General features: G+C 45.6%; 4 protein-coding genes and 1 long non-coding RNA gene across 9 annotated transcripts; 2 read left to right on the top strand and 3 right to left on the bottom strand.

Annotated features, from left to right (window-relative positions):
• The first annotated feature begins 9,672 nt into the window (after positions 1-9,672).
• PDZD11 (PDZ domain containing 11) lies at positions 9,673-29,804 on the top strand. 4 transcript variants are annotated; one of them, XM_069986089.1, is made up of 7 exons: positions 9,673-9,892; positions 11,394-11,491; positions 14,797-14,880; positions 16,954-17,010; positions 21,405-21,503; positions 22,903-22,963; positions 29,571-29,804. In XM_069986089.1, the coding sequence occupies exons 2-7, from the start codon at positions 11,396-11,398 to the stop codon at positions 29,603-29,605; spliced, it is 432 nt and encodes a 143-aa protein (XP_069842190.1). In that variant the 5' UTR covers positions 9,673-9,892; positions 11,394-11,395; the 3' UTR covers positions 29,606-29,804. The 4 variants fall into 4 exon arrangements, with proteins under 4 accessions (XP_069842190.1, XP_069842189.1, XP_069842192.1 ...); XM_069986088.1 differs by having other exon boundaries at positions 9,673-9,922; XM_069986091.1 differs by having other exon boundaries at positions 9,713-9,931.
• Positions 29,805-33,597: 3,793 nt separating this feature from the next.
• LOC138802428 (START domain-containing protein 10-like) lies at positions 33,598-41,726 on the bottom strand. The gene is made up of 6 exons (XM_069985724.1): positions 41,238-41,726; positions 37,023-37,170; positions 36,794-36,897; positions 36,578-36,695; positions 34,506-34,558; positions 33,598-34,074 (listed from the first exon to the last, which is right to left on the bottom strand). The coding sequence occupies exons 1-6, from the start codon at positions 41,397-41,399 to the stop codon at positions 33,865-33,867; spliced, it is 795 nt and encodes a 264-aa protein (XP_069841825.1). The 5' UTR covers positions 41,400-41,726; the 3' UTR covers positions 33,598-33,864.
• A 37,769-nt stretch (positions 41,727-79,495) lies between these two features.
• On the bottom strand, positions 79,496-111,324 carry RAB41 (RAB41, member RAS oncogene family). 2 transcript variants are annotated; one of them, XM_069943504.1, is made up of 8 exons: positions 111,166-111,324; positions 91,960-92,018; positions 91,462-91,515; positions 89,475-89,583; positions 87,764-87,875; positions 84,783-84,876; positions 81,539-81,605; positions 79,496-80,113 (listed from the first exon to the last, which is right to left on the bottom strand). In XM_069943504.1, the coding sequence occupies exons 1-8, from the start codon at positions 111,239-111,241 to the stop codon at positions 80,049-80,051; spliced, it is 636 nt and encodes a 211-aa protein (XP_069799605.1). In that variant the 5' UTR covers positions 111,242-111,324; the 3' UTR covers positions 79,496-80,048. The 2 variants fall into 2 exon arrangements, with proteins under 2 accessions (XP_069799605.1, XP_069799606.1); XM_069943505.1 differs by having other exon boundaries at positions 89,475-89,580.
• Positions 111,325-122,522: 11,198 nt separating this feature from the next.
• On the top strand, positions 122,523-137,313 carry LOC138766142 (uncharacterized). The gene is made up of 3 exons (XR_011358682.1): positions 122,523-122,637; positions 124,001-124,087; positions 137,042-137,313. It is a non-coding gene; the product is annotated as an uncharacterized lncRNA (long non-coding RNA).
• Positions 123,985-140,432, bottom strand: ARR3 (arrestin 3). Its single transcript, XM_069943503.1, has 16 exons — positions 140,416-140,432; positions 138,854-138,884; positions 138,696-138,756; positions 138,566-138,610; positions 137,343-137,539; positions 137,197-137,256; positions 136,817-136,884; positions 136,013-136,148; positions 133,435-133,519; positions 133,074-133,146; positions 130,943-131,080; positions 130,679-130,762; positions 129,806-129,829; positions 129,627-129,679; positions 125,353-125,362; positions 123,985-124,196 (listed from the first exon to the last, which is right to left on the bottom strand). Exons 1-16 carry the CDS (start codon positions 140,430-140,432, stop codon positions 124,103-124,105), a joined length of 1,176 nt encoding a protein of 391 aa, XP_069799604.1. The 3' UTR covers positions 123,985-124,102.
• Between the last annotated feature and the right edge of the window lie 3,747 nt (positions 140,433-144,179).

Raw genomic sequence — 144,179 nt, 5'->3', positions numbered from 1 at the left:
CACAAGTGACCCCATTCTGGAAACTACACCCCTCAAGGAATCTAACAAGGGGTGCAGTGAGCATATGGACCCCACTGGTGACGGGCACAAATGTGGAACAATGTGACGTGAAAGTGAAAAAAATTTTCACTTTAACGGCACAAATGTGCCCGTCATCAAGGGGTCCATATCCTCATTGCACCCCTTGTTAGATTCCTTGAGGGGTGTAGTTTCCAGAATGGGGTCACTTGTGGGGGGTTTCCACTGTCTTGGCAGCACAAGGGCTCTATAAATGCGACATGGCGTTCATCATCCATTCTAGCCAAATCCAACCTCCAAAATCCAAATGGCGCTCCTTCCCTTCGGAGGCTTGCCCTGCACCCACATGGCGCTTTATGTCCACATGTGGGGTATTTACGGACTCGGGGGAAATTGCTCTAAACATTTTGTGTGTTTTTTTCTCTTTTAACCCCTTGTGAAAATGATAAATTCAAGGCTAGACCAACATTGTAGTGTAAAAAATGTAATATTTCATTTTCACGCCACATTGTTCCATATTTGTGCCCATCACCAGTGGGGTCCATATGCTCACTACACCCCTTGTTACATTCCCTGAGGGGTGTAGTTTCCATAATGGGGTCACTTGTGGGGGGTTTCAACTGTCTTGGCAAAACAGGGGCCTTTTAAATGCAACATGGCCCCTCGAAATCCATTCCAGCCAAATCCAACCTCAAAAAACCAAATGGCGCTCCTTCCCTTTGGAGGCTTACCCTGCACCCGCATGGCGCTTTATGTCCACATGTGGGGTATTTCCGTACTCAGGGGAAATTGCTCTACAAACTTTGTTTTTTTTTTATTTTTTAGCCCCTTGTGAAAATGAAAAAATCAAGACAAGATTAATGAGTAAAAATTTAAAACAAATTACACCAAATGTTGGTCTAGCCTTGATTTTTTTCCATTTCCACAAGGGGTTAAAAAAGAAAATAAACGCAAAGCGTGTAGTGTAATTTCCCCTTAGTACGAAAATACCCCACATGTGGACATAATGTGCCATATGGGCACAGGGCAAGCCACCAAAGGGACAGAGCGCCATTTAGAGGCTGGAATGGAGGATGGAGGCCATGTCGCAATTACAAAGCTCCTGTGCTGCCAGGACAGTAGAAACCCCCCACAATTGACCCCATTCTGGAAACTACACCCCATAAGGAATCTAACAAGGGGTGCAGTGAGCATATGGACCCCACTGGTAACAGGCACATATGTAGAACATGTGCCGTGAAAATAAAAAATACAATTTTTTTCATTTTCACGTCCCAAATGTGGCCGTCACCAGGGGGCCATATCCCCGCTGCCCCCCTTGTTAGATTCCTTATGGGGTGTAGTTTCCAGAATGGGGTCACTTGTCGGGGGTTTCTACTGTCCTGGCCGCACAGAGGCTTTGTAATTGCATCATGGCATCCTCTAATGGGAATGGCGGCCATACCTATTTAGCTGGGGAAAAAGGGACAATTCTAATTTATTTGGGGGTATTAGGCCAATTATTAGTTTATAAGGTTGAAAATGACAGGTGTCCATCAAATTCAACCTGTGTTGATCCAGAGGAAGGCAAAAAACCCTCGTAAGGCAGACGACAGTAGCCTAATCACAGGGAAAAAATTCCTTCCTGACTCCATAATGGCGATCAGAATAATCCCTGGATCAACGTGACCCCTGGAATAGGAATAAGGGACAGAATTTAGATAATGTAGAACCCCAATGACATGTGGTGCGCCTTGAAGCGATCCAGTATGCAGAGGCCGGGGTGATCAGGACAGGTGTCACACGGGAAAATGGTGTCCTTCCTGATCCCCCTGTTACGCCACACTCTGCACTTCTTCTGGGGTCTCCTGTTTTCCAGTGTGGGGGACGTCACCTGGAAAATGTTGTCCTGGTGCGATACGGGGTCCCTCATATCCAGAAGCGCTGGGTCCGCTCCATGGCTGCTAAATATTAGGGCTCTATTACTGCTTCTGATATGTTCGGATCGTGCCGCAAGCTACAGGGCAGCGAGGGACCGGAAGAGGGGGTGCTGGTATAAAAGTTATCCCCGTACAGGTGGTGACCTTTATCCAGCAGTGGGAAGATCAGTTCCCGAACGATCTCCCCACTAACTCAGAGGATGGGGGGGGGCATCTGGGGGCTGGATTTGGGTGTCCCTTCATACACTCTAAGTGCACGTGCACACTGCGGAATGGCGAAGGATAACCCTTTGTGCATTCCGCAGATGGCACCCACCGGCAGACTGATGCGGGCGCGCGTCTCCGTCCGTGTCATAGACTCCATTCTATGCACGGGCGGATTCCGCTCTCCGTCAAATGTGTTCATTCTTTGGACGGACGATGGGATCCGCCCTTGCATAGAATGGAGTCTATGACACGGGTGGAGACGCTCGCCTGCATCAGTCCGCCGGCGGGTGCCAGCTGCGGAATGCACAAAGGGTTATCCTTCGCCATTCCGCAGTGTGCACGTACCCTAAATCTGTAAGTGTACCCTGAGGTACTCTCACAGAGTTTGTAGAATTTCACACCATACCGTGATCTCTTATTGGGACGGTACTGGCGGAAAAGACGTGTCTGGGGGGCAGCGTACGCTACGCTACCCCCAGATACGTCATTGGATGATGAGGATGAGGATGAATGGAGGAACAAAGGACCCCCCATTCATCCTCACTGGCTGTTTCGGTGTCGGAGGCAATAATAGCGTATGCGTCCAACACCGAAAACACCCTGGGGGTCATCTTTATATGGGGATTGGTATATGGGGTATGTAGTGGTGTAGTGTAAAACTTTATTCCGTGTAGTGTAATGTAGTGTTTTTTACATGTTTTTTTAACATTAAGTATAAAAAAAAAAAACTACGCCAAGAAAGGAGTTGCTGATAAATGCCGCACTTATGTGCGGCACTTATAAGCAGACCATGGCTGTAGGATATAGGAAAAAAACACTCTACGCCAAAAAGGAGGAGTTGCTGATCAGCGGCGCACTTACGTGCGATGCTGATCAGCACTCAGCGGCGATAGGGTGCGGAAAATAGAAAAAAAAAAAATTGGGAAAAAAAAAAATAAAAAAATCTTTCTTCAACCCTATAGCTACTGATATGTGTATTATATACACTTATCAGCCGCTAGGGGGCAGTACAACGCCAATTCCGGAAAAAGCCGAAGTTTGACGACGCTGGAGCCGATGATTACCGATGGGGACCGCCGGAAAAAGACGAAGACGAAGACGATGACGCGTTCGGAACCCGGAAGTCGCGTTCGGAACCCGGAAGACGCGATCGGGACGCTGGATCCGGTGAGTATGGGTCAATACCTGCTCTGGACACCTCAGCTACCTAGCTGAGGTGTCCACAGCAGGTATTTAACCCTTTCATGGGGTACTTATATCGCCGTGATCGGCCGGCCGCTCCTGGCCGGCCCGTCCCGGCGATCGGGACGTGGCACCGTGGCCACCGTTACTTTTAACAGTAATGGCGGTCGGTGTCGTCCTCGGACAGCACCGACCGCCATTGCTTTCCGGGCCATCAGGGTCACCGGTGACCCGGAAAGCTGCAGATCGCCTCCATATGCTGATCTGAATTGATCAGCCAATAGCGGCGATCGTCAGCACGGGAGGGGTTAATCACCCCCCGTGCCGACAAGCAGGGATGGCCTGCTATACATTATAGCAGGCCACCTTCCCCGATCGCTGCGTGTGTACACGCAGCGATCGGGGAAACCGCGGGCGTAAATGTACGCCCGTTTGCGTTAAGGCACTGGTTTTGGGGGCGTACACTTACGCCCGCGGTCGTTAAGGGGTTAAAGGGTTAATGGGGTTATCCAGCGCTACAAAAACATGGCCACTTTCTTCCAGAGACTACACCACTCTTGTCTCCAGTTTGGTTGCAGGTTTTGTAACTCAGTTGCATTGAAGTGAATGGAGCTGAATTGCAAACCACAATTGATCTGAAGAGTGGTGCTGTTTGAAGAAAGTGGCCATGTTTTTGAAGCGCTGGATAACCCTTTTAACTACTATGTCAAAGCTGCATAATTACATAATAACTCAATTCTACAAGTATTGTAATTCCACACCAAGAAATCGTCCATGAGGACACATAACATGACCAAAGAGGCACATTATGGTGACGTGTCGTCCACTTGGGCTGGGAATGGGCAGAAACAGTACAATTCTTACAATAAAAGCATTGCATTTTATTACTATGCCATTATGTTATGCTGCCATCTAGTGGCCAGTATGGTCCTTGCTCTTGAACGTACACATAAGCAGACTAGCATCCTCTCCAGTGGTACACTGATGAATAGTAGAGTCAGTGTATGAGCACTATAGTGACTACCACTATACTAGTGCACTTATATCAGGGTTGAGTCTAAATCCAAGGGGGCTAAAGGACCTGGTCCCTCTGCTCACTAGAGAATAGCTTACTCTATATGAGAATGCTAAATCCAGGTGGGCTAAAGGACCAGGTCCCTCTACCCACAAGAGGAAAGCTTGGGCTAGGGAATGGTGCTAACATAATGAATAATCTCTACTTACCCTTCTTCCTGCAGCCGCAAAGCCACCACTCATTGTCAGCCTCCAATCTCCAGTTTCTCCTGGCATGACCTGGCAAGAACTCCCCGCTCAGCCAGTCAGTAACTGCAGAGGTGTCCTGCCCCCGTTGCTGATTGGCTAATTGTGAATTTCAGTGACGTGTTGGCAGGGGTCTGTGAGTGGTGACGCTCTCCCTGCAGGTGACAAGACTGGTCATCCCCAGACATTGGAAATTCACAATGCCTCCTTATCTCTTGGAATGATTTCCCTCTATTCAACAGATGGAGGAATGGGTTTCCGTGGACCAGTTATCCAGAAAGAAGTATAATATTATATAGGGCCTTTGGTTATTATTTGTGAACTTGTGGCTTCTAAAACTTGGCTAGCTAGTGCCCCACCCCCATAGTCATTTCTCTTTCCGCCTTTTTTCTCCTCTCTTTGGTGTTTCTGTATTGTACTATTGTTTCTGTGTATGTATTTAAACGTATCTGTATGTCTATAGCAATTTAGAAATGGTTAGAATGGCGGTCTTCTGCCCCACCAATAAGAATGGATGTCCTCTGGCCTCTATCCTCTAGTAGTAAATCAGATAGTACTTGTGATTGCTCTCGAATCTGGGTATATAACAGAGTGTTCCTCAACTGTCTCCATAGACTTGTGGGAAGGAGTAGGGTCTTCTGATCATTTACTTCCTTTCCATTAGACAAAACCAAAGAAAAAGAGAACAAAAAACTGGACAATAATTTTTGGTCAAAAAACAAAACATCTTTTATTCTGTATATCAGGCACAGCACAAACACAACAAGAACTCCTTTCACACATACGGTACTGCAGCAGATTTCACACTGCGATACTGTTTCTTGTCATTTTCTATGGGTTTACATACTGGCAGCAGGTTTTTTTCATTCCGCTGCGAATATGTAAAGCCTCTTCCCACTTAACCCACCACTGCCTGGATAATACATTACCAGGCTGTGCTCCCGCTTGCTTCTCGGGCTCCTCCTCAGCCAATCAGTGCGATACTATACAGAGCAGGATCCTGCTCCCCAATCATGTTGGGCAGTCTCCCCTCCAGATACTGTCTATATGGAATCAATGCTATAGACCCCGGCTGCGGCGCTGCTTCCTGCACAGTAAGTATCTATGAGCGCTCGTAACAAGCGCTCATAGATACTGAGCAGCAGCAGCACTGACAGAGAGGAAGCCATTGGCTCCCTCCCTGTCAGTCACTCTCGTGGCCGCAGCGGTCACAAGAGGCCGCGCTCCCCCTCTGGTGTTGGCGCCCGAGTGACGTTCCTGCGCCGGCGAGGGGAGCGGCCTCTAGTGACGGCTGCAGTGCAGCCACAGGAGGAAGAGAAGAGGACGCACCGCGCTCAGGTGAGTATAAGTGTTTGGTTTTTTTATGCTATATGTGAGGGGGAGAGCACACAGGGGGCTATAAACTGCAGGGGGAGACCGCACAGGGGGGCTATATACTGGGGGATAGTGCATAGGGGGGCTATAGACTACTGGGGGAGAGCACACAGGGGCTATATACTACAGGGGGAGAGCACACAGTGGGGCTATATACTACGGGGGAGAGCACACAGGGGGGCAATATACTACTGGAAGAGAGCACACAGGGGGGGATATATACTACTGGGGGAGCGCACAGAGGGGACTATATACTACTAATGCAGTCACCCCCTGTGTAATTAATTTTAAAAGGCTGGTGAGAGAGAGAAAATGCCAGTTTTCCCTCTAATAAGCATCAATTCTGCATGTAAATAGTTCAACACCCTTTGTGAAAAGTAACAAAACACATTTCCTACTGATGTTCAGCTTGGACCTTCACCTGACAATAGACCCCGGTAAGTGGACCTTCATTAAAAGTGGTTGAGTACCCCTGCTATAGACAGTGTCCATTACTAAACTGGCCTTAAAAGGAGTACTCTCATCTCTCATAAACCAATATAGTTTCACTTGTAGGGCATGATCCGAACCCGAACTTTCGGCATTTGATTAGCGGTGGCTACTGAAGTTGGATAAAGCCCTAAGGCTATGTGGAAATCATGGATATAGTCATTGGCTGTTTCCATGTTTTCCAGACAACCTTAGAGATTTATCCAAGTTCAGCAGCCCCAGCTAATCAAATGCCGAACGTTTGGGTTTGGATCGACTCAAACCCGGTTCGCTTATCTCTATTGACAGCCCATTATTTAGGCTACAGACCACCACTCTGCTTAACAAACAGTGGTTTGGCTGGTGTATATATAGTTATAATGTAGATGTACAGGACTATAGTATATATATATATATATATACTGTATAACATATTATACAGTACTGTTATGTACTACTATTCTGTGGGACTACTGGAGGTAGCCAAGCACTGTACTGTTATATACTAGAAGTCTGTGGCAGTATGTATGCTCAGGCACTTAAAGTGTACCCATAATTTAAAGGACAACTCTGGGCTAGGGTGATTTTTGGCAGAGTGCTGGGAGGGTGAAATTAGTAATATGCTCTCATGTACCCCACTCCAGCAGGGGAGATGGGAGCATGTTATTTCTTTCAGGTGCATAGGGGGGCTATAGACTACTGGGGGAGAGCACACAGGGGCTATATACTACAGGGGGAGAGCACACAGTGGGGCTATATACTACGGGGGAGAGCACACAGGGGGGCAATATACTACTGGAAGAGAGCACACAGGGGGGGGATATATACTACTGGGGGAGCGCACAGAGGGGACTATATACTACTAATGCAGTCACCCCCTGTGTAATTAATTTTAAAAGGCTGGTGAGAGAGAGAAAATGCCAGTTTTCCCTCTAATAAGCATCAATTCTGCATGTAAATAGTTCAACACCCTTTGTGAAAAGTAACAAAACACATTTCCTACTGATGTTCAGCTTGGACCTTCACCTGACAATAGACCCCGGTAAGTGGACCTTCATTAAAAGTGGTTGAGTACCCCTGCTATAGACAGTGTCCATTACTAAACTGGCCTTAAAAGGAGTACTCTCATCTCTCATAAACCAATATAGTTTCACTTGTAGGGCATGATCCGAACCCGAACTTTCGGCATTTGATTAGCGGTGGCTACTGAAGTTGGATAAAGCCCTAAGGCTATGTGGAAATCATGGATATAGTCATTGGCTGTTTCCATGTTTTCCAGACAACCTTAGAGATTTATCCAAGTTCAGCAGCCCCAGCTAATCAAATACCGAACGTTTGGGTTCGGATCGACTCAAACCCGGTTCGCTTATCTCTATTGACAGCCCATTATTTAGGCTACAGACCACCACTCTGCTTAACAAACAGTGGTTTGGCTGGTGTATATATAGTTATAATGTAGATGTACAGGACTATAGTATATATATATATACTGTATAACATATTATACAGTACTGTTATGTACTTCTATTCTGTGGGACTACTGGAGGTAGCCAAGCACTGTACTGTTATATACTAGAAGTCTGTGGCAGTATGTATGCTCAGGCACTTAAAGTGTACCCATAATTTAAAGGACAACTCTGGGCTAGGGTGATTTTTGGCAGAGTGCTGGGAGGGTGAAATTAGTAATATGCTCTCATGTACCCCACTCCAGCAGGGGAGATGGGAGCATGTTATTTCTTTCATCCTCCCCAACACTCTGCCAAAAATCACCCCAGGCCAGAGTCCTCCTTTAAACAAACTTCTGACATGTAATGGTGACATTTCAGAAGTTTGTATTGGTGGGGATCAGGGTGCTGAGACCCCTGACGATCTCTAGGAGGAAGGGGCAGACACTGCCCCTTTATCTCCACTCTCACTGCTAAAGTAGCAGAGGATATAATTATAATGGCAGCCTATAGGACCTCCAGAAGACATGATTGCCCGAAGTTGCATAGACTCCATTATAATGCGCTGCAAAGCGCTATTGCTCCTTCATTCTAGCGATTGTGGGGGTCTCAGCACACAGAGACGTGGGAATGAGCTGGAAGAGGCTGCACTCAGTGCATTCCTGTCTCGGCTCTGTGTTACATGATAAGGTGGCCTCATAATGTAAGTTTTTCACTGACACAGAGCAGGGAGCGGACCATGTGTCAGCGCAGTCTCGACCTCCCCCCCCCCCCCACTTTGAAAGAGGAGCATTTGCCTGTTCTAACAACTGTTGGAGGTCCCAGTGGTTTTACTCCCACTGAGCTTGTAATTATTATCTGAATACCCCTTTAAATTACTCAGCAAGGGAAAAGTTTTTATTTATTGTTGCAAGTACATAGAAAACTATAAAGAAGCTATTCTTACCTCTCCCTGCTTCACCATTGTCTTCCTACCGGTCTCCAGGCCCCCCAATGTCCTCCTACCAGTCTCCAGACCCCTCCGCTGTCCTCCTACCAGTCTCCAGGTCCCCTAATGTCCTCCTACCAGTCTCCAGAACCCTCCGCAGTCCTCCTACCAGTCTTCAGACCCCTCCGCAGTCCTCCTACCAGTCTCCAGATCCCCCCACTGTCCTTCTACCGGTCTCCAGGTCCCCTTATGTCCTCCTACCAGTCTCCAGATCCCCCCACATCCTTCTACCGGTCTCCAGGTCCCCTTATGTCCTCCTACCAGTCTCCAGATCCCCCCACTATCCTTCTACCGGTCTCCAGGTCCCCTTATGTCCTCCTACCAGTCTCCAGACCCCTCCGCTGTCCTCCTATAAGTCTCCAGATCCCCCCACTGTCCTTCTACCGGTCTCCAGGTCCCCCATTATCCTCCTACTGGTCTCCAGGTCCTCTGCTGAAAGATGCCACCTCCACTTGTGAGATGAACTCGTCTTGGCAGTGACAACCCGCTCAGCCAATCACTGGCCTTGGCACTGTGCCGTCTCAGTCAGCGATTGGCTAAGCAAGCTGTAACCATTGAGACAAGTCCGTCTCATAAATGGAGGCAGAATTGTTTAGCGGGAAATGTGGAGGTTGGTAGGAGGACAATAGGGGTATGTGGAGACATAATAGCTTTTTTTATTGTTTTCTATATGTTTGCAACAATATATAACAACTTTTCCTTTGAGGGATAACCCCTTTAATGTATGCTTAGACAAAGAACTATAAATAACAGTACAGCCCTCTGTCCCCGCAGAACATCGCACAACAGCACAGCCCAGGCACAAGCATAATGCAGTAACAGACACCACACACTGAGCGGCTCCTCTGTGCTGATACAGTGCTGGGCTCAGCCCGCACAACGAGCCGGTCACATCCGCCCTGCAGCCGCTCAGTCACGGAGGCGGAACGTTGCACGAGGTGACACCGGAAACCGCACAGATACCGGAGCGCAGAGGGACAGGGATGAGCTGAAGACAACCGGAAGTAGGAAGAGATCCGGGCGTGACACCTGTGCGTGTGTATTTAGTTCCGCCGGTGCGGGTGAGAACCGTAAGTATATGGTACTTAGTACACTGATGGCTGTGAGGAGGTGACTGTGCTGAGTACACCGATGGCTCTGAGGAGGTGACTGTGCTGAGTACACCGATGGCTGTGAGGTGACTGTGCTGAGTACACTGATGGCTCTGAGGAGGTGACTGTGCTGTACTGAGTACACTGATGGCTCTGAGGAGGTGACTGTGCTGTACTGAGTACACTGATGGCTCTGAGGAGGTGACTGTGCTGTACTGAGTACACTGATGGCTGTGAGGAGGTGACTGCTGTACTGAGTACACTAATGGCTGTGAGGAGGTGATGGCACTGTACTGGGTATAATGATGGCTGTGTGGAGGTGACTGTGCTGTACTGGGTATAATGATGGCTCTGAGGAGGTGACTGTGCTGTACTGAGTACACTGATGGCTGTGAGGAGGTGACTGCTGTACTGAGTACACTAATGGCTGTGAGGAGGTGATGGCACTGTACTGGGTATAATGATGGCTGTGTGGAGGTGACTGTGCTGTACTGGGTATAATGATGGCTGTGAGGAGGTGAGTGCTGTACTGATTACACTGATGGCTGTGAGGAGGTGGCAGCACTGTACTGATTACACTGATGGCTGTGAGGAGGTGGCAGCACTGTACTGATTACACTGATGGCTGTGAGGAGGTGGCAGCACTGTACTGATTACACTGATGGCTGTGAGGAGGTGGCAGCACTGTACTGATTACACTGATGGCTGTGAGGAGGTGACTGTGCTGTACTGGGTATAATGATAGCTGTGAGGAGGTGACTGTGCTGTACTGAGTACACTGATGGCTGTGAGGAGGTGAGTGCTGTACTGAGTACACTGATGGCTGTGAGGAGGTGGCAGCACTGTACTGATTACACTGATGGCTGTGAGGAGGTGGCAGCACTGTACTGATTACACTGATGGCTGTGAGGAGGTGGCAGCACTGTACTGATTACACTGATGGCTGTGAGGAGGTGGCAGCACTGTACTGATTACACTGATGGCTGTGAGGAGGTGGCAGCACTGTACTGATTACACTGATGGCTGTGAGGAGGTGGCAGCACTGTACTGATTACACTGATGGCTGTGAGGAGGTGGCAGCACTGTACTGATTACACTGATGGCTGTGAGGAGGTGGCAGCACTGTACTGATTACACTGATGGCTGTGAGGAGGTGGCAGCACTGTACTGATTACACTGATGGCTGTGAGGAGGTGGCAGCACTGTACTGAGTACACTGATGGCTGTGAGGAGGTGGCAGCACTGTACTGATTACACTGATGGCTGTGAGGTGGTGGCAGCACTGTACTGATTACACTGATGGCTGTGAGGAGGTGGCAGCACTGTACTGAGTACACTGATGGCTGTAAGGTGGTGGCACCACTGTACTAAGTACACTAATGGCTGTGGTAATATCACTGTTTGTGTTTCTGCTGTAAGACAATTGTGAGTTCTGTTGCAGGTATGGAGGGGGGCCGTGCCACCTATGAGGATTACCCCTACCCTGTAGTCTTTCTGCCTCCCTATGAGAACCCTCCAGCTTGGATACCCCTACAGGAGGTAATGATCAGCTACTGCCTCTGCCTCGGTTGCCCATAGCTGTATACATTAGTGACTCTGTACCCACAATCTGTCCACCCCAAACCACTTGCACCTTTGGATAGCTTCTTTTGATCCAAGATCTGTCCTGGGATCTGTTCAGCAGGTGATGCAGTTATTGTCCTAAAAAACAACTTTTAAACTTGCAGCCCATGCCAACGGGGGGTGCCCTAGGCTTGCACCACCTCTCCGTCTCTCCTCCCCACCCTCTTCACCAAATTCCTCACCTGAACACTGCACAGGTGTCTTAAAGAAGCAGTTCACTTTTTTTTTTTTTCGCCCCCCCACCCCCCCCGGGTAGTCGCTGTCATGTATACTTACAGAAGATGATCGGTGTCCCGTTCCCGTCGGTCAGTTCCGTCCCGCGGTGCCGTTCACATCGGGCGCGCGCTCACTTCCGCCGGCTGCGAGTCCTCTTCTCTGACCAGTGATTATACTCCGGAAGTCACTCGCTTCCATGCATTCTCTATGGAAGCGCGTGACTTCCGGCGTTCAAATGACAAGGGAGAGAAGAGGAGTCACAGCGCTGGCGGAAGTGAGCGCGCGCCCGATATGAACGGCACTGCGGGACGAAAAAAAAAAAGTGGAACTGCTTCTTTAAAAATCCAACACATGTGCTGTGTTTACACAGTTGATGAATAGGAGAAATTGTTCTAGGGGCATTCCTAATGATGAGGGCAGGGAGGAGGGGCCGTGCAAACCTAATAAATAGGGGCTCTAGGCCACGCCAATTTGACACAGGGCTGCAAGTTTAAAAGTTGTTTTTTAGGACAAAAACTTAATCACCTGCCGAACGGACCCCAGGACAGATCTTAGATTAAAAGCAGCTATCTGACGGTATGAGCGGTTTGCAGGGGTCAGATTATGGGTACAGAGTAGGGATGCACGATGCACCGAAATATCGATACTACTATCGATATTTCGGGCAAAAAAACGATTCGGTACCAGGATTTCCTGGTATCGATACTTTATATTAAGCTGCCTAATAACGCAGCTTAATATAAAGTATAGAGCAGAGAACACGGCCGGCGGCTAGCTAAGCGCCGGCCATGTTCTCTGAGTGCTGCCCCCTGCCCCCTGGTGTCCCCTCCTCCTCCGCCCGCCCCTTCCTCCGCTCACTGCAGTGATAAGTTATAGCCGCACACAGCGATTGCATGTGTCGGCTATGTAACTTGTGCAGATGCCGCTGTCACACTGACAGCGGCATCTGACCCATCCTGAGCCGTTCCAGAAGCAGTGGGGGTCGGCTACTGTGTGTAACAGACCCCCGCTGCTAATCACCCGCAGCCTGTCACACCTCAGTCTCCTGTTCCTCCTGGAATGCAGCAGCCGGTGTGAGGAGCTGCGTCTAGGGCTGAAGACTCTGATGCCCGCTCGCCCTCCGTCCATCCCCGGCGCTGTTCCTATGCATATTCATGTGTGCACACTCTCGGTGGCTGCGCTTCCTGACCGGCCTGAGTGTGCACACATGAATATCTGTTCCACCTTAAATTAGCTCCCTTTACAAATCCCCCTCCCCTCAGCTTTGACAAGCCTCATGCTGAGTGTCCACAGGTACCGCAGTGAGAGCAGGGCATGTGTGCAGACATTGCAAACATCCCTGCCCTCTAGTGTGCCCCCACATCCCTGCCCCCTAATGTGCCCCCTGCATCCCTGCCCTCTGGTGTGCCCCCTGCATCCCTGCCCTCTGGTGTGCCCCCTGCATCCCTGCCCTCTGGTGTGCCCCCTGCATCCCTGCCCTCTGGTGTGCCCCCTGCATCCCTGCCCTCTGGTGTGCCCCCTGCATCCCTGCCCTCTGGTGTGCCCCCTGCATCCCTGCCCTCTGGTGTGCCCCCTGCATCCCTGCCCTCTGGTGTGCCCCCTGCATCCCTGCCCTCTGGTGTGCCCCCTGCATCCCTGCCCTCTGGTGTGCCCCCTGCATCCCTGCCCTCTGGTGTGCCCCCTGCATCCCTGCCCTCTGGTGTGCCCCCTGCATCCCTGCCCTCTGGTGTGCCCCCTGCATCCCTGCCCTCTGGTGTGCCCCCTGCATCCCTGCCCTCTGGTGTGCCCCCTGCATCCCTGCCCTCTGGTGTGCCCCCTGCATCCCTGCCCTCTGGTGTGCCCCCTGCATCCCTGCCCTCTGGTGTGCCCCCTGCATCCCTGCCCTCTGGTGTGCCCCCTGCATCCCTGCCCTCTGGTGTGCCCCCCGCATGCCTGCCCTCTAGTGTGCCCCCCGCATCCCTGCCCTTACACCCCTGCCCCCTGACAGGAACTGACCTGCCAGGCAGAGTAACCCTCTCCTGTCCGTCCAGACCTGGCAGCCTTCACCAGCTCCCTGCACTGTGGGGGTTGTAGTCTGTACCCAGTGGCGGATTAAATGTACCCTGGGCCCCGGGCTGTTCACCCAACCTGCCCCCCCCCCCCCCCGTCAATCCGCCCACATTATAATCCACTACTGCCCCCCCCCCCCCCCATGCTGTCCCCAATAAACATAATGTTTGGTCCCTTGCTGCACAGAGGATGTCAGGAGAGGAGGGGGCTGATCTTATAGGGGAGGTCACAGGGTCACAGCAGCACAGAGGATGTCAGGAGAAGAGGGGGCTGATCTTATAGGGAAGGACACAGGGTCACAGCAGCACAGAGGATGTCAGGAGAGGAGGGGGCTGATCTTATAGGGGAGGTCACAGGGTCACAGCAGCACAGAGGATGTCAAGAGAGGAGGGGGCTGATCTTATAGGGGAGGTCACAGGGTCACAGCAGCACAGAGGATGTCAGGAGAGGAGGGTGCTGATCTTATAGGGGAGGTCACAGCAGCACAGAGGATGTCAGGAGAGGAGGGTGCTGATCTTATAAGGGGGAGGGGTGTTGTATTTTTTTTCGAGGTATCGAACTGGTATTGAGTATCGAACTAAAAAATCGAGTATTGGTATTGAACTCAAAATTCTGGTATCGTGACATCACTAGTACAGAGTCACTTAAAAGATGTTTTCTGACATAAAAAATTACAAAATAAGAATGAGTCTGGAGAAGGGCACAGTTGGTGCTTCACTCCATGGCTGCAGTCTGCGTCCACTCTCAGTAGACAGGCTCCATTATGAGTCTGTGGAGTCTTGTCTAGTGCAACAGGACATCTGTGGAGCGCACGCTTCACCTGGCTCATTCTTATAACTTGGGGGGTTTAATGTTGTCTCTGCGACAAGTTGAACATTTCATTCAATGATACAGGGTACATTTAAAATTTTTAAATCACTTCAAAAAAGTGTTGTTGACTTGTGTTACTGTTACAGCGCATCTACAACTCCGATTACAACAATGAGCTGACACGTTTCCTCCCTCGCTCCATCCTCCTGAAGAAGCCGCCAGGAGCACAGGTTTGTTAAGAATCTGAGTACAAGGGATAAAACACCCCAAGTTTATGTGTGTATGGTCACTTGCTAAACACAATGGGGGGGGATTTATTCAAGGGTGTAAAATTTTGACTGGTGCAAACTGCCCCCAGCAACCAATCACAGCTCAGCTTTCAGCTCTGGTAACATGTTACAGGAGCTGTGATCGGTTGCTGTGGCCAGTTTGCACCAGTCTAAATTTTACACCCTTTGATAAATCTCCCCAAATGTGTGACTATGAAGGTGTAAACCTTTAAAATGTCTGCAATGAAAAGCTGATGTGGTACAAATCCCTATGGGCAGGGGCAAAGCGAGGGGGGAGCATGGGGGGGGGGCAGCTACCCCAGGTGCAAGGCTAAGGTGGGCGCTAGCCTCCCTGCACACACTACACACACCAGCCCTCTCTGCTATCCCTGTTCTTAATCAGGCAGTGTTGGTGTTACAGAGGCAAGGCAGGAGCAGGGCCTGGCACTTGGGGGAGGAGGTGGGGTGGGGGGGTTTGATATGGAGTTATGGCCCCTGACACACTGAACAGACAAGCTGGCAGGACACTGTACGGTGCAGACAAGAAGCGCCCCACCTCTGAGCATCCTCACACAGCCTCCTGCACTGTATAGTGCAGCTCTGTGTTGGAACACAGGAGGAGGGGAGACTGTCTGCAGCAGGGAGCAGGTCCTGGAGCAGAAGACTTTTGTTTTCATTCTGTGGACCCCCCCTGCAGTAAGCGTAAGTGTATATGTGTGTACACAAAGTATGTGTGTGTCAGTATGTATTGTCTATGTGTGTGTACTGTATGTATATATGTATGTGCTCTGTGTATTGTCCATGTGTGTGTGTGTGCGTTTATATCAGTGTATATACAGCATGGAAATATACAGGACTACATCTCCCAGCTTGGTGAGTGGTAATATACACACTTGCAGCAGCTTTTTCATTCCGCTTCGGGTGTGTAAAGCCCTTCCCATTTAACTAATATGTTACCTGCTCGCGCTTCTGCTTGCTTCTCAGGCGGGAGCCTGAGAAGCAAGCCCGAATGAGAATGTAGAGGAGCTGCAGCAGCTGTGACAGTGATTATTATCTGGCTGCTGAATGCTGAACTTTATAATGTAGAGGGTGGACTGTGTGAGGGGAAGTACAGAGACAAATTCTTCCCCCTAAACATACAGAAAATGTTTCTCACTTGTGCCCCACATTTCCAGTGTGTCCATCCTCCTCCTCTGCCCTTCTCACATAGTCTTCACTTATTCCCCCCTAAACTACTACACCCAGTGGTTATGTTAGGGGATGTGGGACTATAAATTGTTGTGTCGCTATGCAGGGGATCATGCTGTGTTAGGTTAAATGGGCACTGTCACAACAACAAAAAACTAAAGGGGGGGGGGGGGGGCGCAAAACTGAATGTTTGCCCCGGATGCATGAAAGGCTAGCTACGCCTCTGCCTATGGGTGCGTTCACACTACACTTGTGCTACCTATGCATGAATATATTGGAACCCTGTCAGATCGGGTGACATCATATCTGTGCAAGGTTCTTGTACACTTCAGATATCGACTATGTTCAGATCGCTTCCTGCACATATACAAGTTTTTAAAACACAGTCTAAAATATCCACACTTAGGGTCCTATTACACAGAGCAATTTTTAATGATTAACGACTAACGATAAACAATCGCAAACGAGATTGTTTATCGTTAACTTGAAATTGTTTGCCATATTACACAGAATGATGGTCGTTAGTTACGATCGTTATTGCAATTGTTACTATGATCGTTTACTCCTTCTGATCCCAGCAAAACAATGAACAATATGGAATTACAGCGAATAATTAACAATAATTTTAGGTTCAGATCTAAATCAATGACATAATAACAATTTTTCGATTGTTGGCTGCAATAACACGGAACGATTATCGTCTAAATTCGAATGATATAACAATATTTTGCACGATAATTGTCCCTTGTAATAGGACCCTTAGTCTGTTTCTTTAACTTTCTGTGTCCCCCACTAGAGCGCAAAGACTGATTTATGCTGATTCTCTTATCTCCATTGTCTCTACAGCTTGGATTTAACATCAGAGGTGGAAAAGCATCCCAGCTTGGCATCTTTATCTCAAAGGTATGGCAGTGGGGTAGCATAGGAAATCCTGCACTTTGCTTAGAAATGAATAGATCTAGGAAATGAAAGAGTTGGGATCTCTGTGCATGAGTACTGGCAGATATACAGTATATGCAGATGCTTACCCAGACAAGGATTAGGCTCACCATGACACATGGGTTCAATATTCCAAATAGAAAAAGCATATGCACAAAAAGGTAGCATATCAAAACAATTCTTTATTAAGTAGCAAATAACACACGCAAAAAAAAATATATTAAAAGTACAGGAGCAACAAAACTAGGGAGACAAGCATTAGATACCACTCTACATTAAAAACACTAAAATGTCAGTCATAGTCCTGCTGGCGTCCCAGTCAGGACTCATCAGACAACCTGACCCAGGCAATAGCACATAATCCAAATGAACAATTAAAGGGGTACTCCAGCGTGGGGGTTATTTTTAGATATGGCAGGGGAGGAGGTGGCTGAAAAAGACTTCTTTTTTTTTTCCAGCCACATCTAAAAGTAGCCCCCACGCTGGAGTACCCCTTTAAGTCCCATAACCCATCTAAAAAAATTAGTAATGCAGGAAGAGGGTAAATTAAAAAAAATAATAAGCTGGGTACGGCGGAACGTGTGGGGTGCTCTCTGCTCCCTGTTCAATAATTTGTATTGAAATTTTTTTAAGTAATATAAAGATATTACAAACTTAGGTGGTAAAATATTCACGTTCTGAGATATAGCAAGTATTCCTGAGATTATTTGAGGTATAATATATTGAATTATTGAGCACTGTCCTCTCTGCTCCCACCTGACCTTTTCCATATTCTGGATAGCACATGGTTAATTTTTTCTGATTTGTTTGTATTATTTTATTTATTTATTTATTTTTTTTAATTCTCAATTTTATTCATTTTCTTATTTTTATAAAACAAACAGACGAGGGCTACAACACAGCCTCCACAGGGAAGCGTAGGCCCAATAACCAAACATGAAGGTACAAAGGAACCAATGAAACCAGTGAACAGACATGTGACAACAAAACCCAGAGCGTCCGCCGCTCCCAGTTGGGCGGTGGTGTCGGCAGCTACTAAAGGTTAGGGAGTGAGCTAACGCTCGATCAAAGTGAATCCTAAGGAAAGAAGCGGGGGGAAGAGAGGGCAAAAGGAAAGAGAAAAGGGAGGGAAGGAAAAAGGAAAGGAGAGCAGGTCCCCGAATTAGAGGGGGGTATGGGGGGGGGGGTGATGGAGGAGAGAAGGGGGAGGAGAAGGCAGTTCCTCACTGCGCCATGAGAGTCCGGAATTCGGCCGATTCAGTGAATTGGTCCCAGTAAAACCAGGTCTTGTAGAAATGAGAGTCGCGGCCATACAACTGTGCCGTGAGGTCCTCCATACGTTTGATCTCCTCCACTTTACGTATCCACATGGAAGTGGTGGGGGGGTCCGCTTGGCGCCAGAGAGTCGGAATGCAGGCCCGGGCAGCATTGATCAGGTGTCGGAGTACTGAGCGGCGGTAGATCTTAAGGGAGATCTCCGACAGGTGCAGGAGAAAAAGCGATGGAGAAAAGGGGAGCTGACGGTCGGTGAAGGTGGAGGAAATGCGCCACACTTCCTTCCAAAAAGGCACCACTTTAGGACAGCTCCAGAAAATATGTAAAAGGGAGCCCTCTCCACCGCAGTTTCTCCAACAAAGGGGAGATACGTCCGGAAAGATCCTATGCAGCCGGGTGGGGACCCGATACCATCTAGAGAGAAGCTTGTAACCTGCCTTTTGAAGACTAGAGGAGATGGATGACGAGTGCGTACAAGTGAGAACCCGCTCAACCTGCGCTGCTGTAAGAGTGGTGTTGAGGTCCTCTTCCCATGCGGTGAGGTATGGGGGTGGCGGTTGTTCTGGTGGGGAGCCCAACATGGGGTATACGAGAGAGAGGGTGTGGCGTAGAGGGTCGGAACCCAAGCAGAGAGACTCGAACTGAGTAAGTGACCGCGTGAAACATGAAGGGTTAGGGAGAGAACGGAGGAAGTGGTGAAGCTGCAGCGACCTCCAGAACCCTAGGGGTAAAGGATCAGCCAGGCCATGGAGCGCGGAGATGGATAGCCAAGTCTGACCCGCAAGGAAGAGGGATGCGCGGAAGTTGCCCGCTCGGAGCCAAGTACGGAAAACCGGGTCCTCGACGCTAGTCGGGAAAGAGGGGTTACCCAAGACGGGGAACAATGGGGAGGGATGTGGGGCCAAGAAGCCCGAGGAAAGGTGTTTCTGGCAAACTTTCAGGGTAGGGGCAATAGTGGGATGTGAGCCTACTAGACGGGAGGCGCCAGGCAACCACGGGGCTGCCAACAGAGAAAGAGGAGACAACGCCATTTTTAGGCTTACCCATGCTTTCGTGGGTGCATGGCGGTGCTTATTTTATTTATTTACCCTCTTACTGAATTACTCATTTTTGGATGGGCTATGGGACTTAATTGTTAATTTGAATAATGTGCTATTGCTTGGGTCAGGTTGTCTGATAAGTCCTGACTGGGAGGCCAGCAGAACTATGATTGACATTTTAGTGTTTTTAATGTAGAGTGGTATCTAGGGCTTGTCTCTCTAGTGTTTTTATTTTTTTTGCTCCTGTACTTTTAATATTATTTTTTGCATGTGTTATTCGCTACATAATAAAGAATTGTTTTATGTGCTACCTTTTTGTGCATGTGCTTTTTCTATTTGGAATAATGTGTCTTTTTTATATGCATTGGTTTAGCACTCAGATTTATGTAGTGGTGCCCGCTATTCTCTTGGTTTCTAACATTATGGGTTCAGGCACAACAACCGCAGCAGGTATATCAATATGCAGATGCCAGGTCACAGCCACCAGTCCTTCCTGAAGAGCGAAAATCTCCTTGGAATATGTTGGCAGAATAGGACTGCCGCTGCGTTATCAGAAGAAGAATGGATTCAATACCTGATGGTGGTAATCTAGGATAGTCCCAATCACTATTGCCCCTGTGGTTATCGGGTTACATGGAAAGGTCAGCGCCTCTTATTCTGCGTATAATGTGTGTAACTCCCTGGCTTATTGCTGGTTAATATAAAGCTGGGGTCACCTCTTGTGTTTCTACTGACACATTAATTGGTTAATTTGCGCAATCACTTTTATAAATTCTATTCTATTTCACAAGACTAAAGGCAAAGGAAGGAAATAGGATTCCTCAAAATAAATCGTTCGTGTTGCTGATCCGTTTATTTATGTGTGGGGGGAAGATATTAAGTGTGCTCAGGAGCTGACCCTCTCCATATGCTGTGGTTGTCACCTGTTATCCTAATTACGCTTAAATCAGTTCGGGCAGGGGGTTAGTATATTTATTATTTCACGGGCAGCGCTATGTCCAGCTCCTGGGCCCCTATCCCCATGTGTTTTTCTAAGTCTGACTAACCCCTTTAAATGTTTCTGTCGAAACAGCGTGGCCACAGTTTATTGGCGGTATAGGGTTTGAATTGGCTCTCCACAAGATTGTGGAGAGCTGGTCACAGCAGACCAATTAATTTTGAAGGTCTATGTGACTGCTGGGACTGATCTGGTTAAAGATCTGCATGTAGATCTGCAGCACACTCTGCAGGGTGATTGACAGGAAAAGAGGCTTCTAACTGGCCTCTCTTCCTGCCACTCATCCTACAGAGCGCGCTGACAGGCAGAGAACCATGACTAGTTACGACCCAGATGACTGGTTCCTGACTGCATGTCTCGCACGCCAAAAAAAAGACTTCGTTTGAGCAGCTAAAGCTTCTACAGAACACACAGGGCACATGGTAAGGAAGCGTTTTAGCAGATCTTCTGGGCGCTGCCAGTTGTGTTTCCTAGAAAATCTGGGTGATTGGTTCTCTTTAAAGTGTCCCTGTCTAAACCAAAAATAGATGTGATATGAAGCAAGTTTGCAACTTACATTCGTTTTATTTCTTTTTTTAGTTATCATGGAGCACTTCTTGTTTTCTGACTTTTTTTTTTTTCTCAAAGAGTCAGAAAACAGGAAGTCCTGTGTATCCCAGGCCATCTCAGCGCTCACAGAGAGAAGGCAGTCATGTGACTAACGGACACATTGAGCTGTGACTGTAGTGCCTGGGATTCCTGTGTTTTTAGTCTTTTTTTTTTTTTCCCACCAGCACAACTCAGAAAATCTGCCTTCAGGAGACTGGACCTGGATTTCTGATAAGTTCAGCTTTGTTTTACAGCATGATAACAACAACAAAAAAATTATGAATGTAAATTGTAAACTTGCTTTATTTCACATCTACTGTTTTAGATTTTGAAATTTATAACGACAGGTTCACTTTAAGGTTTATTCTGAATTTAGGTAGCTGCTGCAAGGTGTCTTATGTGTGGCACTAGAAACATTATACAATTATCGGAAATGGCTTTAAACCTTGTTTGTGTAGGTCATCCCAGACTCTGATGCTCATCGTGCGGGGCTCCAGGAGGGAGATCAGGTGCTTACTGTCAACAATGTGGACTTCCAGGATATTGAACACAGCAAGGTACTAAGAATTGAATGGTCACTGTTAGCATTCGATTCACCAATATAAAACCCTGATTCCAAAATAGTTGGGATGCTTTGTAAAATGGAAATAAATGGAAGTAAAAATACAATGCAATGGTTTGCAAATCACATAGACTCATATTGTCTTCACTATAAAACACGAATCAGATATTAAAAGTAAGACATTTTACTATATCATTAATAAAATTAACTCGAGCAACTCATCTAAAAAAGACCACATTTCCTCTTATTTTAAAGAGGACCTGCCACTACAGTATTTGCTGGAAACCCTGGAACCAGTCATCTGGGCCGTAACTAGTCACGGTTCTCTGTCTGGCAGGGCAGATTCAGTAAGTGTTGTCTATGAGCTATGCTCTTCCAGCAGTTTTGTATTCAGATTGAATACTTTTCTAACTTTTTGTTGCCTCTTCAAAAAAATTTTTTAAAAAGTTGTGAGGTAATCTTTTTTATGACAATGTAAAATATCTTATTTTTAACATCTGATATGTGTTCTATGTCCCATTGTAAATAAAATAGGGGTCTATGAGGTTTGCTAATCATTGCATTGAGTTTTTACTTACACTTTACAGTTTTCACACTTTTTTGGGATTGTACAACATGGGGGGGTGGTTGTTTGGAAACAATAATTAGCTAGTCATTAAGATAGTCATCACTAGTGTAGGTAGTTGTGCAGAAGGAAAGTGCTGTTTTTCCCATTGAAGAAATAGGGTGTTGCCTGCTACAATGCAATAGTATTTTTAGATCACTTTAAACAAACAATGGCTTGGAAAGGTGCATTGCAGGATTCATTGCTTTGCCTGTCATTTTATTAAGAGATCAATACCATAGGGTGGCCGTGTGTTTGGTCTATAGGTCGATAAATGAAAAGGTATTGAATCAGACGCAGTGCAAAAGTGTCCTTTGTATTGTCTGCTGATCTCGGACTATAATACTTGCTGTATATTCCAGTAACCCTTCATCTTTGAACTTTATTGTACAATATGCACTACTCTGCCTTTTAAGTATCAGATAATACTGGTTAAGTGCAGGAAAATGGTAATTATAATGGAGGTGAAGATAAGTACTTCATATACTATATATAGCATGGCTGCATTGAGAAATAAGCCAGCTGACAGGCAGAACGCCCCAGCACCTAACTGGCTGGCTGAGATCCTGTAAGACAGAGCACCTTTTCAGCCTGGATAGGCTAAATCTTTGGAGGCATCATTTATAATTATACCCTTTATTGTTCTCATCACTAATACTATGTTACCAATAAAATGCAAGTTGTAAATTGAACATTCTAATAAAGTTCACAAATGTCTATGACCTGCTTACAGAAGCCTATGATATAAACATATGTATTGTTATTTTTATTTTTTTCATTTCACCTTTAGGCAGTGGAGATTTTAAAAACTGCCAGGGAAATCTATATGCAAGTCCGTTACTTCCCATACAGTGAGTATTGAACAGATGTAAAGGGTTGTTTTTTACATCCATGTATCTATACAAGAAACGTGTCCTTGCTCTTTTAATGGGGAACTTCGGCATCTGGAAAGTTTTAATATAGCGCTGCAGGTATATAGAAAATAAAGATGTTATGCTTACCTCTGCACGTTCCTCTGGTGTCATCCCACTTTGTCTCTGAGGCCCCCGCTGACTGCAGTGACCACACTTGCGCAGTCGAACTCATCTTCTAAATGACAGCCCATTTGGTTGGGACACGCTGTTCAGTGATTGGCTGAGCAGGCTGTCACTGCAGACACTGGTTTGTTTGCAGAAGTGGTGGCAACTTTGGTCAGTGGGGCCCAGAGACATGGCAGGATGACACTGGGAAAGCATGGAGACACAAGCATAACATCTTTGTTACTATCTATATACCTACTGCACTATATCTAAACTTGCCCAGCGCTGGAGTACCTCTGTGAAAGGTTAGTTCTATTGCATACATTAGTAGCATATTGCTAGCGTATGCCTTCACTTAATGAGCATTGCATCTCTGAAATCCTACCAAAAATGATGGTGCCACAATGGTTTTTCAGAACCATGGCCCTGTGACTTTTACTTTACTCCTAGCCATCTGTGAACTATAGCCAGCCGTTTACTGGAATGAAGCTGTGAGTCACAACTAGTGCAGAAAATATTTCTAACAATGGATTTGTGTAGCTAATGTATAACAATAAATTATATTTAAATGGTCAATGTTATTGCAAATGATTTCCCCCAATTTGATTTACATAATGTGATTTACAGAATATTTATAATTTCACTTAATTTAGAAAAATTAAAGGACAAGTGCCATGAAAAACTTTTTCCCAGTAATTGAAGCACATTACAAAGTTATATAACTCTGTAATATGCTTCAATCACCTATCTGCCTCCCTTCCCTGCCTTTTCCCTCCTCCACCCCCCACCAGGAAGTGTAAGAAACTCACACAGACCTGATTACTGTCGTCACCGTCACCAGGCAGCTCCTTCTTGTGAGGATGAGTCATCAGCAGGAGGGCTGCTCTAGGTCCTGTTACACCAGCCTCCCCCTCCTTGTCAGGTGACTCTGCTTGCTCAGCTTATCGTCTCTAGTGACATGACTCCTTCAATCACTGAGTCCACGGCAGCAGGAGAGAGGGTATGAGGTGGGGGAGAGCTGCCTATGTGCCGGAGTCAGTCGGAGGGAAGATAAGCAAGAGACATGTGACAAGTGATGGCTTGCAGTTGTTCAGCCAATGGGAGCTGAGCAAGCTGAGTCACCTGACAAGGCAGGGGAGGGGGGAGGCTGGTGTAACAGAAGGAGCTGAGAGAAGAGCTTGGTAACGGTGACGACAGTAATCAGGTCTGTGTGAGCTAGGACACTTCCTGGTGAGGGGGGGGTGGAGGGGGTAAAAGACAGGGAAGGGAGGCAGATAGGTGATTGAAGCACATTACAGAGTTATATAACTTTGTAATGTGCTTCAATTACTGGGAAAAAGTTTTTCATGGCGCTTGTCCTTTAACTCCTAACCTTGGGGGAGAAAAAAACCATAAAGTTTTGGCCACTAGGTGTCTCACATGCCTGCAGACTGCTGTCCACTGCCTGTTATTCGGAAAATTCCATCACTAGCAGCAAACAGAACAACATGAAACTCTAAAAGTGGGCACAGAGCTTAGATACTGCAAAGGAGAAAACCTGAAAGGAGTGCATGCAACCTCAGCCTATCTGCCTTCTTCAAAGGGTCTATACCAGTGATGGCTAACCTAGACACTCCAGCTGTTGCTGAACAACCAAAGATATGGCTGCCAAGGCATGATGGGAGTTGTAGTTTTGCAACAGCTGGAGTGTCAAGGCCTGACTGATAATCAAAGCTTTCCTCATATCTCTTAACACCCATGAAGTCCTGGACAGCCGTCCTTGTAGAAACACAAGTATTTACACATTCAACACACAGTGCTGCCTCCTGAATGTAATCCCCCTCCCTTTAGTCATTGTCAGTGGGTTACTGCTAGGACCAGAGCTCATTTTGTGATGTATCCCCGTCCTTGTGATCCTCGATGCTGCAACTGTTTAGGCCCTTAGAGACTACTAACATGACTTTTTATAGCCGCTCTAGGTAAATGTCTGCTTTTATATGTGGGCCTTATATGTTGGCTTTTTATGGTGGTCTAGCATATGCTTCACACAGATGTCCTGTGCCTGGTGGAGAAGGCAATTGGCCTAGAGAAGCCTCTGCCCATATAACCCTTCTAGATGCTGTGGTAAACGCCGACCTCTGGATCTAGATGGTTTTAGGGGGATGATCTTCTTCTATAAGCCCATAGGCACCTTTGCAATGCAGTTGTGGGGTTCCATAGCAGCCAGGGGTCCAATGAAGATCCTAAAGTCTGCTCTCTGTACTTCTAAGGTCCGGCCTGTCATTTGTATACTAGAAGAAACAATGCACTACAATAGAGAAGTAGTGCTGTATAATATGTAACGATCATGGGGGAGATTTATCAAACATGGTGTAAAGTGCTATATAGATATACATATAGGGTTTTCTCCCTGCCTGCTCCCTTATATATCTTTATTAAATTTTTTATTTTTTTTTGTGTCCCTATTTGTTGCTCTCTCTCTGGGTGGGTGGTGTGCGTGCGGGGGGAATGCGTAGAGGGCGGTAATTGAGGGTTAGGATTGTTGTGAAATATTGGATTATGTGTTGGTACAGCTGGAACTAACTTATTTCTACATTGTATGTACTTATGAACGTTGGTTATCCCAATTGCGACTTCCTTTGTTTTTGTAAAGATCATGGAATCTTACTGTTGCTTTTTGTAAAGATGTATGTTAAATATTTGAAAAGAAATAAAGAAGATAAAAAAAAAAAACTTGGTGTAAAGTGAAACTGGCTCAGTTGCCCCTAGCAACCAATCAGATTCTAACTTTCATTTTCCAAAGAGTCTGTGAGGAATAAAAGGTGAAATCTGATTGGTTGCTAGGGGCAACTGAGCCAATTTTGCTTTACACCATGTTTGATAAATCCCCCCCATGTTTTAGCGTCCTTGTGAGACTAACTAACAAAATGCTTTTGGGTCAGTGGTGGGAACTACACATAATTGGTATGAGTGCTGTAATCAGCATCTAATTTGTGAAATAACCATACTACTCATCATGCAAACTGTAAAATAATCTCAGAATTGGCATCACAAAACTCTCATTCAGTTCATTTGACAGACAACTAAAAAAGTTAAAGGTCCTGGAATGAGGTGACACAAGAACAATTGGTTTTATTGTGCAACAGTAGTAAAACGAAGTGGAATAACGTGAAGAATTTCTTTTTTTTTTTTTTACCATATACTCCCTGATTAAGTTATACAATACATTATATTTACCCCAAATAATGGCACTAAGAATACAGCTAATGCTACAAAATCAAAGTTCTTATATGGCTGTGTTGATGGGGGGGAACAAAGGCTAAGAAGAAAGTATCAGGCACTATGATTGCTACTAGATCTTTTAGTCATGGGAAATGCATTTTGACCATGGCAGGGTCACACTCCTTTGTATATGTGTCCAGCATATAGGAGTAGAGAAGGTACCACCTTCTCACTAGAGATGAGCGAATCTTTAGAACTTTTGGTCTGAAAGCAGTTCGCTCTATCGGCATGCCTGTGATCCCAGACGCATAGTTGCAGGATCCCGGGAATATGCGGCCAGGATATTCCAGGGAATCGATCTGGAATATCCTGGCCACATATTTGCGGGATCGCAACTATGCGGTTGGGATCACAGGCATGATAATAGAGCGCAGATGCCGTCGGACCAAAAGTCCAGTGGCCCGCTCATCACTACTTCTCACCTTGGTACTCTTCTATGGGATAGTTGCTGGCCACTTTGGCTTAATAAACAGGTGAGAAGACTGCTGTTGTGATCAGCCTGTGTAATCTGCGATAGAGGGGCCTGTAGTCTGAATCACATGTATAGCATGTAACATGACATAGCATGTATTCAACCCCACCAGTACCGCTCCCTGCTGTGAGCGGTAGTTCTTGTCCTGACATGCAGGAAATGCCTGCTCAGCCAATCAGGGGCTGAGGCAGTTTGGCATTGGGGTCACCGATTGGCTGATCAGGCATTTCCTTTGTGTTAGGACAAAGGAGAGGAAGTGCTGGCAGCAGGTGAGTACAGGCTTTTTATGTTGGACTGGCAACTTGGGCACTTCAACTATAAATTCATCTCTAAGAATTCCCCTTCAACCTCTTCACAACTGTGGGTCATTGATGCCTCAATGCCCAGGTCAAATTATGCACATCAGCTATAGGATCATATTGATCCCACATGCTAAAGCCACAGCCTCTGCCCGTTGTTTTATTGTTTGTTTCAGTCTGACACAGTGCTCCCTGCTGACACCTCTGGCCGAGACAGGAACTGTCCAGAGCAGGTGAAGTTTTCTATGGAGATTCATATAAAACCGAGACAGAGTTCCTGTCTCGACCAGAGATGTCAGCAGAGAGCACTGTGTCAGTAAAAATAAAACATTTCCTACAGGACATGTAGTAGCTTAAAGATATGGGAAGACTTGAGACTTTTTAATAGAAGTAAATTATAAAGCTATATAACTTTCTGATATCAGTTGATTTAAAAGAAAAATATTTTTACTGGACAATCCCTTTAAAAATGCCATCAGCTCAGGGTAGAGATGGAGGCATCAGGCTATGAGGTTATTACAATAAGTCATAACATGTCCTGCAGGACAGGGGTCACTGTTCCTGAAGTGTGCAAGGAGGCACATTTCGGGAACATAGCGGCAGCAACATTAACAGCCTAGCGGTGGGAGAGGGTTAATTCATGGGGAGAAATATTTGATTGATAAATTTTTTATAGTTTAAGTCATGGGATAAGATACAAACATCTCCTACTGCTGTCAGAGGAGGTGAGGTATTTTCCAGGATAAAAGTTCCTGTTTGTTTGGCTTTTACCATTAGCAGAACATTTTCCTTTCTGGTTTAGTTCTGCTATTCAATTTTCATTTTTAGCAGTTATGAGTTTTAAACAGAAAAAAGATTTAGATACGTGGAGTATTTTCAGTAAGATTCATGACGGCACCAGTATAACCAGCCCTGTTATGCTGCGGGATCTACTAAGTACTGAAGGTCGGTGGCGGGGGAGGGAATTTTATCTCTTTCTAGGTGATCAGTCATTCTAAAGTGTGGTACTGTCAACAACCAAGGTCTTGAGTCCCTGCAGCTCCATATGCACTCTGCATACCACCATATTAGACAGTCTTCCACAGGAATAATGTTTGTAGAGAATAACTGTATACAGCGCCTGCTTAGAAGGTTTTTTTGTGTGTGTGTCGGTCCATAGGGAATCACTGTATACCAGTTTGAAACTATAACTATATAGCAGTATATTAAGGTCCCACAGAATACTTGTGAGCACAAGGCCATATTCTCACTTTGTAGACTGGTTGCACATTCTATAAGGCTGAATTTACACCTGTTTGTTTGTGCTATACAAATAAATATTAATATAACAAAAAACGAGTCCAAAAAAAAACCCAGCAGCCAGGTGTTAACTGGGTGTCAATATGGAAATATGAAATGTCAGACCTACACGGCGTGTTTTTGGCACTTTCTTTCACACTGTAATGCTGTTTCAAGGCTCACTGAAAGTTTTTTCAAGATCAGAGCAGGCCCAGAGTATGGTGTAATTTTTTTTTTTTTACCTCCCATAGTAGAGGAAAAAAGTCCAAGTGCATATGTATGTTGATAGTCCCCCCCCCCCCTCTACTACTTCAGTCAAGGAATTGCATTACTTGTAATTAAATAATTTTTTTTTTTTTTTTTTTTTTTTTAAAAAGCATACTAATACATGTTGAATTGAAAAAGCACCAGAAAACAGCAGTAAAAACCTTTGTTGGGCTTTTTTTAAGGCAAAAAAACACAACGTTTGTGTATGACAAAAGCCTAAATTCAGTATATCTGCCATTTATGTATTTGCAGCCCTGGGAGAAGTAGGGGGGGGGGGGAATTTATCAAACATGTTGTAAAGTGAAACTGGCTCAGTTGCCCCTAGCAACCAATCAGATTCCACCTTTCATTTTCCTAAGAGTCTGTGAGGAATGAAAAGTAGGATCTGATTGGTTGCTAGGGGCAACTGAGACAGTTTCACTTTACACCATGTTTGATATAAATCTGCCTAGGAATTTAAAGTAAAAGTGTTATCAGAAAACGACATGTTATTTGAGTTATCATCAGAGGGTGTGGGCTCTGTTGTAAAACCAGAGACTCAAAGATTGCCTATGTAATATAGCATCCATACGAGTCTGGAGACCCAGAGTTATATTATAACAGTGTGCATGGGCTCCTAAAATGTATATCTCTATTGATTGGTTGCGGTCTGAACACTCAGACTGACCAATAACTTTTGTCAGCTATCAAATTTTTTTTTTTCTCTTTTTTGCGACAGTGCCCATTTAAGCCGAATAATATATCAAGGGCCAAGAATAAGCTCTGAGATGCCTATTACTATCACCTAGTGGCTGCAGCATATGTTGGCATTATACACTAAACAGAAATAAATGATCTAATTTTGCTGTGTTTTGTGTTCTAGATTACCAGAGACAAAAAGAAAGAACTGTTCACTAGCATCTTATATTTCTCTACCTCTTGCCTCTACATGACGGCCAATGGTCGCTGAACAAACACGAATCCCCGGACCTGGCTGCTGGAATGATGGGTCTGACACCCCTGGACATGCTTCTGTTACATGTACTAGCTTCTGCTGTTTAGCTTAGTATTTAATAATATACCATATGGCACACTATTAAAATCTTACCTGACACTACTGTTTTCTAATAGCTCACAAATTATTTAGTGAGTAGAGGAGAGACTACCTACTGATTCCTTGTGTCAAAAGCCCAGGGCCATTAATTAGACTTAGGTAACCCCTTCTTTCATCCAGAAACCTTTTTCATGTACTCCTTTTGGGTGTGGGTTTGCAGCTCAGTTCCAATGAAGTGAGTAAAGCTGAATTTTAATAACTGACCTCAGATTGTGTGTGGTATCTCAACCATTCTCCCCACACTATGGAGAAGGGTAAGCCACAGCCTGACTGCAGCTTATCTCCGAGAACAAAGGGGTTGGACAGTGATTTTCCATAACACTCAACCCCTACAATCTTTCTTTGGACTGTGGCCAGAGCTCCACACACCTCATAATGATGGTTGAAGCCCTGGTGGGTACAACTGAAAAAGGTATAAAGTGTATGGGGATCTGTGTCCATGTTTTCAACATAGTCTTAGGGCTTTATCCAACTTCAACAGCCACCGCTAATCAAATGCCGAAAGTTCGGGTTCGGATCGACTCGCGCATGCTCGAGGTTCACTCATGTCTAGTCCTAACCCATGCTGCAGACTCTTCTTAGGTTTCTCCATTTCAGCTTTTACGAGTAGGAGGCAAGGGAGGACACACCTCAGAATATTCTACAGAATCTGAACATACCAGAAATTGACAGTGTAATGCCCCTTTGGAGTCGTTTGGAGGAGCAAACGAGTGCTATTAGCGCTCGTTTGCTCCTCATTCCCCGCTAGCTGCCGCCGCTATTCAACGCGGCGTCAGCGAGCGGGTGAGTGCGGGAGGGGCGGCGGGGAGCTGCTGGGGGGGGCTGCCCGGGGGATCGCTGATCGTCCATGCCGACTGTCCTATTCAACGGAGCGACGGCAGCAGATCGCTGCTATATCAGTCGCTTTTTTTTCAACATGTTGAAAAACAAGCGACTGCAACGATCAGCCGACATGAACGATGTCGGCTAATCGTTGCACTCTATTCCACGGGACGAATATCGTTCGTAGTGGCCGTTATCGGCCGAATACGAACGATATTGCTCCTCTAAACGACCCGTGGAATAGGGCCTTAAGTCAAGGGAGTGTTTTAACTCAATCTAATCTCTGTATGGACTATTTACAGTATCACTGCACTCCTGGTCTCTTAGAGCAGAAATGTAATTCAACAAAAAGTTAGCCAAATTGCAGTATACAATGTACACTCACCGGCCACTTTATTAGGTACACCATGCTAGTAATGGGTTTGACCCCCTTTTGCCTTCAGAACTGCCTCAATTCTTCGTGGCATAGATTCAACAAGGTGCTGGAAGCATTCCTCAGAGATTTTGGTACATATTGACATGATAGCATCACACAGTTGCCACAGATTTGTCAGCTGCACATCCATGATGCAAATCTCCCGTTCCACCACATCCCAAAGATGCTCTATTGGATTGAGATCTGGTGACTGTGGAGGCCATTTGAGTACAGTGAACTCATTGTCATGTTCAAGAAACCAGTCTGAGATGATTCTAGCTTTATGACATGGCGCATTATCCTGCTGAAAGTAGCCATCACATGTTGGGTACATTGTGGTCATAAAGGGATGGACATGGTCAGCAACAATACTCAGGTAGGCTGTGACGTTGCAACGATGCTCAATTGGTACCAAGAGGCCCAAAGAGTGCCAAGAAAATATTCCCCACACCATGACACCACCACCACCAGCCTGAACCGTTGATACAAGGCAGGATGGATCCATGCTTTCATGTTGTTGACGCCAAATTCTGACCCTAACATCCGAATGTCGCAGCAGAAATCGAGATTCATCAGACCAGGCAACGTTTTTCCAATCTTCTACTATCCAATTTCGATGAGCTTGTGCAAATTGTAGCCTCAGTTTCCTGTTCTTAGCTGAGCGGAGTGGCACCCGGTGTGATCTTCTGCTGCTGTAGCCCATCTGCCTGAAAGTTCGACGTACTGTGCGTTCAGAGATGCTCTTCTGCCTACCTTGGTTGTAACGGTTGGCTATTTGATTCACTTTTGCCTTTCTATCAGCTCGAACCAGTCTGCCCATTCTCCTCTGACCTCTGGCATCAACAGGGCATTTCCGCCCACTGGATGTTTTTTCTTTTTCGGACCATTCTCTGTAAACTCTAGAGATGGTTGTGCGGGAAAATCCCAGTAGATCAGCAGTTTCTGAAACACTCAGACCAGCCCTTTTGGCACCAACAACCATGCCACGTTCAAAGGCACTCAAATCACCTTTCTTCCCCATACTGATGCTCGGTTTGAACTGCAGGAGATTGTCTTGACCATGTCTACATGCCTAAATGCACTTAGTTGCCGCCATGTGATTGGCTGATTAGAAATTAAGTGGTAACGTGCAGTTGGACAGGTGTACCTAATAAAGTGGCCGGTGAGTGTATAAACTCAACTGACCTGGGGTTATATGTAAAACGAAAAAAAGTTACCTGTGTGCTTTTTTTAAATGAATTTTCTGACCAAAATAGACTGAGCCACAAGTTACTGATAGACAAGTGGGGACATTTAGGCCCCACCCCAAACTACCTTGCTGGATTCACTCAGAGCTGCACGCCTCTCAGTGAAACCAGCCTGACCTGCCGTATGGTGGGTGCAGAAATAGACACCAGTTCCTGAGCAGGTGTAGTTTTCTGCCACGATTTACTCCTGTGAGCTGGTGTAAATCGTGGTAAATCTGGAGCAGGAGGCGGCCTTCTCTCAGGCATACGCCAGAAGCGCAGTGTTTGTAAATGTCCCCTAAAGGTGTTTCTATTCAGCGACCACTTAAGACAGTAATGTTTGTCTCTGTTTACTATAACGATTGTTCAAGTGAACAAGAGCTGAGGTTTAGTTACAAGTTGCAGACAAACTCTGCTGTGTAGTGCCTGTGCCGATTAGTCTATTTCGCCTGGAAAACCCCTTTAAGGGTACAAACACACACCATATTGCAGCGTATTTTCTGCTGTGGTACGCAGCAGATAAGATCTAAATAACTAAACACAGCATCAAATCTGCTGCGTATACGGTGTGTGTGTTTGTACCCTTATGTACTTTTATAACTGCTGCATTAGGTAGTAAGTAGATTTTACTACATTTTAATGTCTTCTTGCAATCTCTTGTCTCAGATGTAATTATTCCAATAAAGCATTTTACTACCGTTCACATGAACATATGACAACTTAATACATTAAGCAATGAACACTTTCATACAGTAAGCAGAAAGGACACTTTATGGCAACTGTCAATTATAACAATTTCATTTAAGAAAGAACAGCTTTGCTTAAAAAAAATGTAAAAGAGGCTTTTTTGGCTAATAGCCCTAAATCCCAAGATTAGATTTTGGCTAAAAACTGGTAAAATTAAAATATGAACTCATAAAGGAAAACCAGAGTGGTAGTTCAGTACAAGTTCTGCTTTAAACAGATACAAAGATGTGTAAGATGTTGGTCATTCAGATAGACTCTCACCCTTCTCGGAGGAGATCTTCTGCCAGGTTCATAGGTAGCAGAGAAATGCACCACAATAAACCTGCTTCATTGACTTCATTAATGATTAATCTGCTGCCAAAGAAAACTCGTTGTGAACGGTTATATTTAGTTTTAAGGTGATCAGGAATATGATGCAAGGCACAGGGCTGGTGACAAGTGAACACAATTCACAATCATTCTGAGCTTTTTGGAAGACTTGGTGACCAGTCTTGTAGTAAAAGTTTTCCGTTTGGTTTCACCAGTTTGTCCAGATCCTTAGGGTCACATTTTGATTCTTCACACGTCTTTAGTGAAGGAGAAAAACAAAACAGCAGACATATCTTAGTGTGAATGGATAACAATAATCAACCCAGATGTTTACAATTCTTTGATGAGCAGCTTTACTGGTAGGTCTGGATTGGATGTAAGGCCTTTCTTTCGGGTAATAAAGCAATGTTGGATGCCACATATGAGCTCCATGTGAACAATAGAAAGATGTGTAAACAGTTCATTATTCTGTCTGCAGCATCTTGGAGAAATCAGCATTTTGCAGCACTGACCCCAGTCCCTCTTTGTTCTTCATCCCCTCCTACTAATCACTCTCTCCTCGGTCATCTTTATCCTCACACACCTGACTTTCGTCCACATGTTCTAAGGAGTCGGCTCTTTGCAGGGACAGCTCATTAAGGGATATTCGAGGTAATGTGTTCTGTTCTGGGTTTAGCCATGGCTTATACTCAGGATTGTTCTTATGCTTCCAGGCTGGATACTGTAAGCACGCCTTGTGCAGTTTCCTCAGAACCTGGATTAACAGGGGTCAAGAAGAAGGTACATTAGCATTGAGGATTAGTGACAGTGTAGTGTATAGAACAGTACATGTGAACTAAAGTGAAAATAATCATTCACGTGTGGAGTCAACAGTGTTGCAGAGGGACACACCATTACTGCACAGCAAATGGTACATGTGATCTAAGCATGAGCGGTGGCTTAAAATGGTTTATGCATATGTTTCTAAGGCTGCAATTCCAGCAAATACACCTTTGCCTCCAATGTATCCAATGGCATGTCCCACAGCTGTAATAAAGGACTGTGTTGTAATCCAAGCCTGGATCATTAAAACAGATGGGGGATCTGTTGTTGCAACTATGATATGGATGCAAAATGTGCCAATATTACAGCCGCCTGAAAGAATTACAGACAGCATATGTCCTGTCACCATGCACAAGTACTCACCTTTGGTGCCAAGTACTGGGAGGATTTATTTACAACCCACTTTGGTAAGGAACCTACAAAGAGACGGAAACAAGTTTTAATTATCTACATAGGAAATGGTTATTCTGTTAAACTACCAACATTATACAGTACAACAATACAGTAATACCTCTGTTCTCGGACACAATTTGTTCTGGAAGGCTGTTCCAGAACAGAGCTGTGTTTTCCCATAGGGAACAATGTAAATGTGTCTAATTGGTTTATACACTGCATGGGTCAGGTGCAGAGCACCCTACCCACATAGTGTAAAGAGTTAAGCGGTGATGCAGACACACCGCCCACCTCTGGGGCTGCTCTTCTCCTCCATGCAAATTAATGGATGTATGAATGACTGGTGGGTGTATTGGGGGTGACCGGAAGCTCCTGCACAGTGACGTCCCAGGCAGCTGGTGTATCTCCTATGCAGCTGAGGGAGGACATCGCTGTGCAGGAGTTTCGGGTCACCCCATCACCTTTACCAGGAATTATGATGGCAATCCCCGCTCCTGAAAGCCTTTGTGTCCCAACACCTTCAATAACTGTCGGCTGAACAATAGTTTAGCCTAAAGTTATCTACCCTGATTGTGTTTGGATAACTAGTAATGTTAGAATACCAAACAAAACTTAAGGGGGGAATGTGGTGCGAACACTAAGGTATTCGGAATCCAAGCTATTACTTTACAACATAAAGAAATTATTCACTGCACAGGCTTAGTAATTTGTCAGATGCATATGGAAGTTTAGTTGTACACAGTTGTTTTAATACATATAAAGGTGTCAAGGACTGTTCATAGCAAAGGGAAAAAACTTTCTACTGGAGACAAGGTCATATAAATCAGGCCTTGGTCAAGAACGCAGACATTTTTCCTCCTGTCTATACGCAAAACCTATTGTTTAACCTATTTCTTTTTTCCAGTACAAAGCTCAATGCAAATAGGTCCAAGTAAAAATAAATTTATGCTACTAAGTCCTGTAACATTAGCATATAGCATCAGCCGGATAGCCAACGATAATGAATATGGCCAATTCCAGCATGCTACGGTATACATTGGCAGACAGTTCTTTACAGGATGCTGACGGATATCAATTGTAATAGTTCTAATGGTATTAACTAGATCCTGTGCACTGAATGCAATAAGTATTATGTTGGTTGTAATAGCCGAAAGCTCAAAGAGAGAATTAATAAACATCTCTGACATAGGTCATCCGGGTAGTCGCAATCTATCTGGAGCGTCAAGACACTTTGTAGAAGCGCATGCAGGAAATACTAGTTTGTTTCTCACTTGGGCCATTGAGAGGGTATTAAGACCTTGTAGAGGAGGCGATATGCAAAAACGCTTACAGGATCATTGGATGTTTAGGTTTAATTCATGCTCTCCAAATGGTCTTAACCTTTGTAAACTCTTCCTAAATTATTAGCTTTATCGATTATTTCCCTTTAATGACGAGTTGAAAATATGATGGGCATATTGCACTTGTATGGTTTTGTGTGAAGTTTTCTTTGTTTTTAATTATTAGGTTGTGCCCCTGGGATAGTAACGCAAAGGGTTAATTCCTTCCAAAACAGATAGAAGTTGACAGCTTGCTAATGATATAAGATGGGTAACTTCCCAGAATACCCAAGGGGGGGGGGAAGGGGGGTTGAGTTGTATTTAAACTTCATTAACACTGCACCTAGGGGTGGAGTGATGCATGTACACTGCTGGGTGATGTATCAATAAAATTTAAGGATTTTACTGCAGAACAGATACCTCTGCTATAACAGTGTGAGACAAAATCGATGGGAGATCCCACCACCAATGTACAACAGGTTTTTGGATGTGTTGTTTTCGCATGTATTCATACACGGCTCTTCCAGTCACTGTATGATTTTTGTTACTTTATGGCCTTTAATCATTAGGTCGTTTTCCCAGACATTTCTTTATTGTCGCTTGATTATAACTTTCTTGTGGCGACAGTGTCTGAAAACTGAAATAAATGCTGTTGTATCTGATGTTCTTGGTAAACCTGGCTATGACTGCTCAACCTAATTACTGGTTGGCACTGACTCTTACCGCGGGGATCCACCTGTGCCAGATAGGTCAGTGTACAGCTGGTAGGGCCATTTATTTTAACAAGGTATCCTGCAAGGAAGGACACTGCTCGGATCAAGTCTCGTCGGGGTGGATACATCTGTAAAACAGGACAGACATACTGAACACTGCAATCTCAAAAATAAAAAATATCAAAAGAACAATCTAGCTAATATGAGTTCAGGCTGTCAGACTTACACTATGCTTGACAGAGAAATTGATGATCATATAGGAGTCTGGCAGTACAAGCCATGAGCGCAGCGTAACCACATCACGATTCTTCACAGGTTTAGGACACTTCCCTAAAGAGAAAATAAGTTGGTTGTCAAAATAAGAGATGATCAGAATAGGGGGATAGTGAGGGACTTGGACCATCATCATGATAATCTATGGTCTAGTAAGGCATTTATTATGGCTTTGAACTCACAGGAGTAATACCCTACATCTGCGTTCACAGAGAGCCGAGCGATGTCCCGTGTTTCTATCATGTTTGGGTCCCACTTTTTGCGGTAGTCTGTGTCATGTAAAACATCATATACTGTTTCGGCTGGGACATCTGGGAACGTCATGCATCCCTGATGGGGAAAAAAAAGATAAATACTTGAATATAGACAAAAAATACATTACAGTCTTATCTGAGCAAGCTGCAGGCATGTACAAAACAGACCAAACACATGCAAGTGCCCCCCCTCCCCCAAATTTAAAGGGGTTAAAAAGGTATTTTAAGAAAAGTTAACTTTCCCCCTATCCACAGCATAGGGGAAAAGTAGAAGATCGCAGAGTCTGACCTCTGTACCCCCCTGATGATCTCTGTTATCAGGCCCTAGCTTCTGTATTATGAATACAGCGCAAGTACGTCACCCTATATAGAAATGAATAGAGCCGCCGCGGGTCATGTGCCGTACCCGCGCTCTATTCATAATACAGAAGCTAGAGCCCAATAGGGAGATCAGAGGGAAGTACAGAGGTCAGACCCCCCCCCCTCCCCATCTCCTCCTATTTCCCTATCCTGTTGATAACGGAAAATTATTATTTTTCCTGGAATACGCCCTTAAAAAACACTGACTTTCTGTATAAAGCGGCACCGCACCTGTTTTAGGTGATGTGTGGTAACGCAGTTTAGCTCTATTCACTTGAACAAAACTGTGCAATACCACACACAAACTAAGGGCAAGAGTGGCACTGTTTCATGAATGAAAGCAGTTGCCTTGGCAACCCAAATGCATCTCTCCGCACAGAACAGGAAGAAGAGGATACAGTTTGATGGTCCATTCACACAGACAGGATCTGCAGCTTCAAATCTGTTACATCAAATCTGCTGTAGATCCTGTACATGTGAATGGATCCTGAATGTGAATTTTGGAGTCTAGATATAAAAGCTAAGCTTGGTTATTTTTATAGAGGGAGGTTAATAAATTGCTGCCAGTAACTACTTATCTGGGAGAAACAAGGGTTACATAGGTTGAAAACATCTATTTTTATCCATTTATTTCCCTGAAGACAATTGCTGAACACAAACACTAGATTGTTGTCTGAATGTCTAATACCGATGCCAGTATATGACAATGTTCAGATTATGTAGATGTCTGTGGAAACAAAATGAAGCCAGACTCTGGGGGTGACATCTATAAAACAGCCAATATCCATGACAGCTATGTTATGGATCTGATCTGGCTATCCTGTTCATATGCATTGCAGAATAAACCCCCAAAACAAGACTACATCTCCAGTTATCATGAGACATCAGCTGTTTTAAAACAGACTGTTTAGAAGGGATCCCTGTGTTATGGTCCGTTTACACGAAGCGATAATTAGCCCAATCGATCAATTTTGAAGCAACAATTTGGTTTTAATAACGATCACCGTTTAGACAAATCGTTAGAAAATTTGTTAGAAAAATCATTATTGCGATAGTTTTTAAGATTGCTTAATCCTATCTCACACATAGCGTTAATCTTTGAAAGACTGTTTACACAAAGCGATCTGCGAATATTTAGCAAACGACCAACGATGACTGGAGAACATGTTGAAAGATCACAATGACCGATTTTTTGCTCGTTGCTTGATCGTCCGCTGTGTTTACACAAGCTGATTATCACTCAAATGCGTTCGATAATCGTTCTGTGTTAACGCACCATTAGACCCCCGCTGAGCCACCAGTGATCAGCTGTAACCTGTAAGGAAACCTGGCATGTTCTTTGCAGCACCACCACAGGGGAAACATAAGGCTTGACCCTCGGCTGCAAGCAAGCTCCAACCTGCTAGATCGGCGCTCGCTTACTAAGCCTATTTTACGGCTCGATAATCAGCTGTCGGCCACGCATCTCCTACGATATGACGGCTGATGATTTATTCACATGTTAAAAGACTGCAATCAGCTGACTGCAAACACACTGAAAAACACAGTAGAAAAAACCTCCTGTGTGTACTACATTTCATTTTTCCCCATTGACTCTTAGCTTTTAGAAATAACTAGTATAATAGGTGCGGGTTAAGCAGGCGCCTCAACTACTGTTGACTTTCAGCGGCTGGAGTAGTTGGATGCCGCCCTAGGGAGTCCTCTTTATGAAGAGATGTGCAGTATATGCCATCGTATACAATGCCCTATATGTATAGAGTTTTACACTTAATGGGGGAAGCTGGAGTCTCACTTTCTATAGGTACAGAACAGGCCCCTCTCTCCAGTTCTTGTTTCACGTGCGCTCACTTATTATAACTTCCTTAATCTTTGTGCCATTTCCTGTTTAAAACATGTAAAGTCAGATATATCTGCTTTACCAAAGATCACCAGCTTCCTGTGATAAGTAAAAAGAAGTTTACAGTAAGGCCAGGGCTATACGGCTACATTGGCTGCTTATGTCGCTGACAGAGACTGCAGCGTCATGTGCCTACACTGCAAATAATGAACATGAACGTGGTTGCATTTTGGACTACAAGTTCCCACCACTAGAAATCTATTCCAGATCCATTCCTGGTGATTGTTGGGTTGTGTCTGCGGCAAACTGTGGGTCATAACACAAGCCCATTCACTTTCAGTAGCTGCAATTCAGAACATGGTGACCCGAGTCGTGGCACAAGTTGTGGTGTAGTTCTAACCTGAGTGTACGGACAAGCACATAGGGCTAAATTGGGCAAACTGCATCTATTCAGATAATATAGCAGGGGAAATGGTCATCACGGGCAAAATCCTGACATTACGTATTTGTTCTGCAAGCACCATATTGTATATACCGTACTGTATCCTGAGGAACAACCATATATATATATATATCTTGTGGATATTCTATACAGGTCTTATGTAGGAACGCCTCTTTAGGTTCCATAAAACCGTAAAACTAGTAATAACTAATAGAAAAGAGAACATGGTAAGTAAATGGGCACTGTCACTTAAAAAAAAACTTTTACATGTCCTACAAGTGTTTCTCAATTGCAGTCCTCAAGTACCCCCAACAGGTCATGACCTCAGGATATCCCATAGAGAACACCACCTCATCCACTGAATTACAAAGTAGATCCTCAGAACATGACTTGTCCTAGAGACCTATCAAAAATTTTGATTTATCAGGGTCTGGGTGCTCCACTGATCCTTAAGTGTTAAAGAGAGTCGGGGAAAGCATAATGGATCTCTGAATACGGAAAGATCCAAACAATTCATGTCTCAAGTCATTTCTCTATATTGAAATTAAGATAATACATTGACGCCGGCCGTAAACCTGACAGCCCCTAATAAAGTCGGTAGGGACTATCATGGGACTGGTTGACTCCATTTGCTGCTGAATCTGTGACAAAGGACGTGTACTCAGCCTTAGGCTTCATTCAGATCATGGCTGACCACACTCTGCTGACACGCACATGCAGCGTATACATTTGGCCATTGTAGTCACAATTACACAATGTTTGGCCTATTCGGGTCTATGTACTGGTTGGTGCCATGCTGCACATGGTGATCCCTTTTCCATTGGATGTAGACGTCTAGCCCGAGGGCACAAAGTGTGGTTCTTAAAGTGACTGTCCCACCAGGCCCAGGCTGAAGCACTGGAGGCGGGCCGACCCACCGTTAGTGGGATGAAACCCTAGAACCTCTATGAAAGGGTTCCATTGATTCTAATGGAGTCACGTCATAGAGGGGCTAGGGTTTCTTCCCTCTAAGGGTGGGTCGGCCCGCCTCCAGTGCTTCAGCCTGGGCCTGGTGGGACAGTCACTTTAATGCCTGTCCTGAGGATAGGCCGTCAGTATCCGATTAGTTGGGGTTCGCACACCAGCACCCGGCTCTGACATACACAAACAGCTGGAAGCAGACAGCTCTGTAGACTATCCCTTGAAGTGAATGGTAGCTAGGCTACAGTACCCAAACAGGGCTCTGTATGATGTGCTGACTGCTCCCTGTGCTGTGTGGGTGAATGGCTGGGCTGAGGGGATAACTGCAGGGGGGCCCGTATGGACCCCACTACTCCTTAGGGTGGGACAATGCATACCTCCGAGACCACCCTAATCTCCATAGCCAGCAGGGGGCACACTCTTCAGTGTGATCTGTAGATTCGGTGACAGGTCGCCCCTGTACACGTCCCCAGTGTTATCAATGAGGAAGTCAGAGACACAATGGCCGTCCAGAGGCCTCTCCTCCTCCGCCGCCGCCGCTCACCTTCACCGTGTGCACCAGGCCGCCCTTCCCGCTGGGGGGCTTCATCCACACCCCGATCCCCGGCTTCTTGTAGTAACACGTCCAGCCCTCACTCGACTCGCACTGCGCCTGGAAAGACTGGAACGTGGAGTCATCGGGAATATCGGGCACCTTCCCGGCCATGGTGCTGCTGGCTGCGGCTCCCGGGACCAGTTCAGTGCTCAGCGGCAGGCGCAAGTTCGTCCTAGGGGAAAAGCGCCGCTACCTGCCGTATAGGAGAGGACCGGAGGAATGTTCACATGAAGCGGCTTAGTAAGAAGCCTCCGCTGCCCTAACCTCGCTATACGCCGAGACACCGAGCTCCGTGCACCGGCTCCAGGAACACAGGTAACAGGTGTCAGGCTCCCGAGCGTCACAGCCCCAGCAGCTGTTGACCACGCCCACCCGCGCGAACTGCGTCCTGATTGGCCGCATACATTGCCGGCTTCCCGCCCCTTCTCTGTGAAGTACAGCGCCCTGAGAGAAGTTGCTCTGTGTGTGATGACAATGGGCCGTGCGTGAGGGTGTGCTCCCCCATTGTTATAATGTCAGTGTGAGTGTGTGCTCCCCCATTGTTATAAAGTCAGTGTGTGAGGGTGTGCTCCCCAGTGGCGGATTAAATGTACCCTGGGCCCCGGGCTGTCAACCCAACCTGCCCCCCCCCTTTAATCTGCCCTAATTATAATCTGCTACTGACGCCCCCCCCTCCCCCCACGCTGTCCCCAATAAACACTGCCTGCCTCCCCTCCCTGCTGGCCTCAATAAACATAATGTTTGGTCCCTTGCTGCTACCCCCAGTAAGCATTGTCCACCCCACCTCCACTGCCCCCAATAAACATATTGCCACCTGGTTTCCTGCTGTTGCCCCCCCCTCCCCCCCCCAGATCCCCCAGATCACAGCAGCACAGAGGTTGTCAGGAGAGGAGAGGGCTGATCTTATAGGGGAGGTCACAGGGTCACAGCAGCACAAAGGATGTCAGGAGAGGAGGGTGCTAATCTTATAGGAGAGGTCCCAGCAGCACAGAGGATGTCAGGAGAGGAGGGTGCTAATCCTATAGGAGAGGTCCCAGCAGCACAGAGGATGTCAGGAGAGGAGGGTGCTGATCTATAGGGGAGGTCACAGCAGCACAGAGGATGTCAGGAGAGGGGAGTGCTAATCTATAGGAGAGGTCGCAGCGTCCCAGCAGCACAGAGCATGTCAGGAGAGGAGGGTGCTGATCTATAGGAGAGGTCCGAGCAGCACAGAGGATGTCAGGAGAGGAGGGGGCTGATCTATAGGAGAGGTCCGAGCAGCACAGAGGATGTCAGGAGAGGAGGGGGCTGATCTTATAGGGGAGGTCACAGGGTCACAGCAGCACAGAGGATGTCAGGAGAGGAGGGTGCTGATCTATAGGGGAGGTTACAGAAGCACAGAAGATGTCAGATGGCCCCCTCTTCCCTCTCCCCCCTTATAGATGGTCCCCCTCTTCCCTCTCCCCCCCCCTTATAGATGGTCCCCCTCTTCCCCCCCTTATAGATGGTCCCCCTCTTCCCTCTCCCCCCCTTATAGATGGTCCTCCTCATTGCTGGCCCCCTCTTCCCTTCCCCCCCTTAAAGATGGTCCCCCTCATTGCTGCCCCCCCCCTTATAGATGGTCCCCCTCATTGCTGCCCCCCCTATAGATGGTCCCCCTCATTGCTGCCCCCCCTTATAGATGGTCCCCCTCATTGCTGCCCCCCCCTTATAGATGGTCCCCCTCATTGCTGCCCCCCCCCCCCGCAGATAACACTCAACAAAAAAACAACAACACAACAGTACTCACCTGCCATCCGTTCCCCCGTCGAGCCTCTCGGTCTGTCCCCGTCTGATGCGCGGCTGCCGGGGGTGTCCCGTCCTATCCCCAGCAGCGCGCGCATCAGAGAGCTCCCCGTGTGCAGGAAGTCACAGCCACAGGCGCACGGGGAGCTCAGTGATGCGCGCACTGCCGGGGATAGGACGGGACACCCCCGGCAGCCGCGCATAAGCCGGGGACAGATGGACTCTTGTGACCGCAAGCAAAATAATGCTTGCGGTCACAAGAGAGTCACCCGCAGTAGCGGATTATAATGTGGGCGGCATGGCATGGGCCCCGGGCGGCCGCCCAAACCGCCTATATTATAATCCGCCACTGGTGCTCCCCCATTGTTATAATGTCAGTGTGTGAGGGTGTGCTCCCCCATTGTTATAATGTCAGTGTGAGTGTGTGCTCCCCCATTGTTATAATGTGAGGGTGTGCTCCCCCATTGTTATAATGTCAGTGTGTGAGGGTGTGCTCCCCCATTGTTATGTCAGTGTGTGAGGGTGTGCTCCCCCATTGTTATAATGTCAGTGTGTGTGTGTTTGTGTGCTCCCCCATTGTTATAATGTCAGTGTGTGAGGGTGTGCCCCCCCTATTGTTATAATGTCAGTGTGTGATAGCCCTATTTCATGGAACGATTATTGTTCATAGACTCGCTCCAACGACCGCTCGTTAACGAGCACTTAACGATTTTTTTAAGAGAATGATAACACATAATACGTGTGAAAACGTGAACGATATCTGTAGTGTAACGATTTTTTTGCGGTCATTACATCGTTACATGGTCGTTTAAAACGTGGGGAAATGTAGGTAGACATTTCAAGAACGACTGAAAGATTTTTTTATTCAACGAAATGATTAGCAAATTATTGTTGAAACACCAACGATTTTTTTTCAACATGTTGAAAAAAAATAGTGAACGACTCAGCGACTATTTCGCTGTTGTCGTTTGCTCGTTTACAGCTATTCAACAGAACGAATATTGTTAACGAGCGGTCGTTTGAACGATTTTATGAACGATAATCGTTCGAAAAAGTTCAGTGGAATAGGGCCTTGAGTGTGTGCTCCCCCATTGTTATAATGTCAGTGTGTGAGGGTGTGCTCCCCCATTGTTATAATGTCAGTGTGTGAGTGTGTGCTCCCCCATTGTTATAATGTCAGTGTGTGAGGGTGTGCTCCCCATTGTTATAATGTCAGTGTGTGTCCTCCCCCATTGTTATAATCAGGGCCGTATTTACCACTAGGCACCCGTGGTCCGGTGCCTAGGGCAGCACCTTGCAGGGGGGCACGTAACAACTTTTTTTTATTTTTATTTTTTTATGGTGCGTTCACACCTACAGGATCTGCAGCTGATTTTCTGCAGCAGATTTCAGTTAAATAACTGAACACAGCATCAGATTTGATGCTGTGTTCAGTTATTTAACTGAAATCCGCTGCAGAAAATCAGCTGCAGATCCTGTAGGTGTGAACGCACCCTTAGTCTCCCACTTGCCAGTAAATCTGGTGTCTTGTTGAGAGGGGAGAGTGAGGGGGGCACTATTACCTACCAATCTAGACAATATGCAGACGGCTCTAATCATTCATTCAATGTGGAAATTTTTAAGCAGTTAAAAACCATAAAAACTGGGATTTAGACAATGCTTCTACATGTAGAGAAATTAATGTGGCCGAAACCACGTTCCTCCATGTTTCTCAAGATGGGGCATCTTAAGGCACAGTGCCTAGGGCAGCAGCAGCTGTTAAGCCCTGGTTATATTGTGTGAGTGTGCCCCCCCCAATTGTTATAATGTGTGTGTGTGAGTTTGTCCTCCCCCATTGTTGAAATGTGTGTTTGTGTCCCTCCCCCATTGTAATAATGTAAGTAAGTGTGTCCTCCCTCATAGTTATGTGTGTGTGTGTGTGTGTGTGTGTGAGTGTGTCCTGTCCCATTGTTATAGTATGTGTGTGTCATCCCCATTATTATACTGTCACATACTACTAGTATACAACAGTATAGTGCTTGGCTACTTCCAGTATTCTTACAGAATACAGGAGAAGACGTGTGCTGCTCTGGCATGGGCTGTAGGAGATGGCAGAGGACCCGGCCAGCGCTGGAGCGAGGAAAGGTGGGTGGAATGTTTATTGTTTTTTTTGGCATTTAATACCAGGGCATCACATGAGGGGGTAACTACAGCTATCAGGACATCACAGGAGGGGGTTAAAGTGACTGTACCACCAGGCCCAGGCTGAAGCACTGGAGGTGGGCCGACCCACCCCCAAGTAGGAAGAAACCCCAGCCCCTCCATGACGTGACTCCATTAGAATCAATGCAACCCTATCATAGAGGTTCTAGGGTTTCCTCCCACTAAGGGTTGGTCGGCCCGCCTCCAGTGCTTCAGCTTGGGCCTGGTGGTACAGTCACTTTAACTACAGCTATCAGGACATCACAAGAGGGGGTTAACTACAGGTATCAGGGCATCACAGGAGGGGTTACTACAGCTATCAGGGCATCACAGGAGGGGTTACTACAGCTATCAGGGCATCACAGGAGGGGTTACTACAGCTATCAGGGCATCACAGGAGGGGGTTAACTAGAGATATCAGGGCACCACTTGGGAAGGGGGGTTAACTACAGCCATCAGGGCACCACTTTGGGGGAGAGGGGTTGGGGGAGTCACTACAGCTACCAAAGGCACTATGGGGGTTAACTACAACTACCAGGGGCATCACTGGGGAGTTAACTACAGCTAACCGGCCACCACTTTGCCTTGTCCCGGGGGGCTGCCAACCCACACTACGCCTAGTATAATAAGTGCGACGGCCATGTAGTGTATGGCCCTCAAATGATTTATAAATGCTCAAATGGCCCTCAAGCAGGAAAAGGTTCCCCACCCCTGGACTGGTAGTATATAAGGGTATGTGCACATTATGGAATCCCGACAGAACACCCGCCGCACATTCTGCAGCTGGCACCTGCTCTCGGATGCTGGCATCTCCGCTCATTCTTTGGGTAAATGGCGGAATCTGGCAAACCATCGAATGAAGCCTATGGCAGCTGCGGAGACGTGCGTGGCCGCCAGCAGGTTCGAGCTGCGGAATCTGCAGCAGTTGTTCCGTCGGGATTCCGTAGTGTGCACATACCCTTTGTGAGAAGGTACAAGGGGTCATAGTAGATGACCGATACGTGTCACCGAGGTGCCTGGCCTCTGTGAAGTGAGCTGGTAGCTTTTGTCAGTAACCCTAGGTTACTGACACTTTTTGTTGAATAGTATGGCTGTTTGCACAGCTGATCCGGGCCGGCCTTTCACTGGAGCAGTCTTAGAGCTGGGTGGGATGATTGCTCCCACGTATTCCAGGCCGGGTTTTCTGTGGCTGGATAGAATCCAAGTAGCTCAGCAGAGCTGAGGGTGTGGTCCCAACTCTGGAGTTTGTGGGACTTGCAGTGCTGGAGTGTGTCAGCTGGGAAGCTGGTGGGTGTCTGGAAGCTGTGCCATCCCACCTTTCCACATCCTAGCGGGTGAACCCGCAACTGAAAAGGACTTGTGAGTTTGTGACGTCCACTTGGACTTTATATTCTGTTTTGCTGAAGTCAAGCCATTAGTGTTTTAGTTTGCTGTCCCTTCTATGCTGAAAATAAAAGGACTGCTGTTTGGCTAAACTGCATATTGAGAAAGACTTTTTATATTGCCATTTGAACTCATCCCCACACCTTACAGTACAGTGTTTGGCTACCTGCAGTATTCCTACAGACTAGTAGTATAGAACAGTACAGTGTTTGGGTACCTGCAGTATTCCTACAGACTAGTAGTATAGAACAGTGCTTGGCTACCTCCAGTATTTCTATAGACTAGTAGTATATAACAGTACAGCACTTGGCTACCTCCAGTATTCCTACAGACTAAGGCTGGGTTCACACTATGTATATTTGAGGCTGTATTTGGTCCTCATGTCAGGTCCTCATAGCAACCAAAACCAGAAGTGGATTAAAAACACAGAAAGGATCTGTTCACATAATGTTGTAATTGAGTGGATGGCCGCCATATAACGGTAAATAACTTCCATTATTTCAATATAACAGCCGTTGTTTTAAAATAACAGCACATATTTGCCATTAAATGACGGCCATCCACTCAATTACAACATTATGTGAACAGATCCTTTCTGTGTTTTCAATCCACTCCTTGTTTTGGTTGCTATACAGCCTCAAACATACAGCCTCAAATATACGTAGTGTGAACATAGCCTAAAAGTATATAATAGTACAGCACTTGGCTACCTCCAGTATTCCTACAGACTAGAAGTATATAACAGTACAGCACTTGGCTAACTCCAGTATTCCTACAGACTACAGTAGTAGTATATAACAGTACAGTGCTTGACTGCTTCCAGTATTAGTACAGACTAGTAGTATATACCAGTACAGTGCTTGGCTGCCTTCAGCATTGCTCCAAACTAGTAGTATATACCAGTACAGTGCTTGGCTGCCTTCAGTATTCCTACAGACTAGTAGTATAAAACAGTACAGCACTTGGCTACCTCCAGTATTCCTACAGACTAGTAGTATATAACAGTACAGTGCTTGGCTATCTTCACTCTTCCTACAGACTAGTAGTATATAACAGTACAGTGCTTGACTGCTTCCGGTATTCCTACAGACTAGTAGTATATAACAGTACAGTGCTTGGCTATCTTCACTCTTCCTACAGACTAGTAGTATATAACAGTACAGTGCTTGACTGCTTCCGGTATTCCTACAGACTAGTAGTCTATAACAGTACAGTGCTTGGCTACCTCCACTCTTCCTACAGACTAGTAGTATATAACAGTACAGTGCTTGACTGCTTCCAGTATTACTACAGACTAGTAGTATATACCAGTACAGTGCTTGGCTGCCTTCAGTATTCCTACAGACTATTAGTATATAACAGTACAGTGCTTGCCTATCTTCAGCAACTCAAAAGAGAATGAATATAGCAGCAGTGGGCATGCTCCTCTAATCACTCCATTTAGCTTGGAGAATCAGGTCCCCAATTCAAGAGCTTGCAGGGAGTCCCAGCAGTCAGGCCCCACATGATCGGACATTTAAAGTTTTGGGGGGCTGGAATACCACAGGACTGGCCATCATTTTCTGTGTAGTGGCCTGAGCTGCGCGTTTGCTGAAAAGCACCCTGCTGATTGGTGAATGGCCAGAAGCCTCTTCAGGGGAGTCAGACTCACAGCCTTTCCGCTGCTGCAAAACTACAATTCTCCTCATTAGCTTTAGCTGTCCAGGCATGATGGGAATTGTAGTTTTGCTGGAGAGCCGCAGTTTGATGCGCCTGCTGTGCGCTGTTCACTGTGTAGTGAAGGCATCGGGTTAACCGTTTACATCAGCTGCATTAACCCGATGCCGCCACTACACAATGAGCAGCTCAGAGGTGGCTGACTTTTATGGGGTTTCCTAGCAGAAGCAGAAAGGCCAGACAATTGTGTTTTTATTTATTTTAATTGTAGTGAAAGCAGTCTGATGGCGTCCACTACTAAGATGGCGCTTAGTATGGGACTGGGTGGTAGCTGTCTGGCATTATTAGTCTTTTAAGGGCCAATGTAAATGGCTTTTCTCAACCTGGTATAGGCGGGTTCACACTACGGAATTCTTGCGGAAAATGTCAGCGGAATTCCATCAGCTGTCCGCCCGCACGGGCACGCGCTTTTCCGCTGGCTCCATAGACACCATTCTATGGGCCGGCGTATTCCGCGATCTGCTGAAAGCAGGGGCGTAGCTAGGAGTAATGGGGCCCCATAGCAAAAAACTGCATGGGGCCCCATGAAACCTTGAATGGGGTGGAGTGCAGAGGGAGAGCAGAGGGAGAGCTGGCGTGGGTGCAGAGGGAGAGCTGGCGTGGGTGCAGAGGGAGAGCTGGCGTGGGGGTGGGTGCAGAGGGAGAGCTGGGGGGGGCAGAGGGAGAGCTGGGGGGGCAGAGGGAGAGCTGGGGGAGCAGAGAGAGAGCTGGGTTGGGGGTGGGTGCAGAGGGAGAGGTGGGGGCTGGGGCAGAGGGAGAGCTGGGGTGGGGGCTGGGGCAGAGGGGGTGGGGGGGGGCAGAAGGAGAGCTGGGGTGGGGGTGGGGCAGAGGGAGAGCTGAGGTGGGTGCAGAGGGAGAGCTGGGGTGGGGGTGGGTGCAGAGGGAGGGGTGGGGGCTGGGGCAGAGGGAGAGGTGGGGTGGGGGCTGGGGCAGAGGGAGAGCTGGGGTGGGTGCAGAGGAAGAGGTGGGGGCTGGGGCAGAGGGGGTGGTGGGGGCAGAGGGAGAGCTGGGGTGGGGGCAGAAGGAGAGCTGGGGTGGGGCAGAGGGAGAGGTGGGGTGGGGGCTGGGGCAGAGGGAGAGCTGGGATGTGTGCAGAGGGAGAGCTGGGGTGGGTGCAGAGGGAGAGCTGGGGTGGGGGATGGGGCAGAGGGAGAGCTGGGGTGGGGGCTGGGGCAAAGGGGGTGGTGGGGGCTGGGGCAGAGGGGGTGGTGGGGGCAGAGGGAGAGCTGGGGTGGGGGCAGAAGGAGGGTGGGGGTGGGGCAGAGGGAGAGCTGGGGTGGGGGCTGGGGCAGAGGGAGAGCTGGGGTGGGGGTGGGTGCAGAGGGAGAGGTGGGGGCTGGGGCAGAGGGAGAGCTGGGGTGGGGGTGGGTGCAGAGGGAGAGGTGGGGGCTGGGGCAGAGGGAGAGCTGGGGTGGGGGCTGGGGCAGAGGGAGAGCTGGGGTGGGGGCTGGGGCAGAGGGAGAGATGGGGTGGGGGCTGGGGCAGAGGGAGAGCTGGGATGTGTGCAGAGGGAGAGCTGGGGTGGGGGTGGGTGCAGAGGGAGAGGTGGGGTGGGGGCTGGGGCAGAGGGAGAGCTGGGGTGGGTGCAGAGGGAGAGCTGGGGTGGGGGTGGGTGCAGAGGGAGAGGTGGGGGCTGGGGCAGAGGGAGAGGTGGGGGCTGGGGCAGAGGGAGAGCTGGGGTGGGGGCTGGGGCAGAGGGAGAGCTGGGGTGGGGGCAGAAGGAGAGCTGGGGTGGGGGTGGGGCAGAGGGAGAGCTGGGGTGGGGGCAGAGGGAGAGCTGGGGTGGGGGTGGGGCAGAGGGAGAGCTGGGGTGGGGGCGGGGCAGAGGGAGAGCTGGGGTGGGGGCAGAGGGAGAGCTGGGGTGGGGGCTGGGGCAGAGGGAGAGGTGGGGTGGGGGCTGGGGCAGAGGGAGAGGTGGGGTGGGGGCTGGGGCAGAGGGAGAGCTGGGGTGGGTGCAGAGGGAGAGCTGGGGTGGGGGTGGGTGCAGAGGGAGAGGTGGGGGCTGGGGCAGAGGGAGAGGTGGGGTGGGGGCAGGGGCAGAGGGAGAGGTGGGGTGGGGCAGAGGGAGAGGTGGGGTGGGGCAGAGGGAGAGGTGGGGTGGGGGCAGAGGGAGAGGTGGGGTGGGGGCAGAGGGAGAGGTGGGGTGGGGGCAGAGGGAGAGGTGGGGTGGGGGCAGAGGGAGAGGTGGGGTGGGGGCAGAGGGAGAGGTGGGGGGTGGGGGCAGAGGGAGAGGTGGGGGCTGAGGGAGAGGTGGGGTGGGGGCTGGGGCAGAGGGAGAGGTGGGGTGGGGGCTGGGGCAGAGGGAGAGGTGGGGTGGGGGCTGGGGCAGAGGGAGAGGTGGGGTGGGGGCTGGGGCAGAGGGAGAGCTGGGGTGGGGGCTGGGGCAGAGGGAGAGGTGGGGCAGAGGGAGAGCTGGGGTGGGGGCTGGGGCAGAGGGAGAGGTGGGGGCAGAGGTGGGGTGGGGGCTGGGGCAGAGGGAGAGCTGGGGTGGGTGTAGAGGGAGAGCTGGGGTGGGGGCTGGGGCAGAGGGAGAGTTGGGGTGGGGGTGGGTGCAGAGGGAAAGCTGGGGTGAGGGTGGGTGCAGAGGGACAGGTGGGGGCTGGGGTAGAGGGAGAGCTAGGGTGGGGGTGGGTGCAGAGGGAGAGCTGGGGTGGGGGCTGGGGCAGAGGGAGAGCTGGGGGGGTGCGACTGGGGCAAGGGCTGGGGCAGAGGGAGAGCTGGGGTGGGGGCTGGGGCAGAGGGAGAGCTAGGGGGGGCGACTGGGGCAGAGGGAGAGCTAGGGGGGGCGACTGGGGCAGAGGGAGAGCTAGGGGGGGGGCGACTGGGGCAGAGGGAGAGCTGGGGTGGGGGCTGGGGCAGAGGGAGGGGTGGGGGCTGGGGCAGAGGGAGAGCTAGGGGGGGGCGACTGGGGCAGAGGGAGAGCTGGGAAGGAGACTGGAGCAGGCTGGGCAGAGGGACCGGCCCGGGGACACACCTGGCATCTCCTCCCTGAGAACACAGGCTCCCCTCCTGGTCTCATGCACGTGCACCTGAGGTCCCTGGTGTCCGGAGGCGGCAGCCGCTGAAGGAGCTACGTTCGGTGCTGGAGTTGCAGTTGCTGGAGATGTACAGCGGGATAGAGGGGCGCAGTGCAGACCCCCGATCCCGCTGTACATCTCCATCAACTGCAACTCCAGCACCGAACGTAGCTCCTTCAGCGCCTGACGCCTCCTCCTCCTCCGGACACCTGGGACCTCCGGTACACGAGATCAGGAGGGGAGCCGTTGTACCGGGCTGAAGGCAGACTGTTATGGAGGAAAGCTGCTGGTCGGGTAATGCGCGGGAGGGACGGCTGCCTGTGCGATCGCGATGTCACACTGCAAGCTGTCCCACCTTGGGGGGGGGGGGATACTATTAGCACCCACCATGAAAAATTTACCTTGGGGGCCCGGGCCCCCGGCCGCCCCGGGCCCCATAGCGACGGCGTACATGACACTTCTTTCAGCGTATAGCGGAATACGCCGGCCCATAGAATGGTGTCTATGGGACCGGCGGAAAAGTGCTGTATTTCAGTACTCTCACAGAGCCATTATTAAAAGGAGACCTGGAGCCCCCTGGGGCATGACACACAGCGGATGAAATAGAACGTGTTCATAGTATGTGTTCGTATAAGTGCAAACTTTTATTATGGCTCCACTGGCATCAGTCGGCATTGGATCTGAACATCTCTTTTTCCGTGTGGATGGATGATACAGGTCTCTGACTTCAAAGTGAGTATTAAGAAACAGTTACATTTCCAACCAAAAAGTCAGTAGGTACCTCATAGCAGGACTGAACAGAGGGCATTAAAGTTCCCACTTCATTCATTCCGTTTTTGTGGTTGTAAATGTTTAAAGGGATTGAACACTTTATAGTAAAATTTTTCAGTGTATGCTATAAGTAAGTGTACTTACTGCACTTACTGACAGCAGCTCCCTGCGTACCTCGTGGTCACATGCTCCTCCATGTCGGCCATCTTATGGACAGAATCACCACAGAGCAGGAGGACGCAGTGAGTACAGTTACTAATACTGTACACTGAACAATTTTACTATAAAGTGGAGGGCTCCCGGCTCCCGAGTGTTATAAGGATGGGAATACAGCGATTTTAAACACATTTAGTTTTTTTTTTTTTTTAAAAGGTTTAATTTTTTTAAGTCATCAAATATAAAAGTTATACAAGTTACATATTGTTGTAATTGTACAGACTTGAGAAACATAGATAACATGTCAGTTTTACCATAGGGGGAACAGCGTAAATATGAAACCCCTCGAAATAAAAGGAATTGCACCTTTTTTTCAAATTTCACTGCACATATAATTTTTTTTTTCCAGCATATTTTTTAGAAAAATTAAGGCTGTATTTACAAAGTATAATTGGTGTCGCCAAAAATTAGAGCTCTTGGGTCTGTAGGGGGAAATATGCAAGCGCAGTGGCCTTTTAAACATGAGGAGGAAAAAACTAACCCGCAAAAATGAAAACTGGGTTAAGCAGTCATCCAGCACCAATCAGCTAAATATCCATTATCCTGTAGATAACCTTTTTTTTTTATACTGTTTATTTTTCAGTTTTATATTTTTTACAGTGACAAAAATAACACAAGACAATCCAAGCCTATAAGTAGAGGCGAGTTCGGAAAGAGGGTAATAGGTATGGTCATCTCACTATTGTAGGAGCACCGTGGACTAAATCTCAAGGATCCCAGATCTTCCTGAATTTTTCTATCCTAGAGTCATTAAGGGCAGAGAGGTATTCCATACGACTTATATCCGCTATTTTCCCTATCAGCTGCTCTCGAGAAGGGGGGGGCTGCAGACTTCCAATTAGCCGCTATCAAGCATTTGGCAGCAGTCAGTATGTGTAGTAGTAACTTGGCTGAATGTTTTCTCACAGATTTAGGAGGCAAGTTAAGCAGATAGTGGCTAGCTTCAAGGGGTAAAACTATAGAGAGGGCTGATTGAATAAGATCCTTGACCGTTCTCCAATACCCTTTTAGTTTTGTACAGTCCCAGAATATATGAGTCAAAGTCCCCCGATCTCGAGAGCAGCGCCAACAGAAGTCAGAGACTTGAGGAAATATACGATGTAGCAAGTCAGGCGTGTGGTACCAAAAAAGCAATATTTTGTACTGGTTTTCCTTGTAGGACACGCAAGCTGAGGATTTGGCTGCCTTGGACCATATTATTTGCCAGACCTCCATGGGTAACGATCTGCCCAAGTAAGATTCCCATTTAGACATGTAGCCATGCCTGGCAGTAGGGGAGTCTAAAGGGGAGCCAGAATATCATAGATGTCAGTAATCAAACCTCTGGTGGACATTGCGCATTTACAGAGCCATTCAAAAGATGTGGGTCTGGACACCGGCTCAATGCCATAAAAATATTCCAGCCAGTGAGCCAGTACATCATAATATGACCGGGCTTGAGATGATAAAGAGTACCGTTCCTGCAACTTAGCAAAAGGCAGGAGTTTCCTGTTAAATATATCTACTACGTCCGCCAGATGGAAGATTTTTGCCGCTTGCCAGGGTCTGATCATATGTCCCATCATACTTTCTGGGATGGAGGGATTATAAAGAAGTGGTATCAGCGAGGTGCGAAATGACTGTAGTGGATAGAGTTTAGTGGCTGTTCGCCAGACATCAACAGTAAGTTTCATAGAACCTAGAAGAGCGGGCCAGGTATTTGCATCTGGTGGGGACCATATCAGGACTCCCGGATGAACCGGCGCCATCCACAATTTTTCTATCTCAAACCATCTAGAGAAGGCCTGAAGAGCTGTCCAAGAGGGTACTCTACGGAGATGGACTGCCTGGTATAGGAATAAATCCGGGACCCCCAGCCCTCCCCTAGAGGTTCTGGACACCATGACCGAGGCCGGTATTCTGTGTCTCCCTTTGTTCCAAATGAATCGAAAAAATTCAGATTGCAATTTTTTAAAAGCTAATTTAGGGACAGGCACTGGGAGGGTTTCCAATAGGTATAAAATTTTTGGCAAGATGGACATCTTTAGTGCCGTAATCCGGCCTATAAGGGAGAGGGGTAGCATAGCCCATTTAGAAATCAAGGAAGATAGCTCCTTAAACAGTGGGATAAAGTTATGTTTATAAAGGGTTGTGTATGAGGCAGTAATATTTGTACCCAGATATCTAATGGAGGTAGATCTCCACATGTAAGGGTAAGTGTCTTTGAGCTGTCCTACTACCGACGCTGGGAGGTTAAGTGGGAGGGCTTCAGTTTTTGTCTGGTTAATCCTGTACCCAGAAAGCTGTCCATATTCATCCAACAGTTTATGTAGGTTAGGCAAAGAAGTATGTGGATTCCTTAGAGTCAGCAGTATATCGTCTGCGAATAGAGAAAGTTTAAATTCTCTATCCTGAACCATGATACCCTGAACATCCGGGCAGAGACGGATCCGAGCCGCTAGAGGCTCTATACACAATACAAAAAGTAAAGGTGACAGGGGACACCCCTGCCGAGTCCCATTACGTATCTCCAATCTTGAGGAGACAGCATGTGGGAGACGCACCATCGCCCTCGGGTTGGAATACAGTGCCTGGATAGCGGTCAGAAACGGCCCATGGACACCAAAAGCTTCTAGGGTAGCTTGAAGGAATGGCCAGCCAAGCCTGTCAAAGGCTTTCTCTGCATCCAACCCGAGAAGCAGCCCTGAAGTCTTGGTTCTATTTACAACGTCTATTAGGTCAATGGTGCACCTCGTGTTATCTCCTGCCTGACGCAGTGACACAAACCCTACTTGGTCCTTATGTATGAGACTCGGCAGGAGGGCCCCCAGCCTATTTGCCAACAGCTTGGTGAAGATTTTTAGATCAGCATTTAAGAGCGAGATAGGCCGATAGCTTCCACACTCGGAGGGGTCCTTACCTGGCTTTGGGACAACTGTGATAAATGATTCCAGCATAGTCTGCGGGACAGGAGAACCAGACAGAAAGGAATTGTACAGGGGCAGAAGATGGGGAGAAAGTTCAGGAAGAAAGGATTTATAATAGATATGTAAGCCCATCAGGGCCTGGGGCTTTACAGTTAGGCAACTCCTTTAACACTTCCGACATTTCCTCCATAGAAATAGGGGCATTAAGCCCTTCTCGGTCAGTCTCCGAGAGAGTCGGCAACATACAAGATTGTAAGTGTAGCTGGAGGTGGGAAGATCTGACCCTCGGATCAGAAGACAGTTCCGATGGCAGAGAATATAATTTGGCATAGTAGTCAGCAAACAGAGAGGCTATCCGATCTGGTGCATATTGTAGACCTGTACCTTAGCATCTCGTAATTGGGACACCAGTAAATTGTGGGCCTTATTGGCACGTTCATAGTATTTATGTCTTGTGTACACTAATAATTTGTCTACCTGGAGTACCATAAGGTCCTTCAGTTGTGAACGAACCACTACCAGCTGTTTTAATATAGAAATAGAGGGAGATAGAGCTAGTTTACGTTCGAGAGAACGCATAAGGGTGGTTAGATGTTGCTTCTGAAGACCTGCGTCTTTCTTCAATTTTGAAGATAGGGAGATACAATGTCCTCGGAGGACATTCTTGTGGGGCTCCCAGAGAACGGACAGCGATGAAACACTACCAGCGTTTGAGAAAATAATTGCGAATACACTGTGCCATGGATTCCCTATGCTCCGGGACCTTAAGGAGGAATTCATTCAGTCTCCAATGGCATCTCCTTTGGGGAGTATTTAGTGACTTAAGGTCCAGGAGCACTGTGGAGTGATCTGACCAGGTGATACCAGTAAGTTCCGAGGTGTCTAGTAGCCTCAAACCTACAATGTTACTAAAAAAGTAATCTATGCGTGTGTGTGTGGAATGGGGGTGAGAATAGAAAGAGAAGTCTTTCTCTGTGGGGTGAGAGATCCTCCACAGCTCAAAAAGGTGATACCTGCGAACTAGTTGCCGAAATCTCTGGGAGAGTTGAACAAGGGAGGGTTGTGGGGGCCCCAGTTTCACCGACAATCTATCAGACTGCAAGGAGAAGGGCAAATTGAAATCCCCTCCTATCAGTAGTATTGGCGAGGAGAGGGATTGCTGGGAGTCGGAAAGAAGAGAAAAAAGTCGGGAGAGAAAACGTAATTGCCCCGTATTCGGACAATACAAGTTGCACAGGAGTATAGGCGTGTCTTGAAGGCACCCAGCGAGGATCACGTAGCGACCTCCGGGATCTACCACCGAGTGGGTTACAGTAAGGGGACAGTTCTTTGCAATCAAAATAGCTACGTCACCTCGTTTATTATCTTGGAATGCAGAGTAGGAAGTGGGGAAGTAATGCTTGGCAAAATTGAAGTTACCTGAGCTGTCATAGTGCGTTTCCTGTACGAAGGCTATATCAGCATGAGAAGATTTTAACTCTCTTAATAACAGCCTTCGCTTACGATTGGAGTTTAAGCCTTTAACATTTATCGTCAGGAACCGCACCATGACCCCAGGAAAAAAGCAAAAATACCTTGCAAACCCTCTTCAGAACCCAGTACCTCCAGCGTAGCACCACTCCAGATACCCAGCATATCCAAATCGGCTCCATACATTCTCACCCATAGGAGGTCATGGCTTCTGTTAACATAGCAATATCCACGTGAGGCTAGAAATAAAACAGGACCATTAAAAAGGATAGAGGGGGGGGGGGGAGGTAAAAAGGGAGGGAAGAAGGGACCAGACAGACAAGACAAAGACACAAACACAGCAATGCAACATCATCCAGCTGTATGAGAGATTCCACAACCTTATGATAGTAGACCTCAGACACAGCTCCTGCTAGGGGATAGCGAAAAGCCTACTCAACACCGTAGAGAGAGTATAGATAACGTGTATCCAAACCTCTTCAGGGTCGAAGAGAATTGACCAACCCTAGCAGCTAAAGGGGGGAATAGTACCAATATCAGGGAGAACAGTCAAAATCAGTTAAACAACTCAATGGCGGCGCCGGAGGAACGCCTAACTTTTAGAGGTAAGTAAAAACTAGAAAGATAAATGGGGGGTTATACCGAAACATTAGATTAACAAATATGAGGAGCCTGCGAACATGACTGCACTATATAGAGTCATCTAAATGTGCTATCCAGGGGCCTAAGTTCCCTCAGGGCTACCCAAACAACCGTCCGTCCAAGATCAGGCTCTCCGGTTTCTGGACGATCGCTGACTCTTCTGGGGAGAATCCGCTGGCGGGGTACGCTTTCTTCTGCTGCGCGCCCTTGACCAGACCGGTGGAGGTGGTGGAGGAGGTGGAACCAATTCCAACGGAGACAAAGTAGGTTGAGTCAGGCCTAATTCTTCACAAAAATCCGGGAGATCTCTAGCCGTACGCATGGTCACCGAGCGGCCATTTTTCCTAGCTGTGAGGCTGAAGGGGTAACCCAATCGATACGGGATGTTAGAGTCTCTCAGGAGCTGAAGCAGTGGTCGTAAAAACTGTCTCTTTTGGAGGGTCACCCAGGACAGATCAGGCATCAACTGTATTTGTGCAGCATTGAATTCTATCTGTTTAAGCTCCCTGGCCTTGGACATTATGGTCTCCTTCAACATATAGTCTGTGACACAGCACACTAAATCTCTTGGCTGGGAGGATCTGTCTTTAGGGCGTAGTGTCCTATGGGCTCGGTCCAGTTGAATATCATGGTCAGAGGGTGCAGAAAGAACCATATTGAACAAGGAGTTGAGGGTCATCCTTAAATCCTCCCCTCCCTCCACCTCAGGGAGGCCCCGAATCCATATGTTATGTCGTCTGCCTCGATTATCGAGGTCTTCAAGATGGCGCTGGTAGTCGCAAATCGCCTCATGCTGAGCTTCTACAGTAGATTGGAGGTCAGCAACATATGCTCTAGTAGAATCATGCTCCTCTTCAACATTGTCTACCCTTTGAGCTATATGCTGCAAATCCTGTCTAACTGTTGCAATTTCGGCACGACAGGCTTCACGTACTTCATGTATGAGAGCTTTAAAGTCCTCTTTGGTAGGCATATTCTGGAGGCATTGGCGCCATAGCGGGTCAGTAGGTGGATTAGAGATGACAGGATCGTCTTGATCAGATGCAGAGGACTTATTAGACCACCAGGAATCTGTATGTCTTTCCACTTGTCGCGGTTGTTTAGACATGTGGGGGCCATCTCCAGGGTCATTGAGGAACCAGTGTGGCAACAGGAATAATGGCTTAGCAGGGTGAATAATGGGTGTGCTTTTATAGTTCCTTTGCTGTCTTTGTGGCATTGGGGTACTTTTAGTCCCTGCGGCGGGTCCGGGAGCATGCGGGGGCGAGTCCCTGAGGCCGTGTGAGTCTGTCTGAGGTGTGCCTGGGGCCGCGGTGACCGCCTCACCCGCCATGTTGGAACGGACTGCTGCCGAGTCTGGCACTCTGGGGTCGGTGGAGGCTCAGCCGACGCAGCGACAGTCTGTGTCCCTCTGACCTGTGTAGTGGAGAGCCGCCGCCGGAGTGTGCAGGCGAAGAGGAAGACGAGCCGTCAGACTGAGGGAGCGTGGGCTGCATGGCCGGCGCCATCTTGGATCTTACAGCCGGCCCGTCTCCTTTCAGAAAGGCATCCAGCGGGCCCGAATGTAGCGGCCCCACGGAGCTTGACCGGATCCTGGTCCTCTGGGTACCTTTCCCAGCCATCACTGGGTGAGTTCTGCAGGCTCGACAGCAAGGTATCCCCGGTATTAGGCTGTTCCCCTGACGGAGCTCCTGAGCACACGTCTGCTCACTCTGACATTGGCTCCGCCCCCCAGAGATAACCTTTTTAACATTCGGAAATTTGATCTGAGGCGTCACTTTCCCTTTTCCTCTCCATCCAGTCCAGTCCTCCATGATGATTCCTTCCAGATACGTTTCATCCTTTCAGAACCTGCGAGACAAACAATTTAGGCTCCGCACATTTCTAGCAACTTCCTTTCCTTTCTCCCTCCTGTAGGCTCCCAAAGTAACTTCGCTGTTTGGTGTTATGTCCAGTAAAGCAACTAGGAATGTGGGATGTGCCCTGTATGTAGGATCCCCTGCTGTGCCCCCATATACTAATAATGCCCCCAGAGTTGGCCCCCATGAGCTAATAATGCCCCCTGTATGTAATATCCCCTGCTGTGCCCCCATGAACTAATGATGCCCCCATGGGCTAATAATGCCCCCAGAGGTGCCCCCATGAACTAATAATGCCCCCAGAGGTGCCCCCTATGGGCAAATAATGCCCCCAGAGGTGCCCCCTATGAGCAAATAATGCCCCCAGAGGTGCCCCCATGAGCTAATAATGCCCCCAGAGGTGCCCCCATGAGCTAATAATGCCCCCAAAGGTGTCCCCTATGAACTAATTATGCCCCCAGAGGTGCCCCTAAAAATAAAAAAAAGACATCCTACTCACCTAATCCAAGCTGTGTGGCTGCAGGCAGCAGCTCTCCTCCTCTTCTGGCTGCATCTAACGAGCTGCAGGGACAGGACGTCACATCATCACGCCTGCCGGAGAGGTCACGTCCCGGCGTCCCATAGGCTGCTGGTTTGAAGTGCTGGCAGCCTATGGGAGTGAATGTAGGAGCAGGATGCTGACAGGTCCTGCTCCTGCATTCTGCTCGCTTTAATGTTCCGCCCGCTCACTGTGCAGGCGGAACATCAAGGCGATCTATGCATCCCGAGAAGCTGCGCGGCTGCAGCTTCTCTGGATGCTTAAAGAGACATTTACACATTTCCCACCGGGATCCCACTCCACCCCTGGCAGGTTCTCCCGGCACCCTGTGCCGCGGCACCCCGGTTGGGAAACGCTGATCTAAGGTGACAACCAACCATGAACTTCCTGTTGTCACAGAAACAGCCATGCATGATTATGACAGGTGTTAAGGGAATCTGTCAATCGGTTTCATGCTGACTGAACCTCGGGTACCATCATATGGACAGTTCAGTGGAGTCATAGTTATAGATTTCTCCTTGTCAATTAATGTAAAATTCTCATTTACATCCTGCTGCCCATTTTGGGGCAGCATGAAACTGATGATAGGTTCCCTTTAAAACTGCAGCAATTGACTGTAAGACCACATGCACTTTGCCTATTTATCATGAACCAGTAGAGCTGCATTCACATGTGTCGGGAAGTAGTCCGTGCGCACGTACAATTTTACAGCCCATTGCTTTCTATTGGGCTATTCAGACGTTCCGCGATTTCACAGATCCGTGATCCATTCCGTTTAAGAATAGGACATAATGTCATAACTCAGAACGGATTCCCCAGAGAAATCAATGAGATCCGTGTTTTTCATGGATGTGACATCCGTGTTCATCCGTAAAAACCATGGATGTGATGCAATCAATGTAATTTAAAATGCTTTAAAACAGATCTGGGCAAAAAACGGACTAGGATCCAAACGGACTTGCACGGATTATGGAGGTAGCTAGCAGACCACAATCCCGAACCGTGAAAAACCCTGAACCTGTGAATGCAGTCTTAGTAGTCTTTTTGCTCTTCTGCAAGGTGCTAATTAGAGATGAGCGAACCTCGAGCATGCTCAAATTCATCCGAACCCGAGGTATTTGATTAGCGGTGGCTGCTGAAGTTGGATAAAGCTCTAAGGCTATGTGGAAAACATGGATATAGTCATTGGCTGTATCCATGTTTTCCAGACAACCTTAGAGCTTTATCCAAGTTCAGCAGCCACCGCTAATCAAATGCCGAAAGTTCGGGTTCGGATGAACTCGAGCATGCTCGAGGTTCACTCATCTCTAGTGCTAATGTTTCCCAGCAAAATCCAGATGATCACAATGCTTCAACTGGCTTGTCATCTTCCCATATGGTATCCTGGTGCTAGCTACTCCCCAATTAGCAATACAAACACGCATCGATATACAGTAGTGCCTTGGATTACAGGCATAATTTGTTCTGGAACTGTGCTTGTAATCCAAATCACTCTTAAACCAAAGCAAATTTTCCCAAAAGGAATCACTGAAATGCAGACAAATGGTTACACACCCCAAAAATAATGACTTTTTTTTTTATTCTGAATACCAGGTCAAACAAATGAAACACATTTAGAAAGCTGGCTATGTGATATTATAAGTTACTGTACAGTATGGCAGTCAGCATGTGGTGTGTAATGTATGGTAAGTGCATAAGAATGAAAAAACAGCAGCAGTTTGTAGATATAGGATGGAGCTCCAGATCCCCATAAAGCAGAAGTGTAGTACAATAGGCTAGAATAGAGAAGCAGGGCTGCTGTCAGAGGTCTGTGTGGTCACATGACAGCAATGGGGAAGGGGTGTGTGTTCAGCATGGACCAATCAGGAAATGAGAACTACAGGAGGACAGTGACAGAAACTTTTCTATACAACAGTGTGTATATCTAAGTGTGAGAACAGGAACATTATAGGAGCAGTGTGTATAGCTGAGTGTGGGTACAGGCAAATTATAGCAGCAGTGGATAGCTGAGTGTAAGTGCAGGCACATTATAGCGGCAGTGTGTATAGCTGAGTGTGGGTACAGGCACATTATGGCAGCAGTGTGTATAGCTAAGTAAGTGCAGGCAGATTATAGCAGGAATCGAGAGGTTGGGAAACACAAGGGCTGACAGAAACTGCAGGGAGGAATGAGCAGGGTATATGTGGGCGCAGTATAGCAGCACTCTTTGTCTATGAAGAGATTACCTCCACAGTTCTGTCCCCTAATGCAAGCCCCAGCCCAAGTGGATCTGCTATGATTTGAAAGGTGAGGAAAACTTCCAGGGTCAGAGTAAAGGGCTGTAGACCTCGCCCCTCCCCGACTTTTCCTCTTAACTAGTATAGGGAGCTCTTAAACCAAATATATGCTCTTGAAGTTGACATTTTGAAAAACTGTGAGCTCTTCTTGCAAAACACTCTCAAACCAGTGAAGGATTCTGATTGGTCAGTGGGATATGCATATACAGCTGAGGCTTGCCTACACATACCAGCTCCATTATTAGGCCTTGACTGTCTAAGACTGTGTCACAGATTTACAGGTTGTTCCTTTCTTGAATGTTAGGAGGTATTGCATAGCAAGAACACTTTGTAGACCTTGACAAAGTCATGTGGAAATCACAATCTGGCCCTTGCCCTCAGATCCTTAAAGTGACTGTACCACCAGGCCCAGGCAGAAGCACTGGAGGCGGGCTGACACACCCTTAGTGGGAGGAAACCCTAGCTCCTCTATGATAGGGTTCCATTGATTCTAATGGAGTCACGTCATAGAGGGGCTGGGGTTTCTTCCCACTAAGGGTTGGTTGGCCCGCCTCCAGTGCTTCTGCCTGGGCCTGGTGGTACAGTCACTTTAATTCACCCAAAACATCAACTTCCAGAACTGACTTTACTTGCTGCCTAATATATCCGACCCCCCGACAGAGGCCATTGTCATCTGATGATCACTAGTGGTTTCACATTATGGCTTATTGGTGTATATGATAAATCTGGCTATCCATTTCTAGATAACAACTGTATGTAAAACATGGTGTGAATCTAACTGGCACCTCTAAGCCCATATAATTATATTCTGTTCAGTGTGAAAATATATTTCATGTCTGGGCAAACAGAAAGCCGTAAATAGGTTAATTACAATACCTCTAAAAAACATAGTGGAGCATCTGCCAGAGGTGGGATTTTGAATTTTATCATAAATCAAATTTTAACAGCAATCGTAAAGTATCTGTATAAAGGGGGGAGGGGGGGGGGCTGGGGGCAGTTAGAGTTGGTGTTCTTCTCTCCCCGCAGTGCACTTTCCAGGTCATTCCCCCTGAACCCTCACTTTCATTCCTTTCCTTTGAGGTTTGCACCCTCAAACTTTTTTCCTTACGAGTTGCTGTTATCCATCACCCCCCTGGCCCAGCTAGACAATTCCTCAACCACTTTGCCACCTGGCTCGCTCACTACTTATGCACTGACGTTCCCACACTAATCCTGGGTGATTTCAACATCCCATTGATATCTCAATCTCCTCTCCCGCTTCTCAGCTTTTTCCTTAAAGGGGTAGTGCGGCGCTAAGAAATTATTCACAGAATAACACACATTACAAAGTTATACAACTTTGTAATGTATGTTATGTCTGTGAATCACCCCCTTCACTGTGTCCCCCCACCCCCGCACGTGTACCCGGAAGTGTGGTGCATTATACATACCTGTCACGTGCTGACCCCCATCCCCGATCTTCTGCGCCACGATGTCATCTTCGGCCGGCCGAAGCTCTCCGATCGTCCCGAGTGTCGGCCGCCCTCTGCCGCGTCATCAGATGCTCAGCCGCGATTGGCTGAACACAGTTATGCTCAGCCAATCGCGGCTGAGCATCTGATGACGCGGCAGAAGGCGGCCGGCACTCGGGACGATCGGAGAGCTTCGGCCGGCCGGCCGAAGATGACGTCCTGGCGCAAGATGGTGGACGGGCGCGACACGGATCAGGTAATGTATAATGCACCAACACTTATGGGTACACGTGCAGGGGTGGGGGGACACAGGGAAGGGGGTGATTCACAGACATAACATACATTACAAAGTTGTATAACTTTGTAATGTGTGTTATTCTGTGAATAATTTCTTAGTGCCGCACTACCCCTTTAACCTCCTCTTTCGGCTTTTCACGGCTAACCATCTCTCCCACACACAAGGATGGGAGTTCCTTGGACCTGATCTTCTTCGAACAAAAAACAAAGAAAGGTCTGAGGGTAATGAATCTGCACATCCAAAAATATACAAGAAAAGATTTTATTATACAAAAATTAGAAAAACACACAGAAAAAAAAGGCTGTATACAGCAATAAAACCTAACTCTAAGGGGGGAGAATATAGTGAGTCACCCCACCAACCGGGATCCTCCACATGAATAAATATACCATGCCTGAGAATCTAGCATCCCTCACATATATACTTAAAGTATGGGGTACATCATGCAAAAAATGACAATGAAGCAACACAATACATTAAATAATGTGTACAAATAATCAGATAAATACAATGATGTACAAACCAAGATAAAGAAATGAGAGGAGATGAGTGACCCCGGTGCTGACCCTACCCACGCGTTCCGTCAGCACAATGCTGACTTCATCTGGGGACTGATCTTCTTCGGGCACTGTTCAATTTCTAACATTACAAATGACCCGTCTGAGTTATCAGACCACAATCTTTTCTCTTTATCAGTCACAAACAACCTCTCCCCTTTTGACACTCTGTCCCCTTACATATACTGAAATTTGCGTAGTATCAACACTCATCAACTCAGACTCCCTACAGGTACTCACTGCTCCCAATCTCATGCTTCTGCTGATCCAATATGGCGGCCAAACACTACCATGGCACCCTGAAATCTACCCTAGACACTGTAACTCCCCCTACGCACACCATGCCGCAGATGCCAGCAGCCCTGGCACATGCTGAAAGCTTGCTATCTTCAGCGGTGCTCCGGGACTGCTTAACCTCTGTGGAGGAAATCTAGATCCTTGGCAGATTTCCTACACTATAAATTCAAAAGCTATTACTTTGCCCATCACCTCGCCAAACAAGCCTACTTCACTTCTTTCATCTCTTCAATGTCCAACAACCCAAAACATCTCTTCAATAGCTTTAACTCTCTTCTTAAGCCCAAAGTTCAGACCCCCATCACTGAAATTGACACTGTCCACTCTGACATCACCTTCCAGTGCCAACATCCCATAGATCCTATTCCCTCTCCCACTTCCTCATCTTTCATGGCTTTTGACCCAGTGAAAAAGGAAGAAGTCTCCAAGCTCCTCTCCTCTCATTCTGCTGCCTGCCCTAGTGCCCCTATTCCCCCTCTCCTCTGGTATCTTTCCCTCCTCCTTCAAACATTCTATTAAAACATCTCTTGACCCAACCTGTGCATCTGTCGACCTGTCGCTAATCTTCCCTTCATCTCTAACTCCTCTGCATCAAGCTCGATGTCTGGGGGTTATGCTAGACTCTGATCTATCTTTTACTCCCTATATTTAAGCTCTTGCACACTCCTTTCATCTACATCTCAAAAACATCTCCTGAATCCGCCCATTTCTAACTATTGACACAGCTCAGACTCTTACTGTCGCCTCTTTACTACTGTAACTCCCTACTAATCGGTCTTCCTCTCTATAAACTCTCCCCTCTCCAGTCTATCCTGAACGCAGCAGCCAGACTCTTCTTCCTCTTCAGACGTTACACTGACGACTCCCCCCTGTGCCAGTCACTGCACTGGTTGACCATTAAGTCCAAAATTCATTTCAAACTCCTCACCCTCATCCATAAAGCTCTCTAGAATTCTACACCTCCATACATCTCCACCTACCATCCTACATTCTGCTAATTATCTTAAACTAACCTCTTCTATAATCAGAACCTCTCACTCCCACCTTCAAGACTTCTCTCGTGCTGCACCAGTTCTCTAAAACGCATCAGACTCATTCCCAACAATCAGTTTCAAGCATGCCCTAAAGACTCACTTCTTCAGGCATGCTTATAATATTCCCTAAATTTTGTTTTCCCCCTCAACTTCTACTGTATATCTCAGATGGTTCTATGCACTTTTTACCTGGCAGGTGACTGGCTCTCTCCAAACTCACAGGCACTTTGATTGTATGCACAATGGCTGGACCATCTGCAAATAAAGCTCTTACTGCACCTTGTGTCACCCCTAGTCCTCCCAGTCTGTAAACTCTAGCAGGTCCCTCACACTCCTTTTGTATCTTTATTTTAATTATTTAATCCTGTAATGTGAAAATGTAACACTTACAGAATCTGTTGGCGATATACAAATAAATATTATTATTACCTTTTCTCAACATTTTAAAATACCACACATTTCATGCATTTTTTTTGTTAAATTTTGTACGTACATTTTTAAAATGCCATAGAAATGCCTATAGAGTAAAACGTGATTTTCAAGACCATTACTCATGCATGCAGACCCACCCCCCAAAATATACAACAACAAAAAAGTAAGAGCAAAGCACTGTGACCCAGATAAGTCAGAATTGTATCCAACTTGATGCTTTTTAGACACTTTGACACACTTTCCCAGCAGGTTTCGAAAACATGCATCATTGTAGTTACAGCACCAAGACCGAGTATTTTTTGTAATTAATAAAAGGCAGAAAACTGCATGTTAATCCAGCCTTAAAGGGTTTTTCCTAGTGTTAGAAAACTAAAGCTGCGGTTATATAGAAAATAATAAAGAGCCTATGCTTACCTCTCCATGCTCCCCTAGTGTTATCCTATGGTGTCTCTATGTCCCCCACTGCTCACAGCCACTTACAGGATGAGTCCATCTCGGATGTTGTGGTCAGCGGGGTACCCCAAAGAAACTGCAGGAAGACACTAGGGGAGCCTGGAAAGGTAGGCATAGGCTCTTTATTATTTTCTATACAACCACAGGTATAGTTCTTAACACTAGGAAAACCCCTTTAAGGCTGGATTAACATGAAGTTTTCTGCCTTTTCTTAAAATTACTAAAGATAAATAAATAGTCTCAGTCCTGTAACTGTAATGACACATGTTGATACAATGCCAGATAACCTTTTTGACCCTGATAGCAAGGAAAGCCATAGAGTTAAGGCCCTATTACATACATATTTATCTGACAAATTATTGAAGCCAAAGCCAGGAACAGACTATAAATAAAGAACAGGTAATAAACAGGTCATAAAGCCAAAGCTAGGAACACACTTTAAACAAAGAACAGGTCATAAAGCTTTGGCTTCAGTAATCTGTCAGATAAATCAGTGTGTTGGAATAGGGCCCTTAGTGGCAGGCGTAGATTCTATTTCTTCATCCAAGTTATAATCTACAGTTGTGGACTGTCATGTATGTAAACAAATTTATCTCCAGGTCCACGGCTATTGAGGAGTCTAAACACCACGTCACTAGGTTCTATCTGCTCTTGAAGGGTGCAGAGAAAAAGAAAAAAAAGAAGGCGCTGTCATTGTAATTTCCAAGCACCTTTCAGCAGTAAGTAAACTTGTCAGTCCGCTTATAATGACATTATTTCCATCCTCCTCCTAATACTTATATCCTGTGTAGCTTGTGTGAACAACAGAGTATCTGGCTGTTCATGTGGAAAAAAAAAGGGGCAGATGCATCAAGAGCCAGTTTTTTTTTGTGCAGCTTTAATTTTACATTTCCCCCTTTTTGCGCCACTGGATAAAACTTTATAAATCTAGTGTACTGGAGGCTGCTGCCCAGCTGGTGTGCATTTAGTCTCATTTTTTTGCTGTGGCAAAAATGTTAACATATTTGGCAAACAGGAGGACAGGTCCCATCACCCACTCGGCGAATGTCGGATGATGCAGTTATTGCCCTAAAAACAACTTTTAAACATGCAGCCCCGTGCCCAACGGGCGTGGCTTAGAATATCTGTGCCCTAACTTTGCACCACCCCTCCGTCCCTCCTCCCACGTTCCTTATCATTAGGAATTCCACTGGAACATTTTCTCCTGTCAGAACATTGCACAAGTGCCTTAATGATCCAGCCCATGTGTCTGGCTGACACAGGTGGGGAATAGGAGACAATCTGCCTGGAGCATTCCTAATGATGGGGAGGAGGGACAGAGAGGTTGTGACAGCCTAATGCATACACAATCTAAGCCACACCTGTTGGGCACGGGGCTGCAAGTTTAAAAGTTGTTTTTCAGGACAATAAATGCATCACCTGCTGAATGGACCCCAGGACAGATCTTGGATTAAAAGTACCTATCCAAAGGTACAAGCGGTTTGGGGAGGTCAGATTGTGGGTACAGAGTCGCTTTAAATGGTATAATTTTTTGACAGTACAAACCTATTTTAGACTCACATTGCAATTTTGTAATGTTTATCGTATGTTTTCTACTTATAAAAAAATATAAGAGCATATTTTAACAGATCAAGCAAAAGAACCTGCGGCACTCACCGCAATAACTTCACAGGTTTTCTTTTTCTCCTCAATGATGCACAAAAGGAAACAGGTATCAACTGTTTTACATGGAAATCACTCTTTTTCAGAAAAATTTTTTAGGGGGGCTGACATTTTATATTTTGGGTTTTTTAAAAACACCAATTTACACGCTGAGAACATTTTTTTTTCTTCCCTTGGAAGGTGTAGCAGGTACAGTTATGTAAAACGCAACTGATTTGTCATAGTGTACAATTTTGTATCAAATTTTGCAAACCTTAAACCACCAAAAAGGAGGAAAAAAAAAAAAAAAAAGAACCACTGCATCCCTGCAGTGGTTCCACAGCATCGTGGAGCCACAGCATCGTTCTATTCCCGGGCACTGTCCTGGTCTTAAGTACTGGAGGCAGACTCTCCCCTAGTGTGACACGACTCCATTGGAATCAATGGAGCTGTGTCACAGAGGGGAGGGATTTCGTCACACTGGCGGCGGATGGGCCCGTCTCCAGTGCTTCAGGCCAGTGCCCAGGAATAGACCGATGCCGTTCACAATATTAAACACTGGAATGAAGGTTAAACAAGCTTGCCACTTGGCAAATGCAAACAAGCAACAATTAGTAAATCTGGGCCAGTGATTTTTTTAAATTCTTTCCCCCTATAGAAGTCTATGTCTCACAGCACCCTTTACATGTCCACCATTCCTCATCTGTGAGCACACCCTGAGAGTATGTTCACACTGCAGAATACATGCGGAGACTTCAAGCGGATTCTGCCAGACGGCCTCCACTTAAAGTTGGCCAGCGACAAATATAATTGAGTCTATGGGACGACAGAATCTGCTTGAAGTCTCTGCGTGTATTCTGCAGTGTGAACATACCCTCAAAGGGAAAACTGTGTTGCTCACAGCTCACAATCACATTTTTGCATTTTACTACAACTGTTTAAGAAATAAACGGCAAGCTGGTTGGTTCCTGTGAAAAACAAAGTTTTCAGTTTTTATTTATTCCTCCCATTGTCTGAGAGAAATTGTGGGAGCTATTCTTCATTTACTTTGCTAGCTCTACCTACATGAAGCCCTGGCAGAATCCAAACAAATAAGCTTTACAAAGCTGGGCAACATAATGATTACATCTGAGCTATTCTGTGTATTCCTTTTAACCCCTTAAGGACAGAGCCTAAAATGGCCTTAAGGACCGAGGCAAATTTTATGAATATGACCAGTGTCACTTTATTCATTAATAACTTGGGAATGCTTTTACCTATCCAGCTGATTCTGAGATGGTTTTCTCGTGACATACTGTAGTTCACATTTCTGGTAAAATAGAGTCGATACTTATAACGAATCTTTATGAGAAAAAAACAAAATAACGTTAAAAGTTGTGAAAAAATGTATTTTTCCAACTTTGAAACTTTTCTGCTTATACAGAAAATAGTTATGCAACATAAATTATATATTAAATAGCATTAGCAACATGTCTACTTTATGTTGGCAGCATTTATTAAACTATCTTTCATTTTTTTAGACAATAGGAAGCTTAAAACATTAGCAGCAAATTTCCAAATTTTCTGTAAAATTTCAAAATCAGATTTTTTTTAGGGACCTGTTCAGGTTTAAAGTGTATTTGAGATTTAAGAAACTGCACCCCCCAATCTCTGCAAAAGCACATCCAGAAAGTTTTTTTTAACCCTTTAGGGGAGTCACAGAAATAAAAGCTGTGTGTAAGTGTGTAAGAAATTTGAAAATTTATTTTCTGTGCAGAGATTTTATTGTAATCCAATATCTTTCATAATTATAAACCTATTACCAGAGAAATGCACCCCAATATTGATTGCCCCGTTACTGCAGTTTATAGAAATACCCCATATGTGGCCCTATTGCGCTATTTGACACAACCACAAGCCTCAGATATAAAGGAGCGCCTAGTGAATTTCAACACCTCTGTTATAGTTGGTCATTTTTGACTGTACCACTTTAGGTTGGCAGAGGCTCTGGAGTACCAAAAAATAAAAAACACCCCTAAAAGGGACATTATTTAGAAAACTTCCCCTCAAGGAATGTAACGAGGGGTGCGGTGAGCATTTGGGCTCCACAGGTGCCTCACAGATTTTCAGAACAATGTGGCCTACAATTTTTCATTTTCACAAAGGGATAAAAGGAATAAAACCCCCAAAAATGTGTAGCGAAGTTTCTCCGGAGTACAGAAATACCCCACATGTGGACATAAAGTGCCAAGCGGGCGCAGGACGAGCCTCCAAAGGGAAGGAACCCCAATTGGCTTTTGGAAGCTGGATTTCACTGGAATGGATTTCAAGGGCTATGTCACATTTACAATGCCCCCATACAGCCAAAACACTGGAAACCCCCCACAAGTGACCCCATTCTGAAAACTACACTCCTCAAGGAATCTAACAAGGGGTGCAGCGAGCATATGGACCCCACTAGTGATGGGCACAAATGTGGAACAATGTGACGTGAAAGTGAAAAATTTCATTTTTTCACTTTCACGGCACAAATGTGCCCGTATTCAAGGGGTTCATATCCTCACTGCACCCCTTGTTAGATTCCTTGAGGGGTGTAGTTTCCAGAATGTGATCATTTGTGGGGGGGTTCCAGTGTTTTGGCAGCACGAGGGCTCTTTAAATGCAACATGGCGTTCATCATCCAGTCTAGCCAAATCCAGCCTCCAAAATCCAAATGGCGCTCATTCCCTTCAGAGGTTTGTCCTGCACCCACATGGCGCTTTATGTCCACATGAGGGTTATTTCCGTACTCGGGAGAAATTGCTCTACACATATTTTGTGTTTATCTTTTAACCCCTTGTGAAAATGAAAAAAAATCAAGGCTAGACCAACAGTGTAAAAAATGTAATATTTCATTTTCACGCCACATTGTTTCACATTTGTGCTCGTCACCAGTGGGGTCCATATGCTCACTACACCCCTTGTTACATTCCTTGAGGGGTGTAGTTTCCATAATGGGGTCACTTGTGGGGGGTTTCAACTGTTTTGGCAACACACAGGCCTTTTACATGCAACATGGCTCTCGAAATCCATTCCAGCCAAATCCAGCCTCCAAAAGCCAAATGGCACTCCTTCCCTTTGGAGGCTTACCCTGCACCCGCATGGCGCTTTATGTCCACATGTGGGGTATTTTCGAACTTTCGAAATTGCTCTACTCATTGTGTTTTTTTTTTTTTATCTTTTACCCCTTGTTAAAGTGAAAAAAATCAAGACAAGATCAATGATTTAGTGTAAAAATTAAATATTTTTTCCTTAAATGTTGGTCTAGCCTTGATTTTTTCCCATTTCCACAAGTGTTTAAAAAAGAAAATTAGCGCAAAACATGTAGGGTAATTTCCCCTGAATACGAAAATACCCCACATGTGGACATACTGTGGCATATGGGCACAGGACAAGCCACCAAAGGGACAGAGCGCCATTTAGAGGCTGGAATGGAGGGTGGAGGCCATGTCGCAATTACAAAGCTCCTGTGCTGCCAGGATAGTAGAAATCCCTGACAATTGACCCCATTCTGGAAACTACACCCCTCAAGGAATCTAACAAGGGGTGCGGTGAGCATATGGACCCCACTGGTGACAGGCACATATGAAGAACATGTGGTGTGAAAATAAAAAATACCTTTTTTTTTTTTCATTTTCACGGCACAAAACGTAGCCGTCCCCCAGGGGGCCATATCCCCCCTGCCCCCCTTGTTAGATTCCTTATGGGGTGTAGTTTCCAAAATGGGGTCACTTGTGGGGGGTTTCTACTGTCCTGGCCGCACAGAGGCTTTGTAATTGCATCATGGAAAGTCTCTAATGGGAATAGCGGCCATGCCCATTTCATTGGGGAAAAGGGATAATTTTAATATATTTGGGGGTATTAGGTCAATTATTAGTTTATAAGGTTGAAAATGAAAGGTGTCCATCAAATTCAACCTGTGTTGATCCAGAGGAAGGCAAAAAACCCTCGTGAGGCAGACGACAGTAGCCTCATCACTGGGAAAAAAAAAATCCTTCCCAACTCCAAAATGGCAATCAGAATAATCCCCGGATCAACGTGACCCCTGAAATAGGAATAAAGGGACAGAATTTAGAAAATGTAGAACTCCAATGACGTGTGGTGCGTCTTGAAGCAATCCAGTATGCAGAGGCCGGGGTGATCAGGACAGGTGTCACACTGGAAAATAGTGTCCTTCCTGTTACCCCACACTCTGCACTTCTTCTGGGGTCTCCTGTTTTCCAGTGTGCGGGACGTCACCTAGAAAATGTTGCCCTGGTGCGATACGGGGTCCCTCATATCCAGAAGCGCTGGGTCCGCTCCATGGCTGCTAAATATTAGGGCTCTATTACTGCTTCTGGTATTTTCGGATCGTGCCGCAAGCTACAGTAGCTCAGGCAGCAAGGGAACGGAAGAGGGGGGTGCTGGCATAAAAGTTATCCCCGTACAGGTGGTAACCTTTATCCAGCAGTGGGAAGATCAGTTCCCAAATGATCTTCCCACTAACTCCGAGGATGGGTGAGGGGGGAGGGGGCATCTGGGGGCTGGATTCGGGTGTCCCTTCCTTCATACACTGTAAGGGTGCGTGCACACTGCGGAATGGTGAAGGGTAACCCTTCATGCATTCCTGCAGCTGGCACCCGCCGGCGGACTGATGGAGGTGCGCACGTCTTCGCACATGTCAGACTCCATTCTACGCACGTGCATAACATGGATTCTATGACACGGGCGGAGATGCGCACACCTGCATCAGTCCGACGGCGGGTGCCAGCTGCGGAATGCACAAAGGGTTATCCTTCGCCATTCCGCAGTGTGCACGTACCCTAAATCTGTAAGTGTACTCTCACAGAGTTTGTAGAATTTCACACCATACAGTCATCTCTTATTAGGACGGTACTGGCGTAAAAGACGTGTCTGGGGGGCAGCATATGCTACACTACCCCCAGACACGTCACTGGATGATGAGGATGAGGGTGAATGGAGGAAAAAAGGATCCCCCCCATTCATCCTCACTGGCTGTTTTGGTGTCGGAGGCAATAATAGCGTATGCCTCCGCCGACGAAAACACCCTGGGGGCCAATTTTATACGGGGATTGGTATATGGGGTATGTAAATGTGTAGTGGTGTAGTGTAAAACTTTATTTTGTGTAGTGTAATAGCGTTTTTTTACGTGCTTATTTAACATTAAGTATAAAAAGAAAGAACCAAAAAAGGAGTTGCTGATAAATGCCGCACTTATGTGCGGTACTTATCAGCAGACCGTGGCTGTAGGATATAGAAAAAAAAACACCCTACGCCAAAATGCTGATCAACACTCAGCAGTGGTAGGGTGCGGCCCGGGGGGGGATTTGGGGGGGGGGAATGAGGGAAAAAAAAAAAAATTTCTTCAACCCTATAACTACTGATAAGTGTATTATATACACTTATCAGCCGCTAGGGGGCAGTAGAACGCAAATTCCGAAAAAAGCCGAAGGGAGCCAAAGATTGCGGAAACCAGACCGACGGAAATAGCCGAAGATGCTGACCGAAGAAGAGGACGCGATCGGGACACTGGAGGTGAGAGGTGTCCACAGCAGGTATTTAACCGGCCGATCACGGCAATCGGGACGTGGCACCTTGGCCACCATTACATTTAACGGTAATGACAGTCGGTGCCGTTCTCTGACAGCACCGACCGCCTTTGCTTTCCGGGTCACCGATGACCCGGAAAGCTGCAGATCTCCGCTATTGGCTGATCTGAATTGATCAGCCAATAGTGGCGATCCTCGGCATGGAAGGGGTTAACCACCTCCCGTGCCGACAAGCTATGATGGCCTGCTATACATTATAGCAGGCCATCTTCCCCGATCGGTGTGTGTGTGTACACACAGCGATCGGGGAAACCGCGGGCGTAAATGTACGCCCATTTGCGTTAAGGCACGGGCTTTGGGGGCGTACATTTACGCTCGTGGTCGTTATGGGGTTAATAAGCTTAAAAAATAATTTGTAGGGTTTGCCTGATGAAAGAGATCCTGCAACATGAAAAGCATTCTCTATACTCCCTTCTTGGTGGCTCAATTATGCAGGAAATGCCAGGGTTGGTCAGGTGTTGATTGCCACAAGCTGGTGAAATTATGATCACATGCAGGGGGAGACAAATAACCTGTGTTACCATGCTCACAGGTGATGAGCATAGAAAGTGCTTAGGCTGGGTTCACACTACGTTTTTCCATTGAATTTTATTATTTAAAAAAATAAAATAAAAACGGCACGGGGGTGACAGGTTCCTTTTAAGGGTATCCCATATTATTTGTACTGAGGCAGAACCACGCTTTTGTCCCCAAAACTCTTTGATCTCCATGCCCATCCTACATCTCTATCCACCGTCAACCAATGCGCATTGAGGTAAAAATTATTTCTATTATTCCCGGGACCAACCCTACCACCACAATTTAAAGTCAGTGTCACGGGGGAATGATCTGATAAAGCTCTAGGCTCATATACCATATTCCGGACCCTAGCCAGACCAGGTCTATTTGCCAGAGCCATATCTATCCTAGATGCAGTTGAGTATGAGGTGCTAAATTATGAAAAGCACCGTTTGCTCGGATGGATAGACCTCCACACATCCTCCCACCCAACCTCCTGGGCAAAATTTGCCAGGGAGGAAGGGGAGGAGGAGAGGGAGGCAGCACCCGCACACCTATCTAACTTAGTGTCCATTACAGCATTAAAATCCCCAACTACATAAACCGGTATATCCATTTTATCCTTAATAAATGATAATTTAATCAAGACATCTTGTGAGAACGGAGGGGGAAAGTAGATTGCAGCTATAATTAGTTCCACATCATATAATCTGCCATGTTGAAGTATATATTTCCCCCCATGATCGATCTCCCGCAGACAAGTAAATTTAATATTTTTGTGAATCAACACCGATACCCCAGCTGCGTAATTTGAAAATACAGTATGCGATTCATGCTGTACCCACCGTTTCTTAAACCTGCAGACCAATTCAGCCACCAAGTGCGTCTCAGACAGGCTGACTACTGCTGGGAGATGTCTTTCAATCAAATCAAACATAGCTCTCCTTTTAATTCTATCTGCAGTCCCCCTCACGTTCCAAAACAATACCTTAAGTTAATTCATCAAAACCTAAAAAAAAAAAAAAAAAAAAAGCTCCGCCTCTCCTCCCCCCAAAAAAACTACTCCTTGGCCTATACACATAGTATAGGTCTCTAACTACCACGACCTCCCACTTCCCACCCCCAACCCGCCGGCGTCCATGAACCCAAAAACCAACAAACTTTAATAGACCAATAAAAATCCCCTTTCGTATTTTCTACCCAGCGAAGTGATCACATACTAAACAAATATCACAATATTATGAAAGGCCGTGCTGTTCTAACCACTCATTGATCTCCTGGGCTGACTTAAAAAAGAAGGGTTTATCCTTATACACCACTCGCATCTTAGAGGGGAACAAAAGGGGAAAGGGTATATTTAATGCATGTAATCTCTTTTTAATCTCCTTATATGACTCCCTTTTCTTCTGCGTGGCCCTTGAATAATTGGGGAAGAAAGCTATTCTGGCCCCGTTATACATAATACAGTATCTTCTTTAACTCTAGCTACCCGAAGAATTTTATCTCTATCACTTGACAGCAGAGTTTTAAAGAGTAAGGTCCTAGGTGGAGCCCCTGTATGGGGCAACTTAAATGGTACCCGATGGGCCCTTTCAATTGCAAAGTTAGGAGATAAATTATCTGCTCCGACTATTTGTGCAACCCAGTCTGTACAAAACTGTATAGGATTTTCCCCTCTGTGCCCTCCGCCAGACCCACCACCCTGATATGAGCTCGGCGTGAGCGGTCCTCCAAATCAGTCATTCTATACTCCAGTAACGCATTATTTTTCTTATATGAATCCAGTTCCGATAAAGCTGATTTCATCTGCATTTCCAGCTGTAGGACAGTTTTCTCCATCTCACCCAACCTAGTACGCATCTTATTAATGTCCTCACGGATAAAGGAAACATCCGCAGCAAGGCCTTCCATCTGGGTTTTCACTTCTGATAGGCCTGCGTTGCACTTCTGAACCTCCTGTAGAATTTGACTAAGAGTAAGGCTGAAAGTCTCTTCTCCCTCCTCCTCAGCCCAACCTGCCTGTGTGTCATGCCCAGTCTGTTTTGAGGCTTTTGTGCGCTCCTTGGTTTTACTCTTTTGCGATCTTGGTTTATTAGTTGCCATAGGTGATTTCAAAAATCTCTCTATTTTAGTTACTTGCGAGAGGTCTTGCGCGCTCCCAGACTTCCTTGAACCAGGTTTAGATGGCATTAGTGGAATCCAACAGATTCTTGCTGAACTCCAAAAGCTGCCAATACGGTTGCTGGTTAAATAAGGAGAGAGCACTAAGCAGAATCTGGAATCAAATCAACAAGGGATTTAGCCCCAACTCCCAATACATGAACTTATCAAGCTCTTGCAAAACCCATTTACTACCCGATTAGGGGGTGAGTAGCAAGAACCCTGCAGCTCCGCTTGCTTATTCGGTTAACTGAAGACAGGAGCTGGAACTGATCAATAGTAAAGTGTCATGCTCAGTACGCCCCCATTGAATTAGTTCCCCACAGGCAAGCAGGAATGTGTACTAATGTCCTTCACACAGCACCCCAATAAATATTGCATACAAACTCGTTGTATATTACAGCATATTGGGTGCAGCAACTCCATACAGCCTATAGCTCTATTGTCCACAGCCCGCAGCTCATACATAATGCTGCCTGTGTCTGATTCCTGAGGAGGGGGGGGGCCACTGCTTGGGAGAAGGAGCTTAAAAAGTGTACATAATGTTCCGCAACATAACACAGCATCAAAATCACTGGGTTCCGGGACCGCTTTACAAAAATTTGGGAAGGACCCACGTTCCCACAGTACCTTCAGCCTCTGTATGTGTCCAAGATGTAATTCAGACCACCACTCGCCTCGGCATGTCTCAGCGTGCCTCGCCGCACTCATCCAACACCAGCCGGAGAAGGGTTCATGTGCCGGCGGCGGAGGAATCTGCCAGGGCGCAACACCACCGCTAGACCCGGCCGTCCAGAGCTCTCCAGTGAAATCAAATGAGAGCCCACGTCCACTCTAAAGTTATGGCAGCCTTGAATAGCCCAAGGGATCCTCCAGTTAGAAGGGAAGATGTCCGTCGGACCGCTAGATCCATTCTTGGCCCACATCGTCTCCGTTCTCGGGGATAGCCTGCCGCGTCCACCATCCATGAGCCAGCCAGATCATGTGGGAGCATACCCGGGGAGCAAAGAGGTGAGTCCCTGGACACCATGGAGCCGGGAGCTGCGAGAGCAGCAGCTAGCACACGCTGCTACGTGGCTCCCACACTGGAAAACATCGGTCGCAGGCACATTATTTTCTTTTTCATCCAACCCAGAGTTTCTAAACACAGAATTAAGCCTAAAAAAAAATAAAAAAAATCCTGATGGGTGTGCTCACACGTACAGGATCCGCACCAGATTTGATGCCCTGGATTTGAAACTGCGCCATCAAATCTGCAGATCCTGTATGTGTGAGCGCACCCTAAAGGCCCATTTCACACGAGTGTGCAGCCCATTAACTACGATCAGTGTGCTACAAGCATTGTGAAGCAATGAGTTCCCAAAAAGTCAAAGCAGTACACTTGAATGGACAAAGTAGTGTAGTTTCAGTAGTGTAGTGGTCTGGCCATTTAATCAACTATGATACAGAGTGTGCCGTCCATGATATGTGACCAGCACATGTATACCATGGATGTGTAAATCCAGCCTAAGTGGTAGCATCAACAACATGCAACCACTAATAGGGGAGAATGTATATACAGTATGCTATAAAATCCCCTACTGTTACATTAAAACAATGTAATGTTTCATCTGTGTGCGTCATGGGTGATTCAAAGTTTATACATTGTAAAATTAATCTGCACAAACTTATGGCCCTACAGCATGGTGTACACAGGTGGAACAGGAGTATGAGAATAAAAATTCTGATATATTTCACCTGAACAGAAAAATCTGACATTCTATTATATAACACATAAGTATTGGTATTAAATCTGTATCCAATGTGACTTACGCTTACTGGACAAAGCACAAGGAAAACAAGTTAATAGGTGTAGATTTTATTCAGTGACACAGCTGTGTTCATATAGTAGTTACTCAGTAATAGTCACACCTACTTTTATTACAGCTATGGAGAAGTAATATGGGGCAGATACGCAATAGAAGACATCCAAAGAGTATTCAAGTGGAGAGAACGTTTTCACTATATAATTTATCCATTATTTGTATTTCTTTTTTTAAGCTTTTATTTATTTTGTACAATGCAGATATTTGCAATAACAATACAACTGACAGATCGAAGGCTCTAACCCAGAGGGCTGGGGTAACCCTGTACACAAAAAGAAAAAAAACGCCAAGGCGACCTGACCAGGATGCAGCACAGGCAGGGCACAGGAGGTGAGAAACATATAGAGGAGCTATCAGCACATAGCCTGGGGTGGAGAGATGAGGGGGACACTGCAGAACATAATATACTAGTCAAGGACCAATCAGATCATGTCTTTATCTTGCATGTGCACTGGAAAAATTAAAGTTTAATTTGACTGGTTCCTATGAGCAATGTTAGAAGCTTTTATGGATGAGGGTAATCACTTAAAGACAGGTACCTTTAGGTGCAGCTTCAGGCCTGTTTCCCACAAGTATATTAAGCGATATTTGTGCATCCATATTGTGGCTGCCCAGTGCCGGTTCTGATAATCTGAACCAACTGTCCAGGTCAGGCTTTGAATATGCACTTAAAAAAGGTGTCCATATTACATTTCTGTGAAAGCAGGTTTAACAAGGGGACAGGAACAGACCACTTAGTAGTACTGTAGTACGTACCAATCAGTAATTTATTGTCTGTTGCTAATAAGTAACTAAAAAGAAGAATTGTTTGTAGATTACAGCAGGATCGCCAGATAAGAACCTCAGTCATGATTAAGGCAAAAGGTTTTCAAAGCAAACTGGCTACACATTTATCCAGTCCTTACAGGGTTAATGACCTGTGGGCATTACATGCCTCATTGCAGGAATATCTCTTCAGCTTAATAATGATTGTATATGTAGTGTGTAAGCAACAGATACAAGATAATGTAAAATAGACTGCTGTCACGGTAAGATCACACCAGTCAAAGTGCAAACAAGAGGGGATTTAAAAAACATTAAGAATATACAGCCAAAAGGACCATTTAAAAAAAAAAAAAAAAAAAAAAAGTATATATATATATATATATATATATATATATATATATATATATATATATATAAAATTCTAACATTTGTGAGGAGCATAGGGCACTATAAGAAAGAACAGCAACTGAGTGTGAAATAGGCCATAGTACACTGACAGCCTCCTTTTTATTTAAAGCAACTTCAGTTTTCATTACTGAGTTTATAATTAAATATGTGAACCCTGCTTCTCGCGTATTGTCTGCATCCTGGTTTAGTCACCGCAACAAACAAGAACATGGCAGCACAAAGTTCCATTTAAGTTTATCACATTGATAGAGTTAAGTAGGCACCAAGTGGGTGCCAAAAGTGCAAGAAATAAAAACTATACATACATAAAATTCTCATTCTCCAATCTTACACGACACCATGCAGTTTGAGTGAGATGAGGCGGGCTGTGGCTTTTTTCCCAGGTACCCAACACCCTCCCCTCCCCTTTAAAGATGATGAAAAACACACTGCATCCACACACTGGGAATCTAAGAGATAAATAGACGCTTTGCTTTTTCTTTGAATGCATTTAGACAGCAGCGGACTCTCCGATGCAGACTGTGATATCTCAGGGTTAGCAGGAACAGCCACTCTCAGTCACTGGCTGCTCAGGAGGCTTCTCCAGCTTGATGTCAATCACTGGAGTACACAGGTTAAGGAAACAATATATTGGGAGTGCATATGTATCACCAGTATGTGTGTATGCAATATAGATTACAGATTTTACTGCACTTACTAAAGTATAACCTATTGTGCACTGTAGTTGTAAAATAAAGTCTAATGTCTACAAAAGCCACCAGTATCTAAGTCAATCATTATCATGGTAACACAAGCAGGAGTTTTCCTAGATTACTACTTTTAGGACAGCAACTGGTGCCTGCCCATAGTTGATGCCCTTGCTGGGCCTTCATATGGGATCTCCCAAACAGAGCGGATTGTATACCGTTCCTTTCTTCTTTACATGATGGGCTAGTATTCAGCAGAAAGCAAACATTACTGCATTACTCTTCATAAGGTGGGAATAGTACTCGGACAGACCTAAGGTGCTGACAGTGTGCTTCAGGTGTCCACTAGTGAGCATGGCACCTTTGGCTAATTTGTCCATGGAGGCAATGCTGCACAATATAGTTTCTTCTACTGTAATGAAGTGAAAGAGGAGTTGTGGTGTAGCATTTGTGCCACACCTCAGCACTCCTTTCTTCTCCCTCTTCTCTGTAAATATTCTGTGCTGCCCACCCTCATGTGCTTTCCAGGTCTGTGCATGTGCCGCTGATGTCAACAATGATAGTGAATGCAGAAGGCACATGGCCTCTTGACATCAGTGGGACATGCGCAGACCGGAAAGATGGCAGAGCGTGCGTGAGGCCTGGCAGCACAGAATATTCATAGAGAAAAGAACAAATTAGCAAAATAAGAACATGCTCACTAGGGGACAGACACCTAAAGCACAGTAAGCTTCTTGTAGTACCATGCTAACAATATGTCACATGACCATGGCAACAAGTTGCGAACCACAACAGCAACACAACTACTTGCCACCATGGTTTTAACGTGGAACAGTGACAGATTCTCTGGTGCAAACTCAACATAAAGCCTCTATTACATGGGCAAATGGTGAGGAGCATGCAAGCGTCTACCTGTTCGATCAGTGCTCGTTTGCTCCTTATTCCCTGCTCGCTGCTGGTGCCATTACATGCGTTGACAGTGAGTGGGTAAGTGAATGGGAGGGGCTCCCCAGACGATCTAAAGAGTCCATAGGAGATAGCGGTGGTCTGCTGCTGCTCCTATTACACGGGGCAACTGCCAGCAGACAGTAGTTATTGTTTAAAAATCTTTCAACACATTGAAAGACAAGGATCAGACGACATCAAGCATAATCGTTGACTTTTAAGAAGAGCTATTACACCAAGCGTGACGGCCGTGATGGCAGATAATTGCTTGGTGTAATAGGGCCTTAAGGGTTTTGAAACATTTTTCAGCAGCTGAACAGTCCCTTTAAAAAATTGGAAACTACTGAATAGAAAGCAGTCAGGCTGATATGCCTCAAAATTAACAAAAGGATACTGTCTTCTTTACTTTTCTCTGGTGTGCTGTCCATGCCAGGCAAAGCTGCAGCAACACGACGGAAGAGCTGAAAGCATAGAAACAATGGTGTATGTTAACGTGACAGATGAAACACTATTGCATTTATCATGGTTAGGTTTTTGTTTGAACATATAATGTTAACTTCCTGCAGTGTAATTTGTTTTATCCCATCTCAGCTGCAGTCTAACTGACTTCCTCTGAAATAAAGCATTAGACCACCACCTATGCGATACCCTTAAGGGTGCCTTCACACATATCGGATCAGCAGCGGATTTCACACTGCCTGTTTGCAGCAAAATCCTTTGCGGATACATGTAGTGTGAAGGTCTATGGGTTACACATCAGCAGGGCAATTTTCCTTCCGCTGTGGATATGTAACTCGGCCCCTTTAATCCCAGCAGCCCCGACCCGGAGCATACATCACCTGCGCCAGGCTCCTGCTTGCTTCGGGGCCTCCCAGCATCTCCTGGCAGTGAGCCAATCAGTGCGCTGCCCCGCCGGAGCGCACTGATTGGCTGACTGCAGGGAGATGCCGGGAGGCTCCGAAGCAAGCAAGAGACTGGAGCAGGTGATGTATCCTACAGGGCTGCCCCCGGCTCGGCGCCGCGGCTGTGTGTGTACAGCTCCTGGCTCCCCTCATCAGCCAATCAGTGCGCAGCAGCACTGATTGGCTGATTGAGAGTGAGGGGAGCCAGGAGCTTCACACAGCCGCAGCGCCGAGCAGATAATGTATGCTCCGGGCCGGGGCCGGGTCTTATATCTGCAGCAGAATGAAAATTTAGCTGCAAACCTGCACCGTGAAATCCACTGCGGATCCAATAAGTGTAAAGGCACCCTTATAGACTTTTAGACCAGGAGTACACAAGGGGGGAACGGGTTAACAGGGCCAGATAGGTAATTAACATACACTACACAGTTTTATAACTTTGTAATGTGTGTTAATTAAGGGGAAAAAAATTTAACTCTGCAGTAGTCCTTTAACCCTTAGACGACCCAGGGCGTATAGTTACGCCATGGAAGTCTGTCCCCAGACGACCTAGGGCGTAACTGTACGCCCTGGGTGTTTCTCCCGCTATGAAGCATGCTCCGGAGCGGAGCGCGCTTCATAGCAGGTGGGGGCCGGCTGCAATCGGCAGCCGGGACCTCACCGGTAATGACACGCTCCAGCGATCGTGCTGCCGCGTGTCATTAACTCCTTAAAGTCCCCTGTCACTTACCGATCGGGACCCCCGCAGGCTGACTGCGGGGGTCCCGATCGTTGAAACGGACTGCCGGAGGTCTCTCACCTGCCTCCGTGCGGTCCGATCGGCGATCTGCTACACTGAGCCTGCACAGGCAGGCTCAATGAGCAGATCGCCGATAACACTGATCAATGCTATGCCTATGGCATAGCATTCATCAGTGTAGAAATCAAACTAATGTATGTACGTACAAGTCCCCCAAAGGGACTTCAAATGTGTAAAAAAAAAAAAAGTTAAAAACACTAACACACAACCCCAAAACCCCTCCCCCAATAAAAGTCTAAATCACCCCCCTTTCCCATTATATAAATAAAACATATAAAAATAAATAAACAAATAAACATATAATATACCGTAGCGTGCGTAATTGTCCGATCTATTAAAATATAACAAGCGTCATTGCGAACGGTAAACGGCAAGCACGAAAAGAGGGAAAAAAGTGCGCGGATTACCGATTTTATGTTACATTATATATAAAAAAAAAATAAAAAGTGATCAAAACGTCCGATCTTCACAAATATGGTATTAATAAAAACGAGAGATCATGGCGGAAAAAATGACACCCCATACAGCCCCGTAGGTGAAAAAATAAAACCGCTAGAAGCGTCACAATAGTCCCATTTTATTTATAATTAATTGCCAAAAAAAGGATTTCATTTTAAAAAAATATATAACATTAGAGAATCTGCGTAAACCTGCATATGGTTGTGTTCGGGCTGACCTATAGAATAATAGTATCATGTCGCTGTTACCATATAGTGCATTACGTAGACACAGGAACCCCCCAAACGTTACCATATTGCATTCTTTTTTGCGATTTCACCAATTTATATCTTCATAAATAATATATTTGGAATTCCATCATACATGTTATGGTAAAATGAATGACGCCATTACAAAGTACAACTATTCCTGTAACAAATAAGCCCTTACATGGCTTGTAGATAAAAAACTGAAAGTGCTAGAGCTCTTAGAAGGGGAGGAGGGGAAAACGGAAACACTAAGATCAAAATTTGCGCGGCCCACTGGGTCATTTTGGGCCTGGTCCTCAAAGGGTTAAACACTTTTGCAAATACAGTGGTGCCTTGGATTACGAGCATAATTGGTTCCAGGACGGTGCTTGTAATCCAAATCCACTCAAACCAAAGCAAATTTTCCCATAAGAAATTATAGAAATGCAGACAATTGGTTCCACACCCCAAAATAATGATTTATTATTCTGAACAACATGTATGACAGATGAAACAAACATTCAGAAACAGCAGAATATGTGATATTATAAGTTACTGTACAGTAATGGGGAGGATGGGAAACACAAGGGCTGACAGAGACTGCAGGGAGTATGAAGGAATGAGCAGGGCAGATGCGGGAACAGTATAGCAGCACTGTCTGTCCAGGGAGAGGGGGGTTACATCTATGACGAGATTACCTCCACAGTCCTGTCCCCTGATGTGAGCCCCAGCCTGAAGTGGATCTGCTATGATTTGGAAGGTGAGGGAGACTTCCTGGGTACGAGTACAGTTCTGTAGACCCCGCTATGAAGACCATACCCCTACCCCACTCGCGCTCCCACCCAGGACAGGGAGCTCTTAAACCAAAGCAATGCTCTTAAACCAAGTCACAATTTTGAAAAACTGTGAGCTCTTAAACCAAGTTACTCTTAAACCAAGGTACCACTGTATATCCCTATAGCAAACTTACCTGCTACAAAGCTTTATCCTACTTACAGGTGGCTTTAGTTTAGTGTTTTGAGGAGGGTGGGTTGGAGGGGACAGAGTCCCTTTAAAGACCTCAGATGGATGTGTGAATGTCTGTAATCTGAACAACCAAATCCTAATGGCTACTGAACCAAATATACTGCATCACATGGATATGAACACATTAGCAGATCAAGTTTAGTTCTAGGGGAAAAAAAAAAAAAAAAAAAAAAGGTTCCTAGCCATAATAGCCAGGATGCATAAAGCAGCAGAAACAGCTCTTACCTGCTTCACATTGTATCCAGTCTTGGCACTAGTTTCAATGAACATGACACTGAGCTCCTTGGCTCTTTGTTCTCCCTCTTCAGTAGTGATTTGTCTATTTGCAATGGAGTTTACAAAGATAAAAAAAAATAGCAAAATAAACAGAAAATTCCAACTGAATGTACACATCACTATTAAGACAGTACATAAATTAGTGTATTTGTTAATGTTTGATAACATGCTCACAGCATTGCTCAGAACACGGATGACTGTAGAAGCCCTGGCTGGTTAGATGTATGAGGTTAAGCCTGCACCAAACTGCAGCACCCCTACTACTTCCTCTAAGGCACAAGAGTTGAACCTGCAGCCTTCCATCTGTTGCAAGCTTTGGCTGCCCAGGCATGATGGCATTTATAGTTTTGCTACAGCTGGAGGGATACAAATTTAACACCTGTGCTCTAAGTAATTGCTCCCCTTGACTATGCGTTTTAATGGCAGAGGAGAGAGAGCAATAGGCTACTGGTAGCCTTCAGCAGCAAGGCACGTACCTGTGTGACAAAACATCTTGCTTTAGTACTTGTTTCAATATACAAGACATTCAGTCCCCGAGATGCCTCTCGCCCTCTGAACAGAAGCCTGTCTATAGCAATGGAACAAAACCAGATGAACGGAAATAAAAATCAGAGCAAATCAAAATAAAGTATGGACAAATAAGAACCAATAAAGCAACATATAAACTTAGGGCGCAGTCATGCATTCTGTGAATATGGGCCATACATGGAAGATTCACAAACCTCCCGACATCACTTTTCATTATGATGCCGGGAGTGCTGCAAGTGCTTGAATCTTCACGGTACTGATACAGATATAAACACCTGTGGCGTGGCCTGTATACAGGGAATGTGTGAATGCACCCTAAGAAAGTGAGCAATGAAAATGAAAAGAAAGTGCATGTAGTTCGGTTTACACTGTATTTTTGTGTATACATTTTTTGCCAACTCAATTTTTGTATACAACAATCTGTTTTCTTTATAATGTAAGTCAATGGGAAACATAGTATACAGCACCATGCATTGTTAGCAACACCTTCAATAATATAAAATGTATCTTTTAAATGGACACAGAAGCGCAGTGTGAACCTAGACTACATATGACCACAAGACACTGGTGTCCCTGGTAAAGAAAATATTTATATTTAAAGACTGATGGAAAAAAATAGATGTACAAATTAAATAAAAGTAACATGAAAACCATGAAGTTAAAGCGCGCCTTCAGCTATAAAAAGTATGTCTCCCCCCCAATATCAGTAAGCATAACATTTCCAATATGTCATATGACATTTTTCTTAGTTAGGGTATGTGCATACTGCAGAATTTTTGGACACTTCAAGCAGACTCCGCTGGGCGGCCTCCGCGTAAAGTTCTGCCCGTTCCATAGACTCAATTATATTTGCCGGTATATTCCACCACCCGCCCAAAGAATTGACATGTCAGTTCTTTGGACGGATGGCAGAATCCGATGGCAAATATTATTGAGTCTATTGAATAAGCGGAACTTCAAGTGGAAGTCTACTGGAATCTGCTTGAAGTCTCCACAGAAATTCCGCAGCGTGCACATACCCTAACTGAGCAACAATTTCTTTTCAAAGAGCGCTATTACAAAGCCCAACACTTACATGACCATACTGTTTGGTAGTGTGTGTGGGAGACTGCATACTGCAATAAGGAAGTAGAGGATGGAGTAGGGGGACATGAGGCTGGCTGAGTCCTGTGCACAGCACTATGGGTCACGTGGGCAGCAAGAAAGACCATCAAAATAATAGCAGAACATTGCACCAGGCATATAATAATTTATGTATTTGATGAAGCCATCCAACGGGATGTAGTTCTTGGGTTTAGAATAAAGTAGTAGACATACACCTGTCCCTCTGCTGCTTTCATGCAGAGAAGCCATTAAAAAGGCATAAATAGGTTTGGTGTGCTCTACTTGTCACTGGTTGCATGGAGTGGATGACTTACAGCTTTCAAAACCTCTTGCACAAGATGTTCATAATGGTGTGGCAAAGTCAGAAAAACACAAGTGGTACATCCATCGTTTGAATCTTCAGAATAGTAATTTGTGGCCTAATTTTAGGCCTCGTATGGTTTAGTATTCCAGAACACGGGGAAAGGACAAACAGAACCCAAGTCTGGAAGACAAGTGTAGCCACTTGTATATATATAACAAAAAGTTACCCTTGTGTAAGGGCCGAATCAGGCTCTGTGAAATAGAGACAATAATCATCGCCTGATCGTGTCTTTAGGTCTGACACCAAAATCATCAGCTGTCGACCCGCACGTAGCTCCGTGTAATAGCAATGCGTGGCCAAGGCTAACGACTGAATAAACTGTATACATTACCTGCCTGCGCTTCTGGTCTTCTCCTGCCCTCTGCTTGCTTGCCAGCTCTGCAGCTTCTTGGAGATGACAGGCCACTCAACCAATCACAGGCTGCGGCAGTCCCAGCAGTGATTGAAGCTGCAGCCACTGCACTGGGGAGGACAGGAGAAGACTGGGAGAATGGACAGGTAATGCATTAAGTTTGGGGAAAGGGCTGCACAGACATCACCAATGAGGTCCGTGCAGGCCTTGCTAAACGATCGAGCCGTGTAATAGGCTCAGTAAACAAGCACTGGCACTTGTGTACCTTATTGATTGGGCCACCATTGGCGCGTCTAATAGGACCCTAACAGATCAATGAAACGTTTGGATAACATGATTTACAAACAATTTTTCATGCACTCAAGACTGCTCAGCCTGGAAAGCCTTTTACATCTCAGTATGAAGAAATATTTTAGCTAAAAGCAGATGACAGGAAGTTTGAAAACTGTAAAAAAAAAATAATAAAAACAATGCTACATTTCTGGTCACAAGTATGCAACAAAACAGCAACTTAAACTTCCCCTTTTCCAATAGGCTGGTAGTGAGTAACTGTGCCCTCCTGACCAGCCACAGTGCTGTTACCTCTTATCTGCCAGATCGGTCTTATTCCCCACAAGCATTATTATAACATCGCTTCCTCTCTCTGTTCGGACATCGTCGATCCATTTCGATGTTTGCTGGAAGGAGTTCAAATCTATATGGCAAAAATAATACTGTAGTAACATGTACATCTGACAAATTGGATAGGGTGCACACATATATATCTGTACAGAGCCTACACACTATATGTAATAGTATCATCAATGTCAATCAGCAAAATTCATGGGATTATGAAGTTTCTATTTTGATATTCTACTCTGCCAACAGGAGCTACGCACATCAGGACTGGTCACTCTCGGGATACATGTCTTTTAGCCTTTTTTTATTGGCATGATAATGCTCCGTTAAATGTTCTTATGCCTGTGGTTTATTATACATGGGCATATTAGTGCCACATTGAGTACACAGGCCTACTCATGGCTATTGTGAGCCTTTTGTATATACTCTGCTGCTGCTACAATATGATAGAAAAAGCACCTGCTGTTGTGTATGACAAATTTTTTTTTTACTTGTAGTTATAATATTACATACTGGGGTGGGCAACAGTGGTGGATTAGCTTGAATTCTATTCATGTTGGTTACAGAGATTGTCACCATTCATGTTTGGCTCTATTAAGCATGAAGCTTACAACCTAATGTCTCACATACACACAAGGGCCAGTTTTATAGGAAACCAATAGACCTGCAGCCCCAGAATATTTCTATTGGAGCACAGGAAGAAACCCACACAAATAAGATACATGCAATCTCCATCCTGATGTACAAAACATGACAAGTTTTTTATATTGCATTATGGCGGAGAACACAAAATCGTACATCAGCCACCTTACAGGCAATGTGATCTAGCTCAACAGTGTGCCCCATGCACAATACACCCAGTTGGGTTGCTCATTTAATTTTGCAAATTGTTGGTTCAAAAGCTGGAACACGGCTGCCATAGTGCCCCCTTACTTTTAATCTAATTTTTACAGAACATCTAAAGGGCCTTTTATTGGGCAGGACCATTGCTAGAAGCAGTCCTGCAACCGATCAGCCTGTGTAAAATTGTAAAATGTATTATCGGCCAGATATCTTCCTGTGTAAACAGGGTTATGTGTGGCCGATAAAAATAAAGGGAAACTGACAGCACAGATATGTATATATCCGTGATGTCAGTTTCAAGATCACAAGAAAAGTGTACTTACCATCCAAGCTTCTTGTGATCCAGCATCCTGTTCTCTGGCTCTCCCGTCCTCAGCCGCTGCTGTAGCTTTAGGCTGCTAACTCCTTCAGAATGACTGACAGCCAGAGGAGGCGAGGCCTGAAGATACAGCCAGCACCAGGGGGCTGGAGAGCTGGATGCCAGGTCACAAGCAGCATGGATAGTAAGTATAGACTGCTCGAGATCTGGAAACTGACAGCACAGATAGCTGACAGCCCGATTTCTTGTGCCGTGTAAAACCACTGCAAACTAGCACAGATCTCACTGATCAGCACCCTGTGGACGAGAAATCGTATAATGTAAAAGGACTAAGTGTTTAGTCACTTGGTGCTGATAGTCTTAAAAGCAGAACGGTGTATAAAAGAATGGGTTTAGCACTCAGCTAAGCACTGATACCTATTCATTTTAGTGGTTAGTGGGGATCTCAGCAACCAAAACTTCTGACATCTAATTTGTATGTTCTATGTGTACATTTGTCTTATTGTTACTCACTTGTAATATCATAGACGACAACAGCAATTGTGGAGTCCCGTATATAACTGGGAATCAGACTACGGAAACGTTCCTGTCCGGCGGTGTCCCAGAGTTGCAGCCGCACCTGCTGGTACCAGGCCAATGAAGGCAGGAGGGAAGAACAGAAGGGACAGGTATTGTAAGGAGGGAACATTAGCAAACAATAGAAAAGTGACCTGGAGGAAGGTCTAAGAAAACAGTCATGTACTGGCATTGAAGCAATCCCATGCATTCAAGCTAAAAGGGGTTTTACCATCTCAATATATCACCCATTGTTTAGCACAGAGACATAGGACTGCCCTATAGAGAGAATTCAAGTGAAGCACTGGCAATGCATTAATTCTAGGGACAATTACATCTCCATTCTCAGGATTGGTGGGGGTCTCAGAAGTCAGGACCCCCCCCCCCCCCCCCCACTGATCTGCTTGTACCCTCTAGCATACTCCACTCATGTTGGCCAGTCCAGCGCCTCTCCTTACTTATCCTGATGACAGTTTGAACACTGAAGCCAATCAGCAAGGCTGCGGCGGGTTCAGAATATCATCTGCAGAGCCAGGAGAAAGCATCATCAAGGGAAGTAAAGAGAGGCACAGAGAGAACTGGATCGAGGAGCAGAGTATGCTCTTTTGTTATTTAACAGCCCTAAGAGGGTGTCGTTTCCTTTAAATTTAAATCAGAATACCTCAATATTGCGAATTTAATTTTATATACTTATATACTAATTACAGTAGAAGCTCGGTTTCCGAACACCTTGTTATTCGAACAATTCGGTTTTCGAACTAAATTTTCCCCTGAAGTTTTGCTCGGTATCCGAACATTGCTTGGTATCCGAACAAAACCAGGGGGATAACTGTCAGCTGAACTGATGTTCAGCGGACAGTTAGAAGTGTTCGGGAACACTGAGAGGCAGGAGTGGGCGGCTATTTAAACTTGCCGCCGCGCTCCTGCTCCTCTCAGCTGCGGGGGACACCCTGTAAAGAAGCGGGGATTCCCCTCATTATGATGGGATTCCCCACTTCTTTACAAGGTGTCCCCGGCAGCTGAGAGGAGCAGGAGCGCGGCAAGTTTAAATAGCCGCCCGCTCCTGCCTCTCACTGCGGGGACGCCCTGAAGCCGCACTGCACTGACCTGACACTCCACGTCCCCCCCGCCGACCCGGAGCTCTTCCTGTATGCGTCCCCCCGCAGCCGCACGCATCTGCTGCTCTGCACGCGGCCCCGCTCATCGGCTTCTTAGCCGCTTCCTCCTGCTGCTTCCCGCCGCGTCTGCAGGATGAAGGAGAGTCTGCAGACGCGGCAGGGACCAGCGGGTGGAAGCAGTTAAGGAGCTGATGAGCGGGGCTGCTAGCAGAACAGCAGATGCGTGCGGCTGCGGGGGACGCATACAGGAAGAGCTCCAGGCCAGCGGGGGGGGGGGGGGGGGGGGGGGGGGGGGGGGGGGGTACGTGGAGTGTCAGGTTAGTGCGGCCGGCTTCAGCGCGTCCCCACAGTGAGAGGCAGGAGTGGGCGGCTATTTAAACTTGCTGCCACGCTCCTGCTCCTCTCAGCTGCCGGGGACACCCTGTAAAGAAGTGGGGAATCCCATCATAATGAGGGAAATCCCCGCCTCTTTACAGGGTGTCCCCCACAGCTGAGCAGATATAACAGGTGGCCACTTTGCATGGACAATTGTGCTTTACCTTCCTCTTTATAGATAGCCTAGACATATCCTGCATTTATGGCATACTTTATAAGTGTGCAATAAATTCAGTTTGCAGTACACATTAAAATGTCCAAGTATGTATAATGTAAAGGGAATGCTCCGTGTCAGCATTGCTGGTTTCAGACTAGACCTTCTGCACCTTTCACCAACCTTCTATTTCATCAGTCTGCCTTTATAAGTTATTATCTGTAGCCAAGCAGCACCCACAGTCCCACAACATACAACAATCATACAGAAGTCATACATAAAGGAATTCATCACTCACCGTGCGGTCCTCTAAGTACATAGTCTTGGAAAGAAAGTCTATGCCAATTGTAGCCTGTAAAGCAGCAACAATGCAGCAGTTACAGCAAGGCGGTTCCTAACCATAGTAACAATTATACCGAAATAAAAATCAAAACATGTAAAAGTGCACTGACCTATAGCTGCTAAATGGACTAATTTACTAACAAAAATAGAACAGTGATCACAAGGACCTAGAGTCCTTTAGAGGGACATGAGGTGTGGTTACACAATGCAGCTATAACAACTAAACCTGTGTTTCTAATCAGGATGTGTACATAGGGAGTATGGCCGTAGCTGGCACAGAAACAGTAAAACACTGAGTCAGTGCTTACAGCCGGACGACACAGACATGACAGGTGATTAGAGGCCACCAGGGCTGCCTACTTTACCTAATCCTCCATCTACTCTAATCTCTAAACAATAAAGGAGTATTAACTTTAGTACTTCTCTGTCAAAGATCAGGATCAAAGACATTCACCTGGTACGTGTTGTCAAAGCTGTCATACATGAATCGGGTGATCAGGGAGGTCTTCCCAACTGCAAGAAAAAGTGGAAAAGGTTAGCGGCTTCAAAGATGATTCAGTCTATAGCGCACTATGTAATGGAATGATAATGTTTTTACCAAGATTATACGATCTTAAAGCAGTTGTCTCCTTAAAAAAAAAAAGAAAGAAGAAACGCTGCCCATATGCCTTAAAGATGTGGCTCCCTAAGACCAGAGCTGTGCTTGCACTAGTTGGCCAAAGAGCCACGGGATGGATGTGTGTGTACACTCATTCACTTAGTAAAAGGTGGATGAGGTGTAATGTGAAATACATCCAGGACTTCAATTCCATAGCAGATTGAGAAGTAAAGTGAGGTCTATGGGCAGTACGCGTGACTCTGTATCCTCTTCTCCCCTGTAATCTTTAGGCAGTAAGCTTTGGTGGGCTGTCGCCTCATACACCCTTTGACCTTACAGCTGAAGACAAGACAATAATCGGCTTACCACAAATCTCCGGATTTGACAATAAAAGTGACATTTTTATTAAACAGATTTAGAGAGCTATAGGATGTTGTGTAAACAGTGACCCCATACACAGATTGCACGCACGTATCCATACCATATATACTGTATGCGTACACAACCAGTATCACACCCACCATACACACACTCCTCGCACGTCTCCATACCACATATACTGTATGCTAGGGCTGGGCGATTAATCGAATTAATTCGATTAATTCGCCCAGAATTTGAGAATCCATTTGACTTTTTTGGAAATCATTGGATTTGGGCGCGCGGGCGGGCTGCTCGCATCCTCCAGCTACTGAAACAGCATGAGGAGCGAGAGCGCCCAGCAGCGTCCTATGTCCCCGCCTCTGACCCGCCCCCATAGCCGGACGTGTACGCGCGCTTCCTCCCGGCCGCACATGGAGGTCCCCGGAGGAGGCTGCAGATACTGAAGCATCGGGTGATCGCTGCGGGTGCTGGAGCTGTACAGCAGCGACACTATCACCCGATGCTTCAGTATCTGCAGCCTCCTCCGGGGACCTCCATGTGCGGCCGGGAGGAAGCGCGCGTATATGTCTGGCTATGGGGGCGGGTCCGCTGCGGGGAGTAGTGCGGGCGGGAGGAGAGCGCAAGTGCCGGTGGTGTGCGCCCGCGCAGAGCGGGTACACCAGGTATGTTCCCTCCTGCCCCGGTCTGCTCCATGCCCCTGCCGATCTGCCCTATTCTCCCCCCGATCTGCCCCATGCACCCCCCAGTGTGCCCCATGCCTTTCCCCCCTAGTCTGCCCCTTGCTCCCCCCAGTGTGCCCCATACTTGCCCCCCCCCAGTGTACCCCATGCTCTCCAGCCCAGTGTACCCCATGCCCTTCCCCCCCAGTCTGCCCCATGCTCTCACCTATGTCCCTGACCCTCATCTGTACCTGTACTACTACTACTACACCCCTCATCTTTACCTGTACTACTACTACTACACCCCTCATCTTTACCTGTACTACTACTACACCCCTCATCTTTACCTGCACTACTATTACTACACCCCTCATCTTTACCTGTACTACTACTACACCCGTCATCTGTACCTGTACTACTACTACACCCCTCATCTTTACCTGCACTACTATTACTACACCCCTCATCTTTACCTGTACTACTACTACACCCCTCATCTGTACCTGTACTACTACTACACCCCTCATCTTTACCTGCACTACTACTACTACACTCCTCATCTGTACCTGTACTACTACTACACCCCTCATCTATACCTGTACTACTACTACTACACCAGGCTCATCTATACCTGTACTACTACTACACTCCTCATCTATACCTGTACTACTACTGCACCCCTCATCTATACCTGTACTACTACTACTACACCCCTCATCTGTACCTGTACTACTACTACACCCCTCATCTGTACCTGTACTACTACTGCACCCCTCATCTATACCTGTACTACTACTACACCAGGCTCATCTATACCTGTACTACTACTACACTCCTAATCTGTACTACTACTATTACACCCCTCATCTTTACCTGTACTACTACTACACTCCTCATCTGTACCTGTACTACTACACTCCTCATCTATACCTGTACTACTACTACACCCCTCATCTGTACCTGTACTACTACTACTACTACACTCCTCATCTGTACCTGTACTACTACTGCACCCCTCATCTATACCTGTACTACTACTACACCAGGCTCATCTATACCTGTACTACTACTACACTCCTAATCTGTACTACTACTATTACACCCCTCATCTTTACCTGTACTACTATTACACTCCTCATCTGTACCTGTACTACTACTACACTCATCTGTACCTGTACTACTACTACACTCCTCATCTGTACCTGTACTACTACACTCCTCATCTATACCTGTACTACTACTACACCCCTCATCTGTACCTGTACTACTACTACACCCCTCATCTGTACCTGTAACCCTACTACTACACCCCTCTGCTGTACCTGTACTACTACTACACCCCTCATCTGTACCTGTACTACTACTACACTCCTCATCTATACCTGTACTACTACACTCCTCATCTATACCTGTACTACTACTACACCCCTCATCTATACCTGCACTACTACTACACTCCTCATCTGTACCTGTACTACTACTGCACCCCTCATCTATACCTGTACTACTACTACACCAGGCTCATCTATACCTGTACTACTACTACACTCCTAATCTGTACTACTACTATTACACCCCTCATCTTTACCTGTACTACTATTACACTCCTCATCTGTACCTGTACTACTACACTCCTCATCTATATCTGTACTACTACTACACCCCTCATCTGTACCTGTACTACTACTACTACACCCCTCATCTGTTCCTGTACTACTACTACTACACCCCTCATCCGTACCACTACTACACCCCTCATATTTACCTGTACTACTACTACTACACCCCTCATCTGTTGCTGTACTACTACTACTACACCCCTCATCCGTACCACTACTACACCCCTCATCTTTACCTGTACTGCTAATCCCCTCATCTGTACTACTACTAATACACTAGTATATAGGGCACATATTTGGGAAAACTACTTATATGGGGCACACAATGGGCTTGTCTACTACATAGGGGCACGGGAGGAGCACTGTTACACTGGGAAGCAATATGGTTGTTGTCTCAAACGTCTATAAAATAGTTTCTGATGCTGCAGGGAGAAAAATGTCCTGTTTGTTTAGCAAAAAGAGGAAAAAAAAAATCGAGATTTAAATCGAGAATCGTCCAAAATTTAAAAAAAAAAAAAAAAAAAAAAAAAAAAAACCGAGATTTTATTTTTTGGCCATATCGCCCAGCCCTACTGTATGCTTACACAACCAGTATCACACCCACCATACATACTACGCGCACATATCCATACCATATATACTGTATGTGTACACAACCAGTATCACACCCACCATACACATACTGCTCGCACGTCTCCATACCATGTATACTGTATGCTTACACAACTAATATCACACCCACCATATACACACTGCTCGCACGTCTCCATACCACATATACTGTATGCTCCATGTAAATTCTTTGAGTGGAGGCACGCAAGTCATGGCATAGACAAGCTGAGGCAGATAGGATTTGCTGCAAGCTTGCTCAGTGTGAACTGGCTCTTATTGGGAATATCGGGCCATCTAATAGGGCCCTAACAAGGCTCATTATAAGAGATGTCAAAGTCCTCAAACTGACATGAGGAACAGAAGAAGAATGGCACAATGCTCCAGAATTGTTATTTCATGGGAAACAAGTAAGTGTAAAACAGACAGGAATGGTGACGGTGGCGCATGAGACATCTGACAGGCGGAATTTCAAGTGGCATCTGTGGCGCGGGCTCTGCTTGAGATTCCGACACTTTTGCTCAGTGTGAACGGACTCTTAAGGTAAGTTTCTTACCTTGATACTTTGTGCGCTGTTTCTGTGATATTAGATGTTTAATCCCGACATTAAAGGGGTTATCCATCGCTACAAAAACATGGCCACTTTCTTCCAGAGACAGCACAGCTCTTGTCTCCAGCTTGGGCAGGGTTTTGTTGCTCAGTTCCATTGAAGTAAATGGAGCTTGATTGCAAACCGCACCTGCTCAAACCACAAGAGTCGTGTTGTCTCTGTAAGAAAGTGGCCATGTTTTTGTAGCACTGGATAACCCCTTTAATCAGGTGGCCCTGTCCCCAGTGCACCAATCCACCCCAGGCAGCCCGTCTCTCCAAATGAATTTCAGCAGAGTGAGTCTGGGGGGTTGGATGGTAAGTGTACTTTCCTTCATCCTCAGCGCTATAGGGATCTAGTAATAGTTTCACTTTAAAGCGACTCTGTACCTACAATCTCACCCCCCCCCCCCCCCCCCCAAACCACTTGTACCTTCGGATAGCTGCTTTTAATCCAAGATCTGTCCTGCGGTCTGTTTGGCAGGTGATGCAGTTACTGTGCTAAAAACTTACTTTTAAACTGGCAGCCCCGTGCCCTATGGGAGTGGCCTGAATTGTGTATGCATTAGGCTGCCACAACTTCTCTGTCCCTCCTCCCCACCCTCCTCATCATTAGGAATGCTCCAGGCAGATTGCCTCCTATTCCCCACCTGTTTAGCCCGGCACATGGGCTGGATCGTTAAGGACCTGTGCTATGTTTAGCATGGAAAGAATGTTCCAGTAGCATTCCTAATGATGAAGAGGGTGGGGAGGAAGGATGGAGGGGTCATACAAAGTTAGGGCACAGATACTCCCATAGGGCACCGGGTTGTAAGTTTAAAAGTTGTTTTTTGGACAATAACTATATCACCTGCCAAACAGACCGCAGGACAGATCTTGGATTAGAAGCAGCTATCCGAAGGTACAAGCGGTTTGGGGGGGATCAGATTGTGGGTACAGAGTCACTTTAAATAGTTGTAACATAGGAGTCTATAACAGATGCTACCAAGTGCCATCTGTCATAGCTCTAAATCAGGGAATTACCCTGATGGAAAATGTAGTGAAAAATAGCCTTACCAATGGCTGACTTATTACTAAGGGATTTGAAAGATAAGAAGTCACACAGACACTTTACATTCATCATTGTCAGCTGAAAATACTCTTCGGGCCACCAAACACCAAAACCATTATCATATGTACTTGGCCGATTACAGGCTGTTCCGGCCAATAATCGTTTGGTGTAATAGCTCATGTTAAAGGGGTTGACAACTTTATAGTGCAATTGTTCAGTGCACAGCATTAGTAAGTGTACTCAGGGCAGTTCCCTGTGTACCTCATAGAGCTAATATCACACTCCCCTCCTCCAGGCTGTGCGCCCAGCTCTGTGGTGAGACTGTCCATAAGACTGCCGACAAGGAGGAGCATCTGACCATGCCCTGCCCCCAAGTGTCCACTACCAAACCTGTATATGCCAATAGAGGACAAAAGAGATGGGGAACAGTCACATGCTCCTCCATGTCGGCTATCTTATGGACAGACTAACTACACACCAGGACAGCCCAGCCTGGAGGAGGGGAGTCTGATTTTAGCTCTATGAGGTACACAGGGAGCTGCTGTCAGTAAGTGAGGTGAATACACTTACTTATACTTCACACAAAACAATTTTACTATAAAGTGGCCAACCCCTTTAAAAGACCACGATGCATGATATAGTCTGAATATGATACTTTTATTCAACAAGGTTCCTATGAATGCTCATTTACCTGAAATTTAACCCTTGTAAACGTAGCAACGGTAGAGGGAAAAAAATATTGCTCCCTCCTGAGCTTTTATGAAGCCTGAATGCTTTGAGGCCTAGACTTCAGTATTCTGCAACTTCAGACTTCTAGCTGTCATGGAGTCTATATGCCTTTCCAAAAGAAAAGAGTCAGCTCCCCCTTTGCTCTTTGGTGACATGCATTACTATCCTTTATACTATTAATTGAATTAGAGAAGTGTTCACAGTTTCTATATACATGAACTGCTAGTGAGGACTGTTGCCCCCTCTAGTCCTTTACTTGACACATGCTGCATATTATAAATAAATGCTGTCAGGCGTCATCTTAACATTTCATTGGACTGGTGCAAGGCAAAACTTCCAGCATCATCTCTGGCCAATGCAGATTAAAGGGACTCTTTCACCTCCAACTCAAAACCCTAAACTAAAGTCATCTGTAAGTAGTATAAAGGATGCTGATTCCAAATCTGTAATGTGTAGGTTTCTACTCCTTTGTATATCCCCTCTGTAAGCCTACACACTGGGCATGTGGCTGCATAGAGAGGACAACTTAGCACAAGAATATAATAGAGAGGACTACCTAGACTCCTTTATTTGTGGGCCTATAGCAAAGGAATGCAAGAACATAGAAAGCTAAAAATTGCAGATATAGAATCAGCGTTGTATACTCTACTGATGTATAATCTAATGATAACTTAAAGGGGTTGGCAACTTTATAGCAAAATAGGTAGTGTACATATTAGTAAGTGTAGTCACTGTATATACTGACAGAAGCTCCCATAGAGCTAAAATCAGATTCCCCTCCTCCCAGCTTTAGTGTCCTGCTCTGTGGTGAGTCTTTCCATAAAATGGCTGACATGGAGGACACTGAGCCTGTATATGCCTATAGAGGAAACTGTGGGTGGGGCATGGTCATATGCTCCTCCATGTCAGCCATCTTATGTACAGAATCACCACAGAGCAGGACAGCACAGCCTGGAGGGGGTGGGTGGGTCTGATTTTAGTTCTATGAGGTACACAAGGAGCTGCTGTCAGGGTATATACAGTGAGGAAACTAACTATATTAATACTAAACACTAAACTATTTTACTATAAAGTTGCCAACCCCTTTAAGTTTAGCAGGTGTTTTGGAGGTGACAGAGTCCTTTTACCAATTCATCAACATATATGACCTTCATATGACTACACAAAAGACGTGATCAGCCGACAAACAAGAGATGATCACACAGGGTGATTGTCAGCAGTGAGTGATCCTGCCTGCCGATAATCGACCCATGTAAAGGGTTCACATACTTTACTGCATTTTCTTTCATCAATCAATATGAACTAGAGTATGCACAGGTCAATCGGAAGTGAAAGGGTGACCACTAAACAACACTAAGAGAAGGAAGTTAGTAGGATGCAGAGAGGTTCATACATAATGTAAGAGACGCACGCCACCCACAACATTGCGTAGATAAATATCCTTCCCATCCATCACAACGCAGACTATGAGAAACCCTATAGATATATGAAGCACTGCTCAGGACTGACACACTATGAACACAGATAAGACAGTGATCATTTATTAATTTATACTTTATATTCTGATGAATTTTGGTGCAAACACAAACTCAATTTTTTGCCTCATAACATTAATAACAAATCTAGGCCAGTAAATGTCAGTTCCTTCAAATTCAGGAGATATTTTGGCTTCAGCAAATAAAGGTTATTCTTTGTAGAATTTAAGTTATAGTTATATCACTTTCTAAAAATGTTCCCATCGCAGTTCTCGATATCTTAGAGAAATCTCCATTGTTTACTTGCAGTGGAACAGAATCTGTGGAAACCGATTAGGCTATGAACACATGGCTGCTTGGTTCTGATCCAGATTATATCTGTGTGCATGACAACAACATGGTTACGTTTTTATCCATTAGGAAATACAGCATATAGTTAATTTTTTCTCTTGGTTTTGTTAGTAATGGAATTCTGTAGAGCAGGGGTGCTTCCCATGCCTGGCCTTCCATGGCCCCCCATGCCTGGACACCTAAAGCTTTGGCTGTCCAGACATGATGGGAATTGAAGTTTTGCAACAGCTGGGGGGGCCACAGTTTGACACTCCTGCTGTAGGGGATTTAGTCACGTATGGATGCAGTGTATATTACATATGTAGTATAAGTGACTGAACAAACTGCAGACCCTTCCCATAGAGAGGTCAGCACCATCACCAGGAAAACCATATTCCCATACTGACTGCCTATCCACTGGCTCCTGTGGTAAGGAAAGCAGACCCCAGCCATGGAAGACCAAGTATATGTGAAATACTTAAAGTGGTTCTCCAGGGACAGAAACTTTTTTTTATTTTTTTTTATTTAAGGGAGTGCTAATAAAAAACAACATACCTATTGCTTCCTGGTGACAAGTCATTACACAGGAAATGTACCCCCGGCCACATTAGCTGAGCAGGCATTTTCTGTATGTCAACAAGTCACCAGGAAATAGTGCGTAATAGGATCCAGGCACTGTACTGAGATCCTCACAAATATGGCCCAAATACGGTAGGTTTATGTCTCAAAAGAGACACCCAAAAAGACTGCCACTTTTCACACAAAATTCACTATGAAAACGCCCCTAAGTTCCCATGCAGTTTCAACATGAACCTGAAATGCCAAGGACGACTTTATAACTATGTGGCAAAATACTAGCGTCTTATTAATATATGTTAGTGTCCTATCTACAAATACAGTAAAACCTCGGAAACCTAAAACCTACGAGTAGCTTGGTCTAAGAGCGTTCTTGCAGAATTTCAAGTGCTGACCACGCTCCACTTGCGCATCTGCAGAGGCACACAAGAAATCCCTTTGAAGCAATAGGACAGGCAAAATGACAAGCGGAATCTGCCATGTGGACTCTTAAACTCCGCCTTTTTTACTCAGTGTGCAAGGGCCCTTATGGTGAGTTTACACAGACAGATTTTTGAAGCCAAAGTCAGGAACAGAACATAAACAGGGGACGGGTCATAAAGGAAAGACTGAGATTTCTCCTTTTTTTTAAATTCATTCCTGGTTTTGGCTTCCAAAATCTGTCAGATAAATCTGCCTGTGTAAACACACCATTAGGCTGCGTTCACACTACGTATATTTCAGTCAGTATTGTGGTCCTCATATTGCAACCAAAACCAGGAGTGGATTAAAAACACAGAAAGGATCTGTTCACACAATGTTAAAATTGAGTGGATGGCCGCCATATAACAGTAAATAACGGCCATTATTTCAATACAAAAGCCGTTGTTTTAAAATAACAGCAAATATTTGCCCTGTCCGTGCTGAAGAATGAACATGTTCATTCTTTAGCGCGGACACAGCAGGAACACGCACCTCCCATAGACTCCCATTATGAGCGGGAGGCTAACGGCATTCCGCGGCGGAATTGTCCGCTAGTTTTGCTCAGTGGGAACGGGGCCTAAGGGTGGTATTACACGGAACGATAATCGGCCGAATTGGCCCGATTCGGCCGATTATCGCTCCGTGTAATAAATGCAACGATCAGCCGATGACAACGATCATCGGCTGATCGTTGATATAGGTTAGAACCTATTTTCGTCGGGCGCCGACCACGCACCGCTATTACACGCAGCAGTGCGTGGCCGGCGACTAACGATATACATTACCCATCCACGTTCCAGGGCTGCTCCTGCCGTCCGCTTCTCCCTGCGTCCCGCGCGCGCTCTAGCGTCACAGAGGCCTGTCAGCTGATAGGCCGCTCAGCCAATCACAGGCCGCGGCGGTCCCGGCCTGTGATTGGCTGAGCGGCCTACCAGCTGACAGGCTGCTGTGACGCTAGAGAGCGCGCGGGACCCCCGGGAGAAGCGGACGCAGGAGCAGCCCTGGAACGTGGATGGGTAATGTATGCCAGTTTAGCAAGGGCTGCAAGGACATCGGTAACGATGTCCTTGCAGCTCTTGTCAAACGATTATCGGGCCGTGTAATAGGTCCAGTAAACGAGCAACGATCTAGCAGATCGCTGCTCGTTTACAGGTATTATCGGGCCCTGCTCGGCCCGTGTAATACCACCCTAAGGGTCCATTTACACTGAAAGATTATCTGACAGATAATCTGCCAAAGATTTGAAGCCAAAGCCAGGAATGGATTTGAAAAGGAGAAATCTCATGCTTTTCTTTATGACCTGATCTCTATTTATAGTCTGTTTCTGGCTTTGGCTTCAAATCTGGCAGATAATCTGTCAGATAATGGACCGTAATGCTGCGTTTACACATAACGATTATCGTGCGGATTTGCGCGTTTACGACCGAATTCGAACTATAATCGTACGTGTAAACGCAGCAAACGATCAAACGACGAACGAGCAATCGTTCGTTTTGATCTTTCAACATGTCATCAAATCGTAGTTTGTAAAAAAATTGGCCGATCGTTCCATGTAAACAGTCGTCGCGCGATAGTCTGGCTGCCTGCCGCCCACCCCCCACCCCCGCTCGCAGCCCAGCCCCCCGCGCTGGCTTGATCGCCACCACCGCCGCTCCGATCGGCACCCCTCTTCAGCCAATTAATGCAAGGCAGCACTGATTGGCTCAAGAGGAGCAGTTTGAAATTTCTGGCTGCGAGCGGGCGGCAGGGCTGCAAGCGGGCCGGGCTGCGAACGCAAAACGATTTTTCCGTGCGATATATCGTACCGTATAAACGCTGATCGTTATGAAAACAAATTGTTACTCCGACATCGTTAATCGTACGATCGGGCCAATTATCGTTTTGTGTAAAGACACCTTAACCCCTAAATTAACCTTCACCGATAGCTGCTCCAGATAGCCGCCATTATTACCAGCAGGTTTGCAGCCACCTGGGGCGTTGTGTGTGCAGAGAGCTAACTAATTAACCCCTTCCTTACTGATGCAGTGTTCTTTATTGATACAGAACACCTTACCTTATTTTTAGGTTGTGAAACAAATCATCTGCATTTAAATTATTTCTTACGGGAAAACTTGCTTTGATATATGACTGATGTAGGAAAAAACTAATAAAAAATAGAAAGAAAAAATATCATGTAAACACGAGGCAGAAATGATCTACTCAGCAGCAGTGTAAGGGTACAAACCCACACAGCGTATACACAGCAGATACGCAACAAATACGCAGCAGATTTGTTGGTACAGACTTGATGCTGTGTTCAGTTATTTAGATCTAATCTGCTGCGAGTTTGCTGCATATCGCAGCAGTAAATACGCTGCATATACGGTGTGTGGGTTTATACCCTTAGGGGGATACAGATGAACAGTAAGGGTGGAGCTCAGCTGGGAGTGGTTTAACCTCTTAAGGACATATGACGTACCCGTACGTCATATGTCCTCATTAGCACTTCAAAGCGGGGCCGCGATCTCAGTTACTGATGCCGGCCGGGGACTCATCCAAGATGGCGCAGTCCCCGGCTCGGCACTCGTTTACTTCCGGCTGCAGCAGCCGGAAGTAAACGAGTGCCTATCATTGATCTTTGCTGTATATCTATACAGCAAAGATCTCAATGAGAGATCAAAGTATATTTACTAGAAGTCCCCTAGGGGGGCTTCTAGTATAAGTAAAAAAAAAAAAAAAAAAAAAAAGTGTTGTTTATAGTAAAAAGCCGCCTCCCCTAATAAAAGTCAGAATCACCCCCCTTTTCCCAGGTTTTAAATAAAAGTAAACAAATAAATAAATAAACATGTTTGCTATCGCCGCGTGCGTAATCACCTGAACTATTAATCACATTCCTGATCTCGCACGGTAAACGGCGTCAGCACAAAAAAAATCCCAAAGTGCAAAATTGCACATATTTGGTTGCATCAAATCCAGAAAAGTTGTAATAAAAAGCGATCAAAAAGTCGTATATGCGCAATCAAGGTACCGATAGAAAGAACACATCATGGCGCAAAAAATGACACCTGACACAGCCCCATAGCCCCAAGAATAAAAGCGCTATAAGCCTGGGAATGGAGCGATTTTAAGGAACGTATATTTGTTAACAATGGTTTGAATTTTTTATAGGCCATCAGATACAATGTAAGTTATACATGTTATATATCGTTTTAATCGTAACGACTTGAGGAACATGCATAACAAGTCAGTTTTACCCCAGGGCGAATGGCGTAAAAACACAGTTCCCCCAAATAAAAGAAATGTGTTTTTTTTTTTTCAATTTCACCACACTTTGAATTTTTTTCTGGTTTCGTAGTGTACCAAATGCAAAAATTCAGCCTGTAATTGCAAAGTACAATTAGTGACGCAAAAAATAAGGGCTCATATGGGAGGAAAAAACGAAAACGCAAAAACGAAAATGGGCCCCGTCCTTAAGGGTTTAAACTGCCAGAAGGGCTCTAGAGGGTGTAATCCTTTCATTTATAGGACAGACTGACATCCTGTCTACATATGGTGAGAACATGTGACTTGCTGACTGGGGATCACATGACTCCATGTGTCATGGATGACACTGCAGGAACACAGAGGACATTCGGCATTATATCTTGGGGGAAGGTGCTTCTTTATCATTTGACCCCCTGCATTTCTCATTGTCATTTAGGTTGATGATGCATTTGGCATCACTGAAAGCACACCTATGCAAACATACGCATAAACATAAGAAGGAGTGCTTACAAAGAATGCACATGGATAGACCACTAAGGAAGCTGGGAAATCCCCGGGAAGCTAGCTGGATGTATTGGCTGTTGGATTTTACCTTAAGGGTACAAACACACAGGACGTATACACAGCGAGTTTCTCGATCGCGGTTGGTGGGGGGGGGGGGGTGAAATCAGCTAGCCGTGGGGACGATCGGGGCTGCAGGATGTGTTAAGTAGGCTGCGGGCGGCGGCTGGCTGGAACATATACTTTACCTGGTCCCCGCTCCGGCTTGCTCAAGACACCGGGAACCGCCGGATCAAGTAAAGTATACGCTCCGGCGGCCAGGGGGTTTAAAGGGCGGGCTGCAGACAAACTCGCAGCAGGGATGTTCATCCCTGCTGCGATTTTGTCGCCATTGACTACACAGGGACGGGATACGCAGCGAGTCTCGCTGCGTACACGTCCTGTGTGTTTGTACCCTCAAGGCCACATTCAAACGTGAGTATATTTTCCTGGATGAAAATCTGGACCCTCTAATTTTCATCCGCAATCCACAAAAAAATCATCCGTTTTGCATCCGTATTGTTCCGTTTTTTTAATCCGTTTTTTGTGGATCCGCAAAGGTTAGGGTTAGGGGTGCCGGCATGAGGGACGGATGGAGCGGTTCGACCGGCCTCCCGAAGACGACGTCATTGTCAAAAGATGGCGGACGGGGGTCGACACGAATGCGGTAAGTATAATGCACCAACACTTCCGGGCCTAGCCTGGGTGGGGGGAAACACTGGTAAGGGGGCCATTCACATACATAACACACATTACAAAGTTGTATAACTTTGTAATGTGTGTTATTTTGTAAATAAATGTTTAGCACCGCACTACCCCTTTAAACATTTCCAACACCAGGTTTTTTCTCTCTTCTGTCTCCCAGTCAAAACTACTGCAGGTGCGACTGTGCTTAGTGTGACATTGAAGAGAAACCACCAAGATATCTGTGAATAAGGCAGAAATGAACAGCTGCTTCCCTGTATTCAAGAGAGACAGCCAACAGGGGAGGAGGCATAAAAGGGTACCCCGCTAAAGCCCAATATACAAGAAAGCCATATTATACACAGCAGTACAAGCAGATTGGTAAAGGACCAACCAATGAGACCCTCGCTGAAAATAACTGTCCCTGGAATGGACATTACAGACCACATGAACTTGCGCCAGAATTCTTTTGAATTACAGCAGTAAATCTGGGCCTTTGTACGCAGCTTTCTGCTATGTGTTTAGGTTCGCTTTTACTTGGTGTTCTGACACTACACAATATTTCAGCGCACAGGTGAAGATACAAGTGTTTTCATATTACTCCCATCAAATTTTAAGGCAATAATGTTTCTGTGATAGGAATAATTACAAGTAGTGAAAGGGTCTTAGGGGGACCTTGACCCCTGCCCCTATCTAATGGATTTAAGGTACTGCTCCAGATAAATGATTGTTATGTATGTAAAGGTGGGGGTCAGTACCCCGTACCTAATCCCTTGGTGTGCTCATCAGACATACACATACATCTCTAGGCTGGTTCACACACGGATATTGTCCCTGCTGTCAATTACTAAGTAGCAAAACCGCCACACGTTGTCCTGTCACTTTCAGATGCTTTTCTCTGCTTGCGGATAACGGCATTGTAAGGCTGGGTTCACACTACGTATATTTCAGTCAGTATTGTGGTCCTCATATTGCAACCAAAACCAGGAGTGGATTAAAAACACAGAAAGGATCTGTTCACACAATGATGAAATTGAGTGGATGGCTGCCATTTAAAGGACAACTCCGGCGAAAATTTTTTTTGGCTTATTTAACACACATTACAAAGTTATATAACTTTGTAATGTGGTTAAATACCCGGTCTGGCCCCCTTCCCCCACTTTCCGACCCCCGACCCCCCACCCCGGAAGTTAAAGATTATATACATTACCTATTACGGTCGTCACGGTCCTCTTCTCTGGTGTCGAGTGACGTCAGAGCTGGGGGGCGGTCCGGGTCTTCTTCCTCCTCGGCGTCTTCATTGAGAGTGAATGGGAGAGAAAAGGCTGCTGGTGCACATGCGCACCAGCAGCCTTTTCATTGGCTGGAGCGCATCACATGGCTTCCAGCTTGCTCAGCCCTGATTGGCTGAGCTTGCTGGAAGCCATGTGATGCGCTCCAGCCAATGAAAAGGCTGCCGGTGCGCAAGCGCACCGGCAGCCTTTTCTCTCTCATGGACCCGGAAGCAAGAGACATCGCTGGACGGCGGAGGCAGGTGACGGGGAGGCGGACGGCGGGCGAATGGAGTGGCGATCATCACCGGAGGGATGGTGAGTATGGTGTCTGTGGTTTTTTTTTTGGGGGGGGGGGGTCCCGCCGGAGTTGTCCTTTAATGGCAAATATTTGCTGTTATTTTAAAACAACAGCTGTTATATTGAAATAATGGCAGTTATTTATTGTTATATGGCGGCCATCCACTCAATTACAACATTGTGTGAACAGATCCTTTCTGTGTTTTTAATCCACTCCTGGTTTTGGTTGCAATATGAGGACCACAATACTGACTGAAATATACGTAGTGTGAACCCAGCCTAAAGCTGCATGTGAAGCCAGCGTTATACTTCTGGAAGGAGAAGATTCACAGATGACTCTTAATATGGTGTTACTCCGGCTGAATTACTGCTACTGTCTCTGATGCTGACTCTTCATTACTGTGTGCTGGATAACTTCTATACAAACTTCATTGACATTCATATTTCATTAATCCACAAACAGAACCCCAAGCAGGATGAACCAGAAACGGGCCCATTCCTCTTGGCCAAATAAGTAGGTTAAAGGGCTATTCTCATCTCAGCTAATATAGTTATACAGTATATCAATAAATTTATCTCCTCCTGATAAGCTGTTTTTTTCCTCCTATTCTTGACCGTTGGTTGTCAAGGTTACAGACCACCACTCTGTTCTAAAAGCAGTGGACTAGCTGGTGTGTGTGTGTATATATATATATATATATATATATATATATATATATATATATATATATATATATATATATATATATACACATATATACACACACACACACGGCACGGTGGTACCTTGGGTAACTTGGTTTAAGAGCATTTTGCAAGAATATCTCCCAGTTTTCCAAAATTGTAACTTGGTTTAAGAGCATTGCTTTGATTTAAGAGCTCCCTGTACTGGGTGGGAGGGGGAGCGGCATGGTCTGCATAACAGGGTCTACAGCCCTGTACTTTGACCCAGGAAGACTCCCTCACCTTCCAAATAATAGCAGATCCACTTCAGGCTGGGGCTTGCATGAGGGGACAGGACTGTGGAGGTAATCTCTCCATAGCTGTAACTCCTCTCTCCCCGGACAGAGTGTGCTGCATTTATGTGCCCAAATCTGCCCTGCTCATTCCTTCATGCTCCCTGCAGTCTCTGTCAGCCCTTGTGTTTCCCATCCTCTCCATTCCTGCTATAATGTGCCTGCACTCACACTCAGCTATACACACTGCTGCTATAATGTGCCTGCATACACACTCAGCCATTCAAACGGCTGTATATAAAGTTTGTCAATGTCCTCCTGCAAAGCTCTGTGATTCTCACTTCCTGATTGGTCCATGCTGAGCACACACCCATTCCCCATTGCTGTCATGTGACCACACAGACCTCTGACAGCAGCCTTGCTTCTCTATTCTAGCCTGTTGTACTACACTACTGCATTATGGGGATCTACAGCTCGATCCTGTATCTACAAGCTGTTGCTGTACTTTCAGGTTTATGCACTTAAAGTGTCACTGTCGTGAATTTTTTTTTGCAGAAATCAATAGTCCAGGCGATTTTAAGAAACTTTGTAATTGGGTTTATTATCCGAAAAATGCATTTTTATCATGAAAAAGCAGTTTGAAGCTCTCCCCCCTGTCTTCATTGTTCTCCTATGGAGAGAGCTAAAGAAAAGACCAAAACAGGACAACAAAGAGTTAATCTACAAATCCCTCACGGGATATCTCCTGTGACAGTCACCAGTGACCTGTCTGAGCTCAGATTACAGCTGTCACCCAGCTCCGTGCCTGTAATCCTCTGTTATCTGCTTTCTGCTGCTGGCTAACTCCCTCCTTCCTCCTCCCCCCTCCCCCCTCCCCCCTCCCCTCTCCCCTCTCCCTAGAGCAGACAGGGGACGACTCCTGCAACAAGTCACAATTTTCAGATTTTTCAGAGTGGATGAAAAAGAGGAAGGAGGGGGGGACCTGGGAAAAGGCTTTTTACATGCAGATAATGGCAGATTTGGCTAATAAACCCAATTACAAAGTTTCTTAAAATCGCCTGGACTATTGATTTCTGCAAAAAAAAAAAAAAAAAAAACACGACAGTGACTCTTTAAAGTGACTGTACCACCAGGCCCAGGCAGAAGCACTGGAGGTGGGCCGACCCACCCTTAGTGGGAGGAAACCCTAGCCCTTCTATGATAGGGTTCCATTGATACTAACAGTCACATCATGGAGGGGCTGGGGTTTCTTCCCACTAAGGGGGTGTCGGCCCGCCTCCAGTGCTTCTGCCTGGGCCTGGTGGTACAGTCACTTAAATATACATTATCCTCCACATGCTGATTGCTATACTGTTCGGTAACGTATAATATGACATATTCAGCTGTTTCTCATTGTTTGTTTCATCTTTTCTACATGTTATTCAGAATAAAAATCATTATTTTGGGGGTGTGGAACCAATTGTCTGCATATCAGTGATTTCTTTTGGGAAAATTTGCTTTGGTTTAAGGGGATTGTACCATCAGGCCTGGGCTGAAGCACTGTAGGTGGGCCGACCCATCCCCAGTAAAAGGAAACCCCCGTCCCTCTATGACACTGCTTCATTAGAATCAATGGAGCCATATCATAACGGGGCAGGGGTTTCCTCCTACTGGGAGTGGGTCAGCCTGCCTCCAGTGCTTCAGCCCAGGCCTGATGGTATATTCCCTTTAAGAGTGGATTTGGATTACAAGCACGGCCCGGAACGAATTATGCTCGTAATCCAAGGCCCCACTGTATATGTGATAGATAGATAGAACACACACAATGTTTCTCATACATCCACATTCTAGCTATATATACACCAGCCAGTCAATGGTTTTTAGAGCAGGTTAGTGGTGGTCGGTAACATACACATCCAACTGTCAACAAGGGGAGTAAAAAAGCAGCATATTAGGAGGAGGAGGCACATTTGCAAAGATAGTTAACATGACGAGCCCTACAAGTTCAGCAATGTTAGTTGAGATGTGAACACCCAATTAAGGGAGGCAGGTGAGTGGACACTGCTGTATGTCTGATGCTGTCTATACACAGTTTATATACACGGAGAGTCCCCACACTATGTCATATACCAGGGATGGGGAACAGCTCTCCCGCTGTTGCAAAACTACAATTCGCATCACGCCTGGACAGCTAAAGCTTTGGCTGCCCAGGCATGATGGGATTTATAGTTTTGCAACAGCTGGAGGGCCTGAGTTTGACACCCCTGAATCTGACATTGGATCACTTCAAAGGGAATCTGTCAGCACTACAGACCTCCAACCAAACTCCTGACAGCGACCTATAGGTGCCAAGGAAGCTATTTAAACATACTGATATCCATATTCATTCATTCATTCAAGTAAAAGAGTCAATAACTGTGGAAACATCTCTTAAAGTGACTGTACCATCGGGCCCAGGCTGAAGCACTGGAGGTGGGCCGACCCACCCTTAGTGGGATGAAACGCTAGAACCTCTATGAAAGGGTTCCATTGATTCTAATGGAGTAACGTCATGGAGGGGATGGGGTTTCTTCCCTCTAAGGGTGGGTCGGCCCTGCTCCAGTGCTTCAGCCTGGGCCTGGTGGTACAGTCACTTTAAGTACCTTGATGCCAAGTGACCACTCGGTGTTTCCTAACCAGTTAAGTTCCCCCCGACCACTTCCTTCTGCTACTAAGTGACAGCTGTAGTGGTCCATTGCCTCATACAACAAGCAAGGTGGGAGATTACCACAGAAGGGCAGGATACATCATTGGCTAAAAGGAAACAAACTATACCCTGTGCTTAGGAGAGCAGATAAGTGATCGCAGGGGGTCACTGATCACTGACCCCATCCACAATCTGGACAACAGATAGGTGGTCACCCATGCACACATTGTCTATGGGAGCTGCAGAGGATAGCCCAACACTGTACTGCGGCTCTCATAGAGAATAAATGAAGCGGAGGTCACCATCATTGCATTCTGCCGGGAATGTCAGGCCCCCATTTTGGAGCTGGCATGAGTTGGACCCCCTACCACCTGCTAGTCCTGAGGATAGGGCTTGGAGGAACGGCCAGCTAAGACTTGCTATCTAGTTATTCTGGGATTCTAAGTTATCTCCACAACATAGGGGACAGGTCTCCAGTTTCACTTGTATAGCGCCCTCCAATGTCCCCCTATGATCGGGCCAGTGCCGCCCTTACCCCACGTGTTATACCCATCTGGTGGCAGCTGTGACAGGAGGCCTGACCTCTCTATCTCCTGGAGGATGAGGAAGATGACAGCTGTGAATAGTGACAGCAGCTCCTCACATCACCAGCCAGGAGGACACCATGATGGCTACTAGCAGGCCCGGCTTCTCCATACACATATATAGTGATCTAGAGCGATGACGTCACGCACCATGACGTCACACCTGACAGCTGGGGCAGGACCTGATCATTCTACAGCTATAATAACCAGCCGGGATGCCATGAAGGCACGCAGCTGCAGGCAGGCACCTGTCCCCGGTGTCCGGCCCATCCTGTCGGCCCGCAGGCCTCCGCCGTCTCCCTATAACCACTCCCGTGGTGGCCGGGCGCCGCTCACTCACCGCTCTGCTCCCCCAGGAAGACCAGCTTGAATTTCCTCAGGGGGTTGCCGAACTCTCCGCCGCCGGTCGAGGTCATGATGATCAGAGCGCCGAATCACCGACCTGGAGCAGAACCGAGCAGAACCGAGGAGCGAGCACGCACACCAGCTCGAGCGCGTCCTCTACACGTGTGCGTGCGCGGGAGGGCGGGGCCGTGCGCGCTCCCGGGGTGGCTGTTGATTGGTGCGGGAGCCGCCATGTTAGTATACCCAGGGGGAAAGCGATGACGGGGAATGTTGTCATATAGTCTCATAGAGATGAGTGTGCGGTATTGTTCTCTGTTATCTGTCATGTTACTAGGGGAGAGGCAGACTGCAGTGCTCTTCTATACAGGACTGGGAGATCCTCTATGCCCCACTATTGCCCTATGGCACAAGGAAGCTCTCCAGTCCTAGCTCCATGTGTTGCCTACAGGGATCAGACACACAGGATCTCTGGAGCTCAGCTAGAGGGTTGTGGGTCACATGTCTTACCAAGACCCTCCTCCTCCCATTAGTGTGGTGGTGCAGCCAACTCCAGGTAGAGGTCTGGTTGTTACAAATTTTAACGCTTTAGACATTTTTTGTCCCCTTCTTCAGATCTGTGCCTTCACACAATTCTGTCTCTGAGCTGTACAGGCAGTTATTTCCTCCTCATGGCTTGATTTTTTTTCTTTTGTCGTTAACCCCTTAAGGTCCAAGCCAATTTTCGTTTTTGCGCTTTTGCTTTTTCCATTTTATGTTTAAAAGTCCATAGCGCTTGCATTTTTTCACCTAGAGACGTATATGAGCGCTTATTTTTTGCGAAACCAATGGTACTTTGCAATTACAGGCATAATTTTTCCATAAAATATGTTGTGAAACCGGAAAAAAATCATTTGCGCTGTCAAATTGAAAAAAAAAAACGAATTTGTTTTGATTTCGGGGACTTTTGCATTTACGCCGTTCGCCCTATGGTAAAACTGACTTGTTATGCATGTTCCTCAAGTCGTTACGATTACTATGATATATAACATGTATAACTTATATTGTATAACATGTATAACTTATATTGTATCGGATGGCCTGTAAAAAATTCAAACCATTGTTAACAAATATATGTCACTTAAAATCGCTCCATTCCCAGGCTTATAGCGCTTTTATCCTTTGGTCTATGGGGCTGTGTGAGGTTTCAGTTTTTGCGCCATGATGCGTTCTTTCTACCGGTACCTTGATTGCGCATATACGACTTTTTGATCGCTTTTTATTACATTTTTTCTGGATTTGATGCGACCAAAAATGCGCAATTTTGCACTTTGGGATTTTTTTGCGCTGACGCCGTTTACCGTGCGAGATCAGGAATGTGATTAATTAATAGTTCGGGCGATTACGTGCGCGGCGATACTAAATATGTTTATTTATTTATTTATTAATTTATATTTATAAAATGGGAAAAGGGGGGTGATTTGGACTTTTATTAGGGGAGGGGATTTTTTATTAATAAAAACACTTTTTTACTTTTTTTTTACATACACTAGAAGCCCCCCTGGGGGGCTTGTATATACACAGCAATGATCTCTCATAGAGATCATTGCTGTGTATATACACAGCAAAGATCCATGAGATTGGTCATAGATTGCTATGGCCTGCTGCAGGCCATAGCAATCTACTGCCGAGTCGGGATCAGCGTCATTCCGACGCTGAGGCCCGGCACGGGCAGAAGAACGGATCTCCCCCCCGTGATCGCATCGCGGGGGGGAGATCCGACCCACTAGACACCAGGGATAGTGTGCATAAAGCACTTCAATGCAGCTGTCAGGTTTGACAGCTGCATTGAAGTGCTTAATTAGCCGGCGCGGCAACGGGACCCGCGCCGGCTAACAGAGGCACTGCCCGGCTGCACGTGTCAGCCGGGATCAGCGCCGTTCAGAGCGGGGTCCCGGCGGGACCCCGCTCTGAACACCCCCCGCGGCGCCATGACGTATTAGATACGTCATGGGTCGCTAAGGGGTTAAAGGGGTATTCCCCCCCCAAGAGCCAAAAAAATAAAATGCTCCCAAACCTAGCTAGTCTTACTCACCAAGTCCCCCTGAGAATTTTGAGCCGTCTCACGTCTTTCTAGCTGCTTCTGTTCCATAGTTACAAGTTTTTTAAAAAGCCGAACTAGATCCAACATGGCGCTGACCAGAAAACTACATCTCCCATCATGCAATGCTTATGCCTGATTGGTCCATGATGTAGCAGAGCTGATATCCACAAGATATAGCTGAGTTGAGTGAGTTGCATAGCGGAGTTGAATGAGTGACATAGCTAAGTTGAATGAGTGACATAGCGGAGTTGAATGAGTTGCATAGGAGAGAGGCTGCGGGCACTGGGTGAGATGCGGGGGGGACCGCGGCCAGCCACCAGGTGACAGTTGAGTGAAGAGGGGGGGGCACAGGTGAGCCGCAAGTCACGCGGGGCGGGGATTGCCGTGTGAGGGGTGCGGGCACTAGGTGAGATCTGGGGGGGGGGGGGGTTTGGGGTTCGGTGAGATGCGGGGGTTCCTGCAGGTGAGATGCGGGGGACGGGATTAGTGCGGACCGTGGCCGAGCGCGGGAGGGGTGCGGGCACTAGGTGTGATCTGGGGGGGGTTTGGTGAGATGCGGGGGACAGGGCTAGTGCGGACCGCGGCTGAGATGCGGGGGGCGGGGCTAGTGCAGACCAGGCGCGCGAGGGGTGCAGGCACCAGGTGAGATGAGGGGGGGTTGCTGCGGGTGAGATGCGGGGGGCGGGGCTAGTGCGGACTGCGGCCGGGCGCGGGAGGGGTGCGGGCACCAGTTGAGATCGGGGGGGGGGGGATTGTTGCGAGTGAAATGCAGGGGGTGGGACTAGTGCGGACTGCGGGAGGGGTGCGGACACCAGGTGAGATCGGGGGGGGGGGGGGGGGGGGGGGGGGTTGGCGCGAGTGAAATGCGGGGGGCGGGGCTAGTGCTGATGATTCTAAGCAAATGGTGGGGGTGAGTGCTTCTAGATAACAGCAAAACTGTGCAGAATCCACAATAACTTTATATTGGAAAGATGGAAAGCTACGGGTGGGCAACGTATTAATGCAAAAATAATTTTGGGGGGAATACCCCTTTAAAGTCTAGATATCTCATAATAACTTATCGTGGACGCTCCATCCACTGACTATTTTGGTCTAGAACAGTGTTTCTCAACTCCAGTCCTCAAGACCCACCAACAGGTCATATCCTGAGGATTTCACAGGTGATACAATTATAGTCAGTGCACCAGTAACTGCCACAGGTGTTCATTGTATGGGATTTCCACAAAACATGACCTGTTGGTGGGTCTTGAGGACTGGAATTGAGAAACACTGGTCTAGAACATGAGGAGTGGGTCCTAATCTATGTGCCCGCTCTACCCTACACATACAGGGATACCTAGCGCCTCCAGAAGTTCATGTTCACATAGCTGTTGCAATTGTTGGGGGTAAATAGCCAATGGCAGTCCTACCATGCGTAAATTATTACGCTGTGAACGATTATTTGGTTGCGCAAAATTATGTTGTCTTTTATCAGACTTTGCAGCTGGTTGTGCGATTCAGATGTTGAATCCTCTATATGTTGGACCCTGTACTCTAAATCACCCACTCTCATATATTGTTGAGCTACTTCTGTTTGGAGAAGTTGTAGAGAGGCCGAGAGTGTTGTAATCTTTCAGTCTCTTTCAGTTCTGGTGCCAGGTGTTCGGCTACTGAGACAGCTTATGGTCAATGTGTTGCATTATTTATGACACCCCTCTTGTCTACCTGAAGGCAGTTGAGTAAGAGGGATTTGAGACGACTGTTGAAGGTCATCTTGACACAGTGGGACCTGTGGTAGCGATGTGGTATGTTTTTGTCCCCTAGTAATGTCTGACGCTGACATCTGTGATGGAGAAAGAGGCACGACGGCCATCTTGGGCTCAGCGTGGTCTATCTGTTGCCAAACGGTTGGCGTTTTGAGGACCGAGTAACGTAGCAGTCCATGTGCCTGGTCCTGACTGGTCAGAGGATGTGTCGGGGATAATTTTTGTGTGGCTAGACGGTAAGGAATTGCGGATATTAGGAGTGGTGAGTGGGAGCTTGCTCTCTATCTTCCTCTCATCCCTGTGCCGGAACCGGGCCTAATTTTTGCTCTTATATACATTATCAGCTATGAGACCTTATATAGACAGGGCTGGGTCTTGCCAAGACCCCTTAAAAGTAGCCATTTAAAAACAGATACATTAAACTGCAAAAACGCAGTGTGAACCCAGCCTAAGCCAGCTTAGATGATATACCTGTACCTAGTGTGTAGACTTACTTTTGGTGTTGAGCACATGACTATCTTTTACTGTTCTGCTAGTTATTGTCTAGCACAGTGCTTCTCAAACTTTTTCTACTGGAGCCTCACCCAAAAGACCAAGGCAATGCCTGGGCCTCACCACATTGACCACCATCTGTGGTGAAAGTCTATTTAAAAGCTGTAAATAATGCTAGGGCTACTATTCACCCATCTCCCAAGCTCTATATACTAATAAAGCAAGTACTAAAAAAATGAATAATGTTGCTAAAATGGATATTTTTTCAAACTGCAAAATGACTGTGTAGATTATAGTAACTTTTGTGAAAACTGGCTCCTCAGCTGGGCCTCACCAACAACTAGGGGGCGCCTCACTGGTGAGGCCCGCCTCACAGTTTGAGAAGCACTGGTCTAGCACTTATTTTTTTTATATTTTTTTTAGCTTTGGTTATTTCACCAATTTCTAAACATTGCGGAACATCCAAAAATATATGGTGATCACGGAGTTAGATGGCAATTGGGTCACTGCTAGTGGAACCCAGTTTAGGCACATGGCACTTTATTGTTGACTTAGAAGTGGACCTCTATTATATTACCATTTCTACAATATTCTGCATCAGTATACAATAATACCTTCACTTTGGTATTCAAAAAGAATTTCCCCTTAAACTTTTGTTTGGTACTTGAACATTGTTCGATATCTAAACAAAAACAGGGGAGGTAACTGTCAGCTGGACAGCTATTGAGGTGTTTAGGAACACTAAGGTTACAGGAGCGGGGATTCCCATCAAAATGTGGGGAATCCATACTTTACGTGTGTGTTCTCACAGTTGAAGCAGAGAGAGAGGCAGCCCGGGGAAAGCACCGGCAGCTGCAGGATTAGCTGTGGGGAGGGCTGCCTGAGCAAGGGCGCAAGGGGCCCGGAGAGGGGTCCAGGGAGCTGGGGCAGGCTGGAGTAGCTGTCCCTCCGCAGCAGGAAGAAAAAAGGCCGGCACGGCAAGTTCAAACTGCTGTCTACTCCTGCCTCTCTCTCTCTGCCTCCGCTGCGTGAAACACAGTGTAAAGGAGCAGGGATTCCTGTCATAATGACAGGAATCCCTGCTCTAAACAAGTGTTCGCCATACTCATTTACAGTAAGTAGTGGTACAAGATGCACCACTGCTTACTGCTAATCTTTACACTCTTTGGGCTAGGCGCTCTGCACCTGACCCATGGACCAATGAAAGACATTAACATTGTTCTCTATGGGAACACACAGCTCGGTTCTGGAAGTGCTCAGTTTTGGAACAGCATTCCAGAACCGATTGTGTTCGAGAACAGAGGTATTACTGTATCTCCTAATCTTCCAATTGTGGAATGTAATTAAGTTTCCTGGTAAACCCTGAATTATCTGTCAGAAGAAACTCGTCAGCTGAAAACAGGACACCTGTGAATAATACAGAACAAAAATAGCACATCTGAGAAAAACACTATTGCTGTTTACTAGACATCAGCACTATTACGTGGTATGATAACAATGTGTTATGTATGTGATTAGACCAAAACTAACACATTTGAGAAAAACACTACTGTTCACTACAACTAGTCTAAGGCTTGTAAAAAACGGATGAAAAAAAAACAGATGCATTTGTGTGAAACCGTGTTGATCCGTTTTTCTATTGACTTCCACTATAAAAAAAAAACTAATCAAAACAGATCCTTTTTTTTATTGGACACAAAAACGCAGTCTACCTCATTTTTGTGTCCGTTTAAAAAAACATCAGTTTTGATCCTTTTTTTTTTTTTTTAACGAAAATCAATGGAAAAACAAATCAAAACCGATACACGCAAACGTAGTGTGAACCCAGCCTTGGTAAACATTACGTTTTATCCTTTGTCTGTTGGCAAATTTTTACTTATTGGTTCCTGCAGGGCCGTTTCTAGGTAATTTGGACTACAGGGCGAATCTTGCTAGAAGCGCCCCCCCCCCCCCCCCCCCCCCAAAAAAAAAAAGTAATTCCGTTACTTACAGGTGACGTCTTCTTGGATCTGAGGCGTCACTTCTCTTTTCCTTTCCTTCTGGCCCAGGCCTCCATGATGATTTCTTGCAGCTACAATTCATCTTGTCAGGATGGTATCTTTGCGGAGCGTCATGCGTCCCTCTGCTCATGCTGTGCGGCCGAGAAGGTGCTGATTTTTTTGCATTCTGTTTCTGTGTTTTGTTTTGTAGTGTGTGAACACTGGTTATTTGCTCACCTTGAGAGACACACCCGACTTTACCTGCTGAGTTCTGTCTGCCCATGTCAGGGTTAATCTGTGTTTTGGTTCTGCTGTGACTGACAGGTCTTCCTGCCAGTGGATCTGTTTTGTTCTCAGCTGTCTGTGCTTGGAGTTCAGGGGGATGGTCCAATTATGTTCTGGATCAGAACCCTGGCCTCCTATATAACTACCTCAGTCTGGGATATCTTGGCCGGATATTGAGCTTGTCTCTGCCTGGTTCTGTGTTTGCTATTCTTGCTCTGTTTATTCTGACTCTGCTTTGTATTTCTGACCTTTCCTGCTTGCTGCCTGCCCCTGACCATATTGCCTGTTTTTTGACCTTGCCTTTGGATTGTGATTTTGTACTTTTGCTGCCCGATTGTTGTGACCCGGACTGTCGACCATTCTTTATTGTGTTTTGTCTGTCTGTCTTGTCCTTGTGTCCCACCTAGCCAGTACAGGGACTGACGCCCAGTTGCTCGCCGCCATCTTAGGGCGGATTGTGGCAAGTAGGTAGAGGACAGTGGGCGGGGCTGAGCTTAGGGCTCACTGTGTTGTCTTGTCCTGCTGTCCGGTTCCTGACAGAATATCCGGCCTAAAAATTTTTTACTCCTTACCTGAGGCTAGTATGGACTCAGCACAGGAGTTGTCTGCCCACTTTGAGGGTCTTGCGGCCCTCGTTTCTGAGCTGGCCAAGCAAGTTCAGTTATTAGCCCAGCAGCTACCAGCTACCACTCCTGACACCCCAGTGGTCACGCTCAAGGAGCCTGACAAGTGTGCAGGGGACCTGAACACATATCTGACATTTAAAGAAGCTTGGGTTAGTCACCCCACCCCTAGCTCCTTTGAAGAGGCCATTTCCCTGGCGATTTTTATCAATCGCACGCTAAGGGATCATAATGAAAATAGACCATGCCATGACCACCCCTGTGTCATTGATGTTCCTTCCTCTGTCCCCTCTAAACCTTTGCCTTCTATAACTTGTCCTCTGGTCACCCTGGAGGAACCTCCGGAACTGGGCAAAATTAATAGATCCCTGGCCCGCAAAGAACACAGAAGAAGGAATGGACTCTGTTTTTATTGTGGCGAAAGTGGACACTACATCAGCTTTTGTGCCAAGCGTCCCTCGAGGCCAGATCATCAGCGTCCAGGTGACTACCAGGAGGGTCATCTGGGCGCCCAGGTGGGTGTAGTTAGTGTGTGTCCCGCCGAGGATACCAAGTCTGCTGATTTGTGTAAGGTGGAAATTGGCTCTGTATATCCTGGTGATTGTGCCATATCTGTGTCTTCATGTAATGCTGAAATTGGCTCTGTGTCTGGTACCGATTTGAGCGGTTATGGGAGATCTGTCAGGAGACCAGTTGTCAATCACTTGGAGTCTGATTCTGATGAATGGGAGACGGACGATGAGATCTCTAGCGATGTTGAGACATGTATTGTAAGAGGTCTGTTTCCTCCAAGGTCTGGTTCGTCTGGTGAGGGTCCTGAGGCCCCTCATAAAAGGGGGGGTACTGTCAGGATGGTATCTTTGCGGAGCGTCATGCGTCCCTCTGCTCATGCTGTGCGGCCGAGAAGGTGCTGATTTTTTTGCATTCTGTTTCTGTGTTTTGTTTTGTAGTGTGTGAACACTGGTTATTTGCTCACCTTGAGAGACACACCCGACTTTACCTGCTGAGTTCTGTCTGCCCATGTCAGGGTTAATCTGTGTTTTGGTTCTGCTGTGACTGACAGGTCTTCCTGCCAGTGGATCTGTTTTGTTCTCAGCTGTCTGTGCTTGGAGTTCAGGGGGATGGTCCAATTATGTTCTGGATCAGAACCCTGGCCTCCTATATAACTACCTCAGTCTGGGATATCTTGGCGGGATATTGAGCTTGTCTCTGCCTGGTTCTGTGTTTGCTATTCTGACTCTGCTTTGTATTTCTGACCTTTCCTGCTTGCTGCCTGCCCCTGACCATACTGCCTGTTTGACCTTGCCTTTGGATTGTGATTTTGTACTTTTGCTGCCCGATTGTTGTGACCCGGACTGTCGACCATTCTTTATTGTGTTTTGTCTGTCTGTCTTGTCCTTGTGTCCCACCTAGCCAGTGCAGGGACTGAAGCCCAGTTGCTCGCCGCCATCTTAGGGCGGATTGTGGCAAATAGGTAGAGGACAGTGGGCGGGGCTGAGCTTAGGGCTCACTGTGTTGTCTTGTCCTGCTGTCCGGTTCCTGACACATCTCTTCTGAACCTGCCAGACAAACATCTTAGGCTCCGCACTTTTACAACAACTTCCACTTTTTTGTGTCATGTGTAGTGAAGTCAGTAGGTATGTGGGTTGCCCCCTGTATGTAGGATCCCCTGCTGTGCCCCCATATAGTAATAATCCCCCTGTGCTTCCCCCCATAGTAATAATCCCTCCCTGTGCTCTGCCCCATAGTAATAATCCCCCCTGTGCTCCCCCCATAGTAATAATCCCCCTGTGCTCTATCCCCATAGTAATAATCCCACCTGTTCTCCCCCCATAGTAATAATCCCCCTGTGCTCTATCCCCATAGTATTAATCCCACCTGTTCTCCCCCATAGTAATAATCCCCGTTGTGCTCCCCCATAGTAATAATCCCCCTGTGCTCTATCCCCATAGTAATAATCCCACCTGTTCTCCCCCATAGTAATAATCCCCCCTGTGCTCCCCCCATAGTAATAATCCCCCTGTGCTCTATCCCCATAGTAATAATCCCCCAGTGCCCCCCCATAGTAATAATCCCCCCTGTGCTCCCCCTTATAGTACTAATCCCCCTGTGCAGTACAGATAGTAATAGCCCCATACAGGATAGCCTTCTCCCCGTGTAGCCCCCCATGGTATAGACCCACTGTGTAGCCCCCCATAGTAATGCCCTCCCCTCGGGTAGACCCCCAAAGTATAGCCTAGCCCCCCAAAGTGTATCCAAGTAGCCCCCATAGTATAGCCCTCCCCCTGAGTAGCCCCCCATAGTATAGTTCTCCCCCCGAGTAGCCCCCCCATCCCCCCCCCCGTGTAGCCTTCCATACTATTGGCCCCATTGTAGCCCCCACATTCTAGCAGTTATGAGAAGAAAAAAAAATACACTCACCTCTCCTGGATCCTGCGGCAGCGTCTCCCTCTGTCTGGCAGCTGATCTTGTAAGTACAGTAAGCTTCCGGCACAGGCAGACTGTCACACACCTGCCCGGAAGCTCACTGCTGTAGCCCTGCAGCGCCCGGACTTCTCTCCTCAGCAGCGGTCATGTGATCACGTCACATGTCCACTGCCAAACAGAAGAGAGAAGTCCGGGCGCTGCGGGGCTACAGCAGTGAGCTTCCGGGCAGTTGTGTGACAGTCTGCCTGTGCCGGAAGCTCATTGTACTAGATCTGGCTGCCTGGAGGGACCGGCCCAGGGGGCGCATGCCGGGCGGGGTGGCGGCGATCTGGGCAGCAGATGGGGAGGGCGGCCAGCGCCCCCTAGCTGTCGGCGCCCTGTGCGGTCGCCCGGCCCGCCCGCCACTAGAAACGGCCCTGGGTTCCTGTGCCAAACAATACCCTGGGTGGGTTTTTGGTTTTCTGTGATAACTAAAAAAAAAATTATCAATGTAAATTGCAAACTTACTTTATTTAGATTTTGGTAAAATGACAGGTACACTTTAATTCTTTATTCTGGGTAGCGACTGGTCCTAAAAACTAGACAGTGCCAGTGTAAGGGATTAGGCCAAAATCTGCGTAGTCAGCAAGCGGGGTTAACAATGGAAGGATCAGCACAGTATCAGGGATGAGCTGGTGGAGGAAGAATAATTAGCAGCACATTGGCCCTTTAAATCTAGGGGGTGAGGGCGCCCACCTAAGAGGCAAGAGCAGGAACTGCATCGAAGCCAGAAGCATAAAGTCCAGGCCAAAAGAAGAAAGAGTGCCAGAAGACAAAAGCTACCATAGACTATGTGGCAGAGGGGCCGGGCCCGTAGCAGCAGCTGCACAGACCAGATCAGGACTCTGTAGACAATATTGGAATGACAGTTCAATTCAGTTTTTCCAGCTCTTGATCATGTCATGTCTAGAGATTACTGGATTAAGCCTACGATGTTGAATGCCTTAAAGGGGTAGTGCGGTGTTTAAAAATTATTCACTAAATAACACACATTACAAAGTTATACAACTTTGTAATGTGTGTTATGTAAGTGATTGGCCCCCTTACCCATGTCCCCCCACCCCCGGAAGTGTGGTGCAGCATAACTGTGCTCAGCCAATCGCGGCTGAGCAGCTGATGATGCGGCAGAGGGGGGCCGGCATAAGGGACGGCTGGAGCGGTCTGGCCGGCCCCCAGAAGATGATGTCGTTAGACCCATGATGGCGGCCGGGTGAGTAGACTGCACCACACTTCCGGGGGTGTGGGGAGACGGGGAAGGGGGCCATTCACTTACATAACACACATAACAAAGTTGTAAAACTTTGTAATGTGTGTTATTTGGTGAATGATTTTTAAACGCCACACTACCCCTTTAAACTCCCTGTCAAGCATAGTGGAGGTTCCTTTATGGTTTGGGGTGCGATATCATGGCACTCTTTAGGTCTGACAGCCCTCTTGAAGGTAAAGTATTAGCCTAGTATTACATGGACCAGCTGGTTTTCGCAAAAATCAACATTTTGTCAACATTGATTAATTTCTAAATCCCCTCCCCTTGAATCCACTGCTCTGTTAATGGTCACAATCATAAAACATCCAGGCTTTTCACCATTCCCAAACCACAATACTCTCCCTGCCATGCTTCATAGTTGGGATGAGGTTTTGGTGTTGGTGTGCAGTGTTCTTTTTTTCCTTCTAAGGGTATGTTGCCACTGCGGAATACTTACGGAGACTTCAAGCGGACACGTCAATTATTTGGGAGCGGATGGTGGAATTCGCTAACGAATATGTTAGGATATGGACAGGATGACACAAGGACAGGTGAGCCCTGAAGCTGGCACCCGCCCCACTGTCCCTGCCTACTTGCCTCAGAAGCCTGAAATGGCAACGGAAAACTGGACAGCAAAACCCTGTACTCAACTAGGTGCAAGACAGACACAATAAGGAAATGTCAGAGGTCAGGGTAAATAACACACGAGCAGCGCAGTACAATACAGAATCTAAAGGGGTAGTCAGATTACCAGAAAATCAATGCAGGAAATTATGCTAGGTCAAGATACACTAGTAAACTAGGCACTATCTCAGGCAAGGGACAATTGAATGGGGAGGATACTTATGAAGCCTGGAGTCCCAACCCCAGGACACATAGCACAGATTCACTGGTGGTGGCGGCTGCAAATCACATTTAGCAAGACCCAGATCAGACAGCCCTGGCTGTGGCATAATGAATGGATGCTGACGCGCCCCCAGCAACCAGTCCGGATGCTAGGAACGCCGTCAGCATTGCTTACCTGTTTGTTTCATAATCCTGTCCCCTACCACTTTCTGGTTGAGCAGTTCCTCAGTACTATAATTCCAGAATGCATTGCTTTCCCTAAGCTCTCCATCACTGCCCTTCCATCCTGCCTACTCTCCTCCCACAGCACTCCCGCTTAGTGCTGCTGCAGAACATTTATGTACACAGCAGACTATACAGCAGTTTTACCTATTTTGAATATATATCTTAGCTATAATATCTCAGCTCATCTTTACTGTAATCCTGACTGTGTGATAAAGAGGACGCTGTTAAGTGATATCTACAGAACAGAAAGTCTCTTCAGTAAAACTGAAAATTAAAAGAAGAGCATCACCAAAATTCTTAGTACATTAACCTTGATTACTAGGTAATTCTCAGATGATATCTTGTGTGATGTCTTGATGTTATGATGTCTGGTGTATTGTGCGGTTTGTCGAGTTTTCTGTAGGTCTTTTACAGTAACCCATCCTCACCTCTCAGGGTTGTTCTTTGTACTCTTGGACGGATCCTAACTGCATGACCACTACTATACAGAAACGCTTTGTGTCCGTTATTTAATGAGCAAAGTACCCACACTTCCACTCATATATCACAACACCTTTTGCCAAGTAGCTCTAGAAGACAACATTACTATAGAGGTTTAATTACATTTTTCTCCTTGTACTATGGATGTTACTCCGTATACTCAATACCAGTGCCATTGTTTGTGTACTACTAGTTTAGATAACATTCACACCACATTTCATTAGTAACGCAGAATGCCATGTACGTCCTTGTTATCTTCATGCCTACCATAGATAGTGAATATACAAGACAATCAAACGGAAAATCACATTTTATTTTATTCTTTTTTGTTTTTGCAATTTTCTCGCTGATATAAACATATAGAAACGCACTAACTGATGCTAATGGTGTAAATGATGGCTACTGGTTTCTGATGACTTGGACAGAAAGGGACAAGACTTTCATAAATAAGTAAGTGGAATCATGTCAACTTTTGTCTGCTTCCTCCTTTTCATCGTCATCATCTTGTTCTCCTTGCAGCTTTTGCCTTGCAAACTCCTCAATCACCACGTCCTCTGCACTGTAATTAAACGACAGCTTAAGATTAGATGGATGTGAATTAAAGGGACAGGATTTCATTAGCAGAGCTGCAAAACCAATGTAGTGGGAACTAAAGGGACTGGAGATCTTATGCACTCTTTTTCCGGGGTCAATTTACTGCTTTACACTCGTCATTTTACCGCTTTCTCATTCTTTTTGCAGTAACCTTGTAACCACACAGTTTTTTTCCCCCAGAAAAATTGAAGAAAAAAACATAGCGTTGTAAATGAAAAATTGCTGTGTTTAGATGTTGGATGAAAGTCAGTATGTATTTTTCCTCACTTGTGGTGCACTTGTTGTGAGACAGTTTTCCAAAAATGTAGAATACTCTTGGTTTGGCATTTTTCCCCCCATTGGCCATGTTCACATGACGTTTTTTCCTTTCCATTTAATATTTTTTAAAATGACATCCGTCATTTTGAGGTCAAAATGAAGTCAAGTATTTTGCGTTATAATTTTACATTATTTTACTTCAGGTGGACTAATTGGCCTTTAATTGAAAAGTCCATTGAATTTAATAGTAAGGACGTTGAAAAGACGGAGAAAAAAGATCTGTGTGCGAGCTAAAAAATAATGTCCGTTGTTTGCAAAAGTTGTCATGTTCATTATGTTGTCAGGATCATTATTTTGACGTCCGCGCAAACAACGTCTGTTATTTATTACACTGTGTGCATTGGGTGGCCGCAATTCCATTGACGTCAATGCATTCCATTAAGGTCAATTAAAAAGCAGTAATAACTGATGTTATTTTAAAAAAGAAAAAGCTGATGCCTTTTCACTTTTTATTTTTTACTTAATATAAACATAGCCATTTAGTGACATTTTTCTCTGATATACTTCCATGGCTTTCTTCCTGCCATGTCTATGACATGTCAGAAGTTGTTGTTTTATATTTTAAAAGACAGGTACATTTTAAACTTAAAAAAGATTTTTTTTCTTTCAAATCAACTAGTGACAGAAAGTTATATAGATTCTTAAATTACTTCTATTTAAAAATCTCAAGTGTTCCATTACTTATCAGCTGCTGTATGTCCTGCAGGAACGGGTGTATTCTTTCCAGTCTGACACAGCACTTTCTGCTGCCACCTCTGTCTGTGACAAACAATCCAGAGCAGTAGCAATTCCCCATAGAAAACCTCTCCTGCTCTGGACAGTTCCTGACATGGACAGAGGCGGCATCAGAGAGCACTGTGTCAGACTGAAAAGAAAATAACATTTCCTGCAGGGAACTGGAAGACTTAAGATTTTTAAATAGAAGTAAATATATCTATATAACTTTCTGAAACAAGATAGAAAACCATTTTGCCAGAGTACCCATTTAACTTAAAAAATAAATACATAAAAAATATATATACTGTACCATTAAAATTTCTTACAGAAAAGCCTATGCAAACATCAAGTATGCTATGTCACATATTCCTCTTACCATGTAGAAACTGTAGGTGTCCAGGATACAAAAAGAAGAGAAACACATACAAGGTTATTATAGTATCATAGTAAAATTCATTTATTTCAGCATCAAACTGAGCTGACTGGTGCTGGTTTACCAGATTACCAGATAGACTAGATCCGGGTTGTCCAGCATTCCTAAATCACAGACCCCTAATCAAATAAATGATACCATAGTACCTATAGCTATAACAGTACACTATGCTTCACTTTAAAGCAGAGTGTGAGTGCAATGCAATGTAGTCTGGTCTTGTAGAATTCTTCATTATGATGAACATCTGTGCTAGAATGAAAAATTATCAAACTTTCCTGGTTTCCCAATGCTATATTACAGGAGTTTCATGTTACATAATATATTCTTATTTCTTCTTATTTTACTTGAATTTCTTGCCATATTCCTGTGTTTCTGCATTGACCACATAGTATATGCAAATCTGCCTTTGTGATGTGTTTCTCCAAAGGGCCCAGAGAAGATTGAAACATTGCATGATGGAATAAACAGGATTGTTTTTGCTCCTTCTACTGATCATTTTTCACATTGGATACAGCTCAGGATTAGGCAGTGGGGAATCAGGGGCAGGGGAGTACAGTTTGTTTTTTATATACATAGATCAGTCACATTTACCTAAAAAAGGATTTCCCAGACAACCCTTTTTGTAAGTGAATAAGATACAGAAGTCCACCATAGGGATTCAGGTGTGCAGAAAGAGTGAATCATTGATCACTTGAGACTAGTAAACTATAATGTACTTATGAATCTTGTTTCAATAAAGTAGAGCACTGGTTCTTCAGGGCCCTTGTACTGAATTTCACATAAGTCATTTTTACAGTAGAGGTGTTAATCTACTTCTCCTGCTCAAAGATAAATGAAACAACAGCACATCTATACCTGAATAAGGTTATAGGCAAGATTTGTAGAATTCTTTGCCCCCCCCCCCCCCCCCCATTATTATACCAAGCCCCTTTCAGGTAGGATTACAGGTTCCCAGTGGCGAAACAAATTTCTTTGGTATTAAGACTATGAATAACTAAAAATAACTTAAATGCTATTCTTTGTGAAATGTTCTCATCCATTCACAGTGACCAGATTGATGCTGAAAAACTATTAGTTGTCAAATTGGTTAAATTAGTTCACTAGCATTATATACAGTGGATCTTGAAAGTTTGTGAACCCTTCAGAATTTTCTGAATAAATTTGATCTAAAACTTCATCATATTTACACACAAGTTTTGGAAGTAGAAATGAATAAAAATATAAGACAATGTAATTTATCCAATATCACATATCTGCGAGCGGCAAAAGTAAGTAAACCTTTAGGGATCTGGCATGACCCCCCTTCCCCCTAATGCAAAAGTTAAGGCCCTATTACACCAACAGATCTGACATCAGATTATCTGCCAAAGATTTAAAGCCAAAGCCAGGAGTGGATTTGAAAAGAGGAGAAATCCAGTCTTTCCTTTATGACCTATTCTCTGTTTATAGTCTGTTCCTGGGTTTGGCTTCAAATCTTTGCCAGATAATCTGTCGTAAGATCTGTTGGTGTAATAGGGCCTTAAATGTCCTATTACACAAAGTGATTATTAGCTGTATTCGGCTGAAATTGTTTCATGTCAGCTGATCATTGTCTTTCCTCAGGCTGAAACACAAACGATCAGCTAAGCAACAATTTGCTGCCATCGGGCAGCGCACTGATTGGCTGAGTGGGACGTCCAGACACCGTAAACCCACCCTAAATGTTTCTGCACATTGCCCTTTCTCTATACAAAAGAGGTTAAACTCTAATATGTTTTAGGGATTCCTCCAATGAACTGCTCGCTTCATTTCCTTCCACAATATTTCTTTTGGATTAGGGTCAGGACTTTGACTTTTAAGGGGTTAGCTATTTTATAGTAAAATTATTAATTGTACTGTATTAGTGAGTGTACTCATTGCCCTTACTGACAGTGTACTTCACGGCACTGATATCGGATGCCGCTACCACATACTGTGCTGTGCTGCTCATTATACTATACTGGGCTAATTTGTCTGATTGTGGATTAGTGAATGGTTTTGTAACCTTTTCCAGCCTGATAACCATCAACAACTCCTCTTCTGATCCACAGAAATCTCCTTAGTCCATGCCATCACACACTTCCACCAACGTGTTGGGAAGATTAGACTTTGATTCCTGCCGAATAAAGTAGGTCGCCTACTCACACCTGTTTGTCATCCCATTGATGGAAAACATCTGTTTAATTTTACCTTCAAATTATCGTCCAATCCTAAAGCTGTGTTACCACGTTTGCAATTCCAACTGTATTCCAAACCACTCCTCTATTTCTTCAGCAATGTTGCTGGGATTATTGGTAACAGTGTGGTAAAAAAGTGGGTTTTGGCCACATTCGGGATTTCAAATGTGGGAACGCGACCTAAGGGGTTCACATACTTTGCCCACTCATAAATATGTAATATTGGATCAGTTTTCTCAAAAAATATTCTCAAACTTTGAAGCACCACCGTACATATGTGTAAACTGCGTACCAGGTGTACTATGATGTACTTAGGAATGGTTTTTACATTCTTAGGGGTTTCTATGTGCATCTGTTTCATATTACCAAGAAGAACAGAACAAGACATCCATTAAATCTAAGCCTGGAGATCAAATAGAGCAAGTGATGCAGCTAATTGTAATAGTCTAGTAGTGGATATGGGCTAACACTGTAAAACTGTACATACACTATATAGAGTGTAATCATATACAACCCATCTAGGTTACAGTAACACTTTCAATAGGCCATTCTATCTTCTTTCTAAACTGTGTTGTAACCAGGGCCGGATTAAAGGGAGGGCACCCAGGGCATGTGCCCCAGGGCCTCCACCACTTGGGGGCCCCCACTAGCCTGAACACGGAAGCAGGGTTCTGGGTTCAAGCTGGTGGATCTATAGCAACCCCCAGCAGAACCCAAACGGTGGGGGCCATGGGGCTGGTGGTCAGGTAGGGGCCGGGAGGCGGCAGAATTAACAATTGCGTTGCCCCATGCTGTGCCACACAGGAAAGCCCCAGAGATTAAAGCTCCCTCACCTGCTTCTCCAGGATATTGCTGAACTTGTCCCTCCAAAAGAAACTTGCTCTAATGCTTTTAGAGGGACAAGTTCAACCACATCCAGGAGAAGCACATGCAGGAGCTCTGATCTCCTGTGTGGCAGAGCGGCACACATCTTCTCCTGCAGGCTGCGCAATTACATCATTTCGATGAGGGGTATGTGCTCAACAGGTTGGTGGAGGGAAAAAATGGAGGACCCCCAACAAAATTGCTGCCCAGGACCTCCACCAACCTTAATCCGGCCCTGGTTGTAACCTGTATGTATACCCCGAAACAGCTGTCTGTGGATGGATACCTTGCTGACGTGGTTTCCTTGACTAGAGAACGCCTTTGGCTTGGTTGTTCCTTCCCGGAGGGAAGGTCTGGCTAGTTTACTGACGTCGAGACATGTGATGGTGTCTCTGCAGTATTCTTTTGCATATTTGATTTCCCAGGGGGCAATGTTCTAGAATACACTGATGTTGAGACACGTGATGGTGTCTCTGCGGCGTTTTGGTAGATCTCCCTGAGGTCAACCAGCGTCCTTTTGCATGCATTTACTAGTCATTGCTCCCACTAGCCAGAAACCTACTCCACACTGATGAGGGGCAAAAACCCTGAAACAGCTGTCTGTGGATGGATACCTTGCTGACGTGGTTTCCTTGACTGGAGAACGCCTTTGGCTTGGTTGTTCCTTCCCGGAGGGAAGGTCTGGCTAGTTCACTGACGTCGAGACATGTGATGGTGTCTCTGCAGTGTTCTTTTGCATATTTGATTTCCCAGGGGGCAATGTTCTAGAATACACTGACGTTGAGACACGTGATGGTGTCTCTGCGGTGTTTTGGTTGATCTCCCTGAGGTCAACCAGCGTCCTTTTGTAACCTGTATGTAGACTCACCCTCAGCTGGTTTTGGATGCATCAGAATAAGAGGTAGTTCCACCCCGACATCACTAGAGAAAAAGAAGTATATATTACAGTCGTGTACACACGCAGGCCCATGCAGCAGAACTTATTATGTGATAGATAAACAACATAAAATTACAATCAGGTAGTCTTTTTACTCTGATTATAGTTACCTTGAGGTAAGTTCTCCTAGAATCCTGCAAATTAAAAAAATAAAATATTAGTTCTTGTACATGGCAGTATCAGTTTATACTTATGTTGGCCAGACGTGCTGCTTGCAGCAGGTTCTGGGGATGTATGGGGGCCTCACAACTCTCCAAATGAGGTGGAGATAGGGGTCGGACTTCATGGTACTTATAGGAAAGACAAGAGAAATAACTATTCTCAACAATGATTCGGCTGACAGTTCTTAAAGTCAAATATGTTAGAATCCAATGACAGCAGGCGTTAGGGGACTTCACGGCTGCCTCCATCCACTTTCCACTGTCCATCAATTATGCAAAAAAGGTCAGGTTTGACTGACATTAACCTAATGTGTATGGCCACCTTAAAGACATAGTCTAATCTGATTATGGAATTCTGAGTTAATAATCCTGAGCAATTAGCCAGAGAGGTGAGTGTCTCTATGAAGGACATGATGTATTCATGCTTTATACGGAAAACCAATTACTTTAAGGGATGCCACTAAAAATAACTTCTGACGTGTCATTTGGCATGTCAAAAGCTATTGATCACTGGGAGAAAGCACTGTAGCCGCACCATTCACTCCCTAGCCGTATCTCCCAAATGGCCAATTCTAACAATGGATGTCTATGAGACTACATTGTCAGAATTAGTGGCCCCCCGGGGAGTGGATCATTCTGCTGCGGCACTCTCTTCCTGGCTATATCTCCTGATCACAGCAGGTTTCAGCAGTGAGACCTGCTTTTATCAATAACTTTTGACGTGTCTCATGACATGTCAAAAGTTATTTTTAGTGACAGGTACTCTTTAAAGCTGGGCTTTGTGATATTCAGTTTCCCTTATAATGTTTTTTGATTACGTACCCGCCTCTGGATGCCATCAAATTTATTTTGACTTTGTAAGATACCAGTATGCCCATCACCTCCTTGTCCATTCCCGGGCGCAAACTAGAAAAAAAATGATACAAACAACAATATAAATTATTGGTATCTGTATACTATAGAGTCATTGTTAGGCGTATAAAATCTTGATGGGTAAAACTCATACAGGAAACTGCATTACTTGTTTTGCAATAATCAGACATCAAGCGAGGTCTGTGATAATGCAGATAATAGGTATACATTTACGTTGTACTTGATGCCAGGTTAGTGTCCCCATGCTTCAATTTGCCGTCAAGTGCCAAACCGCGCTTCTCCCGGTTATTTGCCAGTAACGGTGTCACTGAATAGGTTCGTGAGAATGATGAATTTGCCGCTACAGTATCACTATGGAGAAAGAGAAGAAGCAAAAATGCCCCTGTAAGTCATATATATCAAATAACAGCCATATATTTGCCACACAATACTTCCATTCATTCAATGCCTGAACCCCAGAAATTACAATTCATTGCCTTGTATGAGTGCCATGTAGAAAAGCTGTCGTCCTGTATTTTATTACTGCCTAATGTATCTGTATTCTGTGTTTATTGCATTTATAGTATGTGTATTTTGAATAAATTATTAAAGTTCCTTTGAATTATTGGTTCACTTTACAAGTTTGTGATGTCTTTCACCTGTTCACAGTGGTGTCTTCAGATCACATTCAGGCTGGGTTCACACACAGTATATTTTAGGCAGTATTTGGTCCTCATGTCAGGTCCTCATAGCAACCAAAACCAGGAGTGGATTAAACACACAGGCTATGTTCACACAATGTTGATATTGAGTGGATGGGCGCCATATAACGGTAAATAACTGCCATTATTTGATACAACGGCCGTTGTTTTAAGATAACAGCAAATATTTGCCATTAAATGACGGCCATCCACTCAATTACAACATTATGTGAACAGAGCCTTTCTGTGCTTACAATGCACTCCTGGTTTTGGTTGCTATGAGGACCTGACATGAAATATACTGTGTGAAACCAGCCTAAGGCTGGGTTCACACTACGTATATTTGAGGCTGTATGTTTGAGGCTGTATAGCAACCAAAACAAGGAGTGGATTGAAAACACAGAAAGGCTATGTTCACATAATGTTGTAATTGAGTGGATGGCCGTCATTTAATGGCAAATATTTGCTGTTATTTTAAAACAACGGCTGTTATATTGAAATAATGGAAGTTATTTACTGTTATATGGCGGCCATCCACTCAATTTCAACATTGTGTGAACAGATCCTTTCTGGGTTTTCAATCCACTCCTGGTTTTGGTTGCTATGAGGACCTGACATGAGGACCAAATACAGCCTGAAATATACATAGTGTGAACCCAGCCTAAAGGGGTATTTTACAAAAATAATTTTTTCAGATCAACTGGTACCAGCAAATGCCAGAGATTTGTGATGTGTAGAAATCTCTGGCATGTATAAAAAAAATATCTCGTTTTCCAGTACTTATCAGCTTTTGCATGTTCTGCAGGAAGTGGTGTATTCTTTCCAGTCTGACACCATGTTCTCTGCTGCCACCTCTGCCCATGTCATGAACTGTCCAGTATAGTAGCAAATCCCCATAGAAAATCTCTCCTGATTTGCAGACTGCAAAGAATACACCACTTCCTGCAGGACATACAGCAGCTAATAAGTACTTGAAAACTTGAGATTTTTTAATAGAACTAAATTACAAATCTCTGGCACTTTCTGGCACCAGTGGATTTTAAAGAAAAAACTTTTGGGGTGGACTTCCCTTTTCAAGGCTATGTTCACACTACGTAAGTAATAATCACGGCTGTTATAACAATAGCAGTGATTACTACGGGACTTACGTAGTGCTGCATTCTAAGGAATCCCGGCCTGAGTGTACACACATAGTTTACACTCCAGCCTGGATCCCTAGCTGTGCCGCAAACAACTGACATGACATTCAGTGAATAGCGGCCACAGAGAACCTGTCAGTGCACACAATGGAGCGTGTGCACGGATGCACCCGCATCCGAATTCAGCGGCAGTGAAGATGATCTTCTCTGACACCGGCCGGGTCACGGAGCGGCCGGTGTCTCAGGCCATGTGAACATGGCCTTATATTGTAAAGGAATCATAGTTGTCATAATATTTCTAATAAAAATAGTACTACAGTAGATAAATAACACCACATGTCTGACATGTAAAATGATTATATTTATGCTCCTGTATCTACATTTAGAAATGTACCAAACTGGAGACCACCAAAAAGCCCAGCAACACTTATTATTGGTTACAAAACATCTCAGAAATGTTGCGCTGTATTTCCAGTCTTATTAATGAGGATGTGGACTCTGCACCATTGTATTCGGTTTACTCACTTCATTTCCTCGCAGCAAACAATCTTTGTGTATTTGTCCAGTGAATACAACACCACATCTGTCACCTGCTCCACTATAGGAAGATAGGAAAAGAGGAACATTGGTTTTACCATATTCCGTCCATTTACAATAAAATAAAGTATTTTAGAATACAGGAAATACTGGGAATAGAGATGGGGGTGTGGACATAGAAAGAAGGGACGAGAATAGTTTATGGGTTGGTTGTGAGGAAGAAACTTGAGAAGTTACAGGATGCACTAAAGTACTTATGTACTTGGTTAGAGTATAATTTGCAGTAAATCTTCCTTCCACATAGATAGTTCTTTTAGCTTTAGATCATATCTTATGTATATATAAATACCTGAGATCTTGATCTTTTTTACTATTTTATTGGTTGAATTGTTGATCTTCACATTGATTGTGACCGGTTCACCGTGATAATACATCTGCAATGATAGAGCAGGAAATAAATAAGAAAACCTCAAGATGTCGCTATATCTATAAATGTTGGCAGGTCAGGAGCAGCCAAACTAGGGATTGTTCCATGTTTTCTTGTTTTTTTGGAATTTTTTAGTTATCCATTAGCCCAATCCAGTAGCATCTGCTTTTACTATGTATATTCCAACGTAACAATTGTTAGTAAAACTAGAGTTGAATAAAGAACAAGAACTTGACTGTAAATAAATCAAATGTATTAATCAAGTGTCACTGATACATAAGTGCTCCTTTTTGTGCATATTGATTGTGATGTCATGTGCCAAAGTCATAGAAGGATATAGGGCGCAGCTCAGGAGCATAATGGATCTCAGTTATATGTACTACTTTGTTATACATGAAACTTATGAATTAATAGGAAACTATCTGACTTAGAAAAGGCACAGCTGGCCCTGGGACCAAACAGTAGTGTCTTTTCGGTACCAGAGACCATCATTTTAGTGTAACATAGTGAAGAAAGATAAACGGCTGCTCAATGGAGATTTAAAGTGTACCTGTTGATATAACTTTTAAAACCTAAATCAACATTAGATGTGATATAAAGCAAGTTTGCGATATACATTCATTATTTTTTTTTAGTTATCATGGAGAACACAACACTTCCTGTGTTCTGACTCTTTTTTTTTTTTTTTTTTTTTTTTTTAAGAGTCAGAAAACAGGAAGTACCCTGTTTCCAGGGCATCTGAGCGCTCACAGAGATGGCAGTCATGTGATTGATGGACACATTGAGCTGTGACTCTCTGTACTAGTCGGGACTTTATGGGGGAGATTTATGAAAGGGTGTAAATATACACCTGGTGTAAACTGCCCACAGCAGCCAGTCACAGCTCCACTTTTGTTCTACCAGAGCTGTGATTGGTTGCTGCGGGCAGTTTATACCAGGTGTATATTTACACCCTTTCATAAATCTCCCCCATGTGTAGAGTTTGAACGTTATAACGACAGGTACACTTTAAGCATTGAAAACTCAATACTTGTCTTATATATGTGCAATGGATAATAGTTAAAATATTTAGAGGGGTTATCAAGATAGGTAAAGTAAGGTTCTCCCCAATGAACTGCTGATGTGCTGCAGACGTTCTTTACCTGATCAGTGCAGTGCTGTTAAGGATTCTTTTTTTCTCCTCCACATTATCGTCATATTCGCTAATTGCCCCTTTGCTTATGAGCATTTGAGGTGTCACCCTAAGCCCGGAGCACCAGCTAGGTCCGCCCAGTCCGCCCCCTCCTGTGCCGGCCACTATGCATATATGAATATGCATAGTGGGCGGCCTGAATCAACCCCCTTGGCCCGCCGATCATGCCCCCTCCAGCCCGCCTCCTCCTATGCCACATAATGAGCTGACAGCCTGCTCCCCCTGTGTCATACCGGGACAGTGTGGAGGGAACTCTTCTGGGGCTTTAAGGCCAATCAGGAGCCCAGGACAGCCACAGTTTGCAGCTGACAGGATTGTGATCAGCACTGGGAGCCTGGGTTGAGCTTTACCATCCAGCTCCACCCAGGCTCCCAGTGCCGATCACACTCCTGTCAGCTGCAAACTCTGGCAGTGAGCATCCTAATGTCCTGGGCTCCTGATTGGCATTCAAGCCCCAGAAGAGTGCCCCCACACTTTCCCGGGCTCGGTCCCAGTATAACACCACGGGAGCAGGCTGTCAGCTCACTATGCTGCACGGGAGGGGACAGGCTGGGTGGGTCAAGGGGGTTGCTCCAGGCCACCCACTATGCATATTCATTTATGCATAGTGAGCGGCACGGGAGGGGGCGGACTGGGCGGACCTAGCCGATGCTCCGGGCTTAGGGTGACACCCCAAATGCTTTTAAGCCCCTCATTCATTGGGGAGAACCTGCTTTAATACTCCTCCTGAAGACTAACAATCTGTTCCATACTTGTTGTTATCTTATTAGTCTTCTTCCCCCAGTTATGAGTCTGCTGTCTTCTGCTCAAGACAAAAAGAACTGTGTCTGATCTGTTCTTTCCATCCTGCTCTGAACTCCCTCTTTTCCCTCCCTTCGGGGACATACATGTAAACAGTGTCCCTGGTCTGCTGTCACTGTACTCTGTGAGGCCGGAAGGGTTAATTCCAGTGAGATTGCCAGCATCTTGACCTCAGAAGGGACCACCCTCACAAGGTGCAGAGATAACCAGCCAGGGACACTGTTTAGAGCCGCATGGAGAGAACAGCTCAGACACAGTTTTCTGTGTGTTGAGCAGAAGGCAGCAGACTCAGAAAGGAGACTAATTAGATTAAAAAAAAAGTATGGAAGAGAATGTTAGTCTCCAGGAGGGGGGGATTATTGAACATTTATTTTACTTAACCGAATAACCCCTTTAAAGTCTTTGGAAACACCTTTTATTTTGGTGCAAAAAATATTTTTAATTTTACTAATATATTCCCTGTATTGATGAATGCCTGAAGAGAAGCACCAAACATATAGATGTTACCTCCTTTTCTAATGAAGCCTCCAGCTGCAGCGGTTTGTCTGACATCATGAACTGACGTGTGATTTCTGCCCGTGGGGCTGGTCCAGTGATTTCAGGGGCAAACTGGACCTTCCTAATAATAAGACGCACTAAGTTCCTAGTGGTGGTAAGAGAATATAACATTAATGCATAGATTCATAGTAAACAGCACTACTTTCTGACTATTTCATGCTAGGTTACACTTTGTAAGATAAAACCTAAAGATATTTTGAGTGAAAGTAAAGTGAAGTGAAAGTCACGGAACGGCCGGTCTCTGAAAAGATCATCCCGGCCGGTACTGCTGGATGATCTGTAGCGCCGCAGAATTCTGATGCGGGCGCGTCAGTGCGCGCCCGCATCAGAACTCCCCAGAGCACACTATGGAGCTTGCGGCTGGAGCCGCTCGCTCCATAGAGTACATTGACGGGGTACTGACATGTTAGTTTTGAAATGAAATGTTTGTTGTTATTTCATGGGCATTGCATGTATGTGCTAAAACAGATAGGTCAGGAGTGGTGACAGATCCCCTTAAAGACCATCTTATGAGACACTGGTGTTAGTAAACCCGCCTATATGTGAGATCCTGTGAATGTAGATTGAACTTCCCAAAATACTTTACTGTACTTTTCACATGTTTCTTTCAAAACTCACATTTCAAGGTACTGATGCACCATACATAATATGGTCTGTCTGATTAGTTGCTTATATTACCGTAAAAAAACAAGACACATGATATATTAGGTGATGTAGAACCTAGTTGTTACAGGAAATGAAATATAATCTTACTTTTTGTGAACCTTCTCCTCTGCATTTTCTGCACAGAAGCCTTTAACCTCAAAATCCACTCCACAGGGCTGCAAGGAGAATAAGACATGACAAGAGAAGATATAAGAGAGAAATAATATAGCTGGTGCATACACATAATATTTTCTACAGAAAGAAAAACATTATATAATGTAATAATTCTATATGTTACAAGAAAATAAAGTAAATCTCAATCATTTCCTCCAGATTTATGGGAAACTAGATGACTGCTTAATTCATGGAATGTGAAGATCTCAATGTACTTGTGTGAATCACTGAAAAGCCCAAGACGCCTGGATGATTAATAATGGAGATTGTTACAATGTGAGCAGAAAATGTTCCATATCCATTTGTGTGCTTACCTTCCCGGAATCTTCAGGTCCTGGTTGCAATGTCACTGAACATGGCAAGTTCTTGGCCATCTAAAGATTGTGAGGAAAAGGCAAAATGAGCTTTGTTGTCTTGTCCTAACTCTTGTTAATGCACTTTGGCTATTAAGATCACTTACATTAAAGGTAAAAGGAAAGGCATTGACCCCCAGTTTTGTACGCAGTTTCTCTTGTAAAGGTGTTAGTGGCTTCTTGTCTTCAGGCAATGGGGGGTACACTTGGCAGGACAGCACATACAGGTCCTTTCTAAAACTCAAGCCAATGAGCTCCATGTCATCCCGACCATAGCGGAAAGCACAGGTCAACACCACAAACACTGGAAGAATGGGAGAAATTAAGGGAATGTATCTCCTAGTCTTTCGTTTTTTTTACTGATTAGAGTCAGATAAAGGAACATGTTTTTTTTCTAATCTGTCTTATTTTACGAATGTGTTGATTGTAATATTTTTTCTGTAATCTTTCATGAGCTATTTTTTTACAGGGGGGCTTCATATATTATAGGGGTAGGGAACCTTGGCTCTCCAGCTGTTGCAAAACTACAGTTTCCATCATGCCTGGACAGCCAAAGCTAAAGCTTTGGTTGTCCAGTTATGATGGGAGTTGTAGTTTTGTAACACCTGGTGAGACAATGCTCCCTACCCCTGATCTATTGTCTTTGCTATCTACTGGTGTCACCTGTCACTGTTAGGCTATGTTCCGACAATATTCTTTTTTTTTGGAAAAGAATGGACTCTGATTGAAATGAATTCAGCGTCCCTTCTTTCCTGCAGGGACGGCATTGCATTGAATTCAATGCAATGCCATCCGCTGTTTTCCGACACTGTTATTTTAATGCCCCTTTTTTAGAACGGGTGTTAAAATAATGAGCATGCCTAAACAATAGCTGTTCATACAATGTAAAGTATGTCCGACGGTTGTACTTTACATTGAAGTGAATGGTTAATTGATTTGTGGGCACACCCAATGGTGCCCGCAAGTCAATTTAAAAAAAATATATTGTTCCTGCAGCCAGAAGTATCAGCTGCAGGAACGTGCCGAACACAGCCCAATGGCTGGCAGTATAACGTTATATGTTGTCTGAACATAGCCTAATGCTGTACAGATCACTTTCCAGCAGCCTCTTCCTTAACATCACAGACAATGCAGGAAGTCTCATCTTATTTTAAGACTAGTGGCCAAAATGAAAACTGCAAGATTAAGGGATTATTTCTTAATCTAGATAGTAAAAAAATTTTTTTTTCATAAAAACTTTTGGATTGTCACCTAGAACTGATAGTATAGCCATAGCTTAGTAATGTGTTTTAATGGTGTCAGGGCAGATCAGCTACAATATTAACTTTACCTTTCTTGTCCTTTTGATATTCTGGATCAATTAAAATGACCCCATCTGTAAAAAGAAGTGTTAGAAGGTTAGATAGAAATACTATAAACACTGCTTTTATTAATGCTACAAGGACGGTCTAACCACTGACCGACAGGCTCTACAAACTCCACATGATCCACAAAGTCCCGCCTTCCAAGATAGATTGATAACTGGAAGAAGAAGTGAACAGCTTGGTTATTGGATACCATTATTGTATGGTATTTGTAAAAAAAAAAAAAAAGATTTTACTTTGAAACATGTTCTCACCTTTCCATCAGGACTGGTCTTCTTGAAAACTCTGCAAATAAATGTAACAATACTGAGTAAGGAGGAAATGGTGCTACAACTGATCTGATGAAATATCTGCTTCTAAAACTTTTTTGAAAAGAATGGCCGTTGTTGTCGATTATAACAACGGCTCTTATTGTAAAAAAAGAATGCTCTCCATAGATTCCTATGGGGAGCAGCGGCTGCTGTGCACACAATGTAATGCACATTGGCCGCTATTCCCCTATGGCCGTGGAAATAATTTGTCAATTATTTCCAACCGGCAGACTTTGAACAATGGCCGTTGTTCACAGCCTGATCACACAATGTATCGCTGTTCTCATAGTCGAACATTGTATTTAGGTCAAAGGTGCCCGCAATTCAAATACCCATTTAGTAGTGTTCTTGCAGCCGATATGGCAGTATCGGCCACAGGAACATGTAAAAATATGCCCGTTGCTGTGCTTTAATACAACAGCTGTTGTATTTCAGTGTGTGAACATAGTTTGTATTTCAGTTTATTTGGTTCTCAGATATTTCTTTATTTTACCATTTCATATGAACCTATGTGACCTACTGTGTTCTGATATTTGAAGGGAACTCCAACCAAAACTAAATTTTACATTTCATTATGGAATCCCATATGTCACCTCTTTATTTCTATGTTGCTTCTATGCCTAGACATCAGTTAGGGTTATTGCATAGGAATAGTGTGAGGATATGTTCATAAGTTTCTAATTGCAATAAAAAGCCAGAAGGAGATCATTTATGGAGGACAAAGGAGAGACTGAGACCTCTTCTCTTTTCACATCCATTACTGGTGTTGTATCCAATAATTGCAATAAAAATCCCGAAAGTGTGAATTAGGCAAACGTAATAAGGCTTCAATGTGTCACTTAGGGTGCATTAACACTTCGGAATATGCACAGAATTTCATATATATTCCGCATGCATTTGGACACGGAATCTGCTTGAAATTACGCACATATTCCATAGTGTGAATTCGCTCAAAATTCCACCCATTTCATTTTTCTGTTGTGTTGAATGGGCTTTCCGCCCATTCGTTTACGCTTGGAATTTCCGACATGTCAACTCTTTGGGCGGATTCCACTAGAGGAGTCCTATAGAAGTCAATTGGGCTTGAATTCTGCTTGAATTCCACTCAAATTATGTCCAAATTCTGCCAGAGATGAACAGGCGAGAAATTAAAGCAGAAAACTTTCCTCTTTAATTCCTCAGCCATTCCTCAGTGTGAATGCACCTTTATACAGACATTAGAACTCCCTGTATGATGAACATACAGGGAGTTACATTTCCTGTTCCACACAGGCTTAGTACAGGGCAGGACACAATCTCTTCTCACAGTGGTGATGCTGGGACATATCACATTGTGATAATGGAGAAGATGACAGGTCAATCTCACAAAGCAATCACAATGTCCTTCCCAGCAGGTAGAGATGACACTGGCTCTAGCTATCTATATGATGCTGGATGGACGAATAGGTTGAGGTAAGAGGTTAAGTTATGGCAAATTGTGTTTCTCTTCGACATCTTCAACTTACTTGGAACCGTCTGCCATATTGAATTAGACCTGTGAAATATAACAAAAGAAAAATGAGTCTGTTTAAAAATGAAGTGCAATGCACAATTTATAACCATACATACACATACAAGAGAGTTAAAGGGGAACTATCCAGCAGGTTAGATGAATCGCTGGGGATGCTGAGGAGGAAGGTATGTTTGTTACCTTCCTCCTTGGGTCCGGTCCACTGCTGTTAGTTGGGGTAAACTCCATTCTGGTGCACCGTTAGGAGCACTGCCCGCTCATCTGTTCCGCCCCTTCTAATGATAATCAATAGAGGGGGCGAGCTGGATAACGCGGCAATGCTAACAGCGATGCACCAGCGCCATGGAAGAAGGTAACATACATACCTTCCTCCTCAGTTTCCCAGGAACCATAGGGGCTATCAGCAGGTTAGATTCGTCTAACCTGCTGATAGTTTCCCTTTATGGATCTTTAAAGGACAACTTCGGTGCTGATAAAAAAAAACTGAACTGAAGCTCCAGTTGGTGTCTTCATTTTTTCTTCACTTCCTGGTTTGGGATATTTTCTCTTCACTTCCTGGTTTGGCTTTCCCATGATGCACTTTGTCTCCTGTGATGTCTAACTGGCTCTGTAGAACTGTTAGATGACTTACAGCTTGCTCAGCTAATTAGAGCTGAGCAACCTGAGTCATCTGACAAAGGGAGGCTGGCCTAACAGGGCTTAGACCCGCCTCCCTGTTGATGTCATTGTCACAAAACTGCTTCCACAGGAAAGACTGGGGTCGACAGTCATTAGGTAAGAATGAGTTTACTTCACTTCTTGGAGGGGGGTTAACTTTTTAATGTGTTTCAACTACTGGGGAAAAGATTTTTGCCAGAGTATCCCTTTAAGGCTTGCACATTGCTTGTAAGGGGAGCAGACTGCAGTAGATGGCACTGTAGAACAAGGTCTTTTCCTTCTAGAAATCAGCTACTTTGAATTAAAAAATCTGGTTTAAGCTAAAATAAAATCTGGTTTCAGCTAAAATAAAACATATGGAAAAAATAACGACCAAAATACAGCTCTATCTATCTATGTAGAAGATACATTAAATGCTGTACCCTCAGTGCACAAAACCACCTGGCTGGCTTGCCCCTAATAAATGATGGGACGGCGCTCTGCAGTGACGTCCCTCCAGCGCTCTGCAGTGATGACATCATGAATATTTATTAAAAGGGTTGGGCCAGCAAGGGAAGATTGGTGCACTGAGGGTGGTAGTCCCGCCCCCAGTGCACCAAATTGCCTCATTAGCATATAAATTAAACTTCAAAGTACACAAAAACTGCACTGAGGATGAAGGAAAGAAACTTACCTTCATCCTCAGTGCCCCATGTGCTGTAAGGACATTTCTGCATTCTTCTGTAGATGGGACAGTGTAAGCTACTACACTATTCCATACCTGTTGTTTTGCAGTATATCGTCCTCTACTGGCCTAATGGAGGCTATAATGGGAGGATGTTTGTTCTCTGTATAACCAACACAGCCCTATGAATAGGCTTTGAATATGCAATATTGGCATTACAAATGTGATGTGAAGATAATTTAGGATGTAGCAGACTTTGTGGCTGTGAAAAGAATAGTACAGTAGAGGGCGCTATTACACTCATTTCGTTTAACCAGGAGCCCCCCTGCTTAAAATAAAAAGAGAAACAGATTGCTGAACTCAGGGAGACCAGCCAAATGACAACACTGCCGGCTACTAGTGAAAGCGCTCAATGCAGTGAAGTCCTAGGTGCATTGCCCCCTGGGAAACATGTATATGCAAAAGAGGAGCCAAAGAGGTTTCCTAACAGGAGCTGCCCCTTGGCTGTGTCTTTCCTGGAGGGATATCTGGCTAGTCCTGTGTTTTGAGTCTCTTCAATGAGGCTCCACGGGCTCCTCTTTTGCTTAAAATAAAAGCATAGGTAGAAATTGTTTCTCTATGCTGTAGCTGGCCCAGATTACCTTTCAGAAACAAAGTGAAATAACTTAATAAATAAGTAGCAATAAAAGGTGTTTTAAATTTAACAGCATAATAAAATCCGCTAGCAAAACATAAGTCAATAATAAGTCACAAACCCTGCATGTACCACTCACTCTCCTGCCCTGTAAACCAGTCTGCAGTATATGTCCTAGACCTCTGCATCCACTTGTTATCTCAAATGTGATCCTAATTCAAAGCAAATGTAAAAGTATACATTTTTGGACAAAAATAAAAAATAATAAAGATTTTACCCCAATATGATGAGCGTTTTAATGATTTGTAATCTGGTCTCTCATTGGAAAAAGAAATATCTTTTGTTGGCTACATGTACTTTCCTAAACTGATAATAAACATGATACTTCTAAACCATCAATAGTTATTAGGTTCAACAAAAAAAAAACAAAAAAAACTGAAGCACCATTCTTGCCTCTCTTCTAAGAAATTAATGTAAAGTTTGACATAAATATTTTTCTAACTTTTATCAGAAATCTGTGTTGTACCTACGAAGCTCAAATTAGATTATAAAAGGAGGGTCTGATGTGTAAGTGGTTGATGTGAATTATAAGTAGAGCACAGAACATGTGGCACAGGAGGTAGGGCGCTAAGTGCAACATGAATCATAGTTGTAATCTGTATTTTTGTGTTTTGTAAGATGTATGTAGGTGTGTATTAGTGATTGTGTTAGGTGACTTAGTGCTTGTGTAGGAGGTTTTGGGAGTGTGGTTGAGCATAGAAAGTCATTAGGAGAAATAGAGTGCATCTTTAATAACTGTTGCCTTCCCCATACAGATGTGTGTTCTTCCATCCTCCCCATAAACATGAATGTTCTCTTGTCCTCACCAAACACGTGTTCTCCCGTCCTCCCCATACGTATGAACTTTCTCCTATCCTCACCAAGCCTGGCAATGATTGGCTAATACTCAGCACCCAGTGTGAGGGATCTGGTCAGCTGACTGTAACTAGGGATTATTTTTGGAGTTGTGCTTACATTTCAAGCCTACTCTAAAAAAGTCTGTATAACGAAGCTAGGTCTTATTTTTGAGGAAGGCTTATTTTTAGAGAAAAACTGTAAAAATGAGGAATTCAATTTTGTAATGCATTTTTAAAATAAAAAATTTGTGTTCATTGCCCGTCACTTAGAAGAAAATTAATAGAAAATAGATGTTCTCAAATCCACTCCTTACTCAAATTTGGCTCAACAAAACTGCTGATACATGCCTTTGCATCTGCCACTTGGACAGCGTTCTCTTGGACAGCTTGTGACTTTCTATCAAACATTCTTGCTCCCCTCCAATGCTTAAAGAGGATGTACCATCAGGTACACTCTCTTTAAAATTACACATGAATCAAACGGTGACGGCACGGGGAAGCCGGTGGCACAGTCCTTTTTTTGAACCGCGGCCTGGTTCCCGCGTATGGCCCCGTTCTATTCATGGTTACCAGGCTAGGCGTAATGCACTGGAGGCGGGCCGACCCACCCCCAGTAAGAGGAAACCCCTGCCCCTCTATGACGTGGCTCCATTGATTCTGGGCTGGCTCGCCTCCGGTGCTTCACTTCCGGCCCGGTAACCATGAATAGAACGGCGCTGTACGTAGGAACCAGTTTTTTTCAGTGTTACAAAATGCAAATCAGTCTGAATAGAAGGAAAGGAAGGGGGTACAGAGCTTAAGTATAGTATACATAACTTCGCAGTATAACAACAGTTATAGAAATTACAGTCCAGCAAAGTCCATCCACTAAGAAACGGGTCACAGAAGCACATCTTTCATGCCAAGCA

The sequence above is a fragment of the Dendropsophus ebraccatus genome, chromosome 10 (genome assembly GCF_027789765.1).
Source record: "Dendropsophus ebraccatus isolate aDenEbr1 chromosome 10, aDenEbr1.pat, whole genome shotgun sequence".
NCBI classification, from domain to species: Eukaryota; Metazoa; Chordata; class Amphibia; order Anura; family Hylidae; genus Dendropsophus; species Dendropsophus ebraccatus.
The sequence above is the reverse complement of the archived record's forward strand: the minus strand, read 5'-3'. Positions and strand labels throughout refer to the sequence as shown.

Bases quoted from the DNA above. Each gene is read 5' to 3' on its own strand.
- RAB41 (XM_069943504.1), bottom strand. From the start codon at position 111,241: ATGACCTCGACCGGCGGCGGAGAGTTCGGCAACCCCCTGAGGAAATTC. The intron at 92,019-111,165 runs GTGAGTGAGCGG...TTTTTCTTGCAG, and splicing joins CTTCCTGGGGGAGCAGAGCG to TTGGGAAGACCTCCCTGATC. The intron at 84,877-87,763 runs GTAACAGCACTG...CATTGCAAATAG, and splicing joins ACCGATCTGGCAGATAAGAG to ACAAATCACTACTGAAGAGG.
- ARR3 (XM_069943503.1), bottom strand. The intron at 137,540-138,565 runs GTAAAGTTAATA...CCATTCTTCCAG, and splicing joins ATATCAAAAGGACAAGAAAG to TGTTTGTGGTGTTGACCTGT. The intron at 133,147-133,434 runs GTATTTATATAT...ATCTTCCTATAG, and splicing joins AAAAAAGATCAAGATCTCAG to TGGAGCAGGTGACAGATGTG.
- PDZD11 (XM_069986089.1), top strand. From the start codon at position 11,396: ATGGAGGGGGGCCGTGCCACCTATGAGGATTACCCCTACCCTGTAGTC. The intron at 14,881-16,953 runs GTTTGTTAAGAA...TTGTCTCTACAG, and splicing joins AGAAGCCGCCAGGAGCACAG to CTTGGATTTAACATCAGAGG. The intron at 21,504-22,902 runs GTACTAAGAATT...TTTCACCTTTAG, and splicing joins AGGATATTGAACACAGCAAG to GCAGTGGAGATTTTAAAAAC.
- LOC138802428 (XM_069985724.1), bottom strand. From the start codon at position 41,399: ATGGCCGGGAAGGTGCCCGATATTCCCGATGACTCCACGTTCCAGTCT. The intron at 36,898-37,022 runs GTGAGTTCAAAG...TTTTCTCTTTAG, and splicing joins AGATGTAGGGTATTACTCCT to GGAAGTGTCCTAAACCTGTG. The intron at 34,075-34,505 runs GTGAGTACTTGT...CTGTTAATCCAG, and splicing joins CCCAGTACTTGGCACCAAAG to GTTCTGAGGAAACTGCACAA.